Below are 144,179 nucleotides of genomic sequence, written 5' to 3'. Positions count from 1 at the left end.
TCGTCGGATGAAGGTTCCCTCTGGTTCTGCTTTCCTTGCTCACGATCTCCCTCCCTCTGCTTCTCATTTGGACCTAGGGAGTTAAGTCCAGTGTTCCAATATGTGTCTCTGTCTCTATCTCCATCCTTCGCCATAGGAAGGTTCTGTGGTGACATGCAAAATATTCATCAGTATGGTTATGGGCCAAGGCCAGTTCAGGCACCCTCTCCTCTGCTGCCCAGGGAACAATCTGGGGACCTCTCCTTGGGCCTGGGAACCCCTCCAGAATCAAGTCTCTTTCCAACCCTAAAATGGCTCCCTTAGTTGAGATATAAACTTCCCTGCTCCCATAACCATCCTTCCTCCCTCCCCCCCTTCCATTCTCCCAAGCATCCCCAATCCTCCCCCTCTCCCCTCTCCATAACCATCTCCCCTTACTTCCATCCCCACCCCCGATGCACCCAAGTTTGCCTGGCAATCTTGTCTACTTCTAATATCCAGGAGAATAACTATATAATTTTCTTCAGGTTCAACTTCTTATTTAGCTTCTCTAGGATCACTAATTATAGACTCAAAGACCTTTAACTATGGCTAGAATCCACTTATGAGTGAGTCCATATCATATTCCTCTTTTTGGGTCTGGGTTACCTCACTCAGTAAAGCATTTTCTATTTCCATCCATTTGCATGCAAAATTCAAGATGTCATTGTTTTTTACCGCTGAGTAAAACTCTAATGTGTATATGTTCCACAGCTCTTTTAACCATTCTTCTATTGAGGGGCACCTAGGTTGTTTCCAGGTTCTGGCTATTACAAATAGTGCAGCTATGTACATAGTTGAACAAATGCTTTTGTAGTATGTTAGGGAATCTCTAGGGTATATTCCCAAGAGTGGAATTGCTGGGTCCTGAGGGAGGTTGACTCCCAGTTTCCTGAGAAACCACCACACTGATTTCCACAGTGGCTGCACAAGTTTGCATTCCCACCATCAATGGATGAGTGTTCCCCTTACTCCACATCCTCTCCAGCATAGGCTATCATTGGTGTTTTTGAGTTTAGATATTCTGACAGGTGTAAGATGGTATCTCAAAGTGGTTTTGATTTGCATTTCCTTGATCACTAAGGAGATTGAGCATGACCTTAAGTGTCTTTTGACCATTCGAAGTTCATCTGTTGTGAATTCTCTGTTCAGTTCAGTACCCCATTTTTTAATTGGGTTAAGTAGAGTTTTAGTGTCTAGTTTCTTGAGTTCGTTGTATATTTTGGAGATCAGACCTTTGTCTGATGAGGGGTTGCTGAAGATCTTCTCCCAGTCTGAAGGTAGCCTTTTTGTCTTACTGACAGTGTCCTTTGCTTTACAGAAGGATGCTCACCTTCCTGGACCTGGAGGGAGGTGGGAGGAACTTGGATTTCCTACAGGGCAGGAAACCCTGACTGCTCTTGGGAATGGTGAGGGAGGAGGCGAGGGAGTAGGGGGAGCGGGAGGGTATTGGGAGGAGGGGAGGAAGTGGAAATTCTTTAAATAAATAAATAAATAAGGAAAAAAAATACCTCTCTACTTTCAAAAACTAGCAAATGACGTATTTTAGTAACAAGGAAATACAGTTCTGTGAATTAATATAAGAAAACAGATGGGCAAAGATTATAATTTGGATACAATATAAGTGCTCAAAACATATTTACTGAATTGATTAATTGCAATGGATAAGTGAAATAAAGTATTTATTTGAGATCACACAAAAGGAGCTTTTCCAAATTTAAAAGTTATAGTGGGGGTGATGAGCTGATATTTATGAACTGTGATGTAATCAAAATGGGCTTATGTTGCTAACACCTTCATTAAATGTTTTTTTTGGTACCCATAATGAACCTGACAGTATCTATGCCACCAGAAACTTTAGAGTCCAGATGTCATGCAATGTAAGAATAAATACCAAGACAGTTTAAGTGATTCTAGCAAAATACTTTGAATCCCCTTTCAGATACACCTGGGCATATTTATAAGTCAGAGGACAATTTTACATGCATTGAAAGAACTGTTTCCAAGACATTTGACCAACCATAGTTACAAAAGAAAGTGTCTCTTTCCCACCTATTTTGTTGACTTTAAGTATGCTCACATGTGTGTACTAACTGTAATAAAATGTTCTGACAACCTTAGAAGACTCACTTCTATTTCACAGCATAAATATAGAAGTAACTCACATGGAGATGCTACAGAGTAATGGTTGAAGATTGTTTATATATATATATATGTATTCATACATATCTACATATATAAATATATAGTGTGTGTGTGTGCATGTGCCAGTGCTCACAGAAGCTAGAAGAAGGCAACAGATCCCTCTGTAACTAGGGTAATAGACAGTAATGAACTTGATGTGGGTGATGGGCAATGAACTCGGGTCCCCTCCAAGAGCAGCAAGTGTTTAAAACCGCTGATCCATCCCTCTAGCCCCTGAACCTCTTTTAGTTGTTACTTTGTCGGTGGTCTGCTTCTTTTGTGAGGAAAGAAATGATAATTTTTTAGTAGTTATTTGGCTTTAGTTTTCATTCTGCTACGATATGGCAGGTTAATTCTTAACTCTAAGCATTTGGAGTTAGGTGGTAATGATCCCTTCTAAATAAACAGTGCTGACTCATCATCTTTCCTTTTCAGTTTTCATTGCAACCTCAGACTTCAGGCCACTGTCAACTGTCCAGTCTCAGGGTGACTGTTACCTGCTGACAAAATGCTCTGATCTATCAGAAAAGACAAGAAGGTTTTCAGTTTGTTTGTTTTCTTCAATTTTTATACCAAATTGCATTTCAAATGGGCAGATTCCAAACTATAAGAGAAACCAGCTATGAAGAATTTATAGGAAAAAAGAACAGCATAAATGTGACTGCACCTTCAATGCATGACAGTTGTCCCAGAGTCTGTTTACACAGATGCCCAGGCACTTTCACGAATAGGCTAATTTTAAAAACACAATGCCATAGTGGTGCAGGCCTGATTCATAAGTTTGAGTTCATTCACAACTGCATATCCACTTTGAGGATAGATCGGGTTATGTAAAATCCTATATCAGAACAAAAACAATGAAAAATACAGTGACGTTAATTATACATACTTTATTTCCCTGTGAATGACTAGAAAATTAAAACAAAAGTTTTTTTCTCACAATGCAAAATTTACCATGTCTTCAGGCTTGGTGTGCTCACGTGGTGTGTGTGCGTGAGCATGTGTGTGTGTGTCCCACAAAAGTGAGGCATAAAAACACAATTTTGGAGACAGTTTGTAATTATGTTGCCAGATCCACTTGTCCCATGAAAGAAAATTTCTTAATCATGGCCTTCTGACAATTTGAAATTAAAAGAGAAGATAAAGTGCATCAGCTTTGCTGAGGCTTTTTGAGAGTAGCAGGAACAATGCTGGAAACCCTGCTTTGAAGCCTCACTTGAGATCCCAGTAACAACTGTGTGATGGCAGGGACACGCAGGGTGAAGAGCGTCGGCCTGGTGGAACATGGGCAAAAGCGTGAAGAGAGCAGATATATTCACAACACATTGCATATGTATGTGAAACTGACAGAAATGTAAAAAAAAATCACTTGATAAAAAGATTTTAGTCACTGAGAGATTATGAAGATTGAGTGTGATGAAGTTAAGTAAGTTAAATAAGGCCATAGCATTTTTAAGTGTCAGAATCAAGAGTTTAAGACAGGAATGAACAACTCCAGGTCCTGTGCTTACAACATCGGGCTAAACTGCTTCTCGAAGGAAAAATCAAGATCTGAGAGCTCTAATTCCTGAGCTTAGCTGGAAGGAATGCACTAGGGAAACTAAGGGACAGCGTTTGTAACTAAAAGAGGTTTAGATTCTTTGTGTTTGTGTGTGTGTGTGTGCATGTGTGTATGCGTCCACACACACCTATACTGATATGCATATAATCTGAACTTCTTTCACTTAGATATATACATATATGCACACAACTATATCATTTACATACACATACACACATGGAATAGCTTTAATGCTGTACTAGATGAGAAGCTAACTTTTGAAGTATGAGTTCATTCTTGTGTCATTATTCCACAGAGAGATGAAGTCACGTATGTTTTAGGAACAAGAAATTAGAACTAAAAGAAAGACTCACTTTACAAAGTACATGTGGTACAAGTATCAGGACCTCAGTTCCCTCGGGCATTGTGGATTATTTTTTTCTATTTTCATAAAATTTAGGAACAATAGCCGATATTATTTTAATCCAACAATGGGGAAAAGACTTAGTAGTAATGTTTTTGCTCCACTCTAACACCTGGTCCCTAGCCATCTCCTTCTAAACAATGCAAACTAGCATTGGTGCTACCTCTGTTATAAGACGGAGAGCTTAATTCTGCTTCTCAGAATTCTAACTCCCCTGTCTCCCAGTACTTCAAATTGTTTCATCTTCCATACCAACTCAGGTGAAGCCAAGCAGAGGATGGAGTAGCCTCCAGCTCCTCCTAGTGGCTAGAATCACCATTAACATTCACTGAGGGCTGGCACCGTTTGTATCCCTTACACACCAGGAAACATTGCTGGTGGGTTTGTCCATAGGCCTGACAGGCATTAAACACCTGCATTGAAGCCCACCCCTAGGCTCAGAGACCTCTTGAAATGCCTGACATCTGGTATACACCAGGGTACTTTAGGAACTTAAGGAGGAGCTTCATGTAGATTAAAATGATAAAATTACCCCCAAATTAATTGGGCAGATGTGGAGCTGAGACACCAGGAGTCTTGTTGTTTAGCATTTTCCTTGCTTCCCACTACAATAAATATCAATGCTTGTTGTCCCAGATAATTATACGTTTCTTAGGCACCAAGGAAACTGCATTTTCCTCTCATTTCTGACACACAGCATTTAGATGTGGTTCCTCTAATGATCCGCTTCCTCCTAAGAACAGAGAGCTCTGCTCCTCCCACTAAGTAGATCAACACTGAAAGCTTCTCCATATTCCAATCCTTACTCTTTTAGGGTTAATTTTTGAAGCATACCTTAATTACAGGAATTTACAGTTTTAGAAAAAAATACTGGCTATTTTCAGGCCTGTTTACGAGACCCCAGTCTGAAACATTACTCGGAAGCAGCTTGAGCTGATTGCATCTTTCTCTGGAACAGAACATCTCGCAGCAGAACATCCATTTGGCGCTGGTTCATCTGCCCTGTGATTAAAGTGGCATGGAGTCCTGTCCCGGCCTTATTTCAGGCAGAGAACAGATAAGATATTCAGGATAAGATGTTACAGTGTGTGCTACTGCAGTTACCATCAGGCTGTTATTAACCTGAAAAGAACCAGTCTAATCGGAATTAAAACACAAGAAATGTTAGGGATATGGCAGCTTATGTCCACAGTAGCTTTCATAGAGTATATAATGACTGTCATCCTCTCCCCCAGCTCCTCCTCAACATCCTCTTCAGAAAACTCAATCAGAGCTTGGCAAAGAAAGGGTAATAGCTTCTGAAATAAATGCCTCATTATCCATATCAGCTCCAGTCTGTGTACTTGAATCCATAGAACCCAACCTTCTAAATCACAGGTAATTTTTAACCATAAACTCATTCTTGTGCCATTGTTCAACAGAAAGCTGAGGCAATGTGCACTTTGGGGATAAGAGATCAGAACTCAGGAGAAGGCTCACTTGATAAAGTGCTGTGGTAAAAACATCAGGACCTCAGTTCAAACCCCCAGAGCCCATGTAGAGGACCAAGCATCGTGGTATGCTCTTGCAATCCCATCACTGGAAAGGTAGAGACAGAAAGATCCTTGAAGTTTAGTTGGCAGTTACTTTAACCAATCAGTGAGTTTCTGAAAAAAATATATATAGAATAAGACATCTGACATTGACCTTTGGTCTCCACCCACATATGGACACACTTATGTACTCTATACATACTCAAACACACATACACAAAACACACACACATATGATAAAACAGACATAAACTTTATCAACTATGTACAAATAATAAGAGTGTGGCTGAAGAATCAAATGCTTCATTTCAGATTAAAGTTATAGGATCATTAGGGCAAAGTTGATATGTCTATTTCTTCCTAAAGCAAGTCCTGTGAAAATTAAAACAATAAGTCTTTTCAGAGACTGGTATATTTGTAATATATTTACTATGTATTGATACCACACTTTGACGTATATTTGTGGTCCAAAAGCATAATAATCAAATAAATCTCTAGAATTCCTCAAAACATAGACCAGAAATTCTAAGAGCCTGGCACATATTTGCTGAGATTCTACTGTATGCAAATCACTGTTTTGTTAACAGGTGCATAGTGTTGATTTGGCACCAAATATTTGTCCCTCATTTCCTATCTAGTTTGAGAAAATTCTCTCCCTTAAAATGTGAAAAGTTCTGCCTTCCGTAACTCAGAACACCTGACAGCCACAGGGCCTGCCAGCCTTGAGGTCTAGAGTCAAGTGTTGAAGGAACACCATGCAAAACAAGGCAGGCAGGTAAAAACAAGGATCCTATTCTAACACTCAGGAGCACATTTGCAGACTGGATTTTATGAAACAACCGCAAACCCTCCCATACTATTTAGAAAAGTTAGTTTATTTAACAACATCTCTTGAAAACTATTTTAAAAAACTAGTTTCATCCAAAAACTCTTTATTTTCTCCCACATAACCTGTGAATGAGCATGATTCCCAGTTGATGAAGACATAAATAATTTATAAGTGGATTTGAAAATTCATGCATTTGCAAACACAGTTGTTGAAGTTATAGTGAGTAATAAAAATACAGAGAGTATCTTGGAGTAGAGACAGGCTTTGGGAACCCCCTACTGGTTTAGCCAGAGGAAAACCAACTCCACTGGTTCACTGAGCAACAGCTGTGAGATCCAGATTACAATTTCCCCTCAAGACAATCGAATATGATCTTGAAATATTCATGTCTCCTACTAGTCGAAATTTGCTGAGACATTGCTGTCTCAACACATCTGTACACCGGAAGGCCACCCTTGGAGTAGAGTGAGTAGAATCCCAAATTCTTAGAAACAAAATGTATCACTCAGAAAGTTATAATGTAAAGACTAGGCCCTGGAATCTCAAAGAGGTGGACAAACACAGAGAGCAAACCATAAGGCCTTACCACTGTTTCAAGTTTTTGCATCTTAGTCATGGAATGATGCTTGTGGTTTGATTGGCGAGCCATCTCTGGTCAAGTGCAGTATTATGAGATAATTTAGGAGTCTAAATTCTACGAATTCTTATGAAGAATACCATTACATTAGATGAAAACACTCAGACTAAACTATACAAAATTTAAATCCTCAATGACTGAAAAATTCATGCAGCTGGAAGCTATACTGAGCTATTGGTCTCACCTGAGATAGTGGCAAACACAAAACAGGGGTTTGTAAATGGTTTGGATTGTAATTCTAGTTCAACAAGGATTGGGCATATTCTAGGCTCTTGATTTTTGTGTTTTCAGATGAATGACATGTCCATCATCCTTATCTTTTGTAGATAATAACTTCTTGTTCATAATTTTTGTCTGTCCAGGAGATAGACTTGGTTCATGGTGACTTCTCAACAGGGTCAGAGTTGTGTTTTTACCTCACCTTTAAAGTATGCTAAATTACCTCCCACTGACACCAAGAATGTGTTTCTGGAGCCCATTGGAACTGTAGGTGGAATGTGACTTATTTTCTTCTATATCAATAGGTAGACTTTTGTATTAATCACTTTGACCTTTGTTTAAGAGAAATACCCTAGGAACTTCTAGGAAAAGTCACAAGTAAACTAAGCTATATCACATGATTTGAATCATCACAGATATGTAAAGTAATAAGTACATTCTCCAAAGACCAAAATAGAGGGCCTCTTACCATGGAAACCAAGACTGCCTAGCAAGGTGTAAAAGAGGAGTAGTTATATATGTTTCCCTGTAATTCATTATTAAAACTTCTGTGAAAAGGCCAATGAGAAATTTGCTCTTAGGTGACCAGAACTTTCTTGCATATGCTGGACAGATGTATAATCATATCTGTTGACAAGGGGCCTTACTGCCTTTAACACAGCAGCACTTCATAAGCGATCATCAAATTCACATATAGAATCTGGTTATGAAACACAATGTGTTTCACCATCAGCATTCTGACAGGTCTGTCCTGAGTGGCAATGAAGTTATAGACTGAAAGGTGAACAGATCCTTGGTGAGGAGGGAGAAGAAAAGAGGGGTTATGCACAGTAGGAAGACTGCTTGTTTGTTCCTGGCTGCCCAGACTCGAAATAACCACACTGAACTGTATTAATTAAATCACTACTTGGCCTATTAGCTCTATCTTCTTATTGACTAGCTTTTATATCTTAATTTAACCCATTTCTACTGATCTGTGCATCACCAAGTGGCTGTGGCTTACTGGCAAGATTCTGGCTTGTCTGTCCCCAGGGGAGGCTACATGGTATATCTTTGACTCTGCCTACTCTCTTCTTCTCTGTCTGCTTGGAATTCCTGCCTCATTCTATTCTGCTAAGCCACTGGCTGAAATAGCTTTATTCATTAACCAATAAAAGCAACATATATGCAAAAGGACTTCCCACATCAGTTATGTTTAAAGCATTGAGGATAGCTTCACACTTTTCTTTTCAGCTTCAGGATGTCCTTCATTAGGCATATTTTTCAATTCACCCCTACCTCTGCATTACCCATACAAACCCAGAAATTACTATGGATTTTTGTTAAAGCATAAACTTTTATCCAAGTAGCCTATAGATAACTGTTCCATGGATCTTCCTGTGTGAAAAATGAAAGAATTAGAATAGAGAAAATCAGAACCAAGAAGAAAGGTTAAGGTCTTTATGAAGGTGAACAACTCTTGATCTGAGGTCTGGAAGAAGTTCCTGGCATCTTATAATATTATCTATCACTGAAGAAGTTCACTAGCTAACTCAGCTTCAATCTTCAACTGATGTGTGCTCCAGGTATTCATCACAGCTCAAAGGAAGTTTTTTCTGCCCTCATTAACATAAGACCCAGGCTTTAGGTTATTGATTATGGGGGTTTGGTTGCTATCATTTGGTAGAAAAAGAAGAGCTGCTTTCATATATAAAAAATACTCTATTGTTTAAGACATTTAAGCCCAATAATTTTCCCACTACAATGGATTCCCCAAGTACTAGAAATTTCTCTAAAGATACTAAATAAAGGCAGCAATCTTCCAATCACTTCACACACAAACACATACACACACACACACACACACACACACACACGCATATATGATAGCTTCTATTAAAACAATAAAGGCAAAATCCATCTTAGTATTTCTCTGAAGGAAGGAACTAGATGAAACTTACTGGAAGTGTACAAATGTTTCATTAAGTTTTAGAAACACACCTCCTGGAGTCTTTATCTTCTTTCAGGAACATGGATTTAACAGATCAAACACTGACTATAAATAATGATTTTTTTTCAAACTTCTAGCTTTTATTCCTCAGATATTTTCTCATCATCTGTATTAGTCTTCTTGCTCCATAGTGAGTATTGGAACACAAGGTTTTTAGTAGTGGATATTTCAAAGACTTGGTGACCAAGTAGTTCAATAGGCCTTTGTGAGTCCTTGACTAGCACTGAACTTGAACTCATTGTCTAAGTCTTCGTTGTTGTTCACTGTACTAATTATTAACTTGCTCCTCATAGGAAGTTGACTTGCCTCCTTCTTGTGGATTTTATGCAAATTTCATATTCATCCTGTTTCAGCTCTAGCTGACTTAGCATGGAACTCTGCCAATGTCCTCTCTTGATGTTCCCATTCCATTTTATGACTGCGAGCTTCAATCTTAATAATGGGAATCCTTGGAGGCAAGAGAGAGGAGGAAGGAGCTCATCTACTTGATGGGTGCTTTTATTACATGTGAGAAACCACCTCTGTTTCCAACCTATGCAAAGTCAAGGACATCTCCAATAGTATCTACTATCTGCATAAAAAGCTACTGATTTATTTTTTATCAAAATGATATGCTTGAGTAAAAGTTAAAACAACCACAACAAAGTTCCCACAAAAATTTGTGAATCATGGCTCAATATATTAATAAATAGTCCATATTTCGAATAGATCAATTTGTGTTGTAGGAGCGTACTTTGTCTGTAGATACAAAGCACCCGTTCGGGAATCATCTGATTGGTGCAGTGATGGGACTCAAGGGGGCTGTCACTGTTCCTGGTTGTGCGCTGACACAGGGAGGTCTTCAGCATCACTTAGAGTAGGTTCGACAACAACAGCTTTAGTTGCAGCTTTTCAGATAGAGATTGGGCGATGTTACGGAGACTTCCTGAGACGGTAGTCTAGTGACCCTAAGATCCTAAGTATGGCTTGTGTAGTCTGGGTTTACACAAAGGCAAATGTATTCTGGTCTGTCACAACTGCAGTATCCCTGGGCAAAGCTGCACAAAGTTCAGTTACTAAGAACGTTTTTTGAATCAGGGGCCACACTGCAGAGTTTGGATTTAGAAATTTAGGGAACATTAGTAGTACAGTTTTATTAATGAATTTTATTAGTTAACTAATACATTTATAAATTTCTGTGCATATAAAGCAGGGGTGAACTTTATTTTATATATCAGAGGTAATTTAAGGCTATTTTATTGCATAAATACAGAAGCAAGTCTAGGTCATACTGATTTAATTTTAACATGAAAGATAATGTAAAATAATGACTATGATAGATGTGACTGTAACAAAAAGCCCAACTTCTTGTATGTTGTGTGTAAAAGTCTGCTAATACATGCGTCATAACTTAAACTATAGGTAAATAAATCATTTTTTTCATGTGTAATAACTGCAATTATTACAGCTCTGAAGGGAAAGGCATTCTGACTGTCGATAGCCAAGCTATTCCTATAGCTGTGAAAGGAAGGTACCTATATACCTATATACCTATATAGGTACCTGGATACCTATAGCACTGAAGAGAAAGGTATCCTGTCTGTTAGGGAGTCAGGCTATACCTATAGCTGTTTTCTGGTGGGGGAAAGTTGGCAGGCAAGATGTAGCAATCCTGCTCCTCTCTCTCAGCTTCACTACACTCTGCTAAAGGAATTTCCCAGTAGAGATGTCTGTTGTTTCTCTGCTCTGGTGAAAATTGTTACTTCCTTGCTTCACTCTGCTACACCCGGAAATCCCTGCAGAAATGTAGCAGTCTGCTCCTCGGTGAAGTTGTTCCTTCTCGGCTCCACTCCACTAAGGGAGTTTCCCAGCGGAGATGTCTGTTTCTTCTCTGCTCTGCCCAAGTCAAAGAAGGTCCTCACCCAAAACCCATTCAAAAGGTTTATTGGGAGGGGGGAATCCAGGAACGTGGGTGCCTTTGCCAGGGTGGAGAAGGGCAGCTCCCAACTGCACATGCATGGGGCTTAGATAGGGCTTCTTGGGGAGGAGATTTTCTAGAGTGAAGATTTTCATGGTGGGAATTGGTTTAATTTCAATCCCCGAGTTTAGACAAACTCAGAGATTGACTGGATTTCATGTTCAGGGATTGATTGGTTTTCCTGCTCGGAGATTGGTTAGTTTCATGCCCAGCTGGTCAAGGGCAGAGTGTGGTTCTTTGGTTCTGGGTTCAAGGCCAAAGTGTTTTTCTTTCACTGGTTTTTTGAAACGATTTGGCTCTGGGTTCAGGGCCAGGACGTGTTTCTGTTACTGGCTCTGATTTCAGGATCAAAATTTGTTTCTTTGGCTGTGGTTTCAGGGCCGAAGTGTGTTTCTTTTACTGGCTCTGGCTTTGAAGTCAGGGTATATTATTTGGCTGGTCCTTTCACTCTATAATAATGCATACCACTGTATTAAGAGTGCATTTTATTTTAGTTTTCTGTGTGGACATGTGTGCTTGTAGTGTGGTATATGTGTGTGTACATGTTCAATATGTATGTGTCACTATGTGTGCATATCTGTGTGTTGAGGAGAGAGGTCAATGTTGGGTATCTTCCTCAATAGTTCCCCTCATTATTATTATTATTATTATTATCATTATCATCATCATCACCATCATCGTCATTATTTATTTATATTGAGAGCTGGTATAACTAAGCCTAGAGCTGACCGGGTAGAGTAGGTTGCCCTGTAGGTGAGGTATAGAGAGGGATATACCTGTTTCCTCCCTTGTTCTGGCATTATAGATGCATGTCACTGCACAATTTTTTTTAATGGGAGCTGCAGATTCAGGTCTTCCTGCTTGAAGATCAAACACTAATGACTGAGCTGGTTCTCAAGCCCCAATAGCATATGTTAACATGCATTATTTTATGTCCATTTCACGACAGCTCTATCATCAACAATGATTAAGAAAGAAGCCTCATTACTTCTCATGTCAGGCAGCTGTCATACTAAAAAGTTGAAAGACTGTTGATATTGGATACATGTGGTCCTATATGAGGCCTGGTGGGAAAGAGTGTGACAGTTGACTGGAAATGTATGCCAGGGAACAAGGCAGAGGAAATGGTCATTTTGTATCTGCTGATTTCTTTTTCTATCCTATTTTTAGATTAATGATATTTAGTAGTCAACAGTGCTTTCCCATCACAATCTGAAAAAAAAACACTAGCTCCTACCACACTCCAGAATGAGCAACAACATCTTCTTTATTTCACCAAACACTTCTCTAGATGATGAATTATTGTATGTGAGTTATCAAAAGTAAATGATTCACTATGCACATTTAAACATTTCATAACACTGACCAAAGAAGGCCTAGTATAAATATACATTGTCTTTGTGTTAAAATCAATATAACATTATTGCCAATGATATGCTGTTCAGCCAAGGGTCCCAGTACCTTTGAAAACTTTTCTATTCTCCCCCTTTTTATTTCCCTCAGGATTCCTACTTCTGTACTTATTAACATGGATGTCTTTCCAAATATTTCTAACAGCACATTTTCAATAAAATCTTATGTTTTTTTCTATACATGTATAATCCCTCTTTATTTTAAATTATACTTTGCTGATAAATTTTTTGAGGCATACCCTCAGCCTGTATCCCTGTCTGGATAGGAACTTACTGGTTAGACCAGGCTTGCCTCAAAATCAGAGATCCAGTAGCTTCTCTATCCACATTACTGAGATTAAAGGCATGTGCCACTACACTCATAAAACATTTTCTGAATACTCACATTAAAGGACTAAAATTGCCAACAAGGTCTCACTTCAGCAAATACCATTAAAATCAACAAAGTGGCCATTTGGAAACTTTTTCCTATGCCACATCAATATATCACTATTATTTTGTTTATAAACATGAAGTTTAGGTCCAACTGATCAGTATGAAATACAGGAAAGGAGACAGGAACTACAAACCCATTAAGAGGGCTACACTGTAATACATTCAACAAGACTCGATTCCATCCTTCTACCAGATACAGATTGCACACATATTCCTCAAATGTTCATGGGATAAATATTGGTGCCTAGACAGACTGGAACACATGGAAAGTCTTAGACCAACAACGTGTGGGTTTGAATGAGTTAATGAAATCATAACACCTCCCACCATCCTCTCTCTCTGCTTTCTGCTCCTATGAACTTCACACCACCATGGCCAAACAATGCCGCTGGTCACTATAGAAGAGAATCTCTTTTCTCTTTTTCAATTGATTGTCAGGAGTTTTGTTCCATGAGCAGAAAGCTGCCCTATCTATTCTCAGAATCATAACCAGTATTTAAAAAATATTGTACAAATAATTCCCAATGTAAATGTAAAACTTCCATCCTGGAACTCTTACTGCCATTCCTCCCTCCTTTGATCCTCTGTAGAATATAAGGACTGCCTTGAGTTCTCTATTTTCTGCTCCACTGTATCTTAATGGATCAGCAGATTATATTAACACCTCAAATCCGAAAGAAAAATTTTATCAGTTACAGACATGCTAGAGTAAATATTTTTAACATAGACAAACTCTGGGAAGAGAAGACTCTTACCTGAATTTACCACAGTAATTATTTATAGCAGTGAAATATTTAAAACTATGTAAATGTCTAATGCCAGCAGTTTAATAGACATTTATGACATATCAAGAGATCAAATTCATGAGAGGCTTTGAAATCAATATTTAACCAAAAGTTTTTTTAATATAAAGTGAAAACAGAAGGTACATAATTCTATATATTGGTGTTATTGTCAGGTCCGATGGAAACCTAGGACAAAGGTCCTATTAGCACATCAAGGTACATGCTGGCCTCCAGGCTCACTGGGTACCTCTGACTCCTCAGCATTTTTCACTAAACTTCTCCAACTCTTTGGCTTCCCTTCTCCCAGCTTCTCATTTCTATATAACCCTTTCAGTTTGTCCCTCTAGATCTGTTTGCCCCCTGTCTCTTGGTCTTCCCTCGACCCCAAGGCCCAGTTAACTCTGCTGGCCATGTTCAGTGCACAACTTTCTCTCCCTGCTTTGGATTCTTTAGGATGCCTCTGCTTGTACTATCCCTCATATCTACAATAAAAATCTTTTCTTTAGAGCATTCATGTCATCCCTTTATATAATGGTAATACATAGGTATGAGTGACCTATAGAAAGCAAACTATGTCAGATATATCTAAGTCATATAGAGTAGATCTATATAGGATTTTTATTTATTTTTGCATTTCCTAGTTATCTCTATGATAAACACAAATGTTTTTAAAATTGACTTTTAATGAGAAGTTTTTTTCTACAAAAGTTTTTGAATTTTACTAATTTAAGAATAATTCTTCCAATAAAAAACATGGCTTAAACGCCTGTAGTATTAAAGAATGACGGTCCAAGTAAATGTTTATTGTGGAGTCATTACCAAAAGTGAGTAGGCTTTCTTCTATGAGTCACAGAGCTGAGCCTCAATGGGACACATACCTGATTCTTAATTAAAATCAACAACAATGATGACAAAGACAGGGAGGCTGATTGGCAAGGGCCTTGTCATTCTCATGACAAAGGGTATTACAGTCCATCATTGTGGGAAGCAATACATGATTCATTCAATATGTAATCTGAAAATGTGAGACCAACAAATCTTTCCCACTCCCACATTGTTGTAGGTGCCTGTTTTATCAGAGCAGAGGGAATTAAACTAGAGGATATTCCCTTCCTGGGTTTATAAAGCACATCTTGGCACTTAGTGCCTTTGAAATGCCCTGCAGTGATAATGTGCCTACTTGAACCTTCTTCCTCATAGCAAGAATTTGCTTGTAATGGTTTTAAGAAACCTTGACAAAGCTTGAGAATGAAACTAAACTGTTTTGAGAATGTTTTTTCGCCACCTTGTGATTTAAAGGTACACTGAAGATATGCATTCACTGTTCCCATGTCTCTCCCAATTGTAGTTCTGCTAAGAAAGAAATAACCCAGGTTGGACTGAGTGTCAGAAAGGAAACAGTATGATGAAAGTAGTGGGCTTTGGTATAAGTGAAAGTCACCTGCAATCTCAATAGTTCATGGATCTACGTCATTGTGAAGATAAGAAATGCTTCATAGTTATTCCATGCCCTACTTTTGTAAATATCTCAGAAAATAAACTGATGTCAGAGGGATGAGTTTGTCTCCCCTACTCCGGTAATCTACCGTCAGTAGTTCTGAAAGTCTTCCATGATTGATCACCAACTATGATAACACTCACCCCACTTGCTGCATCAACACATGGCTTCTAAACTGAGAGATACAGGCTGTGGTGACAGTAGGTGTGGCTTCCCCTGTCTTGACAATGAGGAGTTGACACTTTATCAAGGGGTGTTTCTGGGACACTCCACAGTTACTCACCACGGTGGGTCTAGCAGTCCATGGAAATGCAAAGTTATTTATGTTTGTTAAAATGAAATAATAACTTGAATACCTAGACTATGGAAGGCAGCTCAAAATAGAAGTTTTGAGTATGACCTTAGGAATGAATCACATGGATGGGGGAAATAATACAAGCCATTTTAAAGTCTAAGACTTACTTTATCTTGGAAAACATGATTGTCCTGACTTATAATATACAATAAGGATTGATCCCAAACAAACTGTTTGACACAGAATCTGTCAAAAAAAATAAATAAAAACCATTGATACTGTAAGAATCAAGGTGAATTGAAAGAGCCTTTGTTTCTTTATGTGCATTTGCCAGTGGCTAGCCTCTGGGGTAGAAATGATGCTTCTTGTTGTATACAGATTTATTGAGGCAACCGTGGAAGAAGTTGTCACACATCAAGTGTGAAGCATTATATGTGTCATACAACAATCAATACTAGATCGTTACCAAGTTTCTTTTAGATTTATTTATGGTCACTGGTTTCCTAAAGGATTATAGGCTTGAAAATAGTGTCATGGGATTGTCCATGTCAGTGTAGTGGTGGTGACAGTGACCCAGTGATATCTGCAACTGGGTGAGATTCCGTTTTATGAAAACTCAATGTAGCAGTTGAATGAAGGAAATGGAGTGCTAAAAGAGGAAACTCTGAGGGTCACCTCATCACCTCAGTGTCAGATGTGTCCTTGTGTGTTGCAGAGGCAGTTGAACAGTTTAGAGCCCTTGCAGCTCTTGCAGAGAATGGTGAAAAGTGACTTAAAACTACATGGAACTCTAGCTGCAGCTACTGGGGCCCATCTTCTGGCTTCTAGAGGCCCTTGTACATTCATCACACACACACACACACACACACACACACACACACACACACACACACACACCACAAATAAGAAATGTCTTTTTGGGGCAATAGAACAAAGGGCAATATATGTATCCAAATTTATTTTCCTCTAACTTACTCTTAAAGGTCTTATGATGAAAAGTTTGTTCCACAAAAGAATGAAGATGAGGAAGATGGATAGAAGTTAGTTCTTTTCTGTAACATTCGTCTAGCTATACTGCCAAATGCATAGCCCTCAGTTTCAGGAGTGCTCTCCACACAGTGGGCATCTCTTCTACTGCTGTGCCACATGTGACACAAAATACAATTAGCCTTTCAGTGAGCTTTGCATTTTCCTGATCTTCTAACAACTGGGTGTCAGATCTCCCAATGTATAACCTCCCACTCACAACAAGATTATACATTAGACTCTTTGTTATCTACTTTCATGGAAGATTTTTGAATGCTGAAGAGAATACATTAACTATAATAAGGCTTTTGTCTATCCACAATTGTTAATATTGTCATGATTTATACAATAATTTCCAACATGAACAAAAGTATTTGCATCATCTTAAGTGAAGGACTTTGTCTGTTATATGTCAGACACTATACATCCATTGTTCTAGATTCAGTAATATAATAGTTGTCTAAAATCAATTCATATAAATACCTATTAGAATAAGATTTCTCAAATATAATGTAAATACTAGTCAGGAATGCAAATTCACATAGTTGCCTTTTTATTTGAAATGTTCAGGTGTTAAGTCTCTGGCACCTGTTTTCTTCCAAGTGTTGTTTTAGTGTTCTTATTTCTTTGCCCTATGCACAGGAGAAATGTGTATATAAGTGAATTGAATTCTTGAGAACAAAAATGTTCCCCTTTTCCGGTTTTAACACTTCCACTAATGAGAGTGGCTAACAGGAACACATACTCAAAACTTCTTTGCCTATTATTGAAAATAATAGTACATCAACATAAAGCTGTGGAACATAGAAAAATACATCATAAATAAATCAATAGCTCCATTTTTGAGATGACTTAATATACCAAGGTACTTCACCATGTGTTGTATGTTTCAAAAGTTGTAAGCATATAAAATGAATTTTCCTGGTCATTTTGGGAAGGAAAATGGACTTTAAAAACATCTTTACTTCTATATTTTAAGATATATATCCATTTAATATAAGTTTTATAAGAAGCCAGGGACATATTACTTGCTCTAAGACTAGTTACCACTCTGACACCAACTCCAACACCAGCTTCTCCTCCTTCCCTCTCCCATTGTCCTTCAACCATTCTGCCCACTTCATTGTTCCTAAAAACCATAAGAGAGAGGTTTTATCAGAGCATTTTCATTGATTGTGTGTCCAATCCAGTATCAGATCACTATTCATGCATATACTCCTCTGTGTCACATAGTCATCCCAAAGATCCTGAATGAGGCTCATCTCTGTAAACATCCTGGTAGCTTGTCACCTATAGACTATGAATACAGCTAATAATGCGTAAATATTATTATATGAAGTCAATGTACCTTGTGTTCCATAAGGCTGTTAGAAGAAAGAAAAACTTGTAAGAGTCTGTTCTTTCCTTCTACCTTGTGAGTCATAGGTATTGAATTCAGATTGTCTAGCTTGGCCATAAGCACCTTGTCTCCACTTGCTTCCTATAGCTATGGTAAACACCATGGCCAAAAAAAAATAGTGAGAAAATATTTAATTAATCCTACAACTTACAGTCCATCATGAAGGGAAGTCAGGGTAGAAATTCAAGGCAGGAACCTGGAGGCAGACAGTAATGCAGACACTATGAAGGGGTGCCGCTTATTGACTTGCTCTTCATGACTTGCTCAACCTGGTTTGTTATGCAACCCAGGATCAATCGGTCCAGAAATGGAACTACTCACAGTGGGCTGGGACTTCTGACATCAATCATTAATCAAGAAAATTCCCCCAAAATTTGCCTACAGGTGAATCTGTTGTCATTTCTCACTTGAGGTTTCTTCTTCCCAGATTACTCCGTGTTAAGCTGATGAAAAGCTAGCCCATGTATACCTTTACTCATTGAGCCACCTTCACAGCCCTATCTATGATATGTCTTACAGATGGTGCATGGATACATAAACACAGAAATGTGTTGGTAGAAACATAATGGAAGTATTCACAGAACTTTCAGCCCTTATTTCTGTAACTGATCATGTGGCTGCAGCTAGTATTCTGCATTCCTCGTGCCTGCCTTCAGGTAGCATCGGGGAGCTGGTAATGTTCTGTCACTGGCAGTGCAGCACAAACCGCCATTCTTGGAGGTCCTGGGTCATTCCGAGTCCTTCGTGCATTGATTTGGAGAGTTTTATGTTGAGCTTGGTAATGACATGGCGAGAACAAGAAATGCCCCTGGAAGCCGATGTATTTTATGCACTCTCTTCTTTCCAGCTAATGTGAGATAAAACAAACAAACAAAATCAATCTCTCTTGGATACTGAATTAGTCATCTCCATAGGTACAGTGTGCCCTTCTCTGTGTATGGGTTCAGAAATGTAATGAGAGGAATCCCCAGTGTCCGGGTATCAGTCCCCACCTCTGGTTCAATGGAACCATTGTACTGTCCAGTTGAACACTTCCTGATTTGAAACTGCAACCTTATTCATGCTAGGCAGGAATAAGGACACCGGTACAGGAAGAAGGAGGGTCACTACTCCTGTCTGTACCCCATTGAACATTGGGCTCATGGGAGAAATGGCATCTTCAATGGATACTAACTCAAGATATTATGGTACAGCCTCCTGGAGATGCCCGGCCAGGCACTGCAAAGTACTGTCACTGAGTTTTTGCATATTATTCCACTAAACCAGATTGTCCTGTGAGTTCACACCAAGGACAGTCTTACTTGAAGGTCAAACTGTGAGGTGTAGGAGACTCCAACTCCACCGTCACCTTGATCTTCCAGTTTCTGCCATGCAGACTTTTTATATTTTGTTATAAAATCCATGGAAGACTAATGCAATATTTTCACAGAAAGCAAAATGGTATTTTAAAACATTAAGACTAAGAGAAGTTAATAAAGCTGCCCAAGTTCATGTAGATGATTTTTTTAGAAGTCCACATCTCAGCTTCATTTTTAAACACTTGTTAACAGAGTGCCTGGGTGTCGCATGTACAAAACCAGACATTAAAGTCGTCTGCAGTTTTTGATCATCCATGCACTCCAGGTGTTCAATCATTGGTAATCACTTTGTCAATCAGTTTTCTCAGTGATCATTTAACGTTCACATCTAGGAGATGCCTAGCTGTAGGCGAAAGTTGGCATTCCTTTAAAGAGAAGAAAAATATGGGCAATGCTGCTGATGTTTTTAAAGATTTTTATTTTTAATTATGTGTATATATGTGTGTGTATGTGGATATATGCATATCCCTAAAGTGTCCTTGGAGAGGAGAAAAGGATAATGAATTCCCTAAAACAGTGCTACAGGTAACTGAGCTATGCCAAGTGGGTGCTGGGATTCATACTGAATCTTCCGCAAGAGCAGCTCATGTTCATAATAACTGGTGAAGCAGCTTGCAAGTCTCAAGAGGAAATTATTGTTTAAATAATAATATTTTGAGAATTCTTTTTAGAAAATTTTATGGAAAGGAGAGACCTGAAAACCCTGTATGTACGTGGAGGTGGGGCTAGGCCAGAGAAGGACATTGGGTGTCCTGCTCTCTCATGCTCTGTGTCATTCCATTGAACAAATGTCTCACTGGTGGCCACCAAGCCTCAGGAATGCTTTCCCTCTCCCAGCGGTGCTGGAGTTACAGACCTGTGTGTGATTATGCCTAGACTCTTAGGGGGGTTCTGGGTCCTTGAGCTCAGGTATTCATGTTTGTACCCTGAGCCATTTTTCAATCCTAGGAGGGGAATTTTCATATCAGAAAAATGTTAATGAGCAAGTATCCTTCTGTAAATTACTTAATTTTAATATCTATAATGATACTTTGCGTGGAATTGTACTGAGGAACAGGGGCATGACTTCTCTTCTGGTTACCAGAGAACTCTGGGCCTGGTGTCTATCTGTCCATCTTTGAGGTAAAGAAGGACGGTGACTCCAATGCCTGTGTGCTGTCAGGAGAGGTGTCAGGTTATACACTGTATCTGAAGAAGCTTTCAAAAGGAGAACGATGATTTACTTAAAACCTTATTTAGCTGAGGAGATGAAAGATAGAACAAGGATATGAATATTTCTAATCCTAACTTTGCTTTCAAATACCTGAAACCCAGATGTAGTAGATAGTCTGTGAGACTTGTGCTGAAATGAAAACATGAGGCCTTTTGTGGACAACTCATTTGGACGTCCAAGATAGTGACAGCAGAGCCTTTCAAGCAACGTCTGAGAAATGAAGAGTACAGGATGCCGTGCTAGTCCGCAGGGCACCATCAAGGAAGCCTGACTGGGACCCTGCACACAAGTTCTTTGGAAATTCAGGCCCTAACTTTGCTTTTCTCCCTTGCTTCCTGCAGCGCTTAGAATCCAGTGTTAAGACTAAACACCACAGGTTTCTCAGATGGGAAGGATTATAACATTCACTTGTTTTAAGAGAATTTTAGTTAATTTTTTTACTCTCTAAAACTGATTTAGTCACCAAGAAAGCTTCTAGTATTTGAAATATCTTTGCCTGAGAGGAGAAAAACGCTGCCTTCTAAGTGGAGCATGTGGTGGATGTCATCACGTATTTCTGAAGGAAATCGCAGCGAATCTCACCTGCTAGAAAATGAATCTGAGCAAAACCTTCTGGGAAAAAAAGAAAATACAGCTATTAAGTTCAATCTAAAAGTTTGGAAGTGGATAATTACAGTTCTTTCCTTGCATTTTCTATTTTAGCACTTTACAGTTCACCAAAGGATGCAAATTATGCCATCAAGCCATCTTGAGTTCTTCATGTTTTTTTGTGATATAATAATTAAACAAAAAGTTCACCCTCAAAGAAAAAAAAACCCACTACTTTTTAACATGATTTACCCTTTCTTGTCATGTTGGAATTTGGCTTCATTTGGGCAGGATGTTTTGTAAGAGGACAGAAATACATATGCACATTCAATGACAAGAGAAAGACACACACAAAAACAGGGAAATTAAGAGAAAGAAGTAGGAAGGATCAAGTGTTTTTCTTCTGTCTACCACCCTGTAGCCTGTTTACTTTAAACCATTATGAAAGGAAAACTAAGTTGCTCCAATGACAACTCTAATAACCTGAGAAACGGGGTAAAGAAGCAGTAGGTTTCTCTATTGGCAAGTTGAGCTAAGTATGAAGTCTGGCACAGGCATATAGACCTACCATAATAGTCAGCCCTCAGCTGTGCAGCTGACCCACAGGAGTGGGGAGAATGGCATCTCTGGATTCTCCATCTTACAGTCTGACACACTGCCAATCATCCATCTTGTATTTAAACTGGCACACAGCCATCCCATATCTAAACTACTCTTCCCGAGTTCCAGTTGGAAGTTTTGTGTACAAACCAATGCCTAGTTCTCGATTCACCCTTGAATGTGGTATAGAGTCATTGTGGAAGTGTGGTTTATCCTGGCTATGAAGTTGCAAAGAAAGCCAAGTTCCCCAAGTCCATTGTCTGCTCTCTCTGCAGTGGTAGACTTTGTTTATATCCACCCTGACCTTTCCTTTCTTCTTCATTTTCTTTTCTTTTTTTTATGATATGGATTATTTTATTTTTTAATTTTTTAACAACTTAGCTATATTTTTATTCTTTTTTTCTTTTTCTTTTTTTTTTAATTTTATTAAATTATAAAAGTTTCCATTTCCGCCCCTCCTCCCAACACCCTCCCACTCCCCCCACTCCCTCTCCTCCTCCCTCTCCATCCTTAAGAGTAGTTTCCTGCCCTGTGGGAAGTTCAAGTTCCTCCCCCCTCCCTCCAGGTCCAGGGAAGGTGAGAATACAAACAGACTGGATCGCCAAAATCCAGTATATGCAGAGGAAGCAAGTCCCAGTGTCATTGTCAATGGCTTTTCAGAAAGGCTCCAGGCCAGCCACATTCAGAGAATCCAGCCACATTCAGAGAATCTGGTTGGATCACGTCCTTGGTCAGTCCCAGTCCAACTGGCCTTGGTGAACTCTCATTATATCAGTCCCCTTGTATCAGTGGGTGCTCGCATCCCTCGCAGTCCTGATTTCTTTTTTCATTTTCTTCATCCTTCTGCTCCTCATTTGGACCGTGGAGGGCTCAGTCCGGTGCTCCAATATGGGTCTCCGTCTGTATCGCCATACAACAAATTGAATGGAGAGAAACTCAAAGCCTTTCCACTAAAATCAGAAAAACGACAAGGCTGTCCACTCTCACCATACCTCTTCAATATAGTGCTTGAAGTTCTAGCAATAGCAATAAGACAACATAAGTGGATCAAGGGGATTCGAATTGGAAAGGATGAAGTTAAACTTTCGTTATTTGCAGACGATATGATAGTGTACATAAGCGACCCCAAAAACTCTACCAAAGAACTCCTACAGCTGATAAACACCTTTAGTAATGTGGCAGGATACAAGATCAACTCCAAAAAATCGGTAGCCCTCCTATACACAAAGGATAAAGAAGCAGAGAGGGAAATCAGAGAAACATCACCTTTCATGATAGCCACAACTAGCATAAAATATCTTGGGGTAACTCTAACCAAGGAAGTGAAAGACCTATTTGACAAGAACTTTAAGTCCTTGAAGAAAGAAATTGAGGAGGATATCAGAAAATGGAAAGACCTTCCTTGCTCTTGGACTGGGAGAATCAACATAGTAAAAATGGCAATTCTACCAAAAGCAATCTATAGATTCAATGCAATCCCCATCAAAATCCCATCAAACTTCTTCACAGACCTTGAGAGAACAATAATCAAGTTTATATGGCAAAACAAAAAACCCAGGATAGCCAAAACAATCTTATACAATAAAGGAACTTCTGGAGGCATTACCATTCATTTTCTTTTTAAAATTCTTTTATGTGTGTGGGTATCCTGTCTTCATATATGTGAGTATACCACACGTGTGTAGTGCTCCAAGAGGCCACAAGAGGGTGCTGGATTCCCTAGAACTGGAGTTACAGGTGATTTTTGAACCACCATATGACTGCTGGAAATCATATTCAGGTCCTCTGGAAAAGTAACCAGGGCTTGGCAGAGCTATCTCCCCAGATATTTCTTCATTTTCTGTGCAAAATTCTGCCTGCTTTCCTAATATTATATAACCTGCTTATTTATATTATACTTTATCAAGTCTCTTTTATTATTCACTGTTAGCCATTAGTTAAGATTTCAGTCATCTCCAGTGTGGGTTTAAGCAACAAATCCCTAATGGATCTCCCAGTCTCTAATCCAATGCCTCTGTTTAGTTTGTTACACACTGACTGATCACTTATTTCCTCCAGTGTTGGGGACCAGCCTCGACAAAAATATCTCTTGCCAGAATAAGGGTTTTGGGATTTAGAAATAAAATAAAAAATACGAAGACACATTTAAAAATAATAAAACAGAAACAAATAGAGTACCAGGAGGGAGTTCCAGGGAATACTAAAATCACCCGTGTTTAATTTTCCAATTGCTTAAAATATTCCTGATCCCAAAAGGTAGGAGAAAGATGAAAAACTGCATTACCATGATACAAGGAAATGAACAGACCAGTTGAACATCATGGGCTACATCCATAATTAAACAGTCTATTGCTAGAACAAAACAAATCATGCTCACACCCTAGACCAAAACATTCTGTAGGCAAACCACTCCCTGGGTAGAATCCCAAGTTGTCTACTTAAGGGAACTGGAACTTAGTTGGATCCATAAACTTTTGTTTGAGGTAGAAAGATATCTACTTCTCTATTCTTAAAATACAATGTCTGGCTATTAGCCACACCTATTGACAATAACCTTGAGAGAGTAGAACTCACTGATCAAAATTCAGGTGGGACCTCTGCTTGAGGTAGAATCACAATAACCTGGAAGGAATAGAGATAAGCTCTAACTCTGACCTTTGGTCAAGGTGGAGATAATCTCACATTTTTGAGCCTCCACACTGTAGTACCTGTGAAGTTGAAGTTGAGATTATGAGGCCAAGAAGTAGAGAGTAATTATTGTAGGACATAAGGATATAAGGGAGTCTAAAAGGCAGAAGGAATGGTTTATCAAACCAAAGAAATTCAAGAAGTTTTTCAGAACAGAATGAGCTTAAAATGCAGTAAAGAAGTCCATGTGCTGGAATGTCGAGGGGCAGGAGTGAGACATAAAAAGTTAGGTAGTGACTTTCAGCCTGGGACTTCAGAAGAATGTCCAAGACAAATTCAGATCTGGGCATTCTTTTAGGCAGTCAAAATTTCAATACTTGATTCCTAAATATTTTCCTTTCTAATATTGTGGGAATGTCCTTCCTTTTTTTAAAAAAAAAATGTTTATCTTCCAGCCTCCCCTTCTCTTCCCCTCTTTAGAGTGGCAGTCTTATCTTTTATGTCGCTGGAATTTGACTCTGGTTAATTAATTGTCTAAGGTGCAATGTAACTAAACAGGGAGAGATAGTGTATTTCGCATACATAGACTGTATGATGGAACTACTTGGAATTTTAGTGCTCAAGAAGCAGAGGCAGAAGGATATGAGGCCAGTCTGACAGAAGAGTTCAACAACAGAAGGAAAATTGCAGAACAATGTAGTCCATCTGCATGGGCCATCTGCCAGCCTCTAATTTCTTCCTCCCTCCCTCCCTCCCTGTCTTCTTTCTTTCTTTCTTTCTTTCTTTTTTTCTTTCTTTCTTTCTTTCTTTCTTTCTTTCTGTAATTTCCAGGCTACATTGATTTTTACCTTCTAAAAACACCCTCTGTCAGTCAATTCTTTCAACTTTTCAGTACATTTTGAGGTTTCAGAGATTATGTCTAGGACAGATACATCAGGTAATTAATGTTTAGTCTTATTCTAATCACATTTTTATAAAGCTGCCGTGAATATAAGCAGTTATATATTGTCACATAGATATGCATGTGTATGCACATAAATATCTGTGCATCTCTTTAAACTTAAGTCTGCCAGCATATCTGAAACCTTACTATAAAGTGAACATCACAGATGGTCCAATCAGAAAAGAGAAAAGCATGTGATAGAGTTGGTGCAAGGTGTCCTAGACTTATAACCATGAGATTCTCCTTTTATCTGAAACTCTGAGGCCTTCTCAGGAAGATGCCAGTAAGGTTTTAGGGGCCTATGGCAGTGCCTACCCACCAACTACTATTGAAGTAATCAGATACTTTAATGATACGTTTGGCTGTTCTAGGACAATCCATTCTGAATATGAACACAGGTTATTATCTCCTGAGTTGCCTGCAGTTCTTTGGGTATTCACATTTGTACTCTAGACTTTCTCTCTCTGCTGTCCTTTGTGCTTACTTAGATCCCTCTATGCCAGTCATTCTCAGTTCTCCTAAAGCAGTGACCCTTTAATGCAGCTGCTTATGCTGTGGTGACCCCCCAACCATAACATTATTGTCATTGCTACTTCATAACTTTAATTTTGCTACTGTTGTGAACTGCAATGTAAATATATGTGTTTTCTGATAGTCTTAGGTGACCCCTGTGAAAGGGTGATTGACTCCCCAAAGGGGTCGTGACCCACAGCTTGAGAGCCACTGCTCTATGTCATGCTTGTTTTACTTGCGCTTATGCAGTAATAAAACCTATACTTATCAAGTCCTTTGTGAACATATTATTCTTAGCTGATTTTTGCTAAGTGCCCACAATTACTAAACGAAGTCTAACAAAACCTAACAGTCAATTTTGGGCGCCTGCTTTCTAATTCATTACCCTGGCCCTGCCTTGGTTTTTCTCTTTTCTGCACATCAATATTTCCCCCACTACACAGCTTCTGCATGTGGTGTTTCAGTCTTTTTCAGCCTCCTCCTTTTCTCCTGGCCTCTTGGTTCTTACTCGGTGGCTCTTCAGTAGTCCTTTCACACCCAGTTAGTTTTAAATAGTTGCTCCATGTTACCTTTAGTGGCCCTACTGAGCCCCAAATGTACGCGTGGTAATGTAGTTGTATTGTCCCTTTACAGGGCAAATTGTGTCCCTCTAAACAAAGATATGCTGAAGTCCTAACATCTAATGCCTTGGGATGGGTTTATTTCGGCAAGTGAGCAAATTGGTTGTGGTCCTTAAAGGCAGGCTCTCTTCCAGTAATACCAGTACTCTGGATATGGGGAAATTTATAAACAGAGAGGCTTAGAGAGGAAGGATGGTGTGAAGATACATAGAAGGTCATGTGTTGGAGAGTTGCACCTCTAAGCCAAAGAGTGATGAGCATCACAAATGAAGTCCTAGAATGGAGACAAGGACAGAGGACCCCTCTTCAGAGTCATTAGCAGGGCTTATCCCTGCAGGAGCTTAGATCTCAGGCTTCTGCACTCCAACCCTCCAGTTGCTATGTGATTGTTGTCTTAAACCAGCCCATTCTTGATACTTTAAAAGGCAAGCATAGGGACTAATTAACACATTAATTGAGTTGCATTCATTATATATTGCTAGATGCCTGTTCCTCATTAGATTTTTGGCTTTGCTGAGGCTGTGCATGCCTGCTTCATTAACCATTATTGTCTCCAGCAGCACTGATGATAATTTCTAGAACCTGTTAGTGGAGGGATATTTGTGGAACTAATGAATTATTGAATGACTGGATGCATGAATGGTGATATTTTAATGTGAAGTGCTTCAGAGGATTTTGAATTCCAGATTGTTCAAATAAATCCCTTAAGACAAATCTTAAAACCAGTCACCACAATACTTCCAGAAAGAGAAGAAAGTCTTGGTGCCTAATTATCAAATATCTTACTGAACCAGCGCTGATTGGTTGTTTAATTGTATATTTTGGTATCATTCTCCTAAAAGTAGGAACCATTGCTCTCTTGATCTTTTGGAAAGATTTCACTGTCATGTTTTAGAGTTTAAAAAGTACAATCACTTCACTCTCCATGAATGACATTAAGAGAATATAATTAGAACTGTGGGTAAACCAAATGTTCTTTTGAGCATATTTAATTATATCCTTACATAATTACATAAGTAGGCAAACATAAATAGTTGTTCATCTTAACAGAGCATACTAACTAATAAGCACATGAAGAATAACTTAACTATACTTTGAAGACTGAGGAATTGTGACCAGTGTGAAAATAAGAGTGGTTGGTTAGCTCTAATTGTTAATTTGATACACCATAGAATCATAGACTGGAAAGAGTCTCATTATCTAGAACAGGTTGGACTATGGACACATCTGTGGGGAACTATATTATATTTATTATATTAATTGAGCTGGGAAGATCTGCCTACTATGGAAGGCACAATTCTCTAGGCAAGGGATCCTGAACTACATTAAAGTACACAAAGTGAGCTAACTACACATGCATAGATTAATTTATTTCTCTCTGCTCTTCACTGTGGATATAACATAACTTGTTATTTCAGTTGTGAATTCTATGTTATGGCAGGGATTGTTAGATAAAATAAGTTCTCTCTCCCTTACGTTAAGTTGTTATGCATTTTACCACAGCAATGAGAAATTAAACAAAACAGGAAATAAGAATGAAATTGTCTTGTTGCTTTCCTAAATTTTACCTCATAGTTTCCTGCCAATTACCATACACATTTACATACCATATATGTACCTAGGCTACACACCCATGAACATATATGTGAACTTAAATAAATACTTTTGTGTGTGTATATGTGCTGTAGGAAGTCATTTGTTTGTTTTCCCGGCCATCCAAATTTCTAAAATAATCACACAGAAACTATATTATTTAAATCACTTCTTGACCAATCACTTAAGTGTATTGCTAGCTAGCTTTTACATCTAGTATTAACCAATTTTTAGTATTTTTTATTTTACCATGAGGTTCTTGGCCTTCCTGCAAGGTTCCAGAATGTCTGTCTCCAGCAGTAGTTCCATGGCGTCTCTCTAACTCCACCTCCTTTCTCCCAGCATTCAGCTTAGTTTTCCCCACATAACTAGGTTCTACCATGCTATAGGTCAAGCCAGTTTCTTTATTCGTTAACCAATAAAAGCAACACATAGTCAGAAGGACCTTCCACACCATCTATGTAGATATATATGTACATGGATACACAGAAGTACATCACATTTGGAACTTTTGTTGATTTACTAAAACGGAGTCTCATTCCATAACTCAGACTCAGCAGAGAGACATTATTCTTCGGCCTCTGTCTTCAGAATGCTGAGCTCACAGTCTGCTTTTAAACGTTTTTGTTGTTGTTTTTGTTTCTTACTACAATACACTTTGATAGAGATGAGCATTTGTCTGTCTTATTTCAGAGTCAATTCATTGATAGAATGGAAATATTTAGTAGCTAACAAGGAGAAGTTGATGTAGAAACTTACTAGTAGGTTTTGTAAGTCAACGTAAGTAGCTACTTCTGAACTGACATGGCTCAGTGGGTGGAAGCAGTGGTCAGGAAAGTTTAACAACATGAGTGTGATCCTTGGGGCTCATGTTAAACGTAAGGAGAGAACTGACACCCAGAAGTTGTCCTCTGACCTCCTGTCCCTGGTACATACACACCCACAGCACACCACCCACACAATAAAACATCGTGCCCAACACAGTGTTGAAGTGAGTATCGGGGATTCAAATCGAGCTCATGCAAGTGCCACCTCCACAAATGAGTTTTGTACCGAGAAACTGAATGGGTACCCAGGAGTGATGTTTCCATTTCAGGATATGAAGCCATCTACTTGTTTCCCCATTTTAGGAGATGCCCATATCATAAATAAGATAGGTTTTTCCTAAAAATGAACTATATCTTTGGTCTTGTTAAAGAGGCCCTCTGAACACTTACTTTTTGCTTTTCCAGGTAAAGATACTACAACAGCTCTTAGTATATTCTAGAATCAGTGTGTCTAAAGAATTTAAAGGGAAACATTCAAAACAACTCAAATACAGTTAAGCTTGGCTATATAAATAGCATAGTATATGATCCTTCATTTTTCTCATTGTCCGGCGGACGCCTGGATGAAATGAGTCAGAATACTGTGGCTGGATGACCATTAGTCAATGTCAGAAAGCCTTTGAAGTGTGAGAAGGAGAGGCCGCCACACTGGCAACGCTGGAGTATGGTCAATGAGTGAGATGAGAGAGACAGGCAGAGGCCACTTACCCTTGGCGTTTTGAAATCTACTAAAGGTTGATAGACATAATGTGAGGCCCTGGATCCTAAACACCAGGATCCTAGGATGAGTCAGCTAAGCAGATCAGTGAAAAGACAAAATTCAAGTAGCTCTCCCTGAGCTCAGCTCTTAAGTCCAGCTGAGGGATGGACCATGGACAGGTATTTTGGAGGACATACCAGTATGGTGTTTGTGGCTCTCCAGTTGTTAGAAATCCTTGGTTGTCCCTTTTATCCCCCGAAGAAAATGAAATAAGATGAATACTACTTATACATAATGTGAAAGAAAATGCCACATTAAGTCCTTTGCAAATCATCACATAGAAGGATATAAATGACTACGATACTGCTTGATCCATGAATGTGTTTCTCTGTAATATTGAACTTGGGAAGGTTTCATTTTAGAGGTATCAAAACCAGTTGCTTCTAAAATCCAAAACAGAGCCCTCTCTGTCTCATATCACCTGAATGAAGAGGTGCATTATAAAGGGGAGGTCCGGTCAAAGCATCACTATAACGATGGGGTTCAGCAATTGACACACTAAGGGATTCATGTTACAGTTGTGTAGACACTTAGCTGAGGTGCTCAAGTGCCATTAAACTGTTAGGCACCAATCTGGCTTAAGACAACAAGAAAAAGAAATCTCTAACCACAGAAAATTCCATGACTTTGAACTTTCTGTAAACAGTAGCTTGAACTTGAACTTCAGGGAATGGTGAATGTAGCCGTGCCTCTTTGTTCCTTTCATGGTAACATAATCACAGCTCAACCTCCTTGTTAAAGAGAAGATCACAGCCTTATCATTCATTATCTTCTCCACAGGGGTGTGTCTCAATGGAATCTCATTTCAATAGTTAGGATAGGAATGCATTTTGCATACTAAACTCATGTTCAATCAAATCTAATGTAAAGGTTATTCTTAATATAGATGAGCAGACTAACAGCTCTAATTTCATACTCTTGTGCTATTCCTTAGCCAATAAAGTTATGACTGACTTTCTATGTAATTATAGGCACTGCACTAATGGCTTATTTACACTTGTAATTTCTCATCCATGTTCTCTGAAGAGCCATTTTTATATTAGTCCTTGCTTGCTGAAGAACTTCAGGCATAAGAACAGTGCTAATTAAGTAAATGTAATGCAATTCTACATGGATCATGTTCATTTAAAATTGCATTATGGACATGTGATGTGATTATTTTACCCTTTTGTTTCTCTACTTTTTATTTTATGTGTATGAGTATTTGCCCGAGTCTATGCATGTGTACCAGACATGTTTCTAGTGCCCTCAGTGACCAGAAGAAGGTGGGAAGTCCCTTGTAACTGGAGCCACAGGTTGTTGAGCTGGGAACCTAGCTCTAATCCTCAACAAGTGCAGCAAGTGCTGAGCCTTGGATCCAGGACCAAGATTCTTCTTGTGGGCAATGATGTCCTTTCTTTTGGATGATGAACATTTGTTATGCAGTCTGACAAACCTGTACATTTTTCATTTGGCCATAACATTCCTATCTGCCATATTTGGTTAGAAGGTTAGAAGCTTTGGTTCCTATGTACAAGGAATGATCTCTGGCAGACATGGAAGGTGGAGTTGACAAGGGGCTGGCTATTTTCCCCAAACCATTTTCCCTGGGGATTTTCAGCTGATTTCAAACTGGAAAGGACAATGTCTTTCTCTGTACAACGTGGAAACCAGTGAGCAATGAGCTAATACTCCACTTTAAGCCAAGGTCCTGAATCTCAGCTCTACTCAGATTTTCTGTGAGCTGACTCTTCATGATCACAAGGTTTCCTGTGTATTCCAGGACACTGAGCAGCATCTCTGATCTCAGTCTGTTTGTTGCTAAGAGCACCCTGCTTCCAACAGTGTGCCCACCAAAAACACATCTGTGCTTTGCTGGATGTCCTCTGAGGATCAAATTGGTTACCAGTTGAGAATCCCAGATATAGCCTCATGGATAGGTGAAGCAACGGTATCAAGCAGTATCAGAAGTATAAGGAGACAGAGGTAAAATAGGAATGTTCAGAAACAGTATTGTCCAGTTCCTTTTGGGTACATGAATGGATCAATCTTCTCCCTTTTTTAGTTTGATTTGTTCTTTTGTCAAAAGTAATAAGAATTGAAAGCAAAAGCCAGGCAGTGGTGGTACATGGCATTATTCTCAGCGCTCAGGAGGCAGAGGCAAGGGCATCTCTGAGTTCAAGCCCTGCCTGATCAACAGAATGATTTTCTAGAGAGTCAAGGTTACACATAGGAATACTAGCTTCAAAAACCAAAACCAAACAAACAAACAAAAACACAAAATTAAGAAAAAGATTTGGGAAAATAAGCCCAAAAGGTAATAAAAGCTAATAAATCAACAGGTTTTGAGTGAAGCATAGATTTACCTATGACATATGAAAAATTACACAATTTTCAAAACAAGCAACAGTGGATTTGGATAAAGGGATTTTTGAATTAAGTCATTTATCACATATGTGACATCCTAAGCATATTCTAGGCCGCAGAGCGACACAAATTTACCTTCAAGGTAGTCTTGGTTGGTGTAAGAAGGCCCATTTGTATGTGCATATGTTCATTCTTGGGAATATATACAAGCCATGTAAATATATAGCTGACAGTTCTATCGGACTATCCACGGGAAGTGTATACGTACACTCCACTTGGAGTAACCCGTTTGTGCAGAGCTACAGGGACATCTGTTCTTTGGGTAAGCTATTATCAATTCTGTAAAATGTTGTAAAATGATGGCATTTCTCCCTTCTGTAGTATCCCAGCAGTATATAAACCTGACTTTTCCTGTAAGGCCACTGGATACCTCCCCTCACACCCGTGAAGCCAGGAGGTGAAAAGAATTCAGTCAAGTCCTTGTTCTCACAGCAAAAATCTACATAAAAATAGCCCCCCACAAACTTTCTTTACAGAAGCCACTGATAAGAAAGGAGCCTCAGACAGGAGATAACAGGTCTGCTCTAGCAGCAGACTCAGGGAGGTGTAAGCTACTGGTCTTCTTCTCTGACTTAACAAGCTACTAATATTCTATTCTACATTACCCCCTTACCTTAGTTTCAACTAACATAGGGTCATAGCCCAGGAAATTAATAGTTTATAAAGATAAAGGCCTGAGTCACTACAACTAGATTTAGGGAGAAACTTTCTCACCTGGGTGTCTTGCTGGAGTCAAAAGCAGGGTTCCCAGAGTAGATTCCTTTTAACTCAACCAGCTAGATGCTAATGCAAATCAAGCCCACATGTTAGTACAGTTACCAACACCATGAGCCCAGCCACACCCTCTCTGAGATATAAGGCACCTCCTTGCCAGATTCACTGGTTTCTTGTGACTCTGAAAATACACACCTGATACCATTGATACTGCCTATGGGATTGTTAACTTGTCTCTATGCTGTTTGTATTGTTAACTTGTCTGAAAGCTTTGTGAAGATCACCCCCTTTTTTATCCTTATACCCTATCTCTTATGCCCTTATGTTTACCTTCCCCCAAAGAACAAAGAAACATGCAGGAAAAATGTGCCTGAGTCAGTCATTTAGTTCTACCCCTGAGATTCTATTCCCAAGCCAGTTTTCGCTTGTCGTAGAAGTCTGTTCTGAACCCTGAAGGAGTGCTGGGGCGGATACTCTATAGCTCCCAAGACTTTTGGTGGAGACATATAGCAACTAATGTTCCCTTTTCAGTCAATTCTGAGCTCCCGACCATCCTGAGCTACAAAGGGAGACCTTGTCTTAGAAACCAGAGTGAATGAATAGAAAAGAGAAGAAGAAATATCAGCAATGAACACGGGATGCTGCATCTGTGACGAGAACAGACTGAGCAGTGCTTCCGAGTCAGGTGTTAAACCTTGCGGCCACGAGCCGGTGGGACTGATCGAATGGGAACTCACCAAGGCCAGCTGGACTGAGACTGAACGAGCATGTGATCAAATCAGACTCTCTGAATGTGGCTGACAATGAGGGTGGACTGAGAAGTCAATGATAATGACAATGACACCTGATTTTGATTCTACTGCATGTACTGACTTTTTTGGGAGCCTAGTCTGTTTGGATGCACACTTTCCTAGACCTGGATGGAGGGGGGCCTTGGACTTCCCACAGGGCAAGACACCCTGACTTCTTTAAAACTGGAGAGCGAGGGGGAGGGGGAGTGGGGGAGTGGGAGGGAAACGGGAGGATGGGAGAAGGTGGAAATTTTTAATAAATAAATGAATATAAATAAAAATAAAAAACAAAAACAAAAGCAAAAAATACCTTGCAGCTCTCCTCCCTACCCTTGTCTGCCTCCATGCCCCTGGCCCACCCAACAACTTCACTCCCACAGAAGGGTAGATTTATTATACACACATGTGTGTGTCTCTCTGTGTGTGTGTGAGCACGCATGTGTGATATTTGAAACAGTGTCTCATGTAGCAAAGATTAGTTTCAAACTTGCTGTGTAGCCAAAGAGAACCTTCAAAGAAAGTCTTGATTCTCCAAGCCTCCACCTTAAGCACAAGGATAATAGGCTGGTACCACCTCACCAGTTTATATGGGGCTAGTGACTGAACCAGGGCTTTATGGATTGAATGGAAGATGAACATTCTATCAAAGGAGTAAGCCAGTACTTGGGAGAAAGAGACAGGTGTATCTCTGTGAATTTAGACAGCCTAACTGACATAGTAAGTTCCAGGCTAGCCAGGATGACACAGCAAGATTCTGTTGATTAATTATTAGTTGGGTAAGGTAAAACGCTGTTGGTTTTTCCTCCAGGAACTTGAAATGAATAGAGGGAGTGGACTCTTTAGAAAGAATTGGATTTCCTGCCCTCCAGCAATTATGTAAGTTAGGAATGTTTTGTAGTCATATAGTTTGATTTTCATTGAGTCCATGTAATAGTTATTGGCATGCACATGATCTTTTGCTAATTGCTTTAAGGCTTTGAGGATAGTGAAGATAACTGGTGATTTTCAAGTCATATAATGGCCATGTGCTAATTGTGAAACACACTCAAACACTCTTAATCAAACACTCTTCATCACTGTGGACCATAAGCACCCACAGTGTCGTAACAGGTAGACTTAAGACACTGGATGTGTTAAAAAAAAAAATTTGGCTGTGAATTGCAAAGAAACACAAAAAACAAAAAAATTATCATAAAAGAGAATCCATTTGTTATTGTGAATTAGGTTATACAAGGATTTCTAAATAATAAGACAAATAATAATTTAAACCTTTTGGAAAATTTTTATGTTGTTGAAAACAATTACTTAATTTTTAACAAAAGTTTAAGAGATTGTTATTAATATAAAATCATTTTGAATATTTATTTCAAGTTCTTAATATCAAAGTAAATTATGATGGCATTAAAGTACATCTATAATATCCTTGATAATATATGTGGAATTAATGTTAAAACCATGTCAGAAGTTTGACCTCTGACAACAAAGAACATATCATAGATACCAGTTTTTTATTAAAGATTTTATTAAAACCAAGTCTTTACAACATATTGAAAAATGTAATGTTCCACAGTAAAATATGTAAGAAAAAAAAACCTCTATATGTAATTAATGGCACATAAATTTAAGAACAAAATTAAAATTACACTGAATCTCTTTCTATCCACATAGACATAGATAAATATCTATCCATATAGCAGATCTATAGATCTATAGAATATACATCATATAATAGACCTATATATCTAGATAGATATATTTATACCGCAAATTCACGTTGATGACCTGGAATACCTGAGTTTTTAAGTTGTTGGTTTTCCAGACAGTGCAAAATCATTTGTCATCCACTTCATAAAGGGCACAGCCAATCCAGAAAAGAACAACTTTGGTTGATAGACGCTGTCTCTCAAAGATCAAACAGGATTACATTTTATCTTCAGAGTCTTCTTCCAAGGGGAGGTCAGTCTGTGATGTGAGGAATGATTCCCACGTAGCAAGGCACTGTGGAACAGAAACACCATGAGAGGGGTCAGCTGTAGCTGATGGTCACGTGCTCCTACAGCAATATGCCCTACTTCTCCTGCCAAATGGGAGTCTCTGTCATTTTTTAGATATTTTAATACCCTCCCATGTGTGAGTGTGTGTGTGTGTGTGTGTGTGTGTGTGTGTGCGCACACACATGTGTTTTGTATGGGTGTAGATATTTTCATTGTGGGTTCACAGAGGCTACTGGCTGTCTTCTTTATTTGCTCTCTATATTGCTTTTGAGACAGGATTTGTCATTGAACATGACCTTCCCTGATTCAGCTTGACTGGCCAGCAATCACCAGGGATTCTTCAGACTCCACCCACCTAGCACTGGATGACTGCTGTGTACCTGGGCCCCAGGCACTTTCCATGGGCTGTCTTAGGTGTGCAAGCGTGTACAGCACTTTACCAACTGAATCATCTTCCCGGCCTGGCATTCTAATTCTTAATGAGAGTACTATTGACAAATAAGAGGAAAACATATAAAACAGTTCATTGGTATCCCACTGACAGAAGAGAAAAGAGAGCTCAGGTTTACTCATTTGAACGTGAAACGGTGCACATTGGCATTTAAACCTGGCCATGATGCAAACAGGCTTAGGTGCCTTAGGAACTCACTACATTGGGTGTAAACCACAAACGTTTGCACCTCTGCATACACTTCGTACACACTGCCTTGCACAAGGGTTCTGAGAAAACTATCTGCTATTTCATTATGTGCTGGGAGTGGGTGCTGAAATTCAACATTTAATGACCAAAACATCATTAAAATTATGGAACAAAGAAATACACAGTATACCAACAACAGGGGGGAAATAAATCACATAAGTGTCTATTAATCCCCCAAAGCCAGAAAGAATGAGATGAATAAAAACTGAAATAATGAGATGAATAAAAAATAACAGCAAGACAACACACTCAAACTTAATCCTGTCAATAGTCAATTTGAATGTCTACAGAGAACACATCTCAAAAGGGATAAATTGTGAACAGAAAAATAAGGCTCCCCTGCACTGTGATTAAATTTCTTATAAGTATTTAAAAATAATGGCAAAATGAGAAATGACATGTGTTTGACAGGTTCAAAGAAAAGATTGAATAATAACACTACATTAGTATTAAAGACTTCAGGAAACAAGATCCTTATCAAGGTATAAGGATGATCTCTTATAGCAGAACATCTGGAAATTCAGGAAACATTAAACAAAGGCTGCCATACAAGGAGAAGGGCAAGAATATTTATAATTGGTTTTGAGGTCCTCTCATGTTTACCATGCAGGCAGAGAAACAGGGATACCAATTAGAGGCACGTGATCAATCAAGTTGCCCTAATGCACATCTAAAAAACAGAACCAGGGAGCACATCTTTCATACACCATTTTTCGGAGCACATGAGATGCCTCAGCAGGCAAGAGTGATGGCACATGCCTGTAATTCCAACACGTAGGAGACTAAGGCTTGAGAATTCCTCTTTGTTAGGATCTTTGTCTGGGCTGCATAGTGAGTCTCAGGCCAGTCTAGGCTACTGAATGAGATCCTGTCTCAAAAAATATCTATACATACGAGCCACATGAATTATGGTTTCTGAATACTGTGAAACTATGTTGGAAACCAGTAAGAGAAACGCCCATGAAAATCCCTAAGTATTTTTAATCCAGATAGGAGAATCTTAAATATCCATGGACCACAGAGGACACCAAAAGTAAAATAATGAAGTCTTTTGACTGAATGAAAAAGAAATCACAATGTATCAAAAACTTCTACATACCACTAAACACCACCAAGGGAACGAACAGAGAAAGTCTAACTGCTTACACTTAGAGAAGAGAAAAGTTCTCCAATCAATGAATTTAACCTCTACTTTAAAAATCAAAAGAACAATAGCAAAATAGCCATCAAGAAACATAGTAAAACAAAAGTAAGCTGCAGGATGTGCATGTATGTGTATGTTTGTATGGGCAAACCAGAGTATGAATCAATAAAAGACAATAGCAAAAAATTTACAGGAAAAATAATAGCACTAAATGTTTACTCTTTAAGAAGATTAGTAATATTGTGAAAGTGCCTTATTGATCATAAAAAAGGAAGATGGTATGGGGTGATCGGGTGATAGAGGTACAACACTTGCCTCGCATGCACGAGGTCCCGGGTTTGATCCCTCATGCTACAACAATGACAAAGAAGAGGAGAAGAGTCATCAGGAGTGAAGAAAGAAAGGATAGTGTTATCTCAGATTCCCCTGACCTCCAGATGAAATGAAACAATGGCCAATTACTCAAAAGGAGAAAATCACAAAACCCTAAACATTCTGTACAAACACAAACAGAACGGAAGACACAGGAGCCCTTTCTAGCTAACCTGAATCAAAGACACTGCAGAAGAAAATTGGAGACTGATTTTAATCAGAAAGATAGATGCAAAAATTCTAAAAAAATAGCAAAGAAAAGTCAGTAATCTCTTCAAAAAATTATATGTAATATGCAAATGGTCTTATTCATGAATGCAAGGTTTGATTAACTCTCAACATTCCTAAGACCACATTAAAGACAGAATTTCTCAACAGATTAGAGAGCATTTGGCAAATTCAGTCATCTATTCTTGATTAAGACAAAAAGTCTCAGCAAGTCAAGAGAAGAGAAAGTCTACATATCGAGAAAGAAAATCTATAAAAACAGAACCCTATAGCTTACCTCCTATGCAGATATGCAATAAGCATTGGTTATTTAAGAATTTATTTTTCTTCCCAATTTAGACACAGTTTCAGGTCTGCTTCACGAAATGTAAATATAAAAACGACAGAAGAGCGCAGTGAGAAAACCACTCCACAATCTAACACACAGTCTGGGAGAGCCATTTTCCCTGCAAATCCTTCGGGTGAGCTCTTGCCCCTCATCTGAGAGGTTACCCAGAAACAGCGCATTTACTGCTTTCAAAAAAATAGTATCTTTTTGACAACTCAACCCAACTACCACTTAAATACTGACCATCCCCCAGATACAAGTCAAAGTGAAATTCCAAACAGCTTTCTTTGTTGGGAAGTCATATCAAATACACTGAATGGTACCAAGAATGATGCTGGTCCACAAACAAACTCTCTTCGTTCGCTGCCATATTGTACTTGCCACCATGTCAGTTGGTACAGTGAACCAACATTCATTTATAAGGTAAGCACTGAGGCTACTGAAACAGAAAAGAGACGCACATTACTAAGTAACTTCCTAACCATTCTCCAACTGGAAGCAGAGAAAATGGAAATCATAGAACAACCTCTATAGAATAACACAGATAATCAACATTGGATACATTGCTATGAATACGCAACAGACACCACAATGGTTCTTTTATACATCATGGTTTTTTTCAGTGAACAATTACTATCACAAACTCTATTTCACAAGTAAGGGAGCTGAGCCTCAAGTAACCTAGGTACACTTAAAGCATCGCAAATATCCCGGGGGACCATAGTTAATGTTTATTTTTCAACACCTGAAGAAGGACAGATCTCCTATATCACCACTGGGTACATTTAATATGTCGTTAGCAAACATAAAGATGTCTCTCTTTTATACAGTGGAAGGACTATTGTGGGAGAAGAGATGGGCACGAAAATAGGGGATATCAAGGAGATCAAATTTTAAGAAAATAAAATGTATAAAATTTGTGTATGTGGAAGCTGATTCTCTATACAATCTCTTGTGGGAATTGGTTCTTTCTTTATACCATATTGTTCCTGGCTTGGTGGCAAGTGTTTGTTTGTGCTTAGCCACGCTGCTGGTGCTCTTTTGGAATTCTAGTGCAAGATGTTCTACTTTAAATGAGTACATTTGGTAACTAACTCCTCCTTCCAATTCATCTGGGGCTAAAATTCACTTGAGTTATCTGGTAACTGGCACATATATCATGCCGATCTACAAATTCATTTTTAAAAGCAATAAAAAGGGGCAAGATGGTTTAGTTGGTAAAGGTGCTTGCTGCTGAGCCTGCCAACCTGAGTTCATTTCTTAGAACAGTGGTTCTCAACCTTCCTAATGCTGTGATCCTTTAATACAATTCCTCATGTTGCAGCAGCCCCACAACCATAAAACTGTTTTATTGCTACTTCTATAATTGCAATTTTGCCATTTTTATGGATCATAATGTAAATATTTTGGAGATGGAGGGCTGTCAAAGGGGTTGTGATCAACACATTGAGAACATTTGCCCGTAGATCCACATGGCAGAAGGAAATGATCAACTCCTACAGGTTGTCCACTGACTTCCACACGCATGTCATAGCACATGCCCAGACACATGTACACATTCAAACACTAAACAAACAAACAAATAAATGTAATAAAAACTAAAAACGTTGATGTCTAAAATGCTTCATTTCTTGTAATTCTTTCCTGCTTGCTTTAAACTGGAGAACCTAAGTAAGACCTCCAGCAATGGTCAGTTCACACTGCACTAATCAATTTAGGATGGTGAGCATCTACTGTGCTTAGCATTGGGACGATTGAAAAATATTAAGGATAAAGACAACAAAATCTCAGAACCTAGTGATACTGACTTTGAGGTGAACTTTTAAAAACTGTTTTTATTGAGTTATATATTTGCCCTGCTACCCTCCCCTTTTAACCCCTCCCCTTCTACCCTCTCACATGATCCCCACACTTCCAATTTACTCAGGAGGTCTTGTCTTTTTCTATTTCCCATGCAGATTAGATTCATGTATGTCTTTCTTAAGGTCCTCTTTGTTGTCTAGGTTCTCTAGTTGTGAATTGTAGGCTGATTTTTCTTTGGTTTATGTCTAAAAGCCACTTATGAGGGAGAACACCTGATTTTTGACAAAAAAGCAAAAAATATAAAATGGAAAAAAGGAATATTCAACAAATAGTGCTGGCATAACTGGATATCAACATGTAGAAGAATAAAAATAGACCCATATCTATCACCATGAGCAAAACTCCAAATGGATCAAAGACCTCAACATAGAACCAATCACACTGAACGTCATAGAAAAAAAAAGTGGGAAGTACACTTGAATGTACTGGCACAGAAGACCACTTCCTTAATATAACCCCAGTAGCAGAGCACTGAGAGAAACAATTAATAAACGGGACCTCCTGAAACTGAAAAGCTTCTGTAAAGCAAAACACAGTCAACAAGATAAAAAATGGCAGCCTACAGAATGGGAAAAGTGCTTCACCAACCACACACTGGACAGAGGCTGATCTCCAAAACATACAAATAACTCAAGAAATTAGTCATGAAAAGAGCAAATAATCCAATAAAAAATGGAATACAGACCTAAACAGAGAACTCTCAACAGAGGAATCTAAAATGGGTGGAAGACACTTAAGGAAATGTTCAACATCATTAGTCATCAGAGAAATGTAAATCAAAACAACTCTGATTTCTATCTTACACCTGTAAGAATGACCAAGATAAAAAAAATACTGATGACAGCTCATGCTGGATAATGCTAGAGAAGATGTGGGGATAAAGGGAATGCTCCTCCATTGCTGGTGGGAGTGTAAACTGGTACAGCCAGTTTGGAAATCAGCATGGTGATTTCTCAGAAAATTAGGAAACAATCTACCTCAAGACTCAGCAATACCACTTTTGGGTATATACCTTGGGTATCACAAGGACATGTGCTCAACTATGTTCATAGCAACATTATTTGTCATAGCTGGAACATGGAAACAACCTCAATGCTCCTCAACCAAAGAATGGATAAAGAGATGCAGTACATTTACACAATGGAGTACTGCATAGCAGAAAAAAATAACATCTTGAAATTTGCGGACAAATGGATGGCTCTAGAAAATATCATATTGAGTGAGGTAACCCAGACCCAGAAAGACAAATATCAAATGTACTTATGCATAAGTGGCTCTGAAGTAAGTTCTTTAAATCAAGTGTTTCTATCTATTTGGCCTTGAATTGAAATTAAGCATTTACTCTTTATTTTCTTTAAAAAAAAATCACTACTATCAGTGAAGTTAGTTAGTATTAGCATAACTCAGAATGAAGGCCAAAATAAATTTAAAGATGATATTAATGACAGGCATCCTCACTGACCTAGTCTTTGTAGCTAGCCTAATCAAATTTAGCTTCTTATGCTCCCGTGGGACTCCAACCACAGGGTTCTACTTTCATTTGAATACTGTGTCACCATTTTTCACATTTATTTTATGCAGTCATCTTCTGATGGAAGCAGACAATCCTGTCTTAGTTCAGAGAATGAATTTGGATGCTACATGGCTCAGAGAGTTAAGACACTTGCCATGCAAACCACGTGACCTGCGTTAGATTCCCAGAACTAAAGGTGAAAGGAAAGAACCAGCTTCACGATGTTGTCTTCTAACATCCCCGGGCATGCCATGGTACATGCACACCTTCACACATATATAACAATAAATATTTTAAAAACAAAAGACGTAGGAGTGGTGGTGACACATGCCTTTGATGCCAGCACTAGTCTACAGAGAAAGTTCCAGGACAGTCAGAGCAAAACACTGAGAATCCCTGTCTCAAAAATCCAACAAAACAAAACAAAGCAGAACAAAACAAAACAAAAAGCAATCCTCGTTCCAAAACTGATTTACAGACTATTCTGTTTCTTCCCATAAGAACACAGTGAATGCTCTATACCATGGAACCCTAAGTAAGGTAGTGCATGTGTGTTAGCCAGGATGGGGCAGCACTGAAAAGGAGGTTCACCATAAATCTGTAACTGAAAATCCAGCAAGCGTTCTCCCCAGGTCTCTATGTCCTGTAGCCAAAGGATAAACAAGTTTTCTGAGAGCAGAGAACTCGGAGAGACAGTAACTGGGCAAAGGAGCCAGATCTGTGGATGCACACTACAGAGAACACACCCCCTTTCGACATACTCGCTTCAAACCTTTTTAATGAGGCTGAGATGCTAGGAAAATTAAGTTCCAATTCCAAAAGTAACTTTTAGTTTTGAAAGGAAATCTCTTGCTGCTTCAGCAGGGATGGCGATGACATTTCGCTACCAGAGCAGGCAAATGTCTCCTTCGTTCCCAAGCGCATAGGAATCCCACAAACAGATGTGATCAAGGTTTCGAAAGAATCAGTGGTGACAGCACTGTTCCCATAGACACAGCAGCTTTCCGTGGTAGTGTTCATATGGAGGAGCAGGTATTAACATTGTGTCACCTTGTGGGACGTGAGGAGGTCTACCGTGACTCTCTGCTTTATTGGGCTTCTTCATCTATACATAAAATAAATGGGTTTCCATTAAAATGGTAGGTTCCAGAGGCTGACTGGTACTGACAAGAAGTTGGCAAATGAAAATACATATGATTTACAGTTTTGTCTAGTTCTGCTTGCCCAGAGCCATTATGAGATATGGTGATCATAAAAATTTAAACATTTCCCTCAAGTATTTGGTATTTGAAAGATAATTACCATCGTACAGTTTCCAAAAGTAAGATCCCCAGGCACATGAGGAATCTTTGCCGTCTTCACTGTGGCTGCTGTAGTTCTGATAGTCTACATGTGGTACACGCTCAGTGCCAGGAGGGCATTGAGTCTGGGGCTTTTCCTGAGCTCATTTAAAAGCTCTGAAGCCGGTTGTCTATGCTAAAGATTCAGGTTCAAGTAAAATTAGTAATTTGGGGAATAGGCTAGTCAGGCCTGGTAGTAGAAGACCGTAATATCAGCTAGTTGGGAGTCTGAGGCAGGGGGATTACAAGTTCACAACAAGTGTGGACTACAGAGTAAGATCAAGCTAGGCTGAGCAAGCCAGTGAGCCTCTGCTTCAAAATAAAAATGGGCAAAAATTCGGAATATGTTTCTCAGTGGCAGAACACTGGCATAGCAAATGAAAGGCTCTGGGTTTACTGCCCAGTACTGCCAAAAAGAAAAAGAAAAAAGAAAGGAAGATAAGAAAAAGAGAGGGGAGTGGGGATGCTCACTTCTATAGAAGTCTGAATCCAGATTCCAGGAATTATCTGCCAAGTTTCAATTTTAGAAGTAGCTCTAAAATTTTAAATAACAGGATGTGCATACTACTTTTCTAAAAATACAATGTAAGCTGTGTGTTTAGCTTAACCACTGCAAGGGTTAAAGTAAAAGGACTCATTAGCTACAGACGCCATCTTGTGGCCCACTTATTTATTATTCCATTGTAGTCTGTGGCTGTCTAACTCAAAATCGGATAAAGACAGCAGGCATCTCAGGTATCATTTATTCCATTTCTCTTACTTTTACACAGGGGTGACAAGAGGTCTAACATGCTAATAGTCTTTGTGGAATAAACTAAACCAAGGGCCTGAACTTGATTTCATATTATATCTGTTCATGTGTTCACTACATTCGATTGTTTCTTTTGATATGACCAGACAACTGATGGGGCTCATCAGCTTAAACATGGGATTTCAAGCTTACTTTTTCAATCTCTTATTTTAACCATCTATTGACTCTATAGATAATTACAGTGAACACATTTATCTTTCTCTCCTTATAAAATGCTGCCGACACACAATTCTATATTTTTCATTAGTTATCTCTCATCTTTAAAATATTATATCCTTGTATATATGCTTTGTATGTTTTAAAATTTTTATCCCTTTATAATTGTTTCCTATTAAATCTATAAATAACTTAGCTGCAGACACCATCCCTTGTTTAAATTCTGGGAAAAGGCAGGTAGATAGCCATGCTTTCCCTCCATTGCACACATAAACTCATTTTTCAGGGTAGATAATTGAGAAATAATTATACTACAGGTCATAAGGTAGTGATGAGACGATTTCAATAGGAGTTTGGGAACAGCAGAAACCTCCAAAATACCAAAAATGTTTACTAATTCTGTGACAGAATAAAAAATGGCATAATCAAGTAGAACAATGACTAGTAATGACCTTTGAATTTCTAATTTGGATAGAAATGATCATCATTTGCTTTTTTGTTAATTTTTAGACAAATTTTCACTTTATAACTCAGTCTAGTCTGGAGTCACACTGACTCTTCTACTTCAGCCTCAGACAGTACTGTCCTTTAATATTACACGTAGATTTCTTTGAGTTCTGTTTACAATTCTTGCTTCTTTGTTTATTCAAAATTTCTAGTGACCTTTTTCCATCTGAGAAGGCAGTTCTCTGGTATCTATGGAAGCTTTGTTACAGAATATCCCTCTATCATATTCTTTATAGTGAATGGAGAGTATACAACTGCAACTGCCTCCAGTGGGCAACCCAGAATAATTAAAAATAAAAATAAATCATCCACTAAACATTAGAATGTATAGTTAAATATGAAGCCTCTTCTCAGACAGTGAAAATAGAATTTTTAGCATCCTAAGGCCATAAAACGTCATTGTATTTCACATTTTCTTGTTTTATTCATTCCTACTTTACACCTCCTGGTTTTATTTGAAATAGGAACTTATTGCTCACCTGAAAAATAATTTTCCATAATGTAGATGGTATAAAAATGATAGGGATGACATGTTTAATTTTTAAAAACTGAGTAATGTTGATCTTTCTAAAAGAAATGGAAATCTCTGAGATGGTCAATAGACAGTCATCACGTGGTACTGAGAAGGCAAGTAGCTGTTTCCCAGCTGATGAAGATGCTCACACTGAAAGCAAACTGGATGGTCCATAGGAAAACACTAGATTGAGTCTGCATTTCCTAATCCAGATGTTTTAGCTTCTAGTAAGTTATCTTCCAGTGCTATAATGAGGGTACAGGGACCCAATGAATTAAAACATTTTAACTGGCATAAAACAGCTCAGTTCAGTGAATTTCTAAGGCTCTGAGCCTCCTAAGTAGGTGAGGTACCCTCACATCCCTGCCAAACACACACACACACACACACACACACACACACACACACACACACACACCAGGGCACTGTTCAATCCTATGGTGCATAATGAAATTGTGAGACAGTCCTCCCAGTGACTAAGACACTGAGAGTTGTTTTCTTGGGGAGCTGTTTTTGATACTATTAAGATATTTGTCTCTGATCCGTGGCTCCAAGGGTGTGTGTGTATAAATATATCAGATATCAGTAACTATTAGGAGTTATGCTAGTAAAAACAAACAGAAGAGCACAACAACCACCCAAACCAAACAGAAAAGCCACTCTGATATGGATTCCAAATTCCCAGTTCTAGACCATTCTAGACTCTTCTAGCTCAGCTATGCTGCAGCTCTGTAGCTTGGTCTTGGAACCCTGACTAGGGGAAGGGAGGGAATGAACAAAGGACAGACACAGAGACACACATATAGAAAAGCTGGCACCAGGTGAGGAGTGGGCTCTCTGATGGAGTGGCATCTACTACCATAGCAACTTGGAACCTTTGCATGTGTATTATGTGCAGCAGAGGGGAAAGGGTTAATTAGTCTCAGTAGGCGGCTCTGTAGGCAGCAGAGGTTGCAATCACAATCATCTGGGGAGGAAGCAGCAGCTGCTAGCTTTTATACACACTGGCCACTGGCTCCATCACTAGGTAAGCCTTGCCATCCCATGAGTTTCACCTGGGGAAGGTTTTGGCCCTCCCAGGAGACTGAGGCCTTGGAGTCCTGAACAGGGACACGCCCATGTCTGCAGTACACATTCATTCAGGACTTCACTCACTCATGGTTTCCTACACTCCTTATAGCTTGACTTCATTTTTACAGTAAAACAGGAAGGTGGATTATAACGAAGCTGCTTCTTTACTCAAATCTAGCCTGATACTGACTACTTAACAGCCCAGTATAAGCCATCTACAAGATCTCTGTTGCAAGATTGTCAAAGAAAATTCAAACACTGCCTGCATTCCTGAGGCTTAAAAACCACAGGGGGAAAAAAATTCTCTACATGAGTAAAGATTCTGCCATTTACCCCCTTGTGTCCCCAAGGTGATTCATACAGAGAACTGAGCAGTACTGGGTGACCATGTGTGACAGTCATCCAAATGACTGAGGACATTAACTGGAAATGGGTGGCAGTGGTTCCCAGTTCCTGGAGTTAACATTCATAGCCATCTAGGAAGGAAAGAAAGGGTGGGTAGGGGAAGGGGAAGACCCACCAATCTTCCTCTACAACTGAGGCTGTCATTCTGCTTTCCAGCTGGTAAAGGGCTTTCATAATGCTTGGGAAGAAAATAATGTACCCAGCCTTCTGTTTCTGTAAAATGGACAGTTTTTATTTAATCTTTTCAAATATGCCATTTTGTTTTGTTTTGTTTGCTGATGAGCAAATCCAGTCCATTTCCATTTTTCTCCTCCATGATGGAAAGTGCAGCATCAGAACAGAAGCCACGCAGCCCTTTCCTCTTTCTATGACAATCTCCATTAGAGATTCCTTGTAATCATTGTATTACCTTATTAAATCTTCATTTTCTGTAGTCCAAAGAGGCTCCACACACTGGACTCTGGTACGACGGGGACATTTTTCAACTCCCCCTCCTCAACCCTCACTCTCTCTTGAAGTGTGACCCCTGATACTTCCCATTCTCTTCTGGACTTATCCTTAAAAGTATTCTGCTTTTATCTCCCTTTCCAAGGTCCACAGCCCACACCCCAATCACATCCGATTCTTTCTATGATCTACACCTCACACGTTAGAACTGCCCCCTCTCTTAAGTCACAGTCGCTTTCAAAGTCAAAGACTTTGGAAAAAAAAAGCATAACTAACTTTTCCCTAGTTTTTCAAGCCACTTTACTAAATTCTAAGGAATATGGAAATGGCTAGAGTTTCCCTCTTTTGCTTTCTCCCTCTGGACTGAAAAAGCACTTTATCCTTAGGTTAACGGCACATAACAGTCCTCCTTTGCTAGTTAGAATTAAATTTCGTGAGACTATTCTCTTTGCTCCTTTCACTAAAGTAATTTTTCTGATTTTTCAGCTTCCACAAGAATGAAATTTGACAGAAATCCAGATCAGAGTCTTTCCTAGGCAGCAATTTTATAATTATAATCAACACATTTTTACCTCGTATGATCAGAATTTTGGGGGAGCTATTTTAACTTGGACCAGGGTGTTTTTCAGCATTTTTTCTCCCATATCAGAAAAATGTATCCAGTCCATAGTGTAACACTGAAGCTAAAGGAACCCTTTGGCATTTCCCATTTTCCAAATGTAAGAAGGATGCATTCTAGAAATGAAAATGGGAAAGGAAACCACACTCGAAGAACATTCAGGACCCGTACAGCCCATTTGCCAATTGCCTTAATTTGTAGGCTCACTATAAAATCCAATTTAAATTGTTTTGGGTAATTTTTAAATGACTCACAAATAACCATGTTTGGATATTAGAGAAGCTTCAGCAGTAGTGTTCATTTGGATATAGATAAGCCTTTGTCAAGGCATTTCCTTCTTTTTTTCATTCACCTCGCATAAATGATTTCTCACTTCCTGGATGTCCATGTGGACCCAAATATTTGTGGTGCTTACTGATACCACTATAGTTTATCTGAACAGAACAAATTTAAATAAACTTCCATTAAACACATTAGCACAAGCTGCAGTGGTGTCTGCCTGTGATTCCATCACTCAGAGGGTTGAGGCAGGAGGATTGCCATAATTCTGAGGACAGCATAGGCTACAGTGAGTTCTAAGTCAACCTGGGCTACACAGCAAGACCCTCTCTCAAAAACCCAACTGTAAAGCTGTATCAAGCAAATGAATATGTATATTATTCTTCCCTAATAAACTTTAACTGTATGAGCAAGACTTGAGCTTAAAATTAGATCTACCACAGTGCTTACCACATGGCTTTGATAATAGATTTTTTTTTGTTATTAATTTCAAATCAGTATACAAAGTACTGGGTTTCATTATAACATTCTTGTACATGTGTGTCATTGTACTTTGTTCTATTCTGTTCCCTCTCCACAACTGCTCACCATATGTCTCCTGCCCTGCTCTGGCTGATCCCTTAGTTCACTCGGATAATCCCCGACTTTGAACTTAAAGGTATTTGCCACCACACTGGGCAATAATGGAATCTTAAATAAGTCATTTTTACATGAGGAAAATGACATTCTAAAATAAGATATAATAATATAGTGATTATAAATGTAGACTAATAATCACTGATTATAGCAAATCATTTCTTTTTTATTTATTTTAAAGGCAATATATAAAATGACGGGTTTCCTTATAGCATCCTTTTTGTACATTTTTATCCATTGTATGTACTTCTCATTTGTTCACATCCCCTACTGCTCTGTCTCAGGTTTCCTACCTGCATTTGGGATTCAGTAACCAGTGCTCTGGGTATTTAAAATTCATACTACCCAAATTTAAACAACTAATATTCATAATTATCTTAAGAGATGATGATGATGATGATTTAAAAAGTGCTAAAAATATTTCTGTCCTTGTCTTGCAAATAGCTTTGACTGCAGGTGCATGGTGCTAGGTCCAAAGGGGACACCATTTCTTTCAAAAATGGCAGGTCTACAGACTTAGTCCAATAGTGAGTCTAGGCTCAATTCAAGCTGGACTATAGAAGGACTTCTGGCTGTGAGATAAAAGATAGTATTCTTTAGAAAATTGTGAAACACGTTCCCTTGCCTCTGGCTCTGCACTGATATGTATCCGTGGTAGGTATCATTATATCCAAGTCCATGCTGGCATCCAGGCTCTCTCAGGCCCTGTTCACAAATACCTATTCCTTGACTGTTCCCTCACATAAATATGTTAGTATAACTAGCTTAATAGCATTACTTACAATAGAAAAAGGTTATTCAAATTTTAAATATAAGAAATTACCTATTCCCATTATGATTTCTAAATATGACAATTATTAACTACATTAAAAACTGATGTGAGAAGTCCTTTTGTATATGTGTTGCTTTTATTTGTTAATGAATAAAGAATCTGCTTAGGCCTGTGGTAGGGCAGAGAAGAGCTAGGCAGAAAACCTAAAATGAATGTTGGAAGAAAGAAGGTGGAATCAGTGGATGCCAAGTAGCCGCTGCAGGAGGCAGACGTGCAGGTACCTTGCCAGTAAACCACGAGCCTCGTGGTAAAATACAAAATAATGAAAATGGGTTAATTTAAGATATAAGAGTTATCCAGAAATACACTTATGCTATTGGCAAAACAGTATTGCAATTAATATAGTTTCTGTGTGATTATATCAAGTCCGGGCATCCAGGAATGAACAAAAAGCCTCCGCCAACAGAAAATCATGTAAAACAGCTGAAAAATACTAAAAACCAAATATATTCATTTTAATTATCAAGGCCTAAAATAAATAAGTTATGTACTTCACGTGGGCACTTTCAGAAAGGGTCCTGTAAACACTTTTAATAAGCATGATAATCTTATGCTAGCAATTATTTTTTTGTAATTATATACAAATAATCTATTTTTCTGTAGGAAGTGGGGTTATGAACGTTTATTTCTTCTTTACATTATGATAACTATTAAATTTCTATGTGTTTGTTTTCAGTAAGCATGTACTTTTCTCGATTTTATATACCTACTAGTAATACTAAAATAAACTTTGCAAAGAAATAGAGTTAATTTGTTCATTATCACTTAATTATCATCTGTTTAGTTTGATAAAAATCATCATCAGAGGTTTCTATTGTTGGGAGTTTGGGAGGGATGGCGTAGAGGTGGGGTTAAGGAGAAAGGCAAAGGAGATGGTTCATGTCACATTTAGAGCAAGGCTGACCATAATAGTTCTCAGCTGTGGAAAGCCTAGTATAGATTTAGAGTGTTGTGAGCTGCAGATGTTCTGGAATTCAGGTCCCTTTATTAACTTTGCTCCTTGCCACAACTTTCACGTACCTCTGGTGAATTCCCTACTCTTTTTATTACTGTCAGACGCTCTTGATGTATGAGAGACAAAGAAAGCAAACACATTACACTGACAAAAGCATCTTCAAGAGAACTGGAAAGGAGATCAGGGTTCCTTGTAAACTCCTTAGCAACAACATTATGTCGCTCGACAACATTCCCACCCTAAAGGTCATTGTTCTCTTTGCTGGTTTGGGTCAAAACCAGAGTCATTCCAAAGCTACTTTGAAACTAACTGCACTCCCTCAAGGTCCAACCACATATGCAAAGCTCATGTGTAGGAGGAGGTAGGATAGCTAAGTAGATTCATTTATGCTAAAATAAAGCTTTCATAAGAATGCAATCTTCTAATCCATTGTTTCTCTCAAGGATCAACATCATCTAAGTTTTCGCCAACTTTACAATAAGCATTGAGAACAACCCAAAACTAGTCCCTTTTTAGCTAGAGGGGAGCAGTGAAAAACATTCACTCCCTTTATTCCTCATGTCATATTGTACTGTTTCAATATCCCTGGCACATTATCACATTGGCAAGATTTTCTTTGGATGCTGTTGTACAATCGTGCCCTGTTTCACATTGTTTCCGTCAAGGGCAGAGCCCCCATACGATGTTATTCCACAGTAATCCATCTCCTAGTGATGTCCCTGTGGTCTCCGTGTGTGTAAACACACTTCACAATGTTCTCAGAGCAGTGAAATTGCCAGCGGACACACTGTGCAGAACAGAGCCCTGAAACAAACGAACGCACGCCTATACCATCCAAGCAGGGTGCCGTTTCATGCAGAAGGTAATGGAGTAACATCTTAAGTATCCACTATGTAGCCAGAGTTCAACGTCTTGCCCCAAATTCACAAATATAGGTGTGACATTTCAGAACGGCAGTCACTCCATATATGTGCAATCTCATTTCCCTCTGTCATTCTGATATTTAAATTTGAAGCTATACAAGCTGTGATCATTTCGTTTTATATAAGTCAATTAATAGGCAGATGTGTGAGTGCTAGTTTATCTTCTGCAATAGGAACGGACCCTTTGGGGGATTTTCTACGTGAATGTCGATGAAAAGGGAGGTATTTCTGTGAGAATGTGATAAGATGAAATGGGCTGGAAAGATCACGAACACTTCACGTCTCCATCTATCTGAGACGGCCAGAATTAACAGATGACAACATACTGATGCCCTTTAGGCCTTCACAGCTTTTCAACCGATTCAGGCTTCTTGATTACTTAAGGACACCAGCTTCCTTATCCTGCCTTGGTGAACTGATGGGCCAGATACGTGAGAAGTTGCCACTGTGGAAGCAACAAATGCCCTGGGCAGGGTCTTTGTACGTTATACTAGCGGAAACCAATCATTCTCCCGAATAAAGCGGCATAGTGAGACCCTGTCTCGAAACAGAAGCAAACATGAAAGAGAAAATGCAACCAAACAAAAAAGCCCAAACTTGGAAAAATCAGCAGACTTTACCTTTAAAAACTTAGCCGCATTTGCCATATTTAATATCTTAATGTATTTATGTTTCATGATAGTAACCAGGTACATTACATAGTCTCATTTTCAAGTCATTTCTTTTGTTAATAAAAAGATTGATTTCTATTTTTTAGTGTGTGTGTGTGTGTCGTGCGTGTGCACACACACACACACACACGTGCACATGCACTCAGGAAGCCAGAAGAGTGGCCTGACATGGGCATTGGGGCCGCACTCAGGTTCTCAGCAAGAAAGGACACACCCCTAACTGCTGAGCACCTATCCAGCTCCACAAGGCATCTCAGAGGCACCATCTCAGCAGACTGTTCCTGGGAGTGCATGATGTAAAGATGCCCAGGTGGGAACATTGTGATACTGATGCCTTATGCGGATGAAAGGACTTTATTAAGGAGAAATATTTTAGACCATTCAAACCCGAGTTTTCCTGACATTTTCAGATACTTGAACTGCTTAAAGGGTTGTATGCCAGATCAACAATCTGGAGAGAGGTGACATGTATCATCAGATAAAAACTCAATGGCCTCCTAAGAAGGAACCATGAGACTTAACTTAGAACATACTTGTTTTTAAAGCAGCAGTACCTCCACTTCCTCCAATGAGGTTAAATGATTTGAATATTTCTCTCATGTTTATGTTTTTGTCCATGGATTTTTGGTTCCTGAGCCTTGATTTCTCACCTCGTTATGCAAAGGTATCCCATTCAACATTCAGATCTGAGCTTCAACCTACTCTCTGGGGTTCATCCCATCCTCATATGAGGTTTGGTCTTCCTGCAATGACTTTCTATATCAGAACATTGCAATTTTTAGATCCCTTGTTTCAAATGTTTCCTATACTAGCTCTAACTCCCCAAGCAAAGGATTGTCATACATGCTATGCTTGCTCTTCACAGCTGCTGCATGGTGTTTGGTTGTGTTCATTTAAATTCTCATTTTATGAAGATGTCCGTATTAGTTAGTCTTTCAAAACAGATAACTTTTGAATTTAAAGTATTTGTACAATGATAATTACTGTAGGTTCATAGTATAAATTCCTTAACCTAACAATTCCATATACTTGTTATTTTCATCAGAAGTCATGTGAGAGACCTGAATTTTAAATATTCTTCCAGGAAAGTATGTTTAGACTTTGTTAGGTGGAACAGTGATACACAGGACAAACTTCATTTAAGAAGGTGACTTCTTTGAGGAACAGTTAGCTGCAACATTGAAAATGATTGTCCAAAAAGAAAAAAAATCCTAGCTACACATTATGCCATCCCTCAAATATGAGTTACTCTTGTGTGGATAGATCAATATAGATCAGTTGCGCTTTCCACGCGGCTGCGTTAGTTATTAGTTATGGGAGAGCAGAAACACAGAAGCTGAGGACAGCCAGGATTGATTTGACTTTTTCAAATATCTGCTCTTCTTCCTTTGTAAATTCTTTAGGAGACAGACACAGAAAAGGGGAAAGCAAACAAAGGGTCAGAACATTCCACCTCAGTGAGCAATGCGATTCTTTCTGGAATCATCAGTAGGGTGCTAGGGTGCGGGTGGAGTGGGGAAGGGAAACAACCCAGCAGGAAGTCACCAAGGACATCTTGGATGGTGACAGCTGGCTCTTTCCCCGGGAGTCTTTGCACAGTGCAGATAGACAGCCAAGAGTGCACCGCTTAACAAGGAAAGGCTTTCGAGAACCGCGGCTTACCTGTTCGTAGTAGCGGATGTTCTCCTCGGCTGTGTCAGTGAAGGCCGACTTGAGATCATTCTGCATGTTCTGCTTCCACCGCTCCCAGTCCGCTTTCAGCGCGTTGTTAGCACACTCCACTTTATCTTCAAGTTTCCCGATTTCTTCTGTAAGCTGAAGCACGCCACAGAGAAAGGTAAGTCGAGCTGTGTGGCCTCAGCATGTGGAGAATTCACTGAGTCCCTGCAGACTGACCATTGTGGTACGAAAGTTAAAAATAGCTCAAGTTCGGGGTGAGGAAGCCAATCAGAACCGACCATGAGCAGCAGTTCCAAGTGGAAAAGGCACTGCATTCAGTAGACGTTATTGGATAAAGTCCTACAGTCTGTCACATGACCATGTCAGTTTGGATAACATCTCAAACCTGGTGCTGTAATTTTATTATTTACAAAACAAGGAAAACTCTATAGCACATATCTGGAAAACAATTATATTAATAACTCTCGTGATCCCTATCGTTCATGGTGATATTTACATTTATGTCAAAAGACATGAGACTTCCTTCACTTCAGCCTTTAAGTTCTGGTTCCTAATTTTTAATTATTTATAACCATAAGATAAATTAACTATATATACAGAGATTATGTTTTCAAATACACAGATTTAGGGGATTAACTTACAGTCTTACTTGGGTAACTGGATGTCTTATTTGGGGTTACTGTTTCTGTGATGAAACACAGGGACCAAAAAGCAAATTGATGGAGGAAGGGGTTTACTTGGCTTATGCTTCCACACTGATGGAAGTCAGGACAGGAACTGAAACAGAGCAGGAACCCAGGTTCATCGGCAGGAGCTGATGCAGAGGCCGTGAGGGCTACTGCTCACTGGTTTGCTTCCCATGGCTTGCTCAGCTTGCCTTCTCACAGATACCAGGGCTACCAGCTCAGAGATGGTACCACCGATAATGGGTTGGGCCGTCCACCATCAATCACTAATGTCCTCCAACTGGATCTTATGGATGAATTTTCCCAATTGAGTTCCCTCCTCTCAGATAACTTTAGCATGTGTTAAGCTGACATAAAAATATCCAGCACACTGGACACAAGCAAGTTCACAGGCCTAAGATGTCTGACACACAGTCCATCCTCTATTAGACAGGCTTACTGTGATACTTAGATTTTTTTCTTCCTTCTCCCTACCAAACTTGGAGCATGATGATTCAATCTTTAGATTTAGCACATCGCGACATAGTTCACAAATGTATGTGTTTGCTAATAAACTCAGAATAATTTATTAAGTGTCCCGTCTGTGCCAGGCATGCCTCTGGGACTGGAAGATTTAGCAGTGAAGATATTAGGCGAACATTTTCGCTTTTCCTAGAGTTTATTCTCTCCTGGGGAGAGACAAGCTATAAGCAAAATAAATAAAATATGAACCATCAACTAGTATAAAGGCTGAAATGGAAAATGAAGCCTAACGCTAGAGAGAAAATGTGAGGTCACTGAAATTTCAGACAAAGTGGCCAAAGGAAACCTAAGAAAGAAAATACCATTAGAATTGAGATCTGATGTTTGAGAGTGAAACATGGGGTCATCTTGGTCAAAGCTCTCTTAGTAGAGGGCATGGGTAAAACATGGACCAGGGGATGAAGACATGGCTGGCCAACCCAAACAAGATGCTGTAGTAGATTGAACAAAGTGGATGAACGGGAGGAGGGAAAAGCAGCAGCAGAAAGATGTGATAGCTCCACAGTCCATGGAAAGGCTCAGGAGTTTACAGAACCATGACACAGTCGGGAGATAAGAGCAGAAATGGTCTCTCTAGGGTTAATGACACCATCTTTTTCATGCTTTAAAAGGGACACTATACGCAGCCATCATTTGTAGTTGATTGGACTTATAAAGGTCCACCATTTAAGAAGCATTTCTTATTTCAAAGTAATTACAATGTGGAAATGTCTTAAAGTCAATAAAAATATTTCTTACTGATAATTAAATGAACTTTTCCTTTAATATTAAATTTTACTTGTATGTTTGTAATTTTACACTTTATGATCCCAAGAAAGATTTTATATATATGCACATGTCTCTCTCCCTCCCTCTCTCTCTGTCTCGGTCTCTCTCTCTCTCTCTCTCTTTCTCTCTCTCTCCTGTGTGGGCATATATAGAATTCTATATTCCCAATGGCAGATATACTTTAGTAAGGCTCAAGGTATATTGCTTTCACTTTGCTTTGTTGGGTAGAACTATCTCAATGATGTCGCCAATCACTTTATGAGCCTCCATATTCCTTTAGAGCTATTTAGCTAAATTGTAGGGAAAATGTCTAGCAGAGTGTTAACTGAAAGGCTAATAATCATAGGTGATAGGTGCTAACAGCTAAATCTGAAGTAAAGCTGTTGAAAGACTAAACTCAAGCAGGACCCATGCTTGCTAAAAGAAAGAGCTTTAAGGATGTTAGCCTTACTCTTCTGAGTTGCTGGCTAAACTCTTGCCAGGGGCAGAGCCCTACCGATAGCAAACAGATATTAAGGGTTCATGTCCACCCACCAACTGTGATAGTCCTGTCTTCTGCTTTAACTTTCTAGACTACAACACATGTATATGGGATGGCTGGCATGGAGGTTCGCCAGAAACTAGTTTCAGGAAACTGGCTTCTATTGTATCTTTCCCCCTTCCTATGGATGTTAAATGCTAGCACTGCAATAACCAATTTACAGGAAAATTATCTTCTGTCACTCCATAAGCATTAATGCCTTTCAAGCAAGGTCAGGTTGATGATGGTCCAACTCTGTTCAGGAACTGCTAGACTTCTAGAGAACAGTTCCCTTCTGACCTCGGGAAAAAAGGTTAGTAGTCCTTTTTCCTTTCCTTTTTCCTGATGAGTGCAGCATCAGGACCAGTGGTTAAGATGTGTTCAACTTCAGGCTTTAGTAAGTGATAATATAAGGCTATTTGTTGAAGTCCTAGCTCCTCCATCCACAAAACAAACATAAAAACACATAAAAATAACAGCACTCATTTCATAGAAATTTTGTTTAAATATATAAAATGCAAAATATTGAATTACACAGTGTCTGACAATTTGCCTACTAGATGGCTGTCCATGACCATCATGACCAAGAGAATCATACCATCAGCATTAGCTCTTACAACGGACATAGACACCCTTTCCTCCTCTGCGACTTTGGTCTCTGGCAATGTGTCATTCTTCTGTCAATATCTTGGCCTTACTTGGATCACTAGTGTGGTTTCTAACATTGTCTTTCCCAGAGTGAAGGAGCACACATAAGCTTCAAAGACCTATGACCAATTCTTGATGTTCTTGTTGCTGCATTTTGTTGTTGTGGATGAGTTCATTATTTTGGTTGAGAAAAGAAAACAGAACATTTCTGCACAGTGAATCATCTTCCAGAGATGTTACTTCAAAGACACCAAAGAAGCACATAACACCCGATCCAAAGAATGGTCTGCACTATGTCGTTCTAATCCATGAAAGCGGAACTGAACTAGACGCTCTTCTCATAAGTTCTCAGTGACCTTCAATTTTCTCACTTCTTCTTTGAAATTGGGTCTTTATGGAGTCTATGCTACCGTCAAATTCAATACAAAGCGGAGGGTGACCTTAAACCCGGAAGATCAGGTGTTTTTGAGTCGGCTATGTCTGGGTTCTGACAGAACATTAGACATTCAGTAAGAATTAACAAATGTGTGAAAATAAGATGTGTTCGGAACCTGCAAGGCCAAGACAGTGCCTCCACGGGCACTAACAAATGGCAGGCTCTGCTAACTATAACCATTTGGGATTAATTTCGTATTCTGGATTGCAAAACAGTGTGTAAAAGGACTGGGTGGAGAGGACTGAATATTTTCCTAATTTTTCTTTTTAAAAAACACAGCAATTGGACCTCTGTCAGGTAAAACTTGAAAAAGCAAGTAACTACCAGAAATATATTATAAGACTAAAAAACAAATTACTAATAGAATAATGGAAGGTAATGAGAAAAGGTTTCTATTTAATTCTAAAGCTAATAGGTAACTTCTAGGTTCTGTTTAATTCAGTTAGAAATTAGCCATAGAGTTAATGAAACTCATTAATGCTAGAAGATGAATCAAGATTGTTTTCAAATAGTACATACCTACAGCAGTGCAACAATGGCAATAATGGATAATTAATATATTTCTGTCAGCTGCTATCGATTTAAGTTATATGCTCACATATATTACCACATTTAATACACGTAAAGATATTGTAATTAGGTTTTCTTTTCTTTCTATTAGAAATTGGGAACCTAGGAGAAAGAACTAACAAAGACAACAGTGACTTGTGACATAACAGAATTTCAAATCAAAATCAGCCATGCATGTGTTCTCTCTGTGCCAACAGACTATGACCACCCTGGTATTGGTCTAGCCTGCCCATGACTTTCAAGGGTTAACTCATTCAGCTCTGATTCTCAAGATTGCCATCTATGAAGATACAAAAATGCAAACTAAAGCAAAAGCCAGAACATAAGGCATTCATCATTAAGGAAGAAAGTGTTCAAATGAATACAGAGATGCGGGATAGTAGATTAATTCTGTTAGTGGGACAGGCATTATTTTGACCATTCATTCACTGGGCCTCACATCTAGGTGAGGCTACAGCATGAGCGCAGCCATTATGCTACAGTGAGACAAAGAAGGGAGAGACGAGACGGTAGAATTTGGAGTGGACAAGAATAAAAGCAAACAATGCAGCGAGGAAAGCAGATCGCAGCCTGGAGGCAGAAATGACGGCGGTTAAATGGATACTGCAACAGTCAACACTGAGGGCTTTATCCAGAACAGGGAGGGCTGTTTTGAGTAGATGAGACTGAGCATAGCATGGGTGACTAAAAAAGACAGGACGGAAGAGAGAAGGCAGGAAAACAACAGACTTGAATCAGGGCCCAGGAAATTACCTAGAAAAAGAACAAGGACGATCTGGCTTGTTCTCACTTGCCCTGTGGTATCCTTCAGTGCCCATCTACTCTACATCAGGTACTAAAAATGGGAAGTAGAAGTGGTTGGTCCTCATGGACTCCTGCTGACAGGAGAAACACAAAGCGCCTGGTTAAAGAAAACGTGAGGAACCTTTTCTGTGAAGTGAATGGTAAGGAAAACTGAGAAGCACACTTGTTTTGGGGTTTCAGAAGAACTGGTGGTGACTCTTGACTGCTGGGACCTAGCGTCGGAGCAGGAGAGAGAAGTGGATGGGCAGGTCGGTGGCTGTAAAATAAAGAGTCCAGGGGGTGTTTGGGTTTTAATGGGTGAGTTTCTGAAATAGCTTACCAAACAGATTTCTGTGATACCAGGGTAAGACTGAATTCTGGAAGACACAAGCAGGGGAGTCTAGACACTTATCAGAATTATCCTAATTTGCATGCCTGGAATTGAACAACAGAAACTCAAACAAAAAGGAGGGCAGCTTCCAAATAAAAGCTCTATGGTCCACTGTATTATCTCAGGAGGTCCCTCTGTTTTAGCCTGCCCACTGCCCCCTAGAGGTTACTCAGTAAATCTCTTTTTCTACTATAACTGGTCTTGGGTGAACTATTTTAGCTTCAGCCTATGCCCTGCAACACTTAACATTCAATCAAACCAGCAGTTCCTTTAGGTTTCTTGTACCTTCCTCTCTGAATGTAAACTCTGCCATGAGACCACCTAGCTCTCACTACATTCAGTCCCGTGCAGTCACCCTCCTTCGAGCACAGTGTCCCAGCATTCACAGAACTAGAATATAAACAGCAAAGCAAACGGACTGATTTACAGTTTGGGGGAAAATATGAGTAAAAGAAGCCAGCTTCTCTCCCATGCCTCTGATCATTTTGCAATTCAAGGACAAGCATGCCACAAAACTTCAAAGCTATGTAAACTTCTTAACAAGAGAGTTGTCCTTTGCAGGGGAGACAACTATTCAGCCTCAGTTTGCTTTCCCTGTCTCCAAGCTCAGGATCTGTCACCTGTTTACTTCCACTGTCCCCTTGTGTCATGTAAGAGTTTAGGGACTTTTAGGGACTCTGTAGATTAAAGGAATAATCTTAGGAAATGTGTGCTCCTATTATGTCTCTAAGGATTTTTTTTCCCTAACAGTGAAAATTACAATAAACACTTAAATTGTGAATGACCCTATCCATCCATAAAGGCACAGATCATCAGAATTTTAAGTGAAATAATACCATTTGAGAATCATTATTCTTAATCATAATATCTCTGCCTTCCTTTTTTAAATGACTTCTCTATTATTTCCTTTTATGGAAAGCAAACGTGCAGCCATTCAATTTATTCAAATGTAAAAAGAAAAAACTTTCTCTTCACCACAAGACAAGCTGAGGAAATCATCATTTGGAAAAGTTCTTGAAAATAACATACCTAAATAAAAAGATTTGGATTGCCACTCTATCAGAAGACAATAGAAAACTCAAAAGTTGAATTCTAATCTGACAGCTCCCGCTCCTTAACGAGCACTAATTAAATTGCAGGGGAGGGAGCAGAGGGCTCTTAACAATAAAACTGTATTATTTTCTGATTCACGAGAGAGGTAAGATGCGTCTGAAGAAATTAAATGCCTGATTATACAATGCTGCTCGGGTCCACACGTGACTGCTAAGTGGTACCTTTCTTGGCATGCTTTATGATTCACACATTTCTCGAGAAGTACAAACCTCTCTCCTCGAAACCCATCGCAGATTTATTATCCAAATGTAACTTGTTCAGTAGTACACAATGACTTCTCTAAGATGACAACTTGAGACTGGAAACACCCACAAATGCTGCTGATGAATCACGGCTGAAGCCAGCGCCTCCAACGGCATTAGCATTCTTCAAATAGTAATTATGGCTTCTCGGTACACTGTAGGCGCAGAAAGCCAATTATTTAAATAGCACCATTTTAGGAAATGAAGAGATCCCCCTCGAGTCTTCTTCACAGGCAAGCACAGCAAATATGCACGGGGAAAAGGAGAATTCTTTCCTGTCTAAGGCTTCCAGTAGTCCACTTTTAAAGGCCAGTAACAGGAGTCAGCTTCTGCCTAGACCCCAGGTTCTCTAACTTCTAATCTAAACTTCTCTCTAATCAGAAAGTTCCAGAACGAGGGAGATGAACTTGAGGGTGTATCTCATGGTACTGTGTGAAGGAATTTCCATTTCCATGGAACTTGATTAGAATGTTTAGTATCATTACATTCACTGTTTATGAAAGAGATTGCATACACAAACAGACACATGGAGGTAAATAAACATACATTTAAAATGTGCATGTATTGGGTGGTATGATCAAAGGTATTTAGGTGATAAGAGTATATATGACAGGTGGACGTGTTGCGCAGAACCTACACATTGAATGCTTAGTCTCCACTACAGGAAATCAGTAGACTCCTTAAGGGATGGGGTGGGAGGGGTCTACTTGGAGATGTGGCCAAAAGTGGACTGTGGGATGCCCATCTTCCTTGTCCTACTTCCCTGCCACCTGAGGCAGGCAGCATGCTCTGCCACATGTTACCGCCATGATGTACTGCCTCACCAAAGGCTCTAAAATAAAATAACAAGGCCTTTTCACCTCTGACTAAAAGCTCTAGAATTGTGACCTATCCCCCCGAAACAAACCTGTCTTTCTTAGACATTAGTTATTTCAGGTATTTTGTCATAGTAACAAGAAACCAATGCATCATGTGATCCAAAAAAAGAATTTGGTGATTACCATATTCTTTTATAATGAATAAATATATAATATACATATATATATTTATATATATATATGAGATAATATATAATATCTCATATATTAAGTAAGAAAATTCCCCTAAAGTTTCTTTAGAAACTCATCACCCCTATTTGAATCACTAGCAGAGCTAATGTTCCATGAGAAATGGCTTCTCCTCTTTGACTGAAAACAGCTGTTACAATTACAGCACACTCTTAAATGGAGCTAGCCCATAGGACACCCCACAGCAGTGGTTTCCAACATTCCTAACGCTGCAACCCTTTAGCAGAGTTCCTCATGCTGTGGTAATGCCCAGCCACAAAATTATTTTCATTGCTACTTCATAACCGTGATGTGTTACTGCTATGAATCTGATACACCATATCTGGTATGCAGGATATCTGATGTGTGACCCCTGTGAAAGGGTTGTTATTTGACTCCCAAAGGAGTTGTGACCCCAAGGTTGAGAACGGTTGATCTACAGGGAGTAATGCTCTGCTCTGAACTACCCAGTGTGGTAGCAATAGCCATATATGATTGGCAATGCAGATGGTGAAAGTTTTGGATTTCATTTTAATTAACTCAAATTTGACATACATGCCACCTGTTTCTTGTACACCATGTTGAATAGAACAACCTTAGAAGTTCATGACCACCTATATTCAACAGGTTATATGTTAAGATCCATAAGATGGGATTCCCTCCTCAGAGTATCCTTAGAGAGTATTGCTTTTGTTTGCTTCCTCAAAAGCCTCTTCTATTATCAGGGATCTCAATCACCGTAGTCTGTATGAGGATATAACATGTTGAAAGAGACACTAATCTAAGTCAAACTCTAGTAAGGGTATTGTCAGGTATGGACAGGCGTCTATATTCAAACACTTGAATTATGAGGTCATTCACACAAATAAGTGACCTTGCTGTTTACCACTGGAGTAGCAGCTAAGGGATCAAGACCTTAAAGGAGTTGCATGCAAGGCAGGCAGCGAGAAAACAGCTTGGTCAGTCAAGTGCTTGTTAGGGGCAAAAACACAAGCATGGTGATGCACTTTTGTGATGTCATCATTGGGTTAATATATCCCTGAAGCTCAATGTCCAGCCAGCCTAGCCAAATCAGGAAGCCTGGGCTCCAAAGAGAGAACCTCTCCAACAATCTAGGTTGGTGCCTTCTGAAAAACTAAAATCTGAAGTTTATCTGATCTCCACACACATACACATGCACTCACACATGAATACACACAACACACACACACGAGTTGAATATAAAACAAAACTCAGATACATTCCATAGGCAGCATCACAACTCACTAGGGAAAATATTATTTGGCCACAGACTGCTTTGGCAAATCTGGATGGTCATCTAAAAATCAGCAGAGGTGATTGATAGATGAATTGATGGACAGCTAAGCATATAGACAGATATTTAATCAAAACCTACAAATTTTAGACAAAGTAATTCTAAGTAGCTCAAATATTCCATCATAAAAAGTAACCTTAACAAAAAAAAATCATTGTGGCACTACCTCGGGAAGATGGGGATCAAACTCCCTCACGATCCACTCTGGGGCATATACCCAAAGGATCCTACACCGGACCACAGCAACACTTGTTCAACCATGTTCTCTGCTGTTCTATTCATAATAGCCAAAAATGGGGAACAAACACGATGGATAAAAAAAGAATAAGAAAAATGTGGTACACTTATACAATGGGGTATTATTCAACCATTCAAAAGAATGAAACTTGCAAGTAATGGATGGAACTCGGAAAAGAAAGCATTCTGAGTGAGCTGACCCAGACCCAGAAGGACAAATATGGTATGTGTTTGCTTCTATGTGGATGCTATCTGTTAAGTCAGTGAGAACCAAATTACAATCCATAGAACCACAGAGAAAAGAGAAAAGTTATAGCATAAAGGACTAGGGAGTATAGGTGGATCTCCTAGGAAAGGGACGTAGAATAGATAGATAGTTCCACCTCACCCCACACATCGATCCATAACTAGTCTATGCTCCTGTCCTAGGGAGGTCTCTCTGCGCCCCCCAGTCCCTGATTCAAGTGGAGAGGCAGAGGAAAGAGGGAATGAGGTAGGGAATTTGGGGAGAGATCTAACATTAACAGCAATTTGAGGGGTAGTATGGGAACCTAATATAGTAGACACTTCCTGAAATAGATACACAGAGGAAGGCGATCTAAATGAAATCACCAAAATAACCAGGCAGACATAGCGCCAAAGGGGTACCTCCTGTCACCAAAGGAAACTTTCAGTGCAGCAAATAGGTTACATCTAAGGGAGTTGTTTGTCATCCCATAGGAACCCCCATATAACCCAGGCTATTGTTGAAATTATAGGTTGCTCTCCACAAACTGAAGACAACACCTACACATCTCACTGAACACAGAGGAATCAAGCCACTGCCTACATAAGCCTCTGCCCCTACATGCTAGTATCTTTTGTACAGGAAGGCACTCTGCATACTACCAAAAGAGAACCACAAACACCAACACAGCAACAAATGCTCAGAGCTACGGTGGTGTCCTGCCTACAAAATATACTAGAGACATGGTGGCACAAAGCTTATTGGAATAAGCAACTGATACCTGATTTAACTTAAGGCCACTCCATGAGACTGCTTGGGAGAGGCATCATTCCCCATATTGGAATCCTGAACTGTAGACGTGTAGATTGGTAGCAGGGCACACGTGGAAGTGGGTGCATTTATCCCCTTTTTACTCCTGACTGTGCATGTAATTTGCTCCTTCAAGTACCCACCTCTTTGGCTTCTGAACTATGATGACCACGCATCACCTCGCGCTATGAGCTAAAATCCAATTGTTTTCACCATAAGTTCACCTTGCCAGAGTATTTTATCACAGCAGGGTATGAAACTAGCACAGGACCTAATAAGCAAAACCACAATCACAACAGAAAAAAAAAACAATAAAACATGAAAATAAAAATGCATTCTTTATAAGGACAAGGCAAACTAATCTAGTCTGGGTGTTATTTTTTTTCTTTTCAGATAGCAGTATACCTACAGTTCGGTGCTACTGACAAGGGTGGGGTCCAGACATTTGTTGGATTCTAAAGATATAAATGGCTCTCCTTTGGCTAATAATTTGTTATTGATAATAGATAAGCTTTTTAGCCATTCCCTTGTGTCGGGTATTATCAAGCATGAGTTAGCCCAATGGAGTAGGTACTACTGCTATCTCCCGTCTACAAATTAAGAAACTAAGATACTAGTGAAGGTGTCCAAGACCTCACAGTCACTTACAGACAATTATTTATTTATTTATTTTAAAAATGTATTTTTTAAACAATCTTTATTTTATGTACCAATTCCAGTTCTCCCTCCCATCCTTCCACTCCCCCCACTTCCCCTCACTCCACCCTCACCCACTTCTCAGAGAGGACAAGGCCTCCCATGGACAGTCAACAAAGTCTATAACATCACTTGAGGCAGGATCAAGATCCTCACCCCACCCCATACCTAGGCTGAGCATAGTATCTTTCCATAGGGAATAGGCTCCAAAAAGCCAGTTCATGCTCTAGAGGTAAATACTGGTTCCACTGCCAGTGGCCCCACGAATTGCCCAAGCCACACAATTGTCACCCACATTCTGAAGGTCTAGTTGGGTCCAATGCAGGTTCCCCAAATGTCAGTCCAAAGTTAGTGAGCTCAACTAACTTGGGTCAGCAGTTTCTGCATCTTTCCCCATCATGGTCTTGACCCCTTTGCTCATATTATCGCTCCTCCCTCTTTACTACTGGACTCCAGGAGCTTTGTCCAGTGCTTAGTTGTGGATCTCTGCATCTGCTTCCATAGGTTACTGGTTAATTGATGACAATTAAGTAGTCATTAATTTGATTATAGGGGAAGGGCAGCTAAGGCATCCTCTCTACTATTGCTTAAGGTCTTAGCTGGGGTCATTCTTGTGAATTCTTGGGAATTTCCCTAGTACCAGGTTTCTCACTAAACCCATAATGGCTCCCTCTACCAAAATATCGCTTTCCTAGTTCTCCCTCTCTGACCTTTACACAACTCGACTTTCGGGATCCTTCATGTTCTCTTCCCCACTCTCCTCTCTCCCCTCCCCACTCCCCTTCCACCCTCCAGCCTTCCTCCATGCTCCCAATCTACTCAGGAGATCTTGTCTATTTCCCCTTCCCAGGGGGATCTATGCATGTATCTCTTAGGATCTTCCTTATTTCCTGGGTCCTCTGGGGTTGTGGATTCTGAGTTGGGTATCCTTTGCTTTATGTCTAATATCCACTTAGGAGTGCGTACATACAATGTTTGTTTTTCTGTGTCAGGGCTACCTCACTTAGCATGTTTTTCTTCTAGTTCTGTCCAGTTGTCCAGGTATTTATTTTACAGAATTACTGGCACATTCACAGAAAATACAAATAGAAGGTTCTTCACAGAGGCATTATTTACAAGAGGAGAAATAACAAACATTCAGCAGTATGGTAAGGTTAAATAAATTCTGATATATGCACACAATAAAGAATAATGCAGTTATAAAAGGTCAACTGATGTGAGTATCTGTGAGACATTTAGTATAAAGAAGGCAAAAACCCCTACAGGGTTGCCTCGATATGAGGGCTTTCCCCTTGTCTTACTGTATGCCATTTTGCCCTGTTTGGCTGTCCTTTCTTGGAGATCTGCTCTTTTCAAAAGAGGAAAAGGAGGGAGAGTGGATTTGGAGGAGAGGGGAGGTGGGGAGGGAGCTAGAAGAAGTAGAGAGAGGAGAAACTGTAGTTGGAATGTGTTGTATGAGAGAAAAATATGTTTTTAATTCAAAAAAGAAAGTAATGAAGGCAAAGTTCTTTATATTGTTATGTACATAGTAAAGAAATATCAAAAGATGTATTTTTGCATATCAAAAAGAAAACGTCTACAGAAGAGACTAACTAGACTATGTGCTTATAACATATTCAGTGAGAAGATGGGATGTGGGGAGGGGAAGAAAGGTTGTCACTAAATACATTTTAATATTAATTAATTTTGAGCCACACAAATATATATTTAAAGCATGCCAATTACTTGAATTAGAAATTAGGAACATATCTTAAGAGAAAAATAAGATGTTGTTCATTCTAAGGTTATGTAAATGAGTAGCAGTGTTCGGAGCTAATGTTTGCATTTTAAGAGTAATTTTTCATGAAAATGAAGGCCTAATTATTGATTAATAATGGCTGATTGCATGGCTGTAACAAGCTGAGAAAGTTTCATTTTAAAGATGTACCCCACGAATATTTCTGAATACCAAATGGAAAGGAGTGCTCTACCAAGAAGCCTGATGAACACCTTCACAAAAGACTAAGGAGGGCATCACCACTGCTAAGACACAGAAAGACCACCTACTGCCTAATGGGAATCAATGAGAGAGCTACAGAATCACTTGAGTGAAATCTCAGGTGCTAATAACTATAGTATAATCCTGAAGAAATATCCAACGTTAATGCTGGAGCCTTCCACAAAACAGCTGCCCAATGGCCTTTGAAGGTACGGTATCATGAAGGGTAAGAAAAGAAGGAATTATTCCAGAAGGAGGAAGCCTCTAGGTGCTGTTGAGAACAGGATTAAGCTATAGGAAACTTGGCATGGCGTCTGAACATCAGAGGCTGGGAATGGATCAGGTGGAAGCTACTGATCTTGGCAGGTATCCCGTGGCGAAGGAGGAGAATGGCCAAGTTCACAAGACACAACTACTCTGATGTCATGGCTATAAGGTTTGCAGCTTACCCCTCACTGGTCCAAGAGGAAAATCAAAGAGCATGAGCAATATTTAGAAATATTCTGACATCTGTCATTTTGAGATACAAAACTCAAATAAAGGCGGTTATCTTTCTGTCCTAACCCATGCGAACATTCTCCATTGGACCCTGGGCAAACTCCAAGGTGGGCAGAACACACTGTATCCCTTCATTCTTCCTTCCACAGCCACTAGTCCTCTATCTATCCTGTAGCTTCAAATGATTTACCCAAACCCCTAAAACCTGCTGCGCCTATTCCCTTCTCAGAGTCATGGATCTGTCTTTTTTTATACTGAATGCTATGCTCCAGAAATTGAGCCAAAGGTCTCCTGTGACTAACTTATTTCTTCTCAATGCTGCCTACCGAGACACCCCATACACATACCCTTTCCTCATCACTATATATAGAGGTCCCTCTTATATCATACTGCTTTATTTTCTTCATAGCACAAATGTCTATCTAAAATCATCACAGGCATTTAATATCTTGTTCTACTTGTTATAAGCTCTTTCTGGGTAGATTATAAGTTCCTTAGGGACAGAGACATTCTCAATCTTATTTGCTGTGGATTATCGTTGACCTGATGCCTGAACACTAAAAGAACTAATAATTACTGATGTGCCCTATTACATTTAAAATATATTTATCAGGAACCATATCTATTGATTGACTTTCTATTTGTTTACCTATATAAGAATGGCATTTGCGGCTAGAAAGATGGCTCAGCAGTTAACAGCACTTGTTACTCTTCAGAGGACTGAAGTTTGGTCCCCAGCACCAATATCAGGAAGTCAAAACCACCTGTACCTTCAGTTCCAGGAGATCCAACCCCCTTTTTCTGCTCTCTGAAGGCACATACATCCATGGGCACAGAGCAGCACACGGACTCTCATATATACATAATCTTAAAAATTAGAATAAAGTTTTTAATGATTTGATGTGTGGATTTATTTATTATCTACCTCATAGAATTATCCACTGGGTGATGGAAGCAAACAATTAACATCATGTTGGCATACAATATGAAACCAAAAAAAAAAAATACTGAACATGGTGACAGAAAGAAAGTAGCAGTTTGAGCCTAGCATATATTCTGTATTTTTTAAATAAAATCTTGTTTTACTGTTATTGAATGTGTACTGGGATAAGTACATGCATGTGCACCACATGAATGCCTGGTTCCCAAGGAGATCAGATGAGAATGTCAGATCCCCTATAACTGGGGTTCCAGACAGTTGTGAGCTGCCAAGTGGGTGTGGGGAATTGAACCACTGTCTGCAAGAGTAACAAGCAGTCTTGACTGGTGAGCAATCTCTTCGGCCCTCTAGTAAGTATTTGAAAACTTGAATGGTGATGTGATCACAGATTTCTCCCCATTTGACTTTCTAGTTAACAAAAGATTCAGTAGAAACAAAGGCCAACTACCCGAAGCCTGAAGATTCACAACAAATCAAAATGTACTTACTAGAAAGATAACTATCTAAGAAACAAATGAAAGCTACCTGCAATTTTTCTTCCTTTGAGGTAAGAGCTCACCACAGGAAACCCCATCTGACCTTGAACTTGGTGCTTCTTGTCCTAGCCTCACCAGAGCTGCCTACAGGCATAGACTACCATGTCAACTTGGCTTCCTTTTTAAGGAAAATTCAATACTAATAAATAATAAAGTTGTTCATACTTTATGAGATATGTTTGAGGATATTATTATCTAATATTTCACACATTTGTACTGTAACTTAGCAAAGTTTATTACCCAATGTTCTAGATTTAAAAGTAAATTTTTCAAAAATAAATTTTTTTTAAAGAAAACATTATTTCTGGGTGTTCACAGATAAAGAATGGCTAATGTCTAATTAAGGTTACAAGTTAAGGACGAGCGAATCAAAGCCCTCTGCAGGCTCCTGGCTCCCTGTGTGTTATTGCTCTAAGCATAATCAAATATTTATTGAGTGTCCAAGCAGAGCTGCAAGTGAAAGAGATATGTAAGACAGACCCTCAGGGCACATTTTTTATTAACAAAATGTTTAAATTAAAAAGAAATTGAATCTCTGTTGAGTGTCTGCATAGGACAGATGTTTAAACTATTATACTCGTGGCAGGAGGATTCCACAAAGAAAATCACAAATCCAAATACCAGACATAGAAAGCTGTTTTAAATACTGAAAAAAAAGAAAACGAGGCTAGAATTTTTAACTATTCTTTTTACTTATCCATCTGTTACTTTTCCTATAACAGTGAAGACAGGGACAGAAAGGTTTCGGGAGAAAGGCGGAGCTTGAGATCCTCCATGGGAAAAGGAGGAATAACAAAGATCTGCAATCTATGCTGGCCTTCACCCTCCTCCTGCCCTCTCCCTCCACAAACAGACAGAGATACAGAAGCTACTGTCAACAGTATCAGGATCCCTCACACTCAACCCAGAGTAATAAACGGTTACTTCCATACATAATTTTTCACTGACAATATTTTAGAAATACTTCTTTTACTAAGATACTAGAAATACTTCTAGTATCTGATGATGAGTTGTTTTTTTTTGTTTTTTTTTTTTTTTCCGGCCAAAATGGCAGGAGTCATTTAGGGTTTAAGTTTTTCTTTGCAAAAGAAATGCCAATGTCTGTATATTCCTAAGGAAATACCTTCAAAAATAAAAACCTGGTCATGAATATGCTGTATAAAAGTGGCTGGTCTTGTAGATAATTTGGAGTTTTACCTCTAGTTCTTGTTCCTTTGTTTTTTCACATGTTCCATGTTGGGACTTAGCAAGATTCCTGAAATTGTACTCTACTGGTTTTGAAACAGTCAGAGGAGAAAGACAGAAGTACAGGAGCTGGAGGGATGGCTCAGCCATTCGGAGCACTTGCTATTCTTGCAGTGGACAGACCTAAGTTCAGTTCCCAGCATCCACATGAGGTGGCTCACAACCATGTGCAACTCCAGTTCCAGGGATCTAATGCTGACTTCTGGCCTGTGAAGCACCTGCCCACACATACACAAATGAAAATCTTTTTCAAAAGGGCAATAGCGCAAACGAAATTAAGCATGGAAATTAAAACTAGCTAAATTACCCGACTGTGTGGCCATCTCACCTACAAAGGAAACAGGTGCCAAACAGCAGTAGATCAGAACGGATTGATCAACATCATGACAACTGATATAACAAAGGGGCGGGGAGGAAAGACTGGATCACATGACAAAGTCAAGATGATAGAAAACTGAAAACACTACTCGAAAGACCGGAAGCAGAATCGCCGCTGCCCTGAGGAAATGAAGCTTTCTCATGGGTCTCCAGAAAGGAAAATGATGAAATGCTCAGCTTTGCCAGTGCTAAGCTGAAGTAGAATCGGGCTTCACCTTCAAGTGGACTTTATTGTACATCGATGACAAAGGACCAAGAGTAGCTTAGCTAAAATAAAGCCCACCAGCATGACTTATGAACAGTCTGTATAAACTGAGATGCATTAAAATATTCATCACAGTACTATCCCACTGGCTGGAGTGCCTCGCAGGGAAATGAGAAGATACACTATACTTTGATTTCTGCCTACTTTCCTTAAAAACAGATCTATTACAACATTGGTGCTAGACAAGTTTTGTACCACTGAGCTAGCCCCTGGCCCCGTCCTCGATTTTTTTTTTTTTTGGAACACTATGAAAGCCTAACAAGCAAACATGCAGCGACCACTCTCTACATTTTGATCTAGAATAATGTAAAGCACGATATAGTCACCAAAAGGGTTCTTCTAAGATGTTTTAAAATTTACAAGCCAATGTTTTCATAAGTTGGCTTGAGAATACCATAGGAAAGTACTCACCACTCCCAGCCCTTGTAGCTGAGGAAAATCCAACCGCATCTAAGGAACTGACCCCAAGCTCCAAAGTCAGTCCATGACCTCACCCAGGAAACTGTGTTCTCAATAGCATATGCAATCCTGAGACTAGAATTAAGACCCTATTTTAAACTCTTTTCTGTGATGCTGTATTAGAGGTGCCAGGGGCACTAAAACAAATGACATGACATGACAACAGGCATGTTGATAGTTCTGGACTCAACAGCCTCCTGTCTGTGGACAACTTTCACCATTTTTCATCATATATTCGCTAGGGTTTCCTCCAAAACCGTTTTTCATAAGTTTTTATAAAATGAGATATAATTTACTACAAGTCAAGCCAATGAACCCTTGAATGGGAGTCTAGTAAAAGAATATTGAAACAAAAGGAATTCATGGCATCCTTGGGTACATTGTGGCTCTTGGCTACAGCAACACCCTTGCCCATCCCATAGCCCCTCTCAGCTCTGTATATGTGAATCAAGATGTTGCTACATATTTGCATGGTAGCAGTTACACTTAGAGGTTTTATTCTGACCCAAAATCCACACTATTTTGTTCTTACTTTGAGATGAGACGTTTCTTGTCTCCAAGCCACAGAATGCATGGCAGCTGGAATAAATCAATTCTGGTAGTAACAGTCCGTGGTTGATCACATAGTGTCGTCCTATAATACTGATCACAAATCCTGAAGGAAAGTTTGTGGGATGCCATTTAAGAGAAACTGATAAAAGTAAATATACAAGGAGAAAAAATCTTCCCTCCCAGTGGACAGGTGCTTTGTGATCATGGGAGCCTATGGACATGTTGCATGCGGAGCGGCTGAGACACACACCAATATGAGAACAGACAAGAAAGAGGAAGAAATCTGGCTGAAAAATATGACTCGGTGGATAAAGTATTTGCCACCCAAGTGTGAGGATGATCTCCATGAATGGTAGGGAATAGAACAGGGTGGCAGTCTTCCTGTAATGACAGCATCAGGGAGACAACGATGGGTGATCCCCAAATCAAGATGGTTAACTAGACCAGCAAGTTATAGGTTCAGTAAGAGACCCTGTCTTAAGATAGGAGGTAAAGATTAATCAAAAAAAGACATCCATCATCAAGTTTCTCTAGTCACATTCATGTACCTACACATATGGGAACACACATACATACATTCAAAACATACATAATATGCAGAGACACACACATCCACACAAAGAGAGAGGAAACTGTGGGTGCACAACAAATTAGGAATAAGGTACAGAGAATGGAGTAACAATTGAATGGTCAGGGAACAGAGGCAAGCCAGCAAATATCCAAAAAGGTGCAGCTTTCCTTTCTCCTGTCATGGTGACAGCTTACTACATTAATATTCTTATCTCCCTGGCTTCCTAGAATCAGAGAGCAGGCAATCGTTCTCTGTGCAGATTTAGCACACCACTAGGAACATTTGGAAATTAATAACCACCATTTGAGGATGAGAGTAAAACATTGTTTCAAAAATAGCAAGTCATACAGAGCAAGTAGCAGCCTGAATTAATTTGGTATCTGCTTGGAGCTACTGAAAATGGCTATATGCAAATTCATATTAAAATGATCTTATGAAAATGTATTTTTTGCTCACATAAATATAGTGCTAAACAGCTATGGCATTATATCTAGATCCAAATCTCAGTCTATGCACATATTGCTAAATGTCAAATGTATTCATATTCATTTATATCCGAATGCTGCATTGAGTGAAAAACTATAAATCATTCATTCCAAAATAAAAATAAAAATAAAAGGATATGCAGCCATATTTAGCACCACAGATGAACTTTATTTATTTTACAGTTAGGTGGGGAAGTGAATAAGCATTTTCAAACAGAAGCTCTGACTGAAAACTTAACCAGACTGCAAAGTACACTAGCTCCCACACATCTTCATCTCTCCTCAGAATATCAGTTGTTTTTGCCCTCTCCTTCCTTTACCATCAATGCGCAGTCTCTGTTTCATTGAAGACCTAGTGAAGCCCTCTAGGAGAGCACACAGCACATCCCAGACCATCACTCCATGTTCTACCTATATATTCTCTATGCAACTGCTTGAATAGCTCTCTCCTAAATGGAAAGCTGGTTAAATGCTGAATGGCCCTAATTAGATTGGTTTACTTCACACACCCACTGAATTACCTACAGGAGGTCAAGATATATAAATTTCCTCTCTCCCTTCTCACTAGCTGTTTATTCTTTGATTGTCCCATTATCGTTGACCCTTTTAATGCTGGAATAAGTCAAAGCCAAGGCTAGGATTTCTTTCTTCACGACTCTCTCTCCCTATTGTCATCTCAGCTAATTCTAGAGTTTCTAATCCCGCCATTTTGCTACCCATTTTTAAATACTATCTTGATACTACCTCTAACTGTGGCCCTCCCATAGCCCCAAGGGACTTCTGTGTCTCTATATAATTCACCACTCCATGTATCCACTTTGATACCAGTAGACACATCAATTTTACATGCCCAAGTCAGAGTTCTTCATATTCCCCCTTACATTCATTCTTCTCAGCACCTTCCCCTTCCAAACTAATATTATTTCCTTCCATTTACTCAGTCCTCAAACTGCAGAATTTTCCTAAATTCCCTAATCTCACTGTAAACAACCCACCAAAAAAGAGTTCTTCCTCTCAAAGATACTCTGGGTGTGATCACTCCACCTCTTTTTCATACCACCATGAACAGTTTTCAGTGACTAATTACTTGGATGTTTTTCCTCACCATCTAACCTATACGATTCATGAGGACCAGTCTTCTTGACCTTCCTCCTTGTCCTTCTCTTGCCTAGAACAGACACTCCCACAGTAGCTACTCTGGAAATACTTCCAGAATTTTGTTGAATATCTCTTCTCAAAATGTCACTTTATTGTGATCTGAAGTGGCACATTTCTGAGTTTCTTCTTCTTTCCTTACTTTATTTCTCGGTGTTGAGAGTCATCCTTTGCCTCTCATCAGCTAGAAATGACAAAGTTAGTTCAGCCGCCTGTCCACGAGGTAACAAGGAGTCTGTTCTCTATCTGTCTGTCTCCAATTAACCCTTCTCTGCAACCCACCACTACCTTTTCAGTTCACGATCTCACTTGATCTTCCCAAAATAATGGAGTTTCCTTTCCTTTAGCTGATGAGAAAGGCTCCCAGCCCAACTACTTCCATCCTCCTGGTAGTTACATTCCCTCATTTCTCTGATCCCCTCGGCCCACACATCCATCTAGATTCCCCCAATTTGGCATGTGTTTTGAACTTATACCACCTTTAATAATATCTGTTTTCCACATTCTCCCTACATGTCCATGAGCAATGCATTTGCCATTTACAGGACCTAACACAAATATCACTTCTCCATGGCATCAAAATAATAACAGCTAGCAACTACTGTGTGTGTACGCTATAATGTAAGTAATTTACTAGCATTGTAACATTCAGTCTCTAAGCAAGTCTACTAGGAAGATGCTAATAATTTCTGTTAAAAAAAACATGATATAAAGAGAGGCTAAAGATATTAAAAAGTTTGTCCTATAAGAGTTGTTTGCAATTCTATCTAATTCCAAAGCATAAACAACAAAACTTTCAATGAACAGCTGATTTGACTTTGAAATAAGCATTCTGTTTTTAGGAAGCAGATGTCATTTTGAAATTACTCATTGGTTGTTTTGAGATAAGAAGTTCAGACCACAAACTCTAACAAGAACCCATTTTACAATAAGCTGGCTAGTAAGTTCAAAAATTCACTGTCAAACACAGTTTTAGATATATAAAAACACGTCAGTGGTGGATATATCTATGTGAGGAGCAAAAGTGGCCATAGTGCCATTATTAGCTAGCTCCCATGTACAGTAACAAGAAATGTAAAAAAAATTAGAGCCTTGTATCACTACTACTCAACCCAGTTTAAAGTCACCTGGTTTATTCAGCATGACCTCTACAGTGATACTTTGCTACTGTCTTTATAAGCAGACATTATTATCCTCCTAATTTTCGAATACTTGGTAGCAGCTTCGTTTCACCTAGCTTCTCATTACAAGTTGTTTATTGTTGCTTATTGGCTTTGCACATGACATCTCGCCCTGAACTGGGCTTGATAAAGCCTCCAAAGACAGCCTCAGGAGGACTCCATAGAAATGGCCCCAAGGCTGTCTCCAAAGTGGCCCTGTCTCAGTTGCCATGGTAAACAACTAGGCAGATTGCTATATTCAGTTCGCTGCCAGGGTCGCCATGGTGACTGCGAAGGCCTGCTCCTTAGAAGGACCTCACAAGGGCAGGTTTCCATGGTGACACCCATCCTGCATATTTCCAAGCAACATCTTTTTGGATGCCCAGTGACCAATCATGGCAGATTCATCTGTGGGTGATTCCGGAAGGTTGCTAACAATGCATCATGGCCCACGGAGATTTTAGTCTGTATAAAACACAAGACTGTGGTGGGCATACCTATGTCATGAGCGAAAGGACATGTAAACACAGGATTTAAAAATGGACGTGCGGAATTTTACAAAGCATTAAACTAGACAGATCTGTTTTGATGAGTAATAAAGTAAAATTTTAAAACTTGTCAATGAATATACATCAATTTAAAAAACTTGCAATGCTTCCCTTAAATATGGCTGCTTCAAACCTTAATTTCAGGATATAGTAGAATAATTAAATTTTAAAAATTCCCCAATTTTATAACAACTATGAGGGAATTAAATACAGTGGGCATCAAACACACACACACATACCACAAACACACACACACACACACACACACACCACAAACACACACACACATGAATATATTAATTAATTAATTTTACATTTAAAAAATAACTTAATGTAGGAGGGAGGGTCCCCCTGAACAAATGCTGCCTTTTTAAATCATGTTATTATTCTCTAACATGTTATTATTCTATAACATTTATAGAAATGTTAAAGTTTCTAGTATTTACTCGAGTAGAAAATTTTGACTAAGCACTTGTCTTAAGGATTACTAAAATAATTCAACAAATAGAAAATAAATACTGATGTTCAAATGATTTAATTAAAATTTCTGTATATGTGTCTACCCTTTTTTTTCCTTCCAGTAAACTCTAAGAGAACAACACAAACACAAATACAAGCCTGTAGGGAAAATGTTAATTTCCCATTTCTTTTCTTTCCTCTTCATCATGATGTAAAAGAAAATATAAATCTTCCTTTGATTACTGAGCTCCTCTCTCTTTCTCTCTCTCTCTCTTTCTCTCTCTCTCTCTCTCTCTCTCTGTCTCTCTCTCTCTCTCTCTCTCTCTCTATATATATATATATATATATATATATATATATATATATTCCTCCTTTATTCTCCTTTGTGGACTCGTTTCTCCAGCTCTGATCAGAAAATTTCAATTTTGAAAATACACAGAATCAAGAAACAAGAGTCAAGTTCCAAGTCAGATTTTAATGAAGTGTCAGTGTTTTTCACAAGTTGGGTTTGTGGAGATCGCTTGATTTTTGACTTTGGTAAGTTCTCATTAACCAGAGCAGTTATTGAGATTTTCATTCTCTCACTAAATATCTACTGAGTGACTGGCACAGTCCACCTCATACAGGCTAGGAATACTCGGCGAACAAATCACCAATTCTTGCCCTTAAAGTGTTTTCATTATAGACTGGGAGAGGAGGCAAAGAGGGGAGAGTTGGAGGAGGACACAGGAGGTTTTGAAGGAATTAGAAAATAAAATCCTATGGTTTAAAATGGTTATGTTTTAAAGGGAAGGCATCAAAACCCACAACTAGGTCCAGTTGGGTAGGCTACAATATAACAGTTTCGCAGGGGTTTCAAGGATTCCCTCACCATCGATTTGACCAAGCGTACTCAATACCCAGTCAATGCCAATCTACAGATTTGTCTAAACTACAAAAGCATTCTTCATAGAACATCCAATACAAGTCAATGAGGATGAGTGGATTTCCCTAAGTTTTCACAGTGAAGGAGGGTGAACTGTGACAGACAACTGCATCGGCTCCAACACCACTGTGTCGCAACAGCAAAACTTAGGCAAACTCTCCCTTCCAAGCCTTCCTCAATCATAAAGATACAAATTGGAACTCTACTGCTAATGGTTAGCTGAAAATATACAAATTCACCAAAATATCAGTACGGAAATGCTGTGAACACAATGACATAATGTCAGAAATTCGGTTACTCTAGAGTACTCCAGCAAGAAAATAAATACATAAATTGGATGGGTGGTATGAAACACGTTGGTTGAAACTGAGAATTGATGATGAGGTTTGCCCATGATGGTAACGCATAAGAATTAATTATAATATACAATTTCACGAGTGAAATTTTCCATATTATAAAGGAAGGGATTAAATTTAAAAAGGAGTTTATTTGCCAAGACACAGCGAATCCTTCTGAAAATATAGTTCCACGTTTCCTTACAGCCGAAGTCAATGAAAGCCACAAAGACAGAGAAACACAAGCGCTAAGCTTGAAGATGCACAGACAGAATGTTAGAGGTCTGTAGAAGAACTTGGAGTATTCTTTATATTTTATAAGTATTTGGATACTTAGAAGCAACCATACAACTAAGCTCTACATCTTTAATTCAGATTTCAGACAGTGCCTTCTAAATGATTCTATCAACAAATTTAAAGACATACCAGATCAGCATCGGCTTTTTTGTAGGTCAAAGCTTCAACTTTGGAGTCCAGTTCTGTTTGTATTTGATCTCTTCTTTTCATAACGCCCTTCATATCAAAATAAAAGGATAAAACAAGTTGGGGTTTGCTGTAATAATCTCCCATAACAATGATTTTTATTTTTGAATATAAATAATCATGGGGAATATACTTCTGATGTAATCAATCATTTGAGGTAATAATATTTTTATAGTTTGAGTTTCTTTACTCTTTAAAATCTCAATTGTTATTAATATTTAAAAATAATTTTTATAAATGTTTTATTATGTTTCCCAAAGCACATTTTATCATTTTAAGCACTATATGTATGCTGATGGCAAAGTCTTCAAAGAGACCAGAATCAGAACAAATAAGCAATAAATTCTATCATCCACTGGTGAATCTGAGGGAGACCTGGGTCACTAACCTGGAAATATCTCTAATCATTGGAGCATCTCATTTGACCCCAAAAGGACAGTTAATCCAACTACCAACAACAGCACAAACCAGAGAGCTGAAACATGCATTTACATCTTAAGAATTCTACTGTAGCTCAAAGTGTGTGAATATTCATCCACTAGCCAGGCTTTGATGAGAAATCACGGCGTCTCTGATTAACTGATAGCCCGAGCTTGCGTTCTTGTATAACTATAACTTCATGTCTCAGTGTCCTTAAACTTAAGACACCCTTGGGAATCAATGGAAATGCAGGACCCATGGACACCTTTACTATATTTTCCCTGTCTTTCAGATTACCTTTCCTTAGGCAACTCAACTTTCTTACAGAATTTAGACTTCAACATCACAGGCACGAGGACTTGTTCCTTGTGGTCATCTTTCCCTGGGCTTTACAATGTTAATTAAGCGGATATTAAATCTAACTCTGAGTAGGCAAACAACTCCACCAGTAACAAAAGAAGTATAGTACATGAAGAGACACTTTACAGAGAGAAACATCTAGATTTGGTAAGGTGCATGGAAGACAAAGAACACATGATTAAAGTATTTAATGAAATAAATACTTATAAAGCATTTCAATGAAAACTAGGAAGCACTGGGTTAAAAATGTGTCCAGAGACATATTGAGTCAAGTTTCTCTCCTCGCAGAATTGCCTCTCTGGTAATTTACAGGTAGTTAAGAGCTACTAGAGGTAAGGGCCTCGTGAGGCTATGAGAAATCTATAGGCTGTTAATAGTTGCTAGGGAAAGGAGAGAAGTTTTCTTCAGCGGTGTTACCACTAATAAGTTGTTCATGTTCCTATAACCATCCTCTCTGTTCTTGTAAGCAACCTAATAAAATTTAGTGGTTCAAATCAATGACTCCATCAAGCAAACAAGCAATAAAGCGAATCAATCAAGCAATCAAGCAACCAATAAGAAAGGCATGAAAGTGGAAGTTGGGAAGAAAAGTATCATCTGGAGCAATGAGGATGTGAATATGATGAAAATATATGCATGCATGAAGATGGCATAATGAAGCCAAATTATGCACAAAGATATGCTATATAAGAAACAAAGTAGATTAAAATTTTTCCTAATCTCGACAAAAACAACAGAAAATGCCACTAATTATCACAAATTTCTTTATAACATTAACTTTGCTTTAGTGGTTTGAGTGGGTGTGGTCCACCATAGACCCATGTATTTGAATGCTTTGTCTATAGGGAGTGACTCTCTTAGGTGGTGTGCCCTGGTGGAGTACGTATGGCCTTGTTGGAGGGAGTGTGTCATTGTGGAGGCAGATGTGAGGTCTTATATGCTCAAGTCTGGTCAGGAGGACACAGAAACCTTCTGCTGCCTGTGAATCAAGGTATAGAACTCACAGCTCCTTCGACAGCACCATGAGTGCCTGCCAGCTGCTATGTCCTGCTATGATGATAATGAACTAAACCTCTGAAACTGTAAGCCATGCCCAGTTAAACATTTTCCTTTATAAGCACTGCCCTAGTCATGCAGTCTGTCCACAGCAACAGAAACCCTAACTAACACACCCTATTTTTCCTCTAATCGAAATGTCTTCTACTATAACCAAATCACACATACTTGGGGTATGCTTCTGTACTGTGCTTCACATTAATAAATATGTTTTGAATGTAAGTATATATTCATAAGATTACACAATTTTAATCATTATTTTTATAAAGATATCACTACTGATTATTTTAATTCAGATTATAAGGTCTCAATATAAAAAGAAGCAAAACAGTAATATAAAAAGTACTGGTTACATCATTGGTGACTATAAAATAATTCAACCATTGAGTAGCTAAATAATAATTCTTTCTAGTAGATACTATGATTTTCAAGGACTTTACACGAGAATTTGCTTTACTGATTCCCATCTTGACTTAGCACAGGGATGGATGAATATTATCCAACTGATTGATTGATGAAAGAAAACCGACAAACCAGATTTCCCTGAGGGATCATGAAGAGATTAATAATGAGAGAAAACCAAGAGTGCAGCCAAGGAGATGTGAAGCCTAGAGACTCTGATAAACAAGTAGTGTTTGTTTATAGAAGACTCCCCAGAATACAGGTAAGAACAAAGTCTGAAAAGTTCACACAAGATCTAATGACTCTCTCAGAGAAAGCCTAACCATGATAAATGAGTAAACAAGAGAAAGACCCCATGTTTAAAAGGCTATACTACCTTACCTGGATAGAAACAATTTTTGAAAAAAGATTCCTAGAAATCAAGGGTGTATAACATCAGAAATCAATCATGGTTCCAACTATAAACAGAAGGGGCTATATTGAAATATATGCTTAGACCTCCCTCACCGCTATCCTCTATCTCCCTAAAACATTAGACATCAGCTAAGGGCAATACAGGAAAAAAAAATGGCACCACAGACAGCACTACCAAATGCAAGAATCTGGGAATCTTAAGTTGAACTGAGGAAGAAGAATGTAAAATGTAGATATAAAAAACAAAAGGTTTTCAAATGGTGGAAGAGAACATTTTAACTTGAAAGATTTCATTTCAGAAGCAGCCCCAAGGCAAAGCAGATATCAAGCCCCGACTCAATCACTTTCTACATAAAATATACATAATACATATTATTAAGTATGTTCTAAAATCATAAATGATACAGGAGAGTAACTCTCAGGGAAATAAATCTGTAAGACATACAAAAGAAATGCTTTAAAATAAAACATTTAAGTGCTAGAAGACTGGTACTGAAGTAAATCTTAATTGAGGATGCTTTGGATTCACAACAATCACATAAATCGTTGGTGACACTATTGAGTATTCTAATCCTCCCCTACGTGGCCTTCCAGCCATTGATTCATGGATGCTGTGAACAGATATCTCCTGGGCATCTACATGCAAAACATCCCACGAGGACAGGAAAGAGTGATGGAAACACAGAGATAGGATCAGGTAGGGAATAGCAGTGAGACTCTTGCTAGAGTGGCTTACCATTAGTATCTCACTGTAAAGCACGTACTCATGGACGACAGGGAGCAAGACCTCTGACAGCCCAGACATCCGCTTCTCGGTGGCCTTACAGCACTGGTCGATGCAGCTGGTGATGCCTTTCAATGTGTCAACCAGGTCTTCTTCTGACGCTGACCACACAGTATGAATGGGGCCATATTCTTTCATTTCTTCCAAATAATCTAAAACAAAGAAGTGATGGCCAATTTACATTTTAATATATATTTTTATTTGTATTTATTTGGTTGGTTGTGGAACTGTGTGCTACATGTGTCCGTGTATCCACGGAGACCAGAAGAGGGTGCTGGGACCCTTGGGGATAGATTTGCAAGCTGTAGTGAGCCAGCATCCTCTGGGAGAGCAGTAAGCATTCTTAAATGCTGAGCCATCTCTCCAGCCCCTATAAATGTTTTTTTTCAAAATTCCCATATCATAAATAATATGACATGACACTGTCTCATTCTATACAAGTTCTCACACTTGGATATAAGCAAATGCTTATATTATCGTTAGTTAATATAATACCATCATATTACCTAATCAGCTATCCCAGATTGTACAAGTAAGTCAGTTTTTGAAGTGCCATGGCCTAAGCATAAAAAAAATAAAAACTGGATGTCCTTTTCACTGTCCAGGCTTGGAAAAATATATCATACAACTATCATGGCTATTATAAACTTCCACCTATCATACACCTGAGTATATCAGAGTCTAAAGATGTCCTAAACAAAATCTGTCTTTCTCCTTCTCTTTTAACTACATACACTCTCCAGTAGTAATCAGGACCCACTGACTAAGCAAAGCTACAGGGCTCCTCCCTATACTCCCAAAGAATCACCATAAACACAATGATACTCTTTACATATAACCTTCTGTCCACGCGGTACAATTTGCCGAGATCTATTCTGCCAAGTGAAGCTGCCACTGGCACAACTTATTTTTCATGATCAAGTGAACTCAAGAAGTTTCAAAATAATAGAGACATGAGTGACCTTGCGAAGAGAAAGTGTCAGTCTAACTTCTTAACTTAAGTCACTCTTCTGAGTCGAGGTTCATCTCTGGTAAAGTGATGACACTAAACCAGAAAACAAAAATTTCAACAGTTCTGTCCTCAGGATGTGTGGTCATTGATGGTTATTGTTAGGTAGCTATTTTTCTTTTAACCACACAGCCTTCTTTAAATTACACAGCATTCGACTCACGCTGATATGCCAGCATTTAGTAAGTTCCCTGGAATACAACTCGTAATATATGTATCAAGTGCACTGTGAGGTCTGGGCAGGCACAGCTGCACCCTCTTCTGTAGTCCACAGCACAGAGAAACAACGCAACATGCGCTCAACAGCATTCTGCCAAATACACTGGGGAGCAGAAAAGAAAAGAAAGGCAAGCATAGTTTATTTTAAGGGGAGAATGAAAAACACCAAAAGAGAAACTGCTGGCTATTGTCCTCAAATATTTCCTACTGTGGATATGAATGAATGCCCTGCACAGGTGAAGACTTCAAAATTCCCAAAGGACTTTCCATTAATTTGAGTGGAAACTAGTCCTCCAGTTCTGTTAAGTGGGCTTCATCTCTTTTGTCATTTTTTTTAATCAACATTTTTTATACAGTGTAGTTTGATCATGGTTTCCCTTCCCCAGGATGGGATGGAAGCAGTCACTCTGAAACAACAGCTTGACATGACAAAGTCTGTCAGGACCGAGCTCCCTTCACAGAGAGTAAAGTCTACTAAACGTTCTCTGCGCCAGTAATTTTAAAGCTTGTGGATGCCCCTATCACTCTTATGTGTCAACAATTTCCACGGTATGCTCCGAGTTGCTACCCAGCCTAACTGTGTATCCAGACCCTGCCTCGGAATTCTTTGATCACAGAACCTAGCTAAACTAATTAACTTCTTGAGAATAATAAAAATAGTAAACCCGGTATAGGGCTGGGTGCACCCCTGACTCCTAGCATGAGGTCAGCTAGACAGAATACATTTTGAGATCCCATGATATGCGGAAAAAAAGGAAAGGAAGAAAGGAAGGAAAGAAAGGAAGAGAGAGAGAGAGAAAGGAAGGAAGAAAAAAGAAATGAAAACATAAAGAGGATCAAACCCAATGATTAAACTGCATTCAGTCACTACATAGTAAACACTGCACATCTTCTAGGACAATAACTGAATTTTAAAAAGATTATTTTTTTGTTAATTCTCTGTATGTTTCGGTATGTATATATTTATGTGAGTGTGCTCATCCATGTGTCTGCACATGGAGGCTAGTGGTTTATGTTTAATGCCTTCCTCTATGACTTTTGCCTTTTATTTTCAGGCAGGAAGGATCTCACGGCGAATCTAGCGCTCCTCTGCATTTGGCTAGGCGACCATGTAGGCAGCCTCTAGGATCCACCTGTCTCTCCTCCTCAGCTCTGTGGCTACAGAGCCACAGATGGTGAGCCTTTGTGTCCACACTTTGCATGATTTCGTGAGATAGAAACTCAGTTTCCCACACTCCAGCAGCAAGTGCTTCAACCACTGAGCCATCTCCTACTTCTAAACTCCTTTTCCCCCTTTACATACATTTACTGATTTATCTGGGCAGCGGTGTAGCAAGCACGTGTGCCACACAGCGCCCATGGAGCTCAGAGGACAACTTGAAGAAGCGGGTCTCTCCTTCAACCACGTGGCAGCTATCGACATAGTACAGACCAGAAATAAGATCAAATTTCCCCCTGCCTATCCGCAAGGGCCTGACAGTTTAACGACAGACACAATCAAGAAATTAACAAATAAGCCATCGGTACAATAACTTCTGTTTGCACGTGACCCTTCGTCTCCACTACCAACATATATTAGAAAACATGTTTGCTGATTCAGCTGTCTCTTGTAGTTTTTAAATTAGAAAATAAAAAATCATTTAGGAATAGGAATAGAACTACTGAAAACGAAAGATTAGTCTGATTTGTAAGAGGCAGTTAGTAGGAAAGCCGTCCAGTTTCCAATAGTAACGTCTTTATGACATGCATTGAAGGAGTTAACACATCATTCTGCTCCCAACACCACTAGTAAGACACTAGAGAATATGAAAACTGCAACTCCTGAAATGCCATTCTTTCACGTCTGAGACAAGTTCATGTTGAATCTTGATATTACCATGATAGAACTAACCTCAAAATCTCAAGCTCAGAGCTAGAGTTGCCATCATGGTACACACGCTGAAGCCAGAACCACTAGAGTGCCACAAAACCAAAAGTGGCCACAACTACCTAAAGACACTTAGGAAATGTGTATGCATGTGTGTGCAGGGTGTATGTGTGTAAGTGTATAGGTGTGTGTGTGTGTGTGAACTGGTGTTCCTGCATGAGTGTGCAGGTGTGAGTGTTACGGGGGTGTCAGAAGTTAACCTTGGGTGCTGTTCCTCAGGAAGTAATTACTTTGTTTCATGAGAAGGGTCCTTGAGTAAAGGCTTACTGACTCAAACAGACCTATTGGATAATGAGCCCCAGAGATCTACCTGCCTCTGTCTCCCTAGCACCAGGATTCTATGCTTATGCTACTACACCCAGGGTTTTATATCGCTGCTGGAAATTGAACTCACGTCCTCACCTGTGAGCGGAGGCTAAGCACTTTATAGACTGAGCCACCTCTCCAGTTTCTGAAAAGTTTTCAATGGATGGCAGAGCATGAGTCATGATTTATAAGTAAAATCCTAACAGGGTCAACCACACCACATCCCACACCACAGCAGCCAAAGTGAAGATCCAAAAGAGGTCGAACATCTGCATGACCAATCTTAGGTGACCCGACGTACCCCTTTCTTCCTTGTAAATTCTCTGAGATATTTTATCTATCAAATTGATTTTCTGGTTAAACGTCTCGATGAAGTTGTTCATTTCCGTGAACTCATCCGGCCGGTTCCTCACTCCTCTCATGGAGGATGCCACGGCTCTGACTGTCTGCCCCATCCTGCTCAGCAAGCCAGGCCCTTGCTTCTTATAAGAAGACAGTTCCTAGAAACAAAAAGAGAAAGGAGTGTGGTGCGTCAATCAGTAGCATCCCACAGCGCAGCCAAGAGTGAGACAGCAGCACACTGCACTGTGTGTCTTTTAAAGCGCATGCATTTGAGGCATCTACATTTATTTTTGGTAACATCCTCCCACACTCCAGTCTACTGGATAATAGTCCGTTTCAAAGCGCCTGTGTGAATCAGGTGGGCAGTCTTTTCTTAAAGCCTACATCTTTAAAACAACAACCCTGGGATCAGGGATCAAGAAGATATGCAAGAAGTGCATGATGTGAGAGGAAATTTATATTTCTTTCTTTTTTATTCATTTTTAGGTTATGTTCATGGGTCTGCCTGAACGAATGTGTCCCACATTCATGCAGTGCCCTTGACAACCAAAAGAGGGTGTAGGATCCCCTGACACTGAAGCTACAGACAGTTGTAAACTGAACTCAGATCCTCTGCAAGAGGAGCAAGCGCTCTCAAACATTATCTCTCCAGTCCCCAACCTACATTTTAGAGCAGGTGTTCCATATAAAAATGACCTCAAGATGATATCTTAGGGCCCACATTAATAGTGAAAAGAGTGGAAAGCTTGACAAATTTTTCAAGTATAATAGCAGATATTCATTGAAAACTTGATATGTTCCAGTAACGACAAGCACGGTCTTAAAAGTACAACTGGGAATAAACCCATGTTCTATTATCTTCCTCATTTTCAAAGGGAAATAGTGGCACAGGTAGAGCAAGTTCAAGATGTACGAGCAATTAAGCAATGGGAGGACGTGGGCGTGGATCACAGCAATCTGAATTTAGAGGTTCCACGGCTCCACTGCTACACAGGACACCCTGTGCCTCCTTCAAGTTCTCATCTTAGTTTATAAGACATTCTCCGATCACGGCTCTTCACTCAACTGCAGTGGGTAAATTGGGACGCCACCTCCACTGACTGGCTGTCTGCAGAGGAAGCTGTTTAAAAAGACACGTAGCTAGTTATTTCAGAGTTAACGTGGCAGAGAGAGCTAGCTACAGACAAAAAAACAATAATAAACAAGGACATGCTATAAAAGGCTTTGCAGCCCACGAAAATCATCCCTTGAGAAATAGAGTGTGTTTAAGTGAACAACAAAGCAAACAGAACTCATGGATTTTGAGACGGGCTGCAGCATTTGTGAAACGTGTTTGTTTGGGATCAAATAAATTGGAAAGCAAAACACATAGGAGATATATATATATATATCCATACCTGATTTGTGAATTTATAAGCAATATACCATTTACCCAAATATGGAATAATATATCATCTGTCTTCCCAAAGGTTTTTCTTCCCCAGAGTTTTACAGAAGACACATCTGTGGCCACATAGTAACAGGTACTGTCATGACCAGGCACTCCATCCATCCAAGAATGTCCCAGCCTTACCCGAGAACACAAGCTCATCATTGGCAGCACAGCTGCAGCTGCCGAGCTGTTCCTGCAGCTCTGATTTAACCTGTTCTGGCTGCTGTTGCATGCACTAAACTCTGGGGAATATTTCTGACAGCTTCTAAGGTTCTAGAGTCAGGCCGCAGCTCGTTTTACAGAAGGTACAAGGACTCCCAGATACGGGACCCTGAGTCAAGACTGACAGGCACCACTCTTTGCTCTGGCTTCTACTACTCTGGCAACAACATCTGGGAAATGTAGAATTTGACCTTGGTTTGTAACTGCTACTGAACCACTGCCTATCTATTATCTTTCTTACAGAGTTATATCATGAAAAAATTAAAGAGTAATAATATACACATATTTTCTGCAGCTTAAAAATAAGATTTGAAAATCTCTCCACCATAGATAGCTGAAGGAAAAGTAAGAAGATGCTTTTATCTAACCATCCATCCATTTATTGATCCACTCAATTATCTAGCTAGTCACCAACGTAAGAATGAATTTTATCTGTGTTAAAAGAACCCTGACCTGATTATTACTTAAAATAATATCAATAAAAATGTACATGGGAGCTAGGGAGATGGCTTGGTGGGTAAGGCACTTGCTGTATCATTGTGAAGACCTGAGTTTGAATCTCTACAATCCATGTAAAGCCAGTTGCAGAGGAATGCCTCTCCAATCACAGCATTCCTACAGTGAGATAAGAGGCAGAGGCAGGAGAATGCCCTGGAGCATGAGGGGCAGCTAGCCAGAGGTACACAGTGACAAATGACAAGGACATTCTGACCTCCAGATATGTGGTCTGGCATGCATGTGCCCACACAGGAATGGACACACACACACACACACACACACATACACACGAATACCATATGCACATACACACAGAGAACAACATACTCATGTATGATCAGTGTTGATCCCATGCAAAGAACACCCTGTCATTGAAAAAACTTAAGAGAAATGAGAATATGTGTATGTGAGGAAGAGAGCAGATTCCATCACGTTTACATGTAGATTAGGCACCAGAGTTATTGCTATGGTAAAAGAAAAATGGCACCGTTCCTGAGTGGCTGCAGCAGGTAGGGGGCCACAAGGATCTGTGGTGCTAAAACTGGTAAAACGCTGTGGTTCCCCCAGTGACCTGTGGGCCACAAGGGCCAGAGGGTCACAGGCAAGGAGCTGTGCTGTGGGTGAGAGACAGAGACACGCCATGCAGAGAAAGTGGGTATTTATTTAGTGGGTTATGGAAGGGAAGGGAAAGGAGGTAGGAGGAGAAGGGGGAAGAACAGAGAGAGAGAGAGAGAGAGAGAGAGAGAGAGAGAGAGAGAGAGAGAGGGAGGGAGGGAGGGAGGGAGAGAGAGAGAGATAGAGAGAGAGAGACAGAGAGAGACAGAGAGAGAGAAACGGGGCAGGGGAGGAAGCAAGGCAGCAGCTACCTTTTTGGGAGAGAGACAGAAAGGAAGGATCTCAGGCTGGAAGCAGAAGGAAGATGTGTTTCCCTCAGTAGACCAGGGAGAGGCAGGGCTTGTCTCTTAAAAGGGACAGGACAAACCATTACAACTATATCTGAAGAAGTCATTTAAGGTTTTTTTTTTTTAAACAATTGACTAACATACTTCAAGGACATCTTTAAATAATGTGTAAAGGTGAGAAAGAGGAAGGATACAGTCTTTTGCACATGTGGACACTAAGGGAGTCTTATGAATATAAAATAGAACCTTTTACCCAGGCCTGTGCAGTGAGGAAAACCTTGAAATCTTCATTAAATGTTAAAGTTGGATGATCAGCGATCCTGTTCAGAAACTTATGTAATGCCTTCCTGCGGGTTTCGATGAAGTCATCATTGAAACGTTCCACCATCCCTTTCACGATAAACTTTTCTGGCAACGGCTGAAACCAAAAACAAAAACAATAACTAGCTGAGAAAATATGTATTTGACAGTGGAATAATTGGGGGTGGAGATGGATACAGGTTAGATGGGAGGGACAGTCAAAACTAAGTACGCATGCCAATGTAAAAATAAAAGAAAATATATATTTAAAAAATCTATCTGAGGGTTAGTAAGATGGCATAGCAGGTACAGGCACTTCCTGTCAAGCCTGACAAGCAGAGTTTGATCCCCAGATCCACACAGGGGAAAGAGAATCTCCCTCCAGCCCACCCCCTGTGCCCAGCATCCCAAGTAGTCCTGAGACCTCCATACACATATGTATATTTAAAAAAAATCAGTCCATATTTGTAATAGTTTAAAAAAATCTATAGGTAGGTTAAAGGGATTTGAAGTAAATGTTCCTAAGATAACTGAATTTTAGTATGTTTAAAGGAATTGTGATTTAGACATTCTAAAATACTCAAGCTAGCACAGTGGCTACAGTATAAACAACAACAACCACAAACCCTTAAAACTCACTGGAATAATGAGCATGGGATGTGCTTCTTCGAGTTTACCCTTCAGCCAGAGGAAATCTTGATAACGTCGCCTGACTTCAAATTCACTGGAATCAAATTCCCCACGAGATGTCTGAAGGAAGCAGGAAAACATAAAAGTCCATATAGTATACGATGGAAGACATTCGCTTAATTCTATTTCAGATATTATGGGGGGGAACGGGTCTCCAAGAAAACTTGCATCCTAATTATTCAGTGTTTGTCAATCTGCATGCATTTTTTTTGTCATCTATTCATGCAGCAGATGAAATGAAGCGAACTTTCCGGTTTTTCCAGAAAGAAAGCAAACACCACCCTTAAATTTGAAGTCCAAACTGAAAACTCTGCCTTCCAACAACCATCTGGCTGTTTTAACTACTAGTACTCTGGCGTGGCTTTCTCGTTTGGAAAGTGGGCTCGAAATGTAGGTTTCAAACATTCTTCTTTTCTTAACGTGATTAACATTCAGAATTTGAGGAAAGTTCTATTTTTAAAATCTGGAAAATAACCTGAATATAACTGAGAAGACTGCTCTCTTGGACGTGGTTCAAATGAACTGCTTCCACTTAAATTCGCTGTTGGTATGTAAAAATTCTAACATTTTGCAGAGTGATTTTGCCACTTTTTCAAAAAGAATGTAATTAATGGATATTTAATGTGAAAAGATATTTCTTTCTATAATTTCTCAAGGGGTTTTATTTTGAGCTACATGCTTAAACTTCAAAGTTTTAGCAAATACATTACGCTCTCTGTTCCTAGTAAATGAAAAATTGGTGTCAGCTCACGTGACAAGGACATGGGCTCAGTATCAACCTCTCATATCTCCTGCCTACATCGCAGGCCAAAATAAAAGTAGTATTTCTCTAATTCATACTTACCTCTCATGAGAAAATAACCACTTATACCAATGTCTCACTTAGCTAAATTTTTGCATATAAAATACATATAGTAATATTTAGGTTGAGGTTTTCCTGCAGGAGTAAAGATAGAATAAAACATTGCAAACATATCACCCTCTTACAGAAAATAACAACTATCCAAACTGGTGAACTAGTTTTAAAATTAAGCAGTTTAAATCTTGGGGTGGAGCTTTAACCATTTAGAAATCATTAATAAGCTCATGAAACCATCCAATCCTTAGAGGCCTATGTTCATAATATAACCCAGCATATCTTAGGAAATGTTCTCTTTGCAGTTGGAAAAAGTTGGTATACATCAGATGCAGAAGCCTAAGAACGTAAATGTTCACAAAACTCTTCACAAACGTAATTATTTTGCAAAATGACACAGGATATGAAAACAGTAAAAACAGAAAATCTAAATCCAGTAAAAACATGTTTAACAATACATACACGCTGACTGACATGTGGATGTATATATGCATGCCTGCATACACACACACACACACACACACACACACACACACACACGAATGAATTAGTCACTCTCATCCGACTGAACACCAGGGACTACAAACAGGTTCGTGAACAACTTTCAGAACAATAAACTGATGTAGCTATTAATAACGATCAATGCATTCAAGTAACGATTGAAGAAAATGTCATTCCGCTGTCTACGTCCTCAGTTACTGCCAATTCTTTAGTAAACAGAAAACAATTTGTTATGAAACTCCAGCATGAAGATGACAAATCATACCAAAGAATCACTCAAGCTTGTCCTCATCACGCTATCACTGACTTAGAAGAATTTCCTAACATAGAACAATTGAAGAAAACAGAAAATGTGGCCAGGTCTCAGCAGAATATTTCTTTCTACTACAGGATCCCGTACTCCACCTGAATGGGATGTGGCAACGAGAGAAGCTATAGCTATCTGAGTTTAGATAAAGACTGATTTCTATGGAGTATACTTTAGAGTCACCATCCCATCTAAAGCAGTCATAGACGGTCATTTACAGACAGACAGAAGCTTCCCGGCTATGGGCCTAACTGGGTTGGAAGACAGATCTTCAACTTAGAAAGAATACGTGTATTCTACAGGGTATGCTTCTGGTAACGATACTGCTTCCGACTTGAATGCAGGTTTCCACTGGACCGATACTACGAACAGTGGTTACATTTTCATCTGCGACCACAAGCGCTCAGCAACTTGACTTTGAGCACCAACAGGTCCCTGTGAAACACACCCTAAATGCACGGATAAGCTCAACAAATGCTGACCTTTGATCCAGGGTGAGCAGGTATTCGAAGACTGTAGAATATTATTTTAGGGTGTGTTACTTTTGTTTATGCCCTGGATCAGCAAAGATGTGCGTGATTAAATAAAATTCACCTGCAGCCAGAAGGCAGCATCAGCCACTAGCTGACCAAAAGTTGAGAAAGGAGCCAGGTAGGAAAGAGTTTTTAAGGAGGACAAGGAGCCGCACAGAGAACACCTTGGGAGAGGGTGAGCTAAGTGAGCTGCTTGCCATCCATCCTCACCGGGGAACAGAATCCTACCTCAACCTTTGAATCTTGAGTTCTTGGGAGGGACAGAGATTTAGATAAGTTCTTCTGTATCTTTGAAAGAATTGGTGCTTGAGGGAACAGAATTTCCTCAGGCTGAGGCTCTTGTGGCAGAACTGCTGTTGCTAGGGGCAGAGTTTAAGCTGCTGACGAGGACAGCTGTAGCTTAACAGGCAGCAAATATTATTACTTTGGGACACTTTAAGAACTAACCACGCCCACCCCAGCTACTTCTGAGCCCACCTCCCCTCACTGCCATCTTTTCTCTGGTGTGCGTGTGTGTGTGTGTGTGTGTGTGTGTGTGTGTGTGTGTGTGTGTATGTGTGTATGTGTGTCTTTGTTTTCTCTATGTTTCCCTTTCTTTAAGTAATAAATGTTTAGCTTTATGTATAGCCTTATGTTCATTTACTCTGCCGTCCACCGCATCCAGCCGCCTGACTCTGCCACTCGCCCGGGGACCCTACACTGCGTTGGCGGCGGCAGCCTCTGTCTGGCTCGCATGCCGCCCGGGACATCCCATCATCATATTATTTTTTAAAAAAGAACAATAGCAACAATTAGAAATGAAGACAATACAGAAGATTTACAAAACTGCTTTAGAAATAGATGGATCCGAATATTCAGTTCTTCAATAAAGGGCTTCAGCTACTGCCTGCACACGATCAGACATTAACATGTTTGTCTTCATGATAATAATATAGGAGGAAAGACCACAGGTAATTTTCTTAGAAAGTAGTTTCTACATGTCCAAAAGACGAAGTACTTCATCCAAGTAGCCACCTCAGGATGCCAATCTCCGTTCATCTCAGGAACAAAAGCCCTTTTCTCTCGAGACAGAAGCCTTGAGCACGAGAGTGTTAGCACTCACCCTCATATAGCTGAATAATTCTTAAATGATCCTAAGCACGAGGCTACCAGAGTTTACAAGAGACTATGTATATGTGTATATTCTTATAGACCTTAGAATGCATGAACTGCAATATTATAAAGCTAAAACTGGAGTTGGGGTGTATTTCAGTTTGTAAAAGCTTGCTTATCTTGAGTGAGGTATGACACTCAGCACCGGCTAGGCCAGGTGGCTGGCGCACAAGTAATCTCAGCACACAGGAGGTATAGGCAAGTGTGTCATAACTTTAAGTCACCCTAGTCATGTAGTGATTTCAAGGGCAGCTTGGACAAAAAGTTTTCTCAGAGAATCCATCCATAAATGTCCAATGTTTGTAGCAACTTTGTGTTGTCTTTCATAAGACTTAAAATTAAATAAACAGTAAATCAATTAACACCAAAATTTTAAAGCAAAAATCTCTATCCAACATGTGTCGTCTCAGAGATAGATTTGTAATAGATAAGAGAAATACTCTGAACAACACGAGCATTCAAAGAAAATTGTATAAAATAAATTATTGCACGAATGATAATTATCAAATAAAAATTTATTTTCATAATAAAATGCACATCTAGCAGATTTTCATATATTTATATATGTAATGTATGTTTATTGCAAATATGTGTAGTCAAAATGTAGAAAAGGACACTCAGTTTATAATAATGTGAAAGTCAATTTGCCAGTTCTACATACACACAGGTAAAAATGTAGTGGAAAAAGATATATTCAAGTAAATGGTTTATGCTTAAATAGAACTCTGCCAAGTATTATGCTGTAGAACTCTTGTAAAGCTGTTGAATCTCAGTTCCCAATGGAAGGAAATGAGGACAAATAATAGTATCTAATTTCCTTAATTGTTTTCAGTTATGTAGAAAGTATTTAAAGCATTGCTTACTCAGTGTAGTCACCATTGGTGGCAACTAATTCATACATTCAAATGTCCCTTTTATTATTACTTCTATAAAAGCAGGCCATTTAAATATGATGGAAAGACACTAAGATGGTTCAGCAGGTAGAGACACCGCCACCAACCCAGACGAACTGAGTTCAAGCTCAGGGCCTCCCATCTCCTTCAAGCTGTCCTCTAACACTTGGGCAGTGCCATGTGCACACTAGCACATACCCACTTACCCTTGCACATGAAAGTAATTTAAATGAAGTCAGTTAAAATGTCATATAAACAAGGACAGTTCATGTGTGTCACTACTCAGAATCAGATCTCCCGGGTGCTTCATAAGGGGCATCTGCGAAAGTCAAATGATGGGGAGAGAGCTGTTTTATAGACCCTCTTCCTGAAGATGACAAGGAAAGAAGGTAGGTGCACACTTAGGGCAGTGAGAGCACAGAACGTCAGTCAGGTCCCCTCTGAGCAGTATGTCTGTATTCATCTATTCGGGTTTCTACAAAAGTCTCCAAAGTTAGTGCCGTTATCCTATTGACAAATGAAGAAACTGATAAAAAGAGGTTGATTGACATGTCCAAGACATAAAGCAAAGGAGAGAAATCTTGATTCAGCTCCTTGCTGGCTTGCTAAAACCCATCTTGACACCATAAAATACGAACACTTTACTCATTAATTCAACAAAATAGCTAATTATCAAGTAAGTCACTCCTGTTTGGGATTACTAAAACCTTCCTTGAGAAGCTATGACTCCCTGGAAATAAATACAATCCTCACACACTTTTCTACTTACGAAAGGGGAGACGCCAGTTACTAACCACTTACTGCATAGGGCTAAGTGTTTTACATTGATTGTTTCACCTAAGTCGATTCTCAGAGCAACACCAGGTTCTATTACAGAACTAGTATCTGCCAAATTCTTGGGTTTTTAGCTTTAAGAACTACAAGACTTAGAAGGACTGAGGATGCATTTTTAGTTGCTTTTTTGTAACTGGATACTTTACATTCTTCACGGGTTCCCTTGGAATAATATGGAAGAACAGAGAAAAGCTGGGAGGCACTGAGCAGCTAGAGACACCTTCTTAGGTGGCTGATATCTTGAAAAATAAATACTACTCTTTCCATCTAAGGAGATGGAGACATCAGACAGAGGAAAAAGCATATTCATATTTATGAGACCAAGAGGCACCTATAATAGTGACAGCAGAGAAGTCACTCTGCCTGAGCAAAGCAGGGGCCGAGAGGAAGATGAGGTGAGCTTATATGATGTAGCTGGTTGGGGAGTGCACTTTACACTGAGACAAATGAGGGGCCAAGGAAAGAGATTCAATATATACACTTTCCGGAACCGCAGTGGGCCACAGGGTGGAGTCTGTGTTGAAAGATGGTAAGAGGACACTGTCCAGAATCCTCTCAGCTAGAGATTTCTTCAGCACTTGAGAACCACACTAGTGATGGTTGGGCCTTCCGACAAAAGATACTTAACTTGCAAAGAGAAATTAGAAATTAGTCTAAAAAATACTTACTGAAACTGATTACATTTTGTTTCATTTTGTCTGACATTAGTTTTCTTTGTGCAAAGGATGGCAGACTTAGTTTCTGAATCGATTTCTCTTGTATTATTGAACGAGCATTTCACATGCAAGCAATGGTTGTGGTTTGATCTCCTCTGAGAAGCAAATAGTGTTACACTTTGTAATTCTCAGAAAAATTACAAAATGTTATGTGTCACATTTTTTAACAGAAACCTAAGACTCTTCTTTCCTCAAATCTATCTATCTATCTTTTATTTATTTGGGGTATTTCTTTTGAAATAGTGTATCATGAAGTCCAGGCTGTCCTTGAACTCTCTACATTGCTAAGGCGGCCTCAAACTTGAACTTTGCTTGACTTAGCCTCCAAGTGCTGGGATTCCAAGCATGCTCAACCACACCAGACTAGTTATCATTTTGCATGATTAAAAACCAAAATCTTATTCTTGGCAGAACAACCAAAAAACACCACTTAATAAAGTCAATTCAAATATCAGATTTCATAGGAGCCAAATAAAGGGCAGCTAAGATGCAATTATCTTACGTAAAATAGCTTTCATAAGAAGAGTCAATGCACATGATTCTTTAACACTACACATTTTCAGAAGCTCGAAGAGCACAATGACATTCAAGAAAATGGTTACCTTGGTTATGATCCTGTAAGTGATGAAAGTCTCAATTGTAGTGACATGGCTTTCAGGGGCATCAACTGTAATGAAGAGATCCTTTAGATCTGGTTCATCTTCAAACTTGACTTGGTTTATCATCGACAAAGGGGAAGTTGGCATCATAGGGCTGAAGGAGTTCATGTCCATTAGTGAGGCATCCTAAGGAATAAAGCATTTATGAAGTTAACACCAAGAACTGACAATAAGGCTCAGTTGGAAAGGGCCTGTACACAAGCATGAGGACCCGAGTTCAGATCCCCAGGACCCACATAAAAGCTAAGTGCCATGGTGCCCATCTATAATCCCAGGATCAGGGAGAAAGACAACGGTGATTCCTTGGAGCTCCTTGGCCATCCATCCTAGCTGAACAAAATAATTCCAGGTTCAGTGAGGGAGACCAGCTCAGAAAAATAAGATACAGACCTATCAAGGAATACACCCAGTCACCCAATGCTGACTTCTGATCTCCATATGAATATACATACACACACACTGCACACTCATTCACACATGCATGTACATGTAATGTACAGACATATACATATAATACACACACATACTCGTACAAAAACTGACTTCAAAATAAACAGTAACAATTTTCAATTTCTGAGAACTATCTATATCACTAAAATATAGCAAAAGCAAAAAGAACTCCTGGAGTCATAGCTGAATATGTATGCTAAGTACTTATTTTTATGTGGCTATGAAACATTTGTAGCTCAGCAGTTAAGAGCACTGCTGCTCTTCCAAAGGTCCTGAGTTCAATTCCCAGCAGCTACATGATGGCTCACAACCATCTATAATGAGATCTGGTCCTCTCTTGAGGAAGAGACCTGGTCAGTCATCCTCATCAACATAGGCCATGAAGCTGAATATAGACAATTTCAACAGAACCGCCATATACAGGGTGCCCATGCGTATTTCAGCATTGCCAGGGCATAAATTTCATTCATTCAGTCATGAAACATTTAATCTACGCTTGCTCATAAATTCTACCTAAGAATGATGAGAGAAAGAAAGAAGATGTAAAATTTCAAGATTCCACTGCTTTGAATATTCGCATTATCTCTAAAATACAATAACACAACAGTTTTAAGAGACAGAACTGAGTTACTTTGGTTAGCTTTGGTAACCTCATAATGAGGCTGGGGCAGGGAATGACTAACTAGCCATTTCTTCTTTCTACGTGAGAGGACAGAAAAAAGACAAAATAAAATAAAACACCATTGTAGAAGCAGAGTAGTTAGTCCAAGACACCAAACCCATCAACACCAAGAGGAATTGATTCTTATTCCAAAATAGTTCTGGAATTGGAAGCACCAGAAGTTGAGCAAAGAGGTGGGAGTTGAGCTAAAATCCAGAGAAACTGTCTAAATCTAAATCAAACAAAAGTTAGGGTCTGGGAGTTGGCCCAGTGGATAACGCTCCATGCAAAAGTAAGAACTGGGATTTGAATCCATAGCACTAATATCGGAGCCAGGAAGGTGGAGCGTTCACCTGCAAACGTCCAGCAAGAAGAAATGCTTGGCTGAAACAGCAGAAGAGGTCTCACGTGGTCACAATCATTGCTGAGACAAGGATAACAATGGCTCTCAATAATAAGAAGGTACAGCTGTTGTAATCACAAAAAAGACTTGTGAAGGATAAACATTTAGGGCAGATTTGAACCAAGTATACAGGGAGAATCTCCTGAGTTGTTGCACAAAAAGTTCAAAACAAGAAATCCCCCCAAACAAAAACTTAATGAGGTAATTTCTATCTCCATGACAGATACAATAAACTGTACCCAAATGACATAATAACATAAATTATCAAAATGATCAAAGCAGCCGGGGTGGTGGCGCACGCCTTTAATGTCAGCTCTTGGGAGGCAGAGGCAGGCGGATCACTGAGTTCTAGACCAGCCTGGTCTACAAGAACTAGTTCCAGGATAGGCTCCAAAGCTACAGAGAAACCCTGCCTTGAAAAACAAACAAACAAAAACAAGCAAACAAGCAAACATAAACCGATCAAAGCAAGTTATATTATGTTTTATACACTTATTTTTATTTTAATTCTATATCTTGTGTGTGTGTGTGTGTGTGTGTGTGTGTGTGTGTGTGTGTGTGTGTGTGTATGTGTGTAGGAATATGCACATGTGAGAGCAGGGTCAGGCAGATGCCTTTAGAGAAGTTCAGTTACCCCTGGAGCTGTAGTGACAGGTGGTTGTGAACCACATAGTGTGGGTGCTGTGAATAGTAACTTGGGTCTTCTATATCAGCACTACACAATATTAACCACTCAGCCAGCTCTTCAGCCCAGTGTAATATCGGAAAATTTTGCTATGTGTTACTAAAAATAGTTCATAAAGCCTGTGCCCAACTAGATTCCAATGTTTATTATTTGTCTGTAAAGGAAAAGAAAATGGAACAAAGGGGAGAAGAAAACAGAAGGGATGGGGAATGAACTTAGAAACCATACAGAAAAAGATAAGTTAACACAAGGGGTTTCAGACATTGGGACATCTCATTGCTATTGCAGCTACCCAAGACCCAGCTAACCTTTTGTGGTTGGTGCGTTAGGGGAGAAATGAATCCTTAATATTTGTTCTTCTCTAAGAAACAAGTTGTTCTCGGTTTATATATTTTTTTTCTATGTGAAGTTTTTTATGTTTTCCAAATATCCTAAAATCAGCATATTTTGCCTTATAATTAGACAATTATATTAAAATTGTTAGAGTCATCATTGTAAATGCTAATGCTCTGAAGGAACAGCAATCACGATTGTAAGTTGGGACCGTTGTCTAGGGGTCATATGGCAAGAGACTTTGGATAGAATTTGGTTAGTTTTCCTTTTTCAGCTCATCAAGGTTTACATGGCTAAAGAGAAATGTGAAAGTATTGCAACAAAAAAAGGATAATTGTCTAAAATGAAATAGGGAATGCTACATAATAGAATTCTAAGAAGCCATTAAGAGAACTTAGAGCTTCCAAATAAGTACTCCACCAGTATGCACAAAAAAAAATGTCTCTCACAAACCTTCCAATACAAATAGTAGTTTTCTAAACTGACAACTTTTAATTTGGTAGGCAAATGTCCTTAACATTTCCCTGACACTGCATGCAGCCCCGTGCTCCCGTTTTCTGGGTGTCCACCCACGCTGCTCACCACCACCCACTTCTTTTACCTACTACGTAATTTTGTGTTCTATTTCCTCTGCTTAAAATGCAGCCTTTTGTAGAGTGGGAAGGAGCTGGGTTGGCTTACGAAGGCTCCTAATTCCGCTGAATACAGTGTGGTGTCATAAAAGCATGCTTCCATATCCAGCAAAGGAAGAAAATTACAGGCTGAGAATTCAGCAACATACAAGATTTCAGTAGAAGGATTTAAATTACTACGAATCCCTCAAAAACATTCTTAAAACTTCAATAAGACCAACATGTTTTAGATTTGTTCTCCCCCACAAAAAAATGGAAACAAAATATGCTGACATGACTTAATAGATGTACCTTGACGTAAATAACTGAGGAAAATAAGTGAAAAGATACGTAGAAGCAATTACTCCATTTAACCTCCTGTGGTTGGTGAGTTTGGGGAACGGATGGTTAACACATGCCCTAACAAAGGACTCAACCTCCACCAGTTCTTTCCCCTTTTCCTTCCTTCTCTCTCAACTTTGAACCATGAACATTATCTTACAGTCTTACAGTCTTTTAAGCATTGGAAAAGAGCTTTTTACTTTTTTTTTTTTTTAGTTTTTCCCCCAGACATGACAGCAGAAGGGACATGATCTCTATGACAAATCTCTCCTGGAATTATATTTAATACCCTCTTCATTGCCAAGTCAATGAACACACACCCACACACAAAACCTTGAAAACCAAGCCGTGACTACCTAATAAAGAAGAAAGCTTAGTACACTGCTAAAATCTATGGCATTGTCTTTACTCCAAAGCAACAGTCCACTGATTTTCAGAGAGAACACTTGAGCAACTTCTGAATCGAATGTTACGGAATGGCCAAATCATCCACAGACTTAATGCAGGTTTCGCTGTTGTTACTCTTGGTTCTTTAACTGTTTCTGTTACCATTTCAATCATGCCCCGCTCCTGCCCCCCCAACCTTAGACTCATAGGTTGAAGACCTACACCTAGCACTTTTGGATGTGACTTTATTTGGCGAGAGCGTCTTTGTGTGCTTGTGCATGCTCATGTACATGAGGATGCACTTGTGTGGAGTACAAACGTGTTTGAGGGTGTGAGTAATGAAGGACAGAGGACCAAACGTATCATTCCTCAGGAGCTATTTATTTTTCCTCCTTTTAGACAACATCTCTCTTTGTCTCATACCTCTCCAGGGAGGCTAGGCTCACTGACCTGGGAGCACCAGGACCTAGGTATAGACCTGTCTTTATCCTCCTAGCTCTATGAGTGTAAATAGACCTAACCTTTTCTTCTTTCCTCCCTCTTTCCCTCTCTCCCTCCCTTCCTCCCATCACTCCTCTCTCTTTCTCTCTCTCTCTCTCTCTCTCTCTCTCTCTCTCTCTCTCCTTGGTAAACGTGGGCTTGGGGGGAATCAAACTAAGATTGAACAACTTAGCTACCTCTCTATTCCTGACAAGGTCTTTATAGAACTAATTATGTTGAAATAAGTTCATTTGGTCTAGAGTGCATGCACCGATCCTGTAAATTTGAGTTCAGACACTAGTACTCATATTAGGTGGCTCACAACTGCCTAGAACTCCAGCTCCAGGGAAATTCAACACCTCTGATTTCCATGGGAACCCATACCATCACCTCCATCCACCAACCCCTGCAACACACAACACCCTACACATAATTAAAGATAGTAAAAATAAATCTTTAAAAGTAAAATAAGTTCATTAGTGTGACACCTAATATAATATAATTGGTACTTCTCTAAACTGTATTCAATAAAAAGGGGAAACATACATAGTGGGGAAAAAGATGAAGAAATACAAAGAGTTACAAATAAGCCCAGGTGAGGGGCATGGGATAAGTCCTTTCCTCACAGCTCAAGAAGGAAGTCTTACTCTTGAAGTAGTGGCCTTCAGACCTGGGAATGCACCATTTTCTGTTGTTGACATGTCCAATGTGTAGAAAATTTGTTATAGCAGCACTGGCAAACTGATACAGTGTTTCTACACCTACCTTTGTACACAATGAAAGCCTAAGAGTGGAAGGGAGAGTGGAAGGAAGGCACAATGAGAAGGTGCCATCCACTACCTATCCTTTTACTGTTGTGTAGGCTAATACCCAGCTCCAGTAACAATTCCTAGAGGACGCTGCTGACTCTCTCCTAGTTCCCAAGCTCTACAACTGAAATAACAGAAATCCACAACTGAAATGTAAAATCCAGGAGGCCTTGTCAATAATTGAATGCTCAGAAGATAAACACCAAGAGAACTACGTTCAACGGTGAGCCATGACCTCTCAGCGATATGTTCCTTTTTAATATCCCCCACTAACAAGCTACGCAGGATCGCTCATGAATATAACATGAATTGCTCTGATAATGCTAAATCGCATCCGCCATCTGTGCACAAACCACGATTTTCTTATAACAAGTAGAGAGGGAAGAGAAATCAGTGTGAGAAGTGTGATAAATCAGAAGACTGGCATGAAAAGGCCATGCGAATAAAATTGCTGAGGCACGAGAAACACGCACACCAAGAGACATCTGGTTAAAAAAAAAAGAAAGAAAGCGACGTCAAGTGGAAGGAGTTTGAGAAGCTGTTGTAAAGAGGGACACTCATCTTGATAGGCCTAAATTTAGGCTTGCCAGCTGTGTTTTGATTTACAAATCCTTCCAATCTGCCTGCTTATAATAATAATAATAAAAATAAAGGAGACGGGCCCAGGAAGAGTGCTGACGATGTGATTGGCGGGAACCCTACCACTGCCGTTCTCTATAACAGAGCCCACAACACTCTAATCTTGTTTGACATCATTTCCATTTCCCAGTAGTGTATACATCCTTGCAAACATATACCACAATTCATTTATTCATCCCTCAGTTTCTTTTATCTTTTAAGGTCTTAACGGTGCAGCCTCAGATACAGTTGTGTTCCCTGGGGCTTGGTATACGACCGCGCATTCTGAACAAAGACGTAATTTTACTTGACACAATTGTTCATAATTTTCTTGACATATTTTATCTTCTGGAGAAAAACAAAACAAAAGAAAACATGCTATATAAATCCAATGTGCTTTGTATCTCTCTATCCAAGCTCACGAGGAGATTTAATTACCAATGTGGTGATATTGAAGGGCAATGACATCCTGACTTTTCGGAAGTTTAATTTCTCATTTGCAGTCTTTCAGATAGGTCACCTATCACCTGGGATCCCACAGTAGGGAGACCACGAACACCCTTACTCTTTAAAAATGTTGTATTTATTGTGGGGTGAGGCCACATACTGAAGTCCATGTGTGGAGGCCAAGGAACAACTTTTAGGGGCTGGTTCTCTGTGTCCACTGTGAGCTCTGGGGACTGAACCCCGTCATCAGACTCTAACAGCAATCTCCTGAGCCATCACACCAGCCCACTCAGTGCTGCACCAATAGATTTCTGTAGCTCTCGAAGGGCTGCATGAGTTCTCTGCAACGGGGGGTGATGGCAACTATGCCGCCTACAATCTGCAGTCACATGCCAACTTGCTCTGCCATCTCTACCATGAACCAAAACAGCAAGACCCCTCGCTCGGTGTGACTTTCCAATCTCGGAATAGTCAGGCTCCATGTTCATCAATTTTTTTTCTTTATAAATTGACCAATCTCAGGTGCAATACCATAGCAACACAATAAGAATTTGACATAATTCATGGAAAAGAAAACTGCGCAGCTGGGCAGAGCTAACCTCAGTTCAAGGTTAGAGCAGAATTGTGAATCTGGTCCAGTAACTAGGCTTTTCTGACCTTCAACTTTTCAGTTGCAAACTCTCAGGAAAGTCATATTTCATCGTGAATCATGGAGGGTCAGTGGGGAGAAGATAATAAATAAATAATAAATGTGATTGTGCAATATGTGTTTGAAGGTGTTATATCCATTGTCTTTGTCACTAACCGACAAAACAGTAAACATCTGGAGATTCTTAGGCTATCTGCTCTCTGTTATTTTTTCAACTTGACCACTACAATATGAAATTGGTTACAGACAATATATAAATGAATGTGTGCGCCTGTGTTCTAACAAGCCTTTTTTTACAAAAATGAATCCATATATAGCGACCCTTCTTTATGTTATAGACACTGTATAGATAGCTACCTGATCTGTAAACTTTATCTTAAATGCAATGGAATATTCTGTTAGATTCATATTTATGTTTTCATATTTTGGCATTATTTATGCTAGGTAAGTTATCAGTCACTCAGTTACATGCTCAGCACAAAAATTCATCCTGAAAATAAAGTACATTTAAGTATGATAAAGATACAGTCCTGGTTAATGAACAAAATGTCTACTAGTTTTCCTTGCAGTTTTTTTTTCATAGAATTTACAAATACAGATGAGGTTTTGATTTGTCTTTTTCTTTTTAATGATTGGCATCCACATGTGTGCCTCAGGAACAGAGACTGTTCAAGCGTTTCAAAGCTATTTACACTAGGAATGCTAAGTCTGCACATGATACCAGGCCTACTGAAACAGCCTTTTGAAAGCCAGGCTGGGGTATTGGATGCACACACGAAACATCAGCCAACTTTCCAATTGTGAATTCAGAGATGACTAACTGGAAACAGAATAAGCCAGGAAAAAAATCTCTAAGCAGAACTTCTAAAGAGGTTGACAGTAAGGATCCTACAGACACAATGCTGTGTAATGTTGTACACTCGACTAGAATGTGTAGGGAGGACTGTTTCTAGCACAGCATGGGCGGTGCTCATAACAGTCATGGGCAAAATGGACCGTATAGGATGATAAACTAAGAACAGTCCCCTAAACAAAAATGTGGTCTTGATAGACATTTTCCAAAAAAAAGACCTAGATATCACATTTATAGATCATTTCTGGGAAGACTTAGTATATGCTAATACACACTCTAGAAAAACCAACAGATAAACAGACACACTCAATATTTTCATTTCTGAGTCATTCTAAATAAACTGATACAAGTTACACATAATGACTCACTCAAAAAATGGAATTATGCATGAGGTACAGCATTTAGGAAACATTCACAGACTTTTTGGTATCTTTCTCAATAATAATGAGAGATATACGTTCTACTTATTTCAAATTAAAAGTATCCTACATCCTAAATTTTATCACCACAGGGCCTCCTCTGACTACATTGAAAATTCTGCTATATTCCATACTGAATAAAGTAGTCACCTTCCTATCTCCACCAAGTTTATCAATATATTACCACAATATATACTCTTCAAAGAACATAAGCTACAAAGAGATAGAAACATAGTTGGATGATCCTTCGCAGATCTCACTACAAATTTAAGGTAGATGATTACACAACTGAAAAGCATCAGTCTTAAGCACAATGGTGAACACAGAGCCACCTAGGTACGAGCAGTAATTGTGTGTATTATTTTCCTTAACCCTCTTGACAACCCGATGTAGGTAAATGTGATTTAAATGCCATCCAAATGTAATGTTGTACTGTAATACTAAAATTGACAGAACTAATAAAATTTGACCACTGTCACTACTACTATCATGGTTTTATTTCATTTACCAAAGTCTTCACAAGTACCCATTTTGTGTCTGGTACTGTGTTGAAGAAACAACCGTGGCCAACACTGGGAGAACTTCTGCTCTCAAGAAGTGTGTCTAACACCTGCTTGAGTGTGAAGGAAGCAATCAATATATTTATAAAGAGAAAACAAACAAACCCTAGAAAAACAAGACCATTCTTCTGTGATGCAGGGAGTAAGCTTTGCTGACATTTATTTTGCCTTTTTAAACTAGCTATGGTTGCATACACCTGTAATCCCAGCCCTCGGAAGGATCAGACTGATTTCGAGGCACACCTGAGATACTTAATGATGCCCTGTCTATATATAGCTGAAAACAAAACAAAACAAAACAAAAAAAACGGGAGTAAGTGTCAACAGAGAAAGAATTAGGGTCTACTGAACGAGGAGCCTCTCTGGGGGAAGGGGGGGAAGGAGCAGGAAGGAGGTGCTGTAAAGCTGTCCTTGAGAAGGAGAGACTTAAGGAGGCTCTCTGAAGAGTTACTGTGTACAACACTGAGACAGGAGAAGTACAGTAGGAGATCATTAAGGCTGAGACAATAAATGAATGAATGAATAAATAAATAAATGAATAAATAAATAAAAAGGTAGACACTGATGGAGCAGAACAGATGGGTGGATAATGGGTTTTACTGGGATAGATTCTCAGATATTCACATTTTTGTGGTGGTGTTCTTTGCAAGGGAGGGGAGAACTCCAGAATGAACGGTGTCCTTGAAATCCAACAGCAAGGTGGCAGTTCCATAGCTGGACCCTGCAGAGGAGCTGTGTCTTCGGTGTGGTCTTACTGGGACTGTAAATGGATCTTAGCCAATTGGACGCAGTTAATCATGAAACCAGTGCGGTTACACTTAACCTCAATTACACTTCCGTGATGTATTACGTAATGGGAAATTTTCCTTTTTAAAAATACTTAACAATTTTTTTTCAAATTTGGGTTTATTTCTTCAGAAAGACCCAGTATATTAACTGCCAAACAGTTTTCTACAGGACCACAGTTAGAAGTTGTGGGCTTCATCCTGTGAGAGGACTATACACCTGTTAAACACCAGGCAATCTGTAATTCCTTTTTGTGGAAGATCAATCAAGGAGCCTGACCAGAGACTTGCTTTGGACTGTGGAATGCATCTGAACAGGAGATTGCAGAACCATGGCCCGTTTCCATAAGTGTTTGTGTTCCTTTCCCTCTGACTCAAGGACAGCGTGTTCCAGTTATCAGTCACTGCCATGGCATGGACTGAAAATGAAGAGGAGTTATGGGGCACACTCAAAACCTATCAGAGGACCAGTTCAGCCTTGACAGACAGGGCCACAAGCAAGAAATAAGTGTTTATTGTAAGAAAACACCTAAGACTTGTGTCGAGCTATGGCACACCTTAGTGAAAACAGAAGATGCTCAAGAAGTTAAACCCGAGGTCCACATTTGACCAGTTCAGTCTCTCTACAAGAAAAACAAGTGGGGTTCCTGCTTTCTTTTTCTGATTCTGAAGACCCATCAGTCAAGAATCTGATATGCTTTTAGTTCACAAACAGCAAGGTTTCCATTTTAATTTGAAACACAGTTTGCATTGTTCAGATTTTATTTTAAACAATGAAGCTGTTTTCCCTGAGATAACCCAGACCCAGAAAAACAATTATCACATGTACTCACTCATAACTAGTTTTTAAACATAAAGCAAAAAAAAAATCAGCCCACAAATCACAATTCCAGAGAACCTAAACAATGAGGACCCTAAGAAAAATATACAAAGATCTAATCTACATGGGTAGTAGAAAAAACAAGATCTTCTGAGTAAATTGAGAGCATGGGGACCTTAGGAAAGGGTTGAAGGGAAGCAGGGAGGTAGGGAGGGGAGCAGAGAAAATGTAGAGCTCAATAAAAATCAATAAAATACACACACACACACTCACTCACACACAATGAGTACAATTTATATCACAACAATAAAAATACCGATGTGGCTGGGAATGACAGCACAGGCCTGTGATTCGAGCACTGATGTGGATTGCCCTCTGTATGCTGTGATTTCCATTAATGAATAAAGAAACTGGGCTTGGCCTATAGCAAGGTAGAACTTAGGTGGGGAAAACTAAGCTGAATGCTGGGAGAAAGGAGGTAGAGTCAGAGTGGAGCCATGGAGCTGATGCTGGAGACAGATGTGCTGAAACTTTGCTGGTAGCCCACGACCTTGTGGTGATGTACAGATCAATGGAGATGGGTTAAATTAAGATATAAGAGTTAGCAAATAAGAAGCTAGAGCTAATGGGCCAAGCAGTGATTTAAATAATATAGTTTCTGTATGATTATTTTGGGAGTCTGGGTGGCCAGGAAATGAACAAGCGGCCTTCCTACAGCATAGTACTGAGGAGAAAAGAGAATTCTGAGTTCAAGGTCAAGTTGGGCTTCATAAGACCTTGCCTCAAACAAAGCAAGGTCTAACAAAAATTTAAATAGTAAAATAAATAATTTTAAATTATGAATAAAAGTAGAAAAAAAATCACTTCAGAAATACATTACGTTAGCCATGGTGTCAAGGCCTGTAATCCCAACACTGAGGAGGCAGAGACAGAAGGACTGAGAATCTAAGGCCAGCCTGAGGGATACGAAAGACCCTGTCTCAATCAAACAAATCTCAATCAACAAAACAAACATGTCCCAAATAAAGGAAGTCAGTTATAAAATTCCATATAGGCTATGGCTCTATGCATAAGAAATAATCTGAGGAATAAGTCTCTGAAGAAAAGTAATAGTAAATTAGTAGATGTACTTGGTTGGATGATATGATAGGTTTTATTGGGGACACAAAAACATACTGAACAGTTGGCATTGACTTTACCACTACATTAACTGTCTTAAGAAATTAGCCTCCTCACAACAATGAGTTTATTTTAGTATATGTAAATTATACGTCAATGAATTTGGCCTTTAAAAGGAAAGAGGGAACATATCAAGTATTAGTACTTCCCAAAGTAAACGTTAAAAATAGAGGAGCAAGAGAATGGTTCAACAGTTAAGAGCATGGACTGCTCATCCAGAGGTCCCGAAATCAGTTCACAGTGCTCACATTCACAGTTTACAACAGTCCTAGATCTGATGCCCTCTTCTGATCACAAAGGGAATCTACACCACACACACACACACACACACACACACACACACACACACACACACAAATAATAAACTTAAAATAAAAATGTATTAAATCTTTTTAATGTTAAATAATACTGGTTTAATTTTCTGACCTTACTGTGTTTTAGTGCATCTGCTAACAACCTTATTTTCATTTATTATCTATACTACAGGTAACATTGTGTCGCCCATCATGGTTAATATATACACTGCCAGAGTTAATCAAATATTCTGTTTAAAACAGGCAACTTATTTTCATGACATGATTCTTCACCAACTTATAGGGAAGCCTTAAAATATATATCTCAGATGATTATGTCAATGCTTAATGTTTACTTGTGCATTTTCTTGGAATTCTGAGTTTCCTCATAGTCACTCTAGCCACTTGGAAAAATGAAACAGGTTGTCACTTCAGAGATGTGCCAGGGGACATCATTAAGTCCCTCAAGGATAAAAAACAGAAAACTACAGAAAATAAGATATTCTTTTTAGACTTTGTGGTCTAAACAATGTTGTTGACAGCTTATCAAGATATATGTAATAATCTCTATTGCTGTGGAACAAGAAGATAGCGACAAACAAACCCTTATGTCTCACTAAAGAAGCTTCCCTGTGGAGGTCTCTGCCCTTTTCCGCGCCTGCTTTCCCAGCCTTCAGATTTGCTTTGCAAACTGTCCATTCCTTACCATTTCACTCCTTTCTCTTGAGAGTTGCCTTCCAGCCTTCTAACCATTTGAGTTGGGGGTTAGTAACTTACTTTCTCAAGAACAGAGAGTGTGTTGATGATTCTCCTGCCATTTACATACCTTGCATTTGTCTTTTCTCATACACCACCACCAAGAGGGGATTTTATTCAGCATCTAGGTACAACCCAGCTCTCTGTCATCTGGCAGCGATTACTCAACACTGATTAAGACTAATTTGTTTTCTGTCTGCTTAGTTTAGTATCTGGATTGGAAAAAAATAATATAATGCAAACGGCCTTGACTGAAATCTAGATTATTAGCAAATTATTGTTAATAATTGGGTTTATAAATTTAAAAATGTCAAGGCCCACATCATTTGCTAGTAGAAATGCATACCAAATATCAAACATTCTGTATTTAACTGTCTTACTCTCCTGCCTTCAACCTTAGCTTATCAGAAACAGGCAAGCAGTAAAAGTTTTACATAGAAGAAAAATTATCTATTTATATGGCAAAATTTATTGATATTTGACCGTTCACAATAGTGTTTTTCTGAAGACTTTCTTCATAGCCATGGACAACCAAAAGCAACTTCAGCGAGACACACACACACACACACACACACACACACACACACACACACACACACAGCTATGTGGCAAAACTTGTCAGCTCCAGTGTCAACAGAAGGTGATGATATTGATTTCCAACTTACTCTCAACAGCTTCTTAGCCTCTACCTTAATACAGATTCCCATAGAATGGCTACAACATCCGCATTTAGCAATGAGAAAGCATTTCTTTACCATTTCTGACAGTCTATCAATGCCTCCCCAACAGCCCTGTCAAAGAAGGGGGGTGGAAGATCCTCAGATGGAGCACAGACAGTTCAGGTTAGAGCACTGTCAATACTCCTAGTGACCTTGGAAAAGCGACATTTGTTTAGAGGTGGCACCGTGGCATTTGTGGGTATTGATCTTCCAGGTACCAAAATCCATATGCAATGTCTACCCATAAAAAAGTCCTATAAAATGTTCTCTTTGCAACTTAGTCTGGAGTTTTTTCCTTTAATATTATAAGTGATCACATGTGCTAACTCAAACAGAGAACCTGGGGTTGCATCCCTTGCTTTCCATCCTTCACTTGAAGAAGAATATACAAGAGCACTTCACATAAAGAGAGCTGTACAGCACTGAGTGGGTGGACTATAAATAGTCTGAGATCAGCTCTATAGTCACTCATCCTCTCTCTCTCTCTCTCTCTCTTTCTCTCTCTCTCTCTCTCTCTCTCTCTCTCTCTTTCTCTCTCTTCCTCCTTCTTTCCCTCCCTCCCTCTGCTGTCATCTCTCTGAGCCACAATACAGAAGCAGGCCTTAGGAAAAGAGGAGCAGAGACATTTATTAAATCCTTATATTTACTGTTTCTCCTCATCTGGATCATTGCCTTCTAATGGCTTTCTTCATGAAACAATTTTCTTATTTTCTGATTAGTAGAGCCAGGATGTCAAATCCAGGCAAGGGAGGTTGCCTCTGGTCCTAACCACTAAGATTATGCCTTGGGCTGTATTTTCACTTAACAATGACCTCAGTGTAATCTCCCCAATTGGGGGCCTTTATCCCATGTTTCTGACAAGATAGCACTGAAAAGCAGACAGTGCCCCACTGGACGAAGAGGACTCAGCGGTTCTATCTATGAACTGGCCTTGGAACCAGGGCAGCATCATTTCCATCATACCCCACCTCCAGGTTCCAAGAAAGAGGCATAGATCCCATAGGATGGTAGAAGGATGGTAGGTTGCATCATAACAGAACACACGAAAAGGGAGATACAAAGTGGTTTTCTTTATCTGAAGCTACTCTCTACCTTTTGGTACTGTGTGCAGTCGAACCAAGTCATCCTTTGCTTTACACCTCAGGCTCCACCTATGAGTGTATGTTAGAAAGCTTGACCCTGTGATGATGCCGCCTTGGCAGCTTCCCTGGGGGACCCTTAAGCATGCTCTCCAGGGAAGGTACAGGGGAACTAGGAAAGCATGCTCCATGTGGTCTCCCTTCCGTGCTACCACCCTGCTGGCACAAGCTGTGTTGCTTTGTAAGTTCATCTGGCACTTCCTCCACAACTCCAGCCTTCAGCAGTTTCTATACCTCATTCCTTTAGAGCAGAAGAATGCTAATGGCTTTTTGATGCTATTGGATTTTAAGTGCCTCGCTGGACTTTGCTTGTTGCTTAATATAGACCATAAGTTCTATAAATAATTCCTGCATTAATATCTCACTGAAAGTATTAAAGAAAATTCTGATTTTTATCAGTGTAATGACTGATAGAGCACCTAACACAAAACAAAGACTGGGAAAGAAATATGAAATAGATAGATTCCCATATATATGTTTGTATGTAGGTATGTATGTATATAGGTAGGTATTTCAAGTCTCTTCATGTCATTCTGTCACTGCTGTGGTTTTAATATGGTCTGAGGAACTTCCTGTCAGTGCGTGCTTTCACAGCACCCATAGAAGGTTGGATCTACTGGAAGAGCCTTAGGTTTACAGGAGTACTCATGGGACCCTGACTTGATTCTTTCAAGAGGGTCTTAAGCCGAAGGCAAGACTGGGACCTCTCCTGGTCCCTCGGGCTTCCTGTCTGATAATGTGATAGGTCCCTCCTTCCGCTGTAATTCATCCATATGATGTCATTTACAGGAGGTCTTCTCCTCAGCTGAGCTGATGACCAAAGCATGTCCCTCAGCCTCTAGAATCCTGTGTCAAGTAAACTTGTATTCATAAAACTATTTAGCCTTAAGCATTCTAAAATTGTAGTGAAAAGGCTGACTATCTAAATGTATAACCTATCATCTTTCAGAAATAACTTCTTCTAGAAGAATATACATTCCTTAAAACTCAAAATTAAAAATAAACATATGTTACTAAACTTCTGTGTAATCATTAATTCATATTTATATAAATTCATATTCATATGAGACACATTGGCTTCTTCTACTAATCATCTCTTTCTTTCCAAAGTTTATAAACAAAACACAAAATGATCCATTCCATGACCTTGCTAAAGGTTGAAAACAAGACTTCTCCTGATCCTTACCTTTCAGAATCTCTTTATGGTCCATGTTTAAGGACTTCTTTTATTCTTAATGCATATGAACACAGGTGTGTCTGTGGATGTGTATATGCAGAAGTGCCCATGGAAGCCAGGACCTCCTGGAGTTACAGGTGGCTGTGAACTGCCCCACATAGGTGCTAAGAACTGACCTTAGATCCTCTGCAAGAGCACCAAGCACTCTTAACCACTCTTTGACTCTGGACTATTATTTTTTAAAAACCATTTTTAATTAATTGTATTTAGAGCTACAAGTTACACTTCTCAAAAATAACTAGATGTGATAGTGCATAATAAAATATGAGCAGTTTATGTGTATTATAATTTTCAGAAACTTTTTAGGAGTGACTTTCCCCCGTAAAAGTGGAGAACTCAAACTGGTAAAGCGCTTGCCACACTACAGGAGCACTAGAATTCTGATCCCCAGAACCAAAGGGGCTGGATTGGGTGGGCAGTGGCCTGCCTGTTAATTCCAACATGGGAGACAGAGAAAGGGACTCACTGAAGGAAGCTGAGTATCCAGATGCCAGTTCTGGGCGCTGTAAGTGACCCTGTTTCAAGTCACATGATGGAACATGAAGAAGGAAGACACCTGACGTCAACCTCAGGTCCCCATGTGCACATACACATATGAACATGAATACACAGACAACACACACATATAACACAGGTCTATATATGCAAAAGAAAGAGAGTTGACCTCTTTTCTTGTCGTTAATATGTCTCTTTCATTTCCTTGTGGCTGAGTTCTATGACAATTTTTACATGATTGCTGTCATTTGCATTCGTTTTCCTTTTTATTTTATTTCCTTGTGCTGTTGTTTATGGTCTCTGATCTCTTATCCAAAAAAAAAATAGTAGTTACTTTTTAAAATCAATACTTGCTGCATTTCTCATGGTTTCCTTTTTTAAAAAACAGGGGATCAATTACTCCTTGGTGAGTTTTTGAAAACTCAATAGGCCCCACTCTGATTCTTTTTTTTCTGTTCCTCCTGGTTTATGTTGCCACTTAGTGCTTTTCCTATCTTGCCATCCAGGCTTCAAGACTGTGAGAGAAAGGAACAGATATTGAATGTTTTTCCTAAGAGAAGGGAAAACATGCCTTTTCTGGGAGAAAATGTTTTAGTCAGTCAAAGTTCTTATTCTTTGGGTTGCCTCTAGAAGGGACATATATTCGCAAACAAAATAAGGAGAAAAGGTGACTTTAATTGTGAATGTCGCCAATCTTATAGTAGTAAGGGGCACTGAGAGTTGGCTTCACAAGTACTGGGAGACCCCATCCTGGAGTAGGTTGGACAGTAGCAGAGCTCCAGAGAGAAAGGCTGACGAGGAACATTGCCAAGAATGGGTCCAATGGAATCTTTCATGATTGTGCTTGTCCAATTGTTAATGGTTGAAAGTTTTAACCCCTTGGCATAAGCATGGGAGTAACTAAAGGCTTTTTCAGCATGGTAATTTCTTTAGACTTTAACCAGTATTACACACTTTTCACCTTCTAAGGCATAGTTTTTAACTTTCTCTAAGCAGCAAGTACATGAAGTAATGACGCAGCAAGTCGGGCTTGGTACACATGTACAATTCTTCTTCTTCTTTTTTGTTTTGCTTTTTCAAGACAGGGTTTCTCCGTAGCTTTGGAGCCTGTCCTAAAACTAGCTCCTGTAGACAAGGCTGGCCTTGAACTCACAGAGATTGCCTGACTCTGCCTCCTGAGATTAAAGGCACGTGCCACCACCTTCCGGCTTTGGAAACTCATCTTTTTAAAAGAAATACAAAACCAGAAGGACAGTATTACGAGGAGTGTAAGGCTCCCAGCAATAACCTCTACCACGAAATCTTGCAAATGACTAGACTCCGGAGAGGTAGCCTTGTTCTGAAACGGCTTAAGGCCCATTCATAGGCATCCTGTCATTTCCTTCTCACCAGGAACATCTATAACTCCAGCAATCCCAAACATCTCACAGACCCAAGCAATCGCACAGCTCCTCTAACTCAGACCATCTCAGAGCCATCGTGGACGACAGGAATTCACCGAGACATTGGTTCTCCAGGGAGGCCTAAGGGACAGAATTTAGGAGAAGAGGCTACCTGGAAAGTTTACAGCAATTCCAGAGTTTGATATACCACCTCCAATACTAACACTTCTCCCTCAATTCTGTAAGTTCCACACTAATCTGAACATAGAGTATGTGTGTAATTGTGGGGCGGGGAGTATTGAGCCACTGAATGGCTCAGTAGAGAGAGCTGCTTGCTGCAGGGCCTGGTGACCTGGGTTCAATCCCCCAGAGCACACATGATAGAAGGAGAGGGCAGAATGCAGGCAGTGCTCTGATTGTCACCTGCGCATCAGAGCACAAGCACACACACACACACACACACACAAGCGCACGTGCACACACAGACAAATAAATAAAAGATAAAATAAAAGTTTAAAGTAGTACTGAAACTAGGCATGAAATAATTCTACTTTTACAGTTAAACAAAAAGAAAAGCTGAGTACAAAGAACCATGATACAAAGCCCACGGAGAAGGCAACTGGGTGAACCACTTTGCAGGCTCTAAAGGGTGCAAAATGAAGTTTGTGAGTTCAGCCCCGGAGTCCAACCAAGTACACTGGTTAAGCGCTAACTTCTGTCTGCCAGTTGTTAAGCAGGTGGGCCGTTTTAACATCTCAAGGTAACATGTAACTATTTCGTAGACGCCTCAGTCACTGATACGATATATTCCCACTGAGCTCAAGTCTTCCCTTAATGGCACCTCAGAGAAACTGCTGCGCTACTGGATTGTGCCACAAGAAAGGTATTTTTGTTTGGAACTTTCAGAAAGTGCAAGTTTTAGGCCACAGGCACCCAAGTCAACCACTAATGTCCATCAGTTTCTTTTTGTCCAATTCTAACACTAGCCAGGGAGTGCCTCTGAGGCTAGATTTCCAAGCAAATGGGAGGGAAATATGCAGACTGCATCTGGGGTTTGGACCAGAGTTAACTGCACCGCTCCTCCACTCCCAATAAAATTCTTCAGCTCTGCCTGTAGTGAAGGCCAGGCTTTCTCTTGATGAAAGGATATCCACACCTAATGGTCACAGGATTCCAGACTCTCTTAGGGTGTGACCGTACTTTCCCATTCATGCATAACAACAGTAAACCAAAAATCACTTCTCTTCAGTAAAGAAATGCTCTCCTAGACACCAGGATTATCAAGAAGCCTGGAGGAGGAGCAGTTTCGGGCCACCCGCCCATGCATGATATGGGATGCCCCTGTCAAGGAAGGAAAACTGGGAAGAGTAAGGGGGTAAAAAAATCAGAACTTTTGAGACTCCATAAGCCTTGGCCGTGCCTCTGAGAAGGTCAAAGTGCGGAGAAGGGAGTGGCTGGTTCAGGCTGAGTGTGCTGTCTCCAGCTCCGGATCCGACAGGGAGTTGAGTCACCCTGGAACTTTCCCTGGACGCGCCGCCCCCGCCACAGCCGCGGCTGCGTCCCCTGCCCTCACCTTACTGAACACCTCCAAGTCGTCCTCGTCCTCGTCCAGATCCAGCACGTCGGCCTGCAGCAGGCTGCAGGACCCGCTGCCACCCGGGATCGGGGCGCCGCCCCGCGGGCTCTCACCGACCGCCAGCTCCGAAGAACCCGACGCCAGGCGCTCGCCGTCCATCCCGGCAGTGCAAGCCCCGCCGGCCGCCGCAGCCAGCCCGGCTCCCCCTCTGCGCGCCCATTGGTTCCCGCGGCGTCCTGCACCTCCCCGGCCGGCCCAGCTCCTGCCCCTCGGCCGTGCGCAGACGCGGAACTGCGGGAGACCGCGGCGCAAAGCCAGGGCTGGCGGCCGCGTGCCCTACCTGGCCCCAGGTCGCTGCCATGCTTGAGATTCCAAATCTAGGAACCCCCACCAGAGTGGGCTTTGCAGACCCCGAGGACAGGAGGCTGCGTTCTCGCTCTGCTACAGCTAAGAGCCACCAGATTTGTGAGTGAGGTGGCAGGATCTGGACGCACAACCAACTGATCCAGGTTTATTTCCAGTACCTAAAAGTGCCTTTTCCTGGGTTGTGAATTTTTCCCCCATCCCGAGTCTGTCTTTATAGAGACTAATGCGAAAATTAAAGACACTAGAACCCCCTGGGTTTTGATTGATTTTTTTTTTAACCCAGTGGTTGGACCTTGTGGTTATTTTCCTGTCAAGTCAAGGAAACTGAGACTGAAAAATTATTTTCGGCTACTTTCTAATGTAGCTTTCTCCTAGAAGTCTTCCTGAAGTTAATGTGCAAGAATGTTTCCAAGAGCCAAGGCCTGCCAGCAGGCCTGGGTATTGCAAGGAGAAACAATCTTGCATGCTTTTTCTTACAGTCCATGCAAAGCTGAAACTAGCTGTTTGTTCATTGCTTTTCATTACTTATTTTTAAAGATCCAAACTGAATGAAAAAATTGAATGCAAATTGATATACGCTAGAACTAGCTCTATTTTTTTTTATTCTTCTCAGCCTCGCCTTTTTAATTCTTTCTTTAAAATGTGTGAATGAACCAGACGTCATTTAAGAACCAGACGTCGTGGTGTATGTCTGGGGTTTTAGCAACGGGAGGCTGAGACGAGAAGACCTCCAGTTTGAGGTCAGCTGATTTTAGCACCGGGAAACCCAGGGTGAAAAATACGAATAGAAAAATAGGGAGGGGAAACATAGATACAAAGAATTAAAATATCTTTTTATTTCTGATTATGAGACAATTCCTTCATATATTCTTTTGACTATCGGAGGACCTCCTGTTTGTTTCAGGATATGCCCCCATGTACCTTTCAGCTCAGTCACTGGCCTCTTCAATGCACAAATTGGTTTCTGCACCTTGGTTTCTGTGCCCCAGATACTCTCTTCTGCCCAGGAGCAATCCAGAGTGCCACCAATTTCAGTGAGACTTGGGAAGTGACCTTCTGGTCCTAATTTCTCCTTTTTTTCCCCCCATATAGATTATGTGTGTATTTCACACATGTGTCTTGCATTTCTTTGGAAATGAACGCTAAGATTTTGGGTTGAGAATCATGAAATAATTAGTAAAGCACATGGTCAGACACACTGATTCGAAATGGCTCTTTACTGAGCTCCGCAAAGAATGCAAGTTGTTAACACAGTTTATGTTTCCTTCTATAATCTCATTGTAGCTATGGAGACATAACTGAGGTCTCCAATTTGCCAACTTTGAATCAGTTGTTTGTTCTTGAGACAGGATTTCTCTGTGTAGCCTTGGCTGTCCTGGAATTCACCCTGTAGACCAGGATGGCCTTGAACTCAGACCCGTGGTCTCAGCCTTCAGTGTGCTGGGAATTAAGGCAAGTGCCACCACTGACCAGCTTGAACCAGGAAACTCTTAATAATACTGTGCTGTGTGTCTCCTAATTATCCAGAGAACGTAGAAAATGGACTCAGATCAGTTAGAACAATTGACAGATAAACAGTTCAGAGCACAGCCTAAAATAAGCCGTGTTCTCGCTGTTGCCTGATTTTTGAGATGCCAAACCACCTTCACTTGTTGCCATGGACACTGATGTTCCTGACATCGGCACTGTGCTATTTTGGAGAACATCCCCACAATTGTCATAAAAATGTCCCCACAGTTCTATCTCTTCGTGTCTCTTGCTTTGCCCAATCACCAAGCATCATGAAGTTTCCCAAGGCAGAGAATGTTTTAAACCAAGAAAAATGCTATTGAACCTCATCATCAAAGATGAACAGGAGGACCAAAAAAAAGAAAATAAGAAAATTCTACTCTAATTCACCCTGTTCACCATCCAACAGCCAAACCACCTTTCTTCTGATACTTAACCCCACCTTAATGCAAAATACAAATTGGCTGTACCTCAGGTACCCAGGACCACAGTTGCCAGCCCTGAAAATGAGGAAAGCCCCTGAAGTCTGTCCATTACGTACATTACTCTGTAACTGCTACACTTGACTCCTGAAAACTCTGCTTCCCATTAGAATGGACTAACACAGGATTCTTTAATAGAAAGGTTCTTACTTAGTAAGTACTAAAGTCTTTAAATTAAGAAGGTCCAAAACTATGAGTCCATGGTACAGTAATGAAGGCACCGCCTCTGTCTTGTCCCTTTGTTTCCTGGACTATTAGCGTGATTGGTATCCTTCATTATAGGTTAATACCACTTGAAAGAGGGCAAAAGCGTAGATGTCCCAGGTATGGGTAAATCTGAGGACATTGCTGAAGGCCAACCCTCCTAGGAGGCAAAGCTTCTAGTATGCCATTTGATTGTACACTTTGCCTAGAGAGAGACAGGCCTAGAAATACAAATCTAGATCAATTCATGGTTAGTTGCAAATGTTTGGGTTGAATTGCCCAGGAATGAAAAAGACACTTTGGTGAAAGATCTGAAGGAAGTATTTGAATAGACTTTTCAGAATGACCGTGGTCTAAGATACTTTGGAATGTGAAACATCCCACAGGGGTGCCTATTGCAAAGGTGACTCACAGATGAGGCAGACAGAATCATGCCTTCCAGGATAAATCTTCTATGACAGAGCTCATGCACAGGTCAGTGATATAGGCATTCCTTCACCAATGTTCACCTGCCTAAATCTACTGTGGCATATTTAATCTGCTTACAACACAGACCAGTAATGACGCCCTGCTGTGGGGCAATGGTCTTGTACCTTGTAAAGATTTGTCACTTGTATTGGTTTAATAAAATGCTGATTGACCAATAACCAAGCAGGAAGTATAGGCTGGGTGACCAGAGCAGGAGAATTCTGGGAAGAGGAAAGGCTCAGTCTGTAGTTGTCACCCAGACACAAAGGAAGCATGATGAGAATGCATCACTAATAAAAGGTACACAGCCACATGGCTAACACAGACAAGAATTATAGGTTAATGTAAGATGTAAGAGTTAATTAATAAGAAAGCCTCAGTTAATAGGCCAACCAGTTTTTAATTAATATAGGCCTCTGTGTGTTTCTTTGGGACTGAATGGCTGCAGAACTGGGCAGGACAGAAGCCTCTGTCAACAACACCTTCCTTGTAGCACCATGCTACTAAGCTAGGAACACAATTATGGGACATAAGCCAGCACCTTAATCTGGCATCAGGCTGATTGTGTTGAACTTCTATTCTTAAGGACTGGGTCAAGATTCACCTTGGCTAAAATGCATACATTTCAAATGTGACTCACTGTCCTTCCATTGATATTTCTGCTGACACAACTATAGTACAGAGAACTTCTCAAGCAGCCTCAATAGAAGCATTGCATACAGCATTGCATGTGACCAAGGAGCACATTTTACAGAATAAGAAGTCATCATGGGCTCACAAGCGAAGGAATCAGCTCATCATATATTCCATAGCCGGGACAGTACGAAGAACAAAATGTGGGCTGGCTTAGTGAAGAGTGGTCCTGGGCTGTGGAGGTTTCTACAAAGCTCAATGTGTACCACTACATAAGGATACAGTAAGCTGATCTGACTTCATGTGGATGGAACACATAGACCCATGGCAGACTAACGAGAGCAAGAGAGACATTTTCACAATATCCCTCATCATACACTAATGTGTGTGTTTTGTTTTGTTTTGTTTTTTTCTATTTTGGCTCAGGAGAAACCCAATATCATTACTATTGCTGTTGCTGTTATTTGTGTTGGTTTGGTCACAAATCACTGGCCAGCACTGACCCCATGACGCTACTCAGTCAAAAGAAGGTCATGGGGCACAACCTCACTATATGTTCAGTAGGCAGTGAGTCAAAAATGTTTTTAATAGCACAAATGACAGTTGTAACCTTTAAGCAGTTAATTCTAGGTGCTTAACATGAGGCAAAGACAAGCTAATACAGGGGCTATGACCTCAAGGCTGTGATTATTACCCAATTATCTGAAAGTATACAGTTCTTTACATGGAATTTCTTACTGGCTTTGAGAACTCAGGCATACATTTCAAATTATTAACTTCAATTTTCTCACCAGCAAAGTTGGGGAAGTTAATAATAGATACTTCAAAGGTTATGAAGATCAAAGCAACTAATATACAGGAACTAAGTATCTATCTAAATCTTAATTGTTTTATTACTTTTACTGCTAGCATTACTGACTTAAGTAATAGTATCAGGCTGCCACAGTTGCCCTATAATTGCATTTAGAGTCCTAAGCAATTCAGTTTTCACTAAAATATATGTTTGTATTTTCAAAAATGTTTTCCCTAGTAGTATAGTACACTGGGAATCACAAGTGCTTTTTATTTTGCAACAAATAAAAATACTAAAATAATAAACAAGTATAATTTTTAAATACCTTCAACTTAGCAAAACTCAACAAGTATGGGCTATGCTTGTAATTTCATAACCTAAGTAGCCTGCTGTTGTCTTAACCTTGCCACCAAATACAGAGACTAGGAATGATCATTGGTCAGAAGTTGAAGCAAATTTCTTATTCGACATGATAGAAAACAGAGGGAGGGTGACTTCTAGACACAGTTGGTTATTGTTCAACAAATATTACCCAATTACTTTTATAAATTTTATAGACTGGTTTTATAACAGCCTGATATTGTCAAATTTGCTTCTAAAGTGTTTGGTTTTTTTTTTAACTAAAACAAGTTTTCTGTTGTTTTCTAGTCTCCTCATCTCATCATCTTGTCTTTCCAAGGACAAAAGCGTTAGTCCGAACATTGTTACCTCAGAATTCCATTCAGAGTTCAAATTATCTTCAGTGACCTTGAAGATATTTTCTTTACTTAAACATGGCAAAAATGACTCTTATAAAACGCTTTGATGATAAAGGTGTTGCTTTCCATTTTGATGATAGCCTTGAAGGAAGGCTCTCTTATATACAGAGGACCATTTCATAAAACTGAGTCTAAGGAGAGTTCCTTTTTCTTTTAAAAAAAATTATCTCTTGAGGTTTAATTTGCACATCGTGCGATTTAACTATTTAAAATACTTAAGTCAAGGGCTACAATCATTGGTCATGCAGTCATCAACAAAGTGAATGGCAGAATGTGCTAATCACCCTCAGAGGAAAGCCTTGCCCACCCCAGCATTCCCTCTCAGGTTCCCCAGGCTCAGGCCCTAGAACTACTAAACTAGCTTGTAAATCTCTAGATCTTCCCACTGTTCACATAAGAAAAATAAAGGAAATTGTGGGCTTTTGTGACTGACTTCTGTCATTCACCGTCTTGTTTCCAAGATTCAATACCCTTGACTCTATGCATTTGTATCAGTTCTGTGCCTTGGTATAACCTCTTTGAACCCTGAAACATTTTTAATCCTTTCACCGCCATTGCATAACACATATGCATGTGTGTATGTGTGTGTGCTCATGTGTATGTATCTCCTGAATTGTAGCATGCGAGCTGAAAGTTCATGTTAGTAATTAAGATTGGAATAGAAGAGCCTGTGACTGCCAGTGGTCATGTTTACCACAATAAATCAAAAGTAATTGATAAATTAAAGGCAACAAAAGATAGGCTTGTGAATTTATTGCTATTTAGTAAACATTGGTGTTGTGAAGAGACACAGACTCATCTGTCTGTATTTCTGAAAGTGGCCCTCTCCTGAGAGTTCATTAATTAACAAGTTGGCCTTTGTTAGATACTCCATCTGCCAACACCTTGATTTGAACTCTAGGAGTATGAAAAGTAAATTTCTGTTGTTTATTAACCATACAGTTCATGGCATTTTTGTTACAGTAACCTGAAAATTATTACTCATAAGGAGAATTGCTGCTATAAAAATATAGAAAAATGTGAAATAGCTTTGAAATTGAGTAACAGGCAGACATTGGAAAAGTCTCCTTTGAAGTTCAAGTTAAGAAAGGTTGGTTGCTGTAAATGAACTGTTACAAGTGATTATATTGTGAGGACTCAGGAGAAGAGGAATATATAGACAATAAATACCATCGTGGTACAAGGCCTCATCTAGAAATGATAAAATGTTATTGGGATGTAGAGGAGAGGTTATCACAAAGGAGAAAGAGCATAGCAGGCTTATGCCAAGATCCTGGTGCTTTGTAAACCCCATGAGCAATGAACTTGAATGTTTAATAAAAACTAGCTTCTAAGGAAGCCATTGAAGGGGGTGTATGGCTTATGCTTGAGTATGAGAAGAAAGATGACTTAGAGTAGTTAACTCAAAAAAGAAGAAAAACTTGAAATTTTTGGAAATTTTCAGCTTTTCTGTTAGAAATCAAACAGACAAATAAAACAAGATACACTTCCAAAAAAAATATAAAGAGCATGTGCACATTAAAATATATGCCTGTGGGTCAGACACCTCAATGGAAGCCAGCTGCTTTTCATCCAGATACTGAGAAATCAGTCAACAAACTGGTCAGAAGACAAAATCTTCTGTCCTGGATAAATCCCATGACCCAGAAGACTCTCCAAGGCCACTGTTGGAAAAGGTTTTCCATTTCTAAGTCTCAAGGTTAAGATCTTGGGGGCTGGTTTACTCCAGTGGAAAAGTCATTGCCCCTGCTGCCATCTTGTTGCGGAAGTTCTCTCTCTTCACGGTGTGTGGCTTCCCTTTGTATCCACCCTAGTTTAGCTCTGGCAGAATAGATACTTGTACCCAAGTAAGATCTAGGGTATGGCTATTATACCTATATTGCCAAGGTTGCCTCAGAGGACCATAGTAGCCAGGGAGAGAACCAGCAGTGTATTAGGTACCAAAAAGTAAACTGGTAAGTAAGCCCTAACTAGTACAATACTTAGTGGGGCTGTGTAGAAAGAACCAACTTCCACAGATTAGTACAACCAATGACCTGCGATTATTGTTTGAGAGTATGCAAACATTTGGCTGTAACCTCTAAGACTGTACTAAGAACTAATCCCCCGGAAAGTGAGAACTAGAAAATCAGGCCAAAGTTTTGATCTAACCTTAGGGTTCATTCTGCTGGCCCTGTTGTTTACTTGTGTGGAAATTTCTCCATTTTCATATTTCTCCAGTTTGAAAGGGTGGCACTTGTTCTGTAGTTTAGAAGCACAGGAGGTATTATATTTCACATGTTCATCACTCAATAAGACTTCATTTCAGAACGACTCATACCTTGATTCTCACTCATCTCTGAGCTAGATAAGACTTTAGACTTTAGACCCTTACATTGATACCAGACAGAAGTAACAACTTAGAAAGAATGCAGTTCTCATTAAGAAAAGCATGCATTTTAGGGTTCCAGGATTGGAATATTATGATCCATGGTGGACTGTGTCTCTATTCCGGCCGTCAGCAGCTTGTATGAGTTCCACCCCATTTCAGAGGGTGGTCTGCTTTACTCACGTGGCCAGTTTCAATGTCAAGTTCATCAAGGGACATTCACTGAAATACTTAGACTAATGTTTGGGCAGATACCTAGGCACTTCATGGCCTAGTTATATCGATAAACATAACTAACTATTCAAAAGTCCATTTTTTTCAACTTGGCACCTATGATATTCTGATTTTTAAAAAAGTGTGTATATATATGCATATATACTTTATACATAATATATATTAATAAATCTTTAGGATTTCTGCCTTGTAACATGAAGGGCCTGTTTGTTTGTGTTTTCTGTTCCACCCCGTTTCCCCAGCTGTTTAGTCCCAGAGAAAAATCACAGAAGAGAGCTCTATAAGTTATAATGCTGATTGGCCCATTAGGTCAGGCTTCTTACTGGCTAACTCTCACATCTTGATTAACCCATTTTCTGATCTATGTTAGCCATGTGGCTCAGTACCTTTTCCAGTGGGGCAGCTCATATCCTGCTGCTTCAGTGATCTGGGCAGAATTCTCCTGCTCTCCTTGCATCATTTCCACTTCTTGTCTGGTTTTCCCACCTATGCCTCCTGCCTGGCCAATCAGTGTTTATTTAAAACATGATTGACAGAATACAGACAATTCTCCTGCACTTTTCCCCCTCTTTTTTTTTAAAAAAAAAAAAAAACAAAGGAAAATATCCATAGTCCATTTTTTGGAAATGTGGACGTAGTATTCCAGGCTACTTCCAGCTGGTTGGGTGTGCTGATAATCTTATGGGGACCTAAAGGAAATTTAGAGTTATGATCCAGTCCTGACTGAAGTATCCTGTGAGTCTTGATCATCTTAGGCAGCAGTCCTGAACCTGTCACTGCCTAGAATTTTAGAACTTCTTCTAATCTTCTAGGGAAGTTTTCAGTGGTACGGATGAAAGGAAGATCTTTTGTCATATATACCAAACTCCTTTCAACCATACCTAAGTTTATGAGATAATTTTTGCATGTATGAAATATGGTTGCCATATTTGGATTGGATTCGGGGGCTAGAGCTTTGAGCCATGCATCCCAACCTCTAGGGAGAAAAGAGTACCCAGAGATTCACTTAATTACAAGTGCACTCTGATCTAGTTGACTCTGCCTCTATAGTGAATCCTGTATAAATCCTGAAAGGATGAGATTCATGAGTCTTTGAATTGATGAATGTGAAGAGGGCCAGTGAGTATGGCATTCCTGGAGGAACACTGACGGTCAGTGTTCCCAACTTACCTCAGCCTTTCCCGTCTTCCACCTAGCTGTTTCTAAGCTGTATTTTTTATAAAAATCAATAATAAATAAGCTGTGAGTCATTCTAGTAAATGAACAAAACCAAAGACAGAATCATGGGAACTTCTAATTATCAGCTGAACTGGGCAAATGTTTTGGGTTATCTGACTTCTTGCAATGGCGTCTGAGCAGACAGAAAATATTGTGGGTCTGAAGCCTTACTCTGTGAAATCTTTCTCTACTCTGGGTAAATGGTTACACAGCTACATTTAATTGTAGAATATTCACTTGATAGCATCTGGAGAATTGAACTGAATTGATGTGCAGTAAAAAATACTGTTGCTATTGCTGTTGTTGTTGTTGTTGTTGTTGTCAAAGTAAAGAGCTGAAAGTGTGGAAAATCAGAGGTTCTCCTTCATGGCATCTTAAGTGTCTCCTTAGCTCATGCTTCATCCACACAAAGACAATAGGTTGTGGTTCTCCCTCCTGTGCTACAACTACCCCAGATAGAGCTGGAAACATACTAATGACTTCATCCAGAAGGAAGGACCAACCAACCCCGAAGTGATGATGACTATTCTCGTTGATTACTGTGTTTGGCAGTGATGCACCACCATGATGAAATACCAGAGTTAATCAGCTTATGAAAAGGCAAGGTCTATTTTGTTTCAAGGTTTTAGAGTCTTTAACCTATGGTTCTGCTTCTGGGAAGTCAGAACATCATGGCATTTTGGTGACTAGGGCTCTAACCTATGCTTCCTTGGGGAGGCACATACTCAAACCACACAAAAATCCATGGGTACATATGATGTAAAAATCCCTAATTCTCAAATATTATAATAAAGATCAACATGTCACACAATAAAAGAATAAGAAAAGAAGGAAAACCTAAATATTTTCTTTTGACACATACAATATTATATTTATAACAATAGAATCAATAGTCATGAAAATTATCCACATTTCTGTTTTTATTTTTTTATTCCACACTTCTGGCACTGTTCTGTAGTCACAGCTCATATTTATAATCACCCTCTGACACTTCTGTCACTTTCTGCTCTGTCTTCTCTTTGCCTTAAGCAAGGACCTCAGCTGGTTGTGTCACTATACCTTGGCAGGCAACCCAAGTCTTCACTCCAGAGTGGCCTAGATCATTAGCAGTCTTATGAGCTTTGAGTTGTAATTATCCATCAACGCTTCATCATAATTGACTTTAATCATCTTTAATGTATATTAGTAATGTATACCCCAAGGAGTTCTTTCTCTTGGAGATGTAATTTTTTTCTACTCCTTACTCTCATTGGGAACAAGTCTAATTGCCTCTTGATTGATAATATGAAAGTCAGTAAAATCAAAACTGAATCATTTGTGTCAACTCCAGAAAAATAGAGACCTAAATATCAAAAGAAATCAGTCCCAGGAGATTCTAGTTACACAACAGCAACTGTCATGAAAGATGGTCAGAGCTACCAGTGTGCACAGAGATTTGTGGTTAGCACAACCACCTACAGTAATTACTCGACCAAGACATGCTTGACAACTCTGTTCACCCTCTGTCTAGTAGCATGGCTGTAATAATATGATTGTGCCCAGAGATTGTTGTTTCAATGTGTTGGAAGCACTCCTCTTCATTTTTATCTTTAGAAGTCTCCTTTGAGTGTAACCTCTTGGTATTTACACACAGTTTATTATGGTCTAAGTATGTCCACTCAGTCCTCTGTTCTTCTCAGCTATTATTCTCTGGAGAACCTTTCTCTAATTGTTTGCTGATGTGTCCATTGGAATCAATCACGGCCATCAGTTCAAGGCTGTCATGTAGCAATCTTGATTCTCATTCCATGGAGTCATTGTTGGGTTCCTCAATGGAAACATTCTTCGCTCCATAACTTAGACTTCTTCCAACAAAGCAGATAAGAGCCCAAGAAGCCACATTTTGCTGCGGAATCACTAAGGACAGCCCCTTTGAAAAAATTCCAACACTTTTTCTGGACTGCTGTATTCTATTTGTGATAGAAGTAAACACCTTACATTTAAAGCTATGAGGTTTTAGACATGCAGGTTCATTCTGTGATCTTTGCCCAGGTTCTATAGCTGGATGATTTGATAGGTCATCTAGCTGACCAAGCATACAAGGGATTACATCATTCTCACGCTGCTCACTCACTGACTAGTTCCACCTGATGAGTGCAAAGACCTCATAATCATTTTAAAGCATATAGAAAAATTAGAGAAAATTCCAATTTATTCATGATGAAAAGCATTTAACAAAAATCTCAGTCTGATAAACCAAGAGCAAAGTTGTCTAAACTCTATCAGCATTATTGGAGATCTCAGCCAGGTAATTAATTGCACAGTAGTGCTTGTCAATATTTTATGACAACCTTGCTGGCCCTTAAATACTTGTGGTTGATACTGTCAGTAAAACAAATTGTTGATGTCCTCCTCTGCCACTTAGGTATTTCTAATTTGATCCATTAAAGAACAGAATAGAACAGAAGCAGTACCTCTGGTTGTTCACTTGTCTAGGAAGGGGAAAACACAGGCTATGATTTATACAGTTTCTCATGTGCCATGTGCAGCTGTTTCATCTGACTTGTCTGTGGACTTAGCAGGAACATGACTAGAAAATTGGTGACCAGGAAATCTGGCAATGATGTCTGTGGGATGATCTCTCTTTTTGGGTAAAATCATGAAAATGTTTTATCCCATTTGAATTCTCACTAATCAACTGAATAATGATGCATTCTATAGACATCAGTTAAATTCTTTCTTCAAACTTTCTTCTCATTACCCAATTCATCATCAAAGATGAATAAATAAGAACAACAGAAAAAGATATGAAAAGTCCCATGGTTTAGAATCTTGTGAAAATAAAAGCATGTTCAGTGAATGATAATATATTTTGAGAGCAGACACAACAATGTTGAATGTTCATAAATAATCACAAAGATAGATTTTAATCTTAACTTTAACTTACTCTTTTGGGAAAATGGCAGCTATCATCATAGAATTCAACATTGACACAAACTTTTATGGAACAGTTTGATCTTTTAAGAACTTTTATGTTTTCTTTTGTAACAGAAAACAATAAAATTTTGTCTCTTTTTTGAATAACTGTATCAAAAATTGCATAATAGTGGTGACCCTGATGATTTGATTCAGTCATTGATAGTTCTTCACTGTGATGACGAAGACTCGATGATGATTTTAATCCATATAGGAAAATCTGAGAAAACCTCAATTTACTCATCAAAACATTAAAAAAAAATCTCAGTCTGATAAAATAAAGATACACCACAGCCTTTCACAAAATCCCACAGAATATTTATGAGCTGTCAAAATAAGCAAACATATCCACATCGCAGTGTGGCAATGCCATGCAGGTGTAGCACACGTTGCTTGTTCTTGGTGATCTACTTGTTTCTCTTGCGGCTGTATTATTCTTAATATTGACCATTGGCATGATGAAGTTTATGGTCTTCACTTTCTTCCAGTCTATTTTCCTTCCCTTCCTTATTCTCTTAATCTCTTCTTCACTCCTTCTTTCCTTTCCTTCATTCTTTTCTTCCTTTTTTCTCTTCTTCCCTCTCTTCCCTTGTTCTTTCCCTTCTCCCCTCCTCCCCTCCTCCCCTCCCTCCCTTCATCCTTCCCTTCCTTCCTCCCTTCTTTTTTTCCTTTATTTCCTCCTTTTCCAACATAGCAGATGGAATCCATATCCTCAGACATACTAGACAGGGGTCCTGTTAGTGACCTATAACCTCAACTCCACGATTGTTTCTTTCTTCCAGATTCAAATTTGACAGATTTTATTTTGAATTAATCTAAGCATAGTGATGACCCTTAAATTCTTTATTTCTAGCTCTGGATTGTATATCTTATTACAATTCATACATTTTTTTTAAATCACAAAAGTATGGATTAATTTTAAATATGTACAAATTCTCAAAAACATACAAAATATGGATGGAATTTTAAAAGTAAGTTTAAATTTTTGTTTATACTTTTAATACATTAATCCAAAGAAGAAAAACTTAACTTGCTCTTTCAAAATCCTTTTCACATAGAGTAATTTAGTAAAAACTTTTTTTGGAACACAAAATGAACAGATAGATACATAGAGTGATGTCCCTATCACATTTGTGCAACTGGAAAGAACCATAAATAACTTAAATGAGTGTCAGAGATTTTTGATAATGTAGAGGTAAATTGGTTCAATGAAATATAATTTTATCCCTTTTTCTGAAAAGTTAGGAAGTAAAGCTGGAGACTGTTGTGGCTAGTTCTGAAACAAATCAGTGTTAATGCGATGCATTCATTTAGATTTTGAAGGCAGAAATGGGGACATCGTCTCCTTCAACTTATTTATTTATTTATTTTAAAGATTATTTACTTTTATTTTTTTATTTGTGTTGATGTTTCTGCCTGCACGTATTTATGTGCCCCACTCACATGTGTGGTACTCATAGATGTCAGAAGAGGTCATTGGACTCCGAGGTGTGCAGTTGTAGATAGTTATGAAGATCCATGTTGGGGCTGGGAATTGAACCTGGATCCTCTGCCATAATAGAAAGGACCATCTCCCCAGCCCTACTCTCATTTCTTGAGCAAACTAGTAGAATTGTGCAGTTTTGCTGCTTGAATATTTCCTACAGCAGCAGTCTCCCTGGACCCATTCCCCATTTCTGTACATTAAGTGTAAGTGGGAGGTTTTGTGTTGTTGCTGTTTTGTTTTAATTTCTGCACATTATACGTTTTAACTGGTCAAATTTTTATTGTTTCAAGAGTCACTCCTGAAGAGCCTAATGGAGATCTTTTAAGACTTATCAGTTACTTTAAGTCCAAATTCTATATTATTTGCAAGATTACAGCACATATAGTTATCTATTTCTTAGACTGAATCAACCTTGATTGATAAAGCAAGTCACCACTGTTGCATAAATACACCATTGTCTCCAATTACAAAATGACTAAATTTAGTGACAAAATCATCTAGGTAGTTATATAATGAAATGATCCAGTTGGTTAAAGAAATGAACAGCTGATAGATTCAGCAACAAGAATCAGATGTGATTATTAGTACAACATGTGAAAGTTGGGTTCATGAAAGAATGTACATGAAAAACAGCAAATATATATCAAAATGCATGTGCATATGTATATGTACACACACACACACATATAAAACAGAACATGAAATAGACATCAACTACTGTGATTTGCAAAGGCAGAGGAGAGGAAGATGTTATACACATCCAAAGTCAACTTTATCTTTTTTTCAAATGCTTCAAATAATTTTGAATTTTTCATAAAATCTAGAGGAGAACTCATTCATGCTTTGATCTATAACATCCCTCTCCCCAGGACCCATGGAAAAGGAGGACAAAAGACTGTAGGAGTCAGAGGAGATGGAGGACACCAGGAGAACATAGCCCACTGAATCATCTAAGTAGTGTTTGTTGACAGAGGAGACTGCTTGTTTGCTCCTGGCTTCTCAGACCAGAAATAATGACACATAATCTATATTAATTAAAACACTGCTTGGACAACCACTTAAGTGTATTGCTAGTTAGCTCTTATATCTTAAATTAACCCATTTCTATTACTCTGTGTATCGCCACATGGTTGTGGCCTACCAGTAATTTGGCATCCAGCATCTGAGGCAGCTACAGGGCTTCTCTGACTCCACCTACTCTCTCCTCGATCTGTTTGGAATTCCCGCCTTTCCCTATTCTGAGCTGCAATAGGCCCAAAGCAGCTTCTTTATTAACCAATGGTATTCACAGCATACAGAGGGGAATTCCACATGAACATCTCATATGGGCTCACAGAGACTGAAGCAGCAAACACAGGGCCTGCAAGGGTCTGCACTGACTCTTCTGTATATAGTAGTGGTTATTAGCTTGTTGATTTTATGGGACTCCTAACAGTGGGAGCTGGTATGTTTTTGACTCTGTATCCTGTCCTTGGGACTCTTTTTCTCCTATTGCATTGCCTTGTCCAACCTCAGTATGAGCGCTTTTGACTTGTCTGATTGCATTTTGTTTTGTTCAGTTTGGTTGCTATCTCCTGGATACCTGATAGTTTCTGAAGTGAAATGAATGGGAAGAGAATCTTGGGAAGAGGGAAGGTGGAGAGGGAACTAGGATGAGTGGGGGAGGGGACTATGGTGGGTGGTTTGTATTGTATAAGCGAAGAATCTATTTTCAATATTAAAAAATTAGAATTTTAAATTTTTCAAAGTTTATGATGTCATCTAATTCGATCGTTGCTTTCTGATCACAGTTTCCTATTGTTCTTGTTTCTTATTTCTTTTTGTGGTGTTTACTTTTTATAATTTATTTAAATTTATTTTATGTGCATTGGTGTGAAGGTGTCACATCCCTAGAAACTGGAGTTTACAGACAGTTGTGAGCTGCCATATAGGCCTAGGAATTGAACACAGGTAGTCTGGAAGAACAACCAGTACTCATAACCACTGAACCATCTCTCTAGCACCTAACTTCTTTCTTTTTGGTACTGGACCTTGAACTAAGGGCCTTATCATTGAGACAAACACTGTACCAGTGAGCTACATTCCCAGTCATGTTCTGTTTTATTCTCACCAATATTCCTTCTGAGATCATTCTGTTACTCACTGGGCCACGAGGATGTGACTCTGCTCCTTTCTGCCTAATATAACACCACGCAAATTTTACATCTGATTTCTTCATTATGGAAATTTTAATACACTATCACTCATCCCCTATCTTCTACATATCCCTCTATTTCCTCCAACCCGAGAAACCATTCATTTTCTTAGGTATTCATCCTGAGGTGGTCTGAGTACCTAGACAAAGTCACTGTACCTGAAAAATGGTTGTGAGTATAACTTTATAGGGACGCAATTCCCTCACCTCCTCACTGATGATGTTCACTCCATTCTATTTCTGATTATCACTGTCCACCTCTGATTATTACTCACCATGATAACCCACTAAAAATGTCTTTTTAGCTTTGGTTGACTAAGCTCTCTTTTGCTATCAAATAACTATATTATCTAGTATTTTCTAAAGAAAGTAATACACCAACTTCCAAACACACAGGTTGAGTCATGCCTTCCTACATGTAAGTCTCTGCCTTCTCTGAAGTGGCATAAAGATCAAGAAGTTGCCCATTCTAGAAATGTCATCTGAGACACTGAATTCATTTTGAGTCTGTAGGAAGATATTCTGAAGACAGAGTTGACATCATGAAGTTAGTGGACAAAAGAGAAACTGCATGGAGCAAGAGTGATAGTACTGAGTGATTTAATTTAATTAAGCATGCCTGAAAGTATCCATAAACAGAAACGCTATAGTTGTATAGAAGAAACAATCCATGTCTTATTAAGTTATTTCTACTTTTCCTTGCTATTTTTATACTCCAAACTCCCTACATCCTGAAATATACTAAATTTATGGGTATTTCAAGTTAGCTATCTTGGTAAACCATTTTCTAATACACGTATGACAGATGTATAGCTATTTGGAAGCCCAGTTTATTATAGTAAGTTACCAGGGTTCTGACAGTAGCCCCTAATATTAACTAGCACATTCATTATTTTTGACTATTTCTATAGGCTAACATTATATATTTTGGTTGTTATGTGACTTCAGTGCAAATGTACATTTTATGTATTATTCTTATATATTTTGAGGACCTAATTTATCTTTATTTTCCTGGTGAAGTCAATTTTGTATAGCTAATCTAGTACTACTGAAAATAGATGCTGTTATAGTTTTTCATGCTTAAATCAGCCTTTATGGGTTATTACTCATATTCAATATATTCTACAATTTTTAAATGTACTTTCTGATTATTTTTGACAATTATATGTAGCTGTATATCCACAGCCCAAATCATGCTAAAAAATATGCTCATCAGTCAATATAGTTACTCATCAGTCAATATAGTCACATCAGTCAATACATATCTTAAAAATCACTATGCTTGACTTAGACTATAAATCAGTTGACATTTTGCCATATGTGCAATTTTAAACTTTATTTGTGGTTGATTTCTAGATGAGTACTTGTTTTCATCCTTTCAATGTGTTTTAAAGGACTGTATTTCTTGTAGAAGGAGTTTTCCTGTCCTGACTCCCTGTTGCCAAATAACTGACACAGAGGCTTATGTTACATATAAAGTCTCAGCCAATAGTTCAAGCTTATTGCTAACTAGCTCTTGCAACTTAAATTAACTCATTTCTGTTAATCTACATTCTGCCGCGTGACTCATGACCTACATGTCCTCCAGCATGTCCTGTTCCCTCTGTGGCTCCTGGCAAGTCCTTCTTTCCACCCCTCTTTATCCTAGTGTCCTCAGTTTTATTGTCGTGCCTAACTATATCATGGTTTGCTATAGGTCAATCAACTTCTTTAATAACCAGTGAGAGTAATACATATTCACAGTATACAGAAGAATTATTCCATAGTGATTTCTCTGATAAATTTAGCAAAGAAATAAAAAGGATTTGTGTTTAGAGGATATCAACTCCACTAAATTGTTTCTTTAAAGAAGTGTATGAATGCATCTGTTTCAGATTGATGGGGCAAAAAGATGAAGGTTGGAGGAGGAAATCCACCCACCCATATTTGAACCTATCACGGTAGTCACTTATCTATTGCAGCCATTTATCCATACCCTCCCACAATAGGGTTCCTTTTTTTTCCTTTTTTCTATTTTTGGTCATTATACTAATTAATATTTAGAGACTTATTGAAAATAACTAAATCATTTCAGGATACAAAGCAACAACACTAAAATATGAATAAAATATAATTGTGAAGTATATTCTTTCCATAATAATATTTCATAAGATCTTCTCATATATTGAAAGTGAAATAATGAGTTCTTTAAAGACAAAAACCTTCCCCAAGTCATTACTATCTATTTAATATGAATGTATCAATGTGTGCCTATTCATTCATTTCAGATATACAGTTCAATGTATTCAATATAAACTTAAATATTCAGTATAAATATTGATTTTGGGTATAATATAAACATTGTTCTCACAAGGCATGCATTCTAGACAGGCAAATTGGAAGTGATAATATAGTATAAACTGCATTTTTTGGCTTGTAGGAAGTACTCAGAAAGCCCCTAGAAGCACAGGCAAACAGGTAATGATAATATAGTATGATTTGCCTTCTGTGGCTATATAGGAGAAGCTCAGAGAGCTCCTCAAAGAAGGTCCTTTCACATATGTAAAATCTTGGAAAGACTCTTGAAGAAAATAGCCTCCAAGCAAAAATTTGAAGAGCAAGTATGGGTCATGAATGTAAGATAAGTAAGGGCTAGAGGCGGGGCATGAGTTTGGGGACAAGGGATAGGACTTGTGAAGACATGGAAATAAAGAAAAGTTTTTCAGAGATCTTCAGCGGAATGGATACCTCCACTGAATGTAATGAGAAAAGCTGCAAAGGCATTTTACTAACTGGAGCAGAGCAGTGAATACTGTCCTTGGATAGGATGTGCATATTAGAATTATATGCGGGAGTCCAATGTTTATATTGTTATATAGTATCAAGAGTTAGCTTTGGCGAGGAAAAAGTAATTGCTAGGATATTTTTTAGTATTCTTTTAGGCAAGAAATCACACATTCCAAATACTAGGGGGCAGGTAAATTTCAGTGATTCTTCTAGGTACACATTAGATCATCTGTAGCACAAGGCTTACATTTTCTAGCATTCATGATGGTTGCTATACTTTAATGTGTTGTGTCTGTATCCTAGACAGAAGAACTAGAAATGGTAAAGGAGAAATTGCAAATCTAGATCTGTCCTATCTTTTAAAACCAGAAAAACACATCACCTTTTGGAAACATTAATATTTGACACACACATGAATTTAAACAGATCTATGTTGCAATGTTATGTGTAATATTCTAAAAAATCTTGAGTGTTGAGCTTTTCAATGTTTTTTTGTTGTTATTGTTTTTTAATGAACCAAAATATGTTTTTTTTTTAGTTTTTATATTAATCTGGTATTGGTCAAATAGCCTTCCATGTGAACTCCTTAGTAAACAATTATTGAAAATTTCTTCAGGAAATAATATATAAATGTTGGTTTCAGGAAAATATGGAAAAGTGAAATCCATTAAAAGAGTGGTAGCATTTCTTCAATGCAACTATAGACTTTGGAGCATCATAGCAAATTTATCCAAACATGACTTACATTCCTGTGTAGTTACAAATAGCAATTTGTGTCAACCAGAAAGGAATGGTCTACTTCAAATATTTGAAACTCAAAGTCATAAGTGTTTGATATACCAATGTGCTTACAGCAACAATGACAGATCCTCTACTGAATGATATGCAATGAGAATGGAGCAGCTTGTTCATAAATTTACTAATTAATAAAGAATGATTTTAAGCATCTGAGACAAGATCTATGGGCAAGGTGGGACTATTTTTTTAGTCATACTGCCCTTTCCATGGAAATTATTGGCTTATATTCCTTTTTGTTGTTTAAATTTTTAAAAGTTTAGCTAATTTCTTATCTGTATTACAGTTTCTTTACTGACTGTCACGATTTTGTTCATTATTCTTATTTTACAAAATGCTACTACTTCCCTTTTCCTGGAAGAGCTTGTTTAATTGAGATATTTGTGGATGATGGTCTAGATTTTTGTCTTCATTATCTATCTACTCCTTACTGTTCTCTTTAAGGCACTTTATCCTCACCATTTCCTTGGACATTAGTGCTATCCAGAATTTCATTTTTTTTTTACGTTCTGACATTGCATGACTCCATCCTAGACACCTTAGTTGGATAATGTAGGAATAAAAAACTATAGCCACTGAATAAATGTGGGTCATACATATAGAAAGGCTTTGTCTGTAATCTGATGGAGGGCATCTACTACAAACCCCAGAAACTCAAAATGTTAATTATGCATTCTGAGCATGTTTGCTACGTATGAGACAAGGAGGAGTTAGTTAATCTCACCTAGAGGTATCTGTAGCAAAGCAGTCTCAGGTTGTAATCATACAGGAGAAACTGTGGTTTCTTGTTCTTGCAGTCATCCCTAAACACTGGTACTGTGACCAGAGGAAGGCTTTACCCTTCTATTTAGCCTCACTTAAGGAAGGCTTTGACACTCTCATGGGTCTAAGGTATTGTAGTCTTTGACATGGCCATACCCATATCAATAATACACAATTACTCAGTACTTTACCTGCTCCAATAACCCTCTTCTGGATTTACACATTCTCCCCTGATTAAACCATTCACTCAGAGTTTCAATTACTTATACAAGTCAGTAAATACTTTGATTTGTACTTTGATATTTCTTTTTAAAGCTCAGATTAATAAATCTAACTGCCTTCAGACCACTTCCTATGCATTGAATACTCAATGTTTTAAATGTTTATTTTATATACAGCTGTGGAAACTCCTTCAGCCAATATACTTTAAGCTACCAGCCCACTTGGACATGGTCTCTTGCACTACAAATGCAGATGTAAAGCTTGCACACTATCTCTGTCTCTGTCTCTGTCTCTCTCTCTCTCGGCTGCTGGATTTGGTTCCTGATCCCTGCTTGTGCAGAGGACTGTTACTCCGTGAGCCTACCACTAAATAAAGAACCATTTATTATACTCAATTCTGAGATAGTATGGAATTACTTTATCATGTTCATCTACATCTGGTGCCCACATGGATCCTGACTCCATGCCTATGAACCAGATCAAAGGACCATGGCCAAAGGTCTTCCACACCTGCCTGCCTGGCTTGATTTCACAGAAAAAGTGGTTTATGCCAAAATATGGCAATCCCCACCCCACCCCACCCCTGCTTTCTCTGCTGCATGGTTGTTTGTGTGCCCAGTTTCTGGTTTTTTTCCTGGCTTTCAGTTTGTGCTTCTGGCTCGTAAGCTCTGGGTTCCTTGATTCTCTGACCACCAAAAATCTCTTTCCATGTATGGAATTGATTTAATTGCCCTTAATTTTTCAAACATATTTGTCAGTATTTAAGCAGACACCAACAAGGAACTGAGTGGGACTGTTCACACTGCTGCTATTAGCATCTCTCTGTCATTCACCCATAACCACGACACTTACTGGCCAATGAAGATTATCACACCTACAACAACTTACTGAAATCTCATTAGGAAGCTAAGTTTATTTCATTAATGAATAAATTAATAAATTTGAAAGTTAGATAATTGCAGACAATATCATCATCTAGGAATTTAATAGCTTGTTTTCTCATACCATGGATGGTATTCTGCAAGACTTGTATGGTTTTTCTGATGCAACCATTTATTTAATAGTGGAATTTCACATTGTTTTTCATATTATATTCCTAAAAATAGTTTGATAACAGAGGCAATAATGAGGCACTTTTAGAAATGATGTAGTCTTTACAGACTAATAATAAACAACTAGCTGACAGGATTTATATCATTGAAAAATCAAAAGTTAGCTGAAAAAATATCATTGAAAAGAATAACATTAATTTGACAGATAAAATTCAATCAATGTCAAAGGGTGCTGAGAAATTATCTGAAAAAATTCACACTGCTGAATTTGATAATCAAAATCTGTTAAAAAGTTATGAAAAGTTAGCAGATAGAGCATATCTCCAAAAAGGCACTCTGCACACCATCCAAATAATATCCAAGGATAAGGAGTTATCATTAATGGAAAAATTTCATACCCTGGAATCATATGTGCAGAATAAGGACCAGAGATAATATGAGTCACATTAAATAATTAGAAATATTCACAGGTCAAGAGATCTAGTCTTTACAAAGACAGTGGTAAAAAGATTTGAAATGATTGAGAAAATTATTGGAACTAGTGAGCAGGGAGAGGAAGTACAAAGACAGGATTTAGCATCACCAGTACATGTCCGAGTCAGAGATGACTTACTAAGGGTTTTAGCTACTTATCCCATAATCACCTCCAACAAAACATCCAGTACTAAATAACCAAAAGGATTCAGAGAATGTAAATGGAAACCTATAGGTATGGATGAGCTAAAGGAAATTAAGCAAGCAGTAGTATCTTACAGCTTGCATTCAACATTTGTTAGGGAGATGGTGAAGACAAGGGCTTCCAGCAATAAGGCTACCATAGATGATTGACTTCAATTAGTTTCAGCGGTTCTGGAGACTGACCACAACTACTGTGAAATTGTTACTAGCAAAAAGATGCAAAAATTTTAGAGCAACAGGGAAGAGCTAAAGGATTTGAGGCCTTCAAAGATTAAATTCTTGACGAGGACACTTATGTTGACCCACAGGTTCAAGCTCTTTATGATGAACACATCTTGTCCCAGAAGCTAGATGAGTACTTATTGAATATCTGGCTTTTGAAAATGCCAACTTAGAATGCAAAAAGATACTTGGACCTTTAAAGGTTAAATCAGCATAAATGGATGAATTGATCTTGCATACAATGAACGTTGAGACATTTTCTATAATTCTGAGGCTTGGGTAGGAGAAGCAATTTCCAAAGGTGTGAGAATATGTCACAGTGCCAAATGTTTAGATTGTGGTAGAATGGGACATCTGAGAAGGGACTGTTGACAAGGCATTACTAGAAATTATATCTCCTCTGGGAATGACAAAAATAGAAGATCTTAATTTTCTTGAATATGTAGATGTGGCAAAGGCCAACATTGGACCAATGAGAGTAGATAAACTAAAGACAAAGAAGACAACCAGATACCAAGAGGAAATTCCTTGGGGGGGGGGCTTTCCAAGGCCCCCAGGTCAAACCTGGTTGATCCATTTCCAGTCACTGTGGAGGATATGTCTTACCAGGAAAATTAAAACAAGTGCCTGCTGTTTTAAACCATACTGTTCTGGATGATGGATTAAATATAGTGAAAGAATCAAAAATTTCAATAGGAAATAAGAAACATATATTTTGTCAGACTTCTGTAAATAATCAAAGACCAAAGTTAACAGTGCTTGTATATAACACTGTAATTGAGGAATTACTGGATTCAGGTGTAGATGTGACTATCATTAATCCAGAGTCTTGGCATGTGAATTGGCCTCTTCAAGAGGCAGATGTTCAATTCCTAGAAATTGAAGCCTTATCTCAAATGAAACAAAGCATGATATGGTTTGAATGAATAGGGCCATAACTACAAAGAGGAAGGCTGAGGCCATATGTAGCTAATATTGTAGTGAATTTATGGGGTCATGACCTGCTGCAGCAATGGGATACCCAGATAAACATTCCTGTAGCCCCAGAAACTCATGCTTCTGTGAAGAATATTATAAGTTACTATAAAAAAAAGGTCACCAGCCATTCAGGTTATACAAAAACACAAAACAACTAGCAAACCTTCAGTGGTAGCAATGGCCCTACCTTTAAAATGGTTAACTGAGATATTAATATGGGTTAAACAATAGCCTTTAACAGAAGAGAAATGACAGACTTTAGAACAGCTGATACAGTAGCAACTAGATGCTCACCATATTGAAGTATCAACTAGCCCTTGGAATTCCCCTATATTTACTGTTAAAAAGAAATCTGGAAAATGGAGAATAAGAATGGTTACAGATCTTAGAGCAGTCAATAAGGTAGTTCAGCCTATGGTCCCTATACAATTTTGAATTCCTTTGCCTTCCCAATTACCTAAAGGATGGCCTTTTATATTTATTAATTTAAAAGATTGTTTCTTTATACTCTTGCAAGAATAGGACAGAGAAAAAATTGCCTTCATAGTGCCTACTTATAATAATAATTCTCAGCCTACTAGGAGATGTCAATAGACCATCCTCCTACAGGGAATTCTTAATAACCCTATCCTGTGTCATTTCTTTGTATAACCAACCACTGGAAATAAATATAAACAATTTCTTAAATATATAATTTACCATTACATGGATGACATTTTGCTATCTGATTCAAATGCAGGTACTTTAGAAAGAATGATTGAAGAAGTAAAGTTTTGCCCAAATAGGGATTACAAATTGCTCCCGAAAAAACACAAAAAGGAGATTATGTCAGTTACCAAGGCTTTAAAGGTTATATAGGTTTACAGGAAATTAGAACACAAAAGCTCAAATTAGAAAGACTGATTTTGGACTCTTAATGACTTTCAAAGTTTGCTAGAAGACATTTCCAATCTTGGGATAATACATGATCTAATAATTGGGACCCACTCTTGGGATAATACATGATCTAATAATTCATTTAAAGAAAATCTTAGATGGTGACAAAGACTTAAATAGTCTCAGGGAAGTAACAGATGAAGCTGATAAAGAATTAACTTTGGTTTAAAATAAATTATGAAGACACATGTGGTTCAGGTGGATTCAAATTTTAGTTGCATTTTAGCCATTTGCCTTCCAAAATTTTCCCTACAGTAATTTTTTTCCCTTATTTATTTATTTAAAGAATTTCCATTTCCTCCCCTCCTCCCAATACCCTCCCGCTCCCCCCACTCATTCACCTCCTCCCTCACCATTCCCAAGAGCAGTCAGGGTTTCCTGCCCTGTGGGAGATCCAAGTTCCTCCCCCCTCCCTCCAGGTCCAGGAAGGTGAGCATCCAAACAGGCCAGGATCCCAAAAAGCCAGTCCATGCAGACGAAACAAGACCCAGTGACATTGTCAATGACTTCTCAGTCAGCCCCCATGTCAGCCACATTCAGAGAATCCGGTTTGATCACATGCTCGTTCAGTCCCAGTCCAACTGGCCTTGGTGAGCTCTCATTCGATCAGTCCCCTTGTATCAGTGGGTGAATGCACCCTTCGCGGTCCTAACTTCCTTTTTCATGTTCTCCTTCCTTCTGCTTTTCATTTGGACTTTAGGGGCTCAGTCCAGTGCTCCAAAGTGGGTCTCCATATCTATCTCCATCCATCGTCGGATGAAGGCTCCCTCTGGTTCTGCTTTCCTTGCTCACGATCTCCCTTCCTCTGCTTCTCATTTGGACCTAGGGAGTTAAGTCTAGTGTTCCAATATGTGTCTCTGTCTCTATCTCCATCCTTTGCCATATGAAGGTTCTATGGTGACATGCAAAATATTCATCAGTATGGTTATGGGCCAAGGCCAGTTCAGACACCCTCTCCTCTGCTGCCCAGAGTACAATCTGGGAACCTCTCCTTGGGTCTGGGAACCCCTCCAGAATCAAGTCTCTTTCCAACCCTAAAATGGCTCCCTTAGTTGAGATATAAACTTCCCTGCTCCCATAACCATCCTTCTTCCCTCCCCACTCCCATTCCCCCAAGCCATCCCCAATCTTCCCCTCTCCCCTCTCCCTAACCATCTCCCCTTACTTCCACTCCCCACTCCCCGTGCACCCAAGTTTGCCTGGCAATCTTGTCTACTTCCAATATCCAGGAGGATAACTATATAATTTTCTTCAGGTTTACCTTCTTATTTAGCTTCTCTAGGATCGCGAATTACAGACTCAAAGACCTTTAACCATGGCTAGAATCCACTTATGAGTGAGTACATACCATATTCCTCTTTTTGGGTCTGCGTTACCTCACTCAGTAAAGCATTTTCTATGTCCATCCATTTGCATGCAAAATTCAAGATGTCATTGTTTTTGACCACTGAGTAAAACTCTAATGTGTATATGTTCCACACCTTTTTTAACCATTCTTCTATTGAGGGGCACCTAGGTTCTTTCCATGTTCTGGCTATTACAAATAGTGCAGCTATGAACATAGTTGAACAAATACTTTTGTAGTATGATAGGGCATCTCTTGGGAATATTCCCAAGAGTGGAATTGCTGGGTACTGAGGGAGGTTGACTCCCAGTTTCCTGAGAAACCGCCACACTGATTTCCACAGTGGCTGCACATGTTTGCATTCCCACCAACAATGGATGAGTGTTCCCCGCACTCCACATCCTTTCCAGCATAGGCTATCATTGGTGTTTTTGAGTTTAGCTATTCTGTCAGGTGTAAGATGGTATCTCAAAGTGGTTTTGATTTGCATTTCCATAATCACTAAGGAAGTTGAGCATGATCTTAAGTGTCTTTTGGCCATTCAAAGTTCATCTGTTGTGAATTCTCTGTTCAGTTCAGTACCCCATTTTTTAATTGGGTTAATTAGAGTTTTAGTGTCTAGTTTCTTGAGTTCTTTGTATATTTTGAGATCAGACCTTTGTCTGATGAGGGGTTGGTGAAGATCTTCTCCCAGTCCAAAGGTAGTCTGTTTGTCTTACTGACAGTGTCCTTTGCTTTACAGAATCTTCTCAGTTTCAGTAGGTACCATTTATTCATTGATTCTCTTATTGTCTGTGCTACTGGGGTTCTACATAGGAAGTGGTCTCCTGTGCCTATATCTTGTAGACTACTTCCCACTTTCTCTTCTATCAGGTTCAAAGTGGACAGATTAATGATGATGTCTTTAATCCATTTGGACTTGGGTTTTGTGCATGATGATATATATGGATCTACTTTCATTCTTCTACAGGTTGACATCCAGGTATGCCAGCACCATTTGTTAAAGATGTTTTCCTTTTTCCATTGTATACCTTTAGCTCCCTTGTCGAAAATTAGGTGTTCATAGGTTTGTGGGTTAAAATCCGGGTCTTCTATTCGATTCCATAGGTCGACTTCTCTGTTCTTATGCCAATACCAAGCTGTTTTCAATATTGTAGCTCTGTAATAGAGTTTGAAGTCAGGGATGGTAATGCCTCCAGAAGTTCCTTTATTGTATAAGATTGTTTTGGCTATCCTGGGTTTTTTGTTTTGCCATATAAACTTGATTATTGTTCTCTCAAGGTCTGTGAAGAAGTTTGATGGGATTTTGATGGGGATTACATTGAATCTATAGATTGCTTTTGGTAGAATTGCCATTTTTACTATGTTGATTCTCCCAATCCAAGAGCAGGGGAGGTCTTTCCATTTTCTGGTATCCTCCACAATATCTTTCTTCAAAGACTTAAAGTTCTTGTCAAATAGGTCTTTCACTTCCTTGGTTAGAGTAACCCCAAGATATTTTATGCTCTTTGTGGCTATCATGAAAGGTGATGTTTCTCTTATTTCCCCTCTGCTTCTTTATCCTTTGTGTATAGGAGGGCAACCGATTTTTTTGGAGTTGATCTTGTATCCTGCGACATTACTAAAGGTGTTTATCAGCTGTAGGAGTTCTTTGGTAGAGTTTTTGGGGTCGCTTATGTACACTATCTTATCGTCAGCAAATAACGAAAGTTTAACTTCATCCTTTCCAATTCGAATCCCCTTGATCCCCTTATGTTGTCTTATTGCTATTGCTAGAACTTCAAGCACTATATTGAAGAGGTATGGAGAGAGTAGACAGTCTTGTCGTGTTCCTGAGTTTAGTGGAAAGGCTTTGATTTTCTCTCCATTCAATTTGATGTTAGCTGTCGGTTTGCTGTATATTGCTTTTATTATATTTAGGTATGATCCTTGTATCCCCAGTCTCTCCAACATCTTTATCATAAAAGGGTGTTGAATTTTGTCAAATGCTTTTTCAGCATCCAATGAAATGATCATATGGTTTTTTTCTTTCAGTTTATTTATATGATGGATTACATTGATAGATTTGCGTATGTTGAACCAGCCCTGCTTCTATGGGATGAAGCCTACTTGATCATAATGGATAATTTTTCTAATGTGTTCTTGGATTCGGTTTGCCAGTATTTTATTGAGAATTTTTGCGTCGATGTTCATGAGTGAGGTTGGCCTGTAATTCTCTTTCTTGGTTGTGTCTTTGTGTGGTTTTGGTATCAGAGTAACTGTAGCTTCATAACAGGAGTATGGCCATGACTCTTCTGTTTCTTTATTGTGGAATACATTAAGGAGTTTAGGTATTAGCTCTTCCTGGAAGTTCTGGTAGAATTCTGCATTGAAACCATCTGGTCCTGGGCTTTTTTTGGTAGGGATATTTTTGATAACAGCTTCTAATTCTTTGCGACTAACAGGTCTATTTAGATTGTTCACGTGGTCTTGGTTCAACTTTTTATATAGTACTTATCTAAAAAATGTCCATTTCTTTTTACATTTTCCAACTTTGTGGCATATAAACTTTTGTAGTAAGATCTAATGATTCTCTGAATTTCCTCTGTGTCTGTGGTTATGTCCCTCTTTTCATTTCTGATCTTATTAATTTGCATGTTCTCTCTCTGCCGTTTGATTAGTTTGTATAGGGGTTTGTTGATCTTGTTGATTTTCTCCAAGAACCAGCTTTTTGTTTCATTGATTCTTTGGATTGTTTTCTGTGTTTCTATTTTGTTGATTTCAGCCCTCAGTTTGATAATTTCCAGTCTTCTACTCCTCCTGGGTGAATCAGCTTCTTTTTTTTCTAGAGCTTTCAAGTGTGCTGTTAAGTCTCCAATGTGTGCTTTCTCCATTTTCTTTAATTGGGCACTTAGTGCTATGAACTTTCCTCTTAGCACTGCTTTCATAGTGTCCTATAGGTTTGAGTATGTTGTGTCTTTATTTTCATTAAATTCAAGGAAGACTTTAATTTATTTCTTTATTTCTTCCTTGACGCAGGGGTGATTCAGTAGTTGACTGTTTAACTTTCATGAGTTTGTTGGCTTCCTGGGGGTAGCATTATTGTTGAATTCTAACTTTAATCCATGGTGATCTGACAAGACACAGGTGGTTATTAATATTTTTTTGTATCTGTGGAAGTTTTCTTTGTTACCGAGTATGTGATCAATTTTCAAGAAGGTTCCATGAGCTGCAGAGAAGAAGGTATATTCTTTCCTATTTGGGTGGAGTGTTCTATAGATGTCTGTTAAGTCCATTTGATTCAATACCTCCAATAATTCTCTTATTTCTCTGTTAGGTTTCTGTCTGATTGACCTGTCCATTGGTGAGGCAGGTGTGTTGAAGTCTCCTACTATTAGTGTGTGTGGTTTGATGACTGCCTTGAGTTCTAGAAATGTTTCTTTTACATATGTGGGTGCCTTTATATTAGGGGCATAGATATTCAGGATTGAGACTTCTTCCTGATGAATTGTTCCTGTTATGAGTATGAAATGTCCATCTCCATCTCTTCTGATTGATTTTAGTTTGAAGTCGATTTTGTTAGATATTAAAATGGCCACACCTGCTTGTTTCTTAGGTCCATTTGTTTGGAAAACCTTTTCCCAACCCTTTACTCTGAGTAGGTATCTTTCTTTGTGATTGAGGTGTGTTTCTTGTAAACAGCAGAATGTTGGATCCTGTCTTCGTATCCAATCCCTAAGTCTGTGCCTTTTTAAAGGTTGTTGACTCTGGTCATTTTTTTGGGTAGTAGAGTGTATGTGTTTTCCTTCTTTGAGTTGTGCTTGTGAAGGGTCGCTAGATGTCTGAGTTATTGTAGGCAGTGTTGGGAATGTTGGATTCCTTGGATTGTGATTTGCCTTCTAATACTTTTTGTAAGGCTGGATTTGTAGCTACGTATTGCTTAAATTTGTTTTTATCCTGGAATATTTTGTTTTCTCCGTTGATAGTGAACAATAGCTTGGCTGGGTATTATAGTCTGGGCTTGCATCCATGGTCTCTTAGTTTCTGCAGTACCTCTATCCAGGACCTTCTGTCTTTCATGGTTTCCTTAGAGAAGTCTGGTGTAAGTCTGATAGGTTTACCTTTATAAGTTATTTGACCTTTTTCCTTTGCAGCTCTTAATATCCTTTCTTTAATCTGAATGCTTTGTGTTTTGTTTATTATATGGCAAGGGGATTTTTTTTCTGATCCAGTCTATTCGGTGTTCTGTAT

At 39.1% G+C, this 144,179-nt stretch overlaps 1 protein-coding gene across 2 annotated transcripts; it reads right to left on the bottom strand.

The window, feature by feature from the left end:
- Positions 1-35,075: 35,075 nt before the first annotated feature.
- On the bottom strand, positions 35,076-114,721 carry Snx7 (sorting nexin 7). 2 transcript variants are annotated; one of them, XM_048456948.3, is made up of 9 exons: positions 114,523-114,718; positions 95,381-95,563; positions 88,936-89,046; positions 88,250-88,414; positions 84,902-85,100; positions 81,092-81,291; positions 77,647-77,733; positions 53,705-53,857; positions 35,089-35,732 (listed from the first exon to the last, which is right to left on the bottom strand). In XM_048456948.3, the coding sequence occupies exons 1-9, from the start codon at positions 114,682-114,684 to the stop codon at positions 35,655-35,657; spliced, it is 1,338 nt and encodes a 445-aa protein (XP_048312905.3). In that variant the 5' UTR covers positions 114,685-114,718; the 3' UTR covers positions 35,089-35,654. The 2 variants fall into 2 exon arrangements, with proteins under 2 accessions (XP_048312906.3, XP_048312905.3); XM_048456949.3 differs by lacking the exon at positions 77,647-77,733 and having other exon boundaries at positions 35,076-35,732; positions 114,523-114,721.
- Positions 114,722-144,179: the final 29,458 nt, after the last annotated feature.

The sequence above is a fragment of the Myodes glareolus genome, chromosome 17 (genome assembly GCF_982192425.1).
Source record: "Myodes glareolus chromosome 17, mMyoGla1.1, whole genome shotgun sequence".
Classification (NCBI taxonomy): domain Eukaryota; kingdom Metazoa; phylum Chordata; class Mammalia; order Rodentia; family Cricetidae; genus Myodes; species Myodes glareolus.
The sequence above is the reverse complement of the archived record's forward strand: the minus strand, read 5'-3'. Positions and strand labels throughout refer to the sequence as shown.

Excerpts from the sequence above, each read along its gene's own strand:
- Snx7 (XM_048456948.3), bottom strand. The coding sequence starts at position 114,684 with ATGGACGGCGAGCGCCTGGCGTCGGGTTCTTCGGAGCTGGCGGTCGGT. Across the intron at positions 88,415-88,935 it reads ATCCCATGCTCATTATTCCA|CCGTTGCCAGAAAAGTTTAT; the intron begins GTGAGTTTTAAG and ends TTTTGGTTTCAG. Across the intron at positions 35,733-53,704 it reads ACATCCGCTACTACGAACAG|TGCCTTGCTACGTGGGAATC; the intron begins GTAAGCCGCGGT and ends TCTGTTCCACAG.